The sequence below is a fragment of the Patiria miniata genome, unplaced genomic scaffold (assembly GCF_015706575.1).
Source record: "Patiria miniata isolate m_02_andy unplaced genomic scaffold, ASM1570657v1 HiC_scaffold_20, whole genome shotgun sequence".
In the NCBI taxonomy this organism is placed as follows: Eukaryota; Metazoa; Echinodermata; class Asteroidea; order Valvatida; family Asterinidae; genus Patiria; species Patiria miniata.
Genome location: NW_024037059.1, coordinates 20,329,089 through 20,472,224, shown reverse-complemented (window position 1 = coordinate 20,472,224; position 143,136 = coordinate 20,329,089). Strand labels below are relative to the sequence as shown.

General features: G+C 40.7%; 5 protein-coding genes across 8 annotated transcripts in view; 2 read left to right on the top strand and 3 right to left on the bottom strand.

Moving 5' to 3' along the window:
- The first annotated feature begins 1,509 nt into the window (after positions 1–1,509).
- LOC119728161 (glycine dehydrogenase (decarboxylating), mitochondrial-like) lies at positions 1,510–43,720 on the top strand. Of its 3 annotated transcripts, XM_038200243.1 has the most exons (24): positions 1,510–2,151; positions 5,435–5,513; positions 6,934–7,069; positions 9,182–9,346; positions 11,184–11,261; positions 11,963–12,110; positions 19,826–20,022; positions 22,918–23,014; positions 23,560–23,665; positions 24,239–24,381; positions 25,741–25,821; positions 26,266–26,369; positions 27,315–27,441; positions 29,124–29,266; positions 30,176–30,251; positions 31,467–31,592; positions 32,991–33,253; positions 34,730–34,877; positions 35,756–35,867; positions 37,502–37,597; positions 38,201–38,247; positions 38,337–38,397; positions 39,627–39,772; positions 40,787–43,720. In XM_038200243.1, exons 1-24 carry the CDS (start codon positions 1,831–1,833, stop codon positions 40,895–40,897), a joined length of 3,111 nt encoding a protein of 1,036 aa, XP_038056171.1. In that variant the 5' UTR covers positions 1,510–1,830; the 3' UTR covers positions 40,898–43,720. The 3 variants fall into 3 exon arrangements, with proteins under 3 accessions (XP_038056171.1, XP_038056170.1, XP_038056172.1); XM_038200242.1 differs by lacking the exon at positions 38,201–38,247 and having other exon boundaries at positions 1,513–2,151; positions 38,290–38,397; XM_038200244.1 differs by lacking the exons at positions 1,510–2,151; positions 38,201–38,247 and adding an exon at positions 3,938–3,970 and having other exon boundaries at positions 38,290–38,397.
- Positions 43,721–58,723: 15,003 nt separating this feature from the next.
- LOC119728160 (nardilysin-like) lies at positions 58,724–83,822 on the bottom strand. The gene is made up of 27 exons (XM_038200241.1): positions 83,716–83,822; positions 81,957–82,341; positions 80,934–81,015; positions 79,941–80,041; positions 79,432–79,558; positions 78,461–78,556; positions 77,803–77,925; positions 76,813–76,870; positions 76,434–76,507; positions 76,116–76,185; positions 74,547–74,624; positions 73,508–73,628; positions 72,184–72,242; positions 71,209–71,263; positions 70,342–70,446; positions 69,245–69,401; positions 68,339–68,389; positions 67,985–68,104; positions 66,899–67,101; positions 65,903–66,030; positions 64,047–64,206; positions 62,309–62,527; positions 61,176–61,228; positions 60,919–61,002; positions 59,697–59,910; positions 59,263–59,358; positions 58,724–59,085 (listed from the first exon to the last, which is right to left on the bottom strand). Exons 1-27 carry the CDS (start codon positions 83,757–83,759, stop codon positions 58,867–58,869), a joined length of 3,282 nt encoding a protein of 1,093 aa, XP_038056169.1. The 5' UTR covers positions 83,760–83,822; the 3' UTR covers positions 58,724–58,866.
- On the top strand, positions 83,794–87,732 carry LOC119728159. Of its 2 annotated transcripts, XM_038200238.1 has the most exons (4): positions 83,794–83,815; positions 84,459–84,610; positions 85,874–86,126; positions 87,017–87,541. In XM_038200238.1, exons 2-4 carry the CDS (start codon positions 84,462–84,464, stop codon positions 87,215–87,217), a joined length of 603 nt encoding a protein of 200 aa, XP_038056166.1. In that variant the 5' UTR covers positions 83,794–83,815; positions 84,459–84,461; the 3' UTR covers positions 87,218–87,541. The 2 variants fall into 2 exon arrangements, with proteins under 2 accessions (XP_038056166.1, XP_038056167.1); XM_038200239.1 differs by lacking the exons at positions 83,794–83,815; positions 84,459–84,610 and adding an exon at positions 84,623–84,725 and having other exon boundaries at positions 87,017–87,732.
- A 1,071-nt stretch (positions 87,733–88,803) lies between these two features.
- On the bottom strand, positions 88,804–125,140 carry LOC119728158 (vitellogenin-5-like). Its single transcript, XM_038200237.1, has 33 exons — positions 125,013–125,140; positions 122,993–123,016; positions 121,979–122,127; positions 120,601–120,756; positions 119,358–119,492; positions 117,736–117,777; positions 117,484–117,568; positions 115,718–115,938; positions 114,581–114,702; positions 113,380–113,572; positions 112,529–112,713; positions 112,122–112,287; positions 110,920–111,066; positions 109,797–110,018; positions 108,846–109,063; positions 107,816–107,907; positions 107,071–107,360; positions 106,168–106,294; positions 104,714–104,978; positions 103,699–103,933; positions 102,872–102,973; positions 101,396–101,623; positions 99,109–99,396; positions 98,032–98,202; positions 97,173–97,349; positions 95,711–95,884; positions 94,461–94,574; positions 93,167–93,362; positions 92,882–93,042; positions 92,185–92,433; positions 91,153–91,395; positions 90,351–90,504; positions 88,804–89,872 (listed from the first exon to the last, which is right to left on the bottom strand). Exons 1-33 carry the CDS (start codon positions 125,053–125,055, stop codon positions 89,580–89,582), a joined length of 5,667 nt encoding a protein of 1,888 aa, XP_038056165.1. The 5' UTR covers positions 125,056–125,140; the 3' UTR covers positions 88,804–89,579.
- An 8,809-nt stretch (positions 125,141–133,949) lies between these two features.
- The window catches only part of LOC119728479 (armadillo-like helical domain containing protein 1), a 12,787-nt gene continuing 3,600 nt past the window's right edge, over positions 133,950–143,136 (bottom strand). The window contains exons 2-11 of the mRNA XM_038200737.1: positions 142,624–142,832; positions 141,831–141,899; positions 140,726–140,892; positions 139,399–139,595; positions 138,644–138,728; positions 137,853–137,972; positions 136,427–136,629; positions 135,682–135,759; positions 134,966–135,047; positions 133,950–134,742 (exon numbers count right to left, since the gene is read on the bottom strand). Of these exons, the coding sequence (XP_038056665.1) occupies positions 134,723–134,742; positions 134,966–135,047; positions 135,682–135,759; positions 136,427–136,629; positions 137,853–137,972; positions 138,644–138,728; positions 139,399–139,595; positions 140,726–140,892; positions 141,831–141,899; positions 142,624–142,823 (1,221 nt within the window). The 5' untranslated portion in view covers positions 142,824–142,832 and the 3' untranslated portion in view covers positions 133,950–134,722. The remainder of the gene's footprint in view (positions 134,743–134,965; positions 135,048–135,681; positions 135,760–136,426; positions 136,630–137,852; positions 137,973–138,643; positions 138,729–139,398; positions 139,596–140,725; positions 140,893–141,830; positions 141,900–142,623; positions 142,833–143,136) is intronic.

The following is a 143,136-nucleotide window of genomic DNA, read 5'->3' as shown; positions in this document are numbered from 1 at the left end:
TTTTCAGGCTTTATTCGAGATCTGGCTGGCTAATCCTCCAAACACGTACGGCCATTATAAGTCCATTGGACAAAAGTTATCTTTCGTTTTGGATGTTTTTGTCTGTAAACGTTGCAAATATTTCGTTAATTAATAATTATGGTTTGATATAGTGTGACATTTAAACTTGTTATTTTCCTGGAAGGATTACCAGTCTTGCAATCTACTCCTGAAACTACTACTCTTGAAAAAAATTGTTCACCTTTCGTTTTTCAGTTCGACTTACTTATGTTCTGTGGATTTAATTGCTTATCGAAGAATGGATTTTTATATACGACACATTTTGCTCCCCATAACAAAAATATAAAGAGGATGTAAACGGGGGGGGGGGGGGGGGGGGGGGGCCTGGGCTGCATGGTACCATCTGTCCAAAAACCGACGATTATGCCCACTAACGGTATAAAAAGCACCCGTAACGGCCGATGGCCAAAAAAGGCACTATAGTTCAGGAAATAGGCACTTAAAGAAATGCACTCTTTACAAATTTTTCTTTTGGGGGGGGGGGGAGGGGAGTAATTAAGTGCTGGGGAAAATGGGCATTTGAATGGAAAAGGGCAGTCTTTTCAAATATTTGGGGGTAAAAAGCACCCTTACCAGCCCCCCCCCCCCCCCCCCCCCACCCCCGCTGCGCCTATGTACTTTGTAAGCGATTTTTTTTTACTGAGCAGTTCGTTGTGATATGTTGGAACTTGTAGAACTGTTTATTTTAAATCAGGTTTGGAACAGGTCAATATGGATGAAAAAACACTTTCCAACTCCAACAATCATGTTCACATGCACAGTGGCGTAGCCATTATTTGAGGTGGGGGGCAGAGGGCGCCAGCATCTTGCGTCACGCAAGGCCAAGGGTGGACCCACAAAAAAATGTCAAAGCGGGCACCGGCCGACTCGGGCCAGGCACTGTGTTGCAAGTAAACGCGGCGGAGGGTATAGGGCAGAGGCGCTTTTTTATTACCGATTTATTCACATTATTTTCACAAGGGGATTAAAATAGAATATAAAATAGTCATCTTCACTCTTTTTCTCTAATATTAATAATTATTGTTTAAAGGGTATTTTCAGAAATGGATGGATTATTGCCAGTCCTTCGGGGTGGTGATTTGGCGCGGCGAATGGGGCGCAGTCATTTATTCAGTGACGAAATTGTAAATTTGATCAGCCAAGTTTAACCACGTGCTCTGAACAGTTTATTAAGAAAAATGGAGTAGTTTCAAACCGCAAACTACTAGTTTTCGGCAGTGCGCCGTCAAGCGGCGACGACAACTAAATGAGACATCAAAATATAACGGTTTTTGATTGGTTATCGAATGGGGGTGTGTCGTGACGTAATGTTTACCTAATAAAAACTGGTTTCAAATCGAGACTCAACGCATTATTATAGCCGGCTACCAGTTGATGACGTTTGTGTATTTTGTTCATTCTCAGGGCTGACAATCTCATTCCGGTGTTCGCAGATATTATCTGAGTCCAAGGTTGAATGTGACCTAGTACTTTTCCAATCAGATGGCATTTTGGATGATCGAGGCCGAGCGAAAACAACATGCGTCACATGCACGCCATGATGTGTTTTTACCATAACCGCTTCGCGCTAGTTAGCTGCTACTGCTAACCGTGACTGAGTATAACCTTGAACGTCGTCTATAGACATTTCTTTTATCAAAAGCTAGTGATTTGAAACGGAACTTCATGTTCATTTGTTCAGTTGTTCCATCATCATCAGAGGCAAAGCAGAACTGCAGTTCGACATTCACAAACTGACGGAGCAGGCCGTGAGATTTTAGACTCTGAAACATGTATCGATTCGGGCGGCTCAGCCAAGTCCGCGCTTTTGCGGAGAAGAGGACGACACTCGCGAAGCAGTTCTCCAGCTCCAGTGTTGTGTCGAAGACTGTTTTACCCTCGACCTGTATACCGGGTTCTACGAATACACACCAAACAAAATGGGTACAACAAATTGGAGTGTGTTGCTCTCAACAATACCGTGCCCAGTCAACAGAGAACGAGTCGCGGAAACTCGACAGAGTTTACAAGAGACATGATTATTTTCCCGATCGCCATATCGGGCCAAATGAATCGGACATTAGTGAGATGCTCTCTTTTATCGGAGCCGAGGTACGTATAAACAAACGCAGTGGCTATCGTTACGGCAGCCGTAACGCATTTCCCATTTTCTGTCGTTACGGCACTGCAATTGCGCAAGCGCAATGACATGTCAGATCGAACCACGAAGCTGACGCTTCCGGCCGGCCGTAACCATTTCCCATTTTCTATAGTTACGGCACTGTGCAAGCGAGATGACATGGCCGATCGAACCACGAAGCTGGCGATGCATACTCCTAGAACTATGAGGCTCCACGTAGCCTCATAGTTCTAGGAGTAGGCGATGCAGCCGGCTGGCATGATGATTTCTATTTTGTCGATGGCAGTGTTGAAAAAAATCCAAGATCTTACAACGTTGAAATTCTAGAAAAATAATTGCCCAAAGAACCAAAAAGTCATTTTTTATGTAGACTTATAAACCCTCGGAGTAATTGCAGAATACCCCACCATTCGGAAATACACCCCTAAAATCTCTGGCTACACGGTTGGAATCACTGGATAATAAACAATTCAAGTCCATTGCCAGCTACGCGGATGTCACGCCCCAACTATCGCATCGGTCCCAACTATAGTTGGGCCTGTCCCAACTATAGTTGGGCCTGTCCCAACTGTAGTTCCACAGTTGGGCTGGCCCAACTATAGTTGGGCCTGTCCCAACTATAGTTGGGATGGTCCCAACTGTAAGTTCCACTGTTGGGCTGGCCCATCTATAGTTGGGCCACTCCGATCTTTTTATTTTGCGGTGTCCCAACTATAGTTTACATTGTTGTACGACGACTATAGAACATTCCCTACAGCTCTGTTACATACTGTCCGACTTTACTTGGGACCTTTGACATTAGCTATGGGTGGGGCCCATCTATAGTTGGCCGGCCATGGCAATCTTTGAATTTTGCAAAATGTTGCTGGACAATAAAACCCAGCAGCTGGACAACTCATCCAACTAGGCAGTACCACGTGACCGGCCAGCCTTGCGGCGTGCATGCACGACGAATACACGGTGCCAGCGCCGCGGAAAATTTAATCCAACAAGATCTATCAAGCATGAAGCATCCGGCGCAACTCCAGTCCTAACTATAGTTGGGCCGACCCAACTGCCGCACTATAGTTGGGACAGTCCCAACTATAGTTGGGACCGATGCGATAGTTGGGGCGTGACACGGATACTGAATCGGGTTCCATTATTTGAGAACGAAGCAACACAAAAGGAATGGGAGTTGATGAAAAAATTCTAAGTCCAAACCAACTACCCTGTTGGCGGCTACGCGGATACGGAGTGGGAGTGCAGTGAAGCATGACGCATAGTACATACACCCTGAGAAGGTTTATTGAGGGCAATCAACCGTGACTCCGTAGCCGGCTACGAGGTGGATAGATTGAGTGGCGGGGTATTCTGCAATTGTGCCAAACCCTCTTCCCAATATTTGTTGACTTTCTCATGGGTTTTTTTTTTGGGGGGGGGGGAATACCTTGACTTTTTCTGTCATGGCCCATTGACTTTGTGCACGAGGTCTAAGTGATGGCCGGATATGGTACTCTTTCCAATTCTAGTTTCACATGTAATGCATATTCTTTTTAACAAATTGACTCGGACTATCCACGAAAGCAAGAGCTCTAAACAATATTGTTAAATGTAGAATATTGGTTTGTAAACAACACCGAAAATAACTCCAAAAAATCATTAATTAGCCCTCACAGTCCTCGATCCATTAAATTTAATCAAAGTTTGCACATACCCTAGAGAGTTGAGGTAGTTAAAATAAACACAAATGAAAATAAATTAGGTATTATTCGTCTGTACAGCATCTCGGGCATGAAACGGCATGGCAAGGTAAGTTTAGAAAACAGTCCTAAAATAATTATCATAATGTTGACATCAAAATATTTAACCAAATGATATTTACTAGTCACTTGTCCTGGTATCTTGGGACATTGAGATAACACGGCAAGGTATAATCAATAGTCTCCTGACGATGACTAGAGCAGGCTAGTTGAAACGTTGAGACCAAAGACAAGTTCGTTTAGAACTTACAGCAGGACTGTTCTTAACAGAACAAAAAAACTACTTAGCAAAGTTGATAATAAGCAGGACAAGTTCTTTTCAGAACTAATAGCTTCTAAGCAGTAGTTATTACCACATGGTGTTACCGCAAACCGAAACGATAAGGTATAATCAAGACAAAAAAATGAATTGTTTAAATAAAGCTCTTCTGCCGCCATGCACGCACGCGAAGTCGACCTCGTAGTATTTCAAGGCGTCGCTGACGACTTTGTTAGGGACCCTTTTTTGGGCTGATTTCACCGTGTGGGAGCTTCTTACATACAGGGAGGTATATGTGGCCAGGGAGGTATATGTGGCCAGGGAGGTATATGTGTACTGTACATACATGTACGTGTACGTATTGCATGGCCACCTGTGGTGTATGCCCCGGCCGGGCGCACAGATCCCCGGCCCCCGCGACGCAGGAAGGGCCAGCTTCTTGGTTCGATCGGCCATGTCATCGCGCTTGCGCAGTTGCAGTACCATAACGATAGAAAATGGGAAATGCGTTACGGCTGCCGTAACGATAGCCACTGCGATAAACAAAAGGCAGTCTCTTTTTTCCTGTGCTTTTCTCATCTCCAAATTAGCTAGCCTACAGATTCAGGTAAACATGTTGCATAGTGGCTATCGTTAAGTCCATACTGCTACTACAGTGCTACTGGAGTACTGCAGCTGTTACGCTATTTCCAACTGCTGTCGTTATGGTATTGTAAAATCATGCATTGCGATTTTAACGTAAGCCGATATCATTATCAGTCGCATTCATAACTACCAGTTCCAGTCCAACCCGAATGCTTCAGTACAATGTAGCTCTGTTTAACACACTCGACGACTGCGTCTGGGGCACGGGTTCATTTTGGTGCCGCTGTGGTTTCTTCAACTGGTTTCAACTGGTCCCAACCCTAGTGTTGACAAGAGATTTTTGTTTGGGGCTTAAAAACAGATCCATTTTCCGAGAACTGGTACCGGATACCGATTGTTGGGCGAGACCAGCCTAACCATTACCCACAAGAATGGAATTATTGTCCAACAGTAATAATTCAAACATGGGCTGATTTTTTTCGGTCGATGCCTCATTCAGAAGTGACTTACTTTTGTATCGCTGGAAAAAAAGTTAAGAAAAGGAATCTTTTTTCCCGGATGAAACTCAAAAATAGCATAGGGAAAACAACTTTAATAATCCATGGAGTTGCATAAGGTTTAAGTCCATTTAATACATTGTGTGTATCGATTATCCCATTCTGTTTGCAGAGTTTGGAAGGTCTAATTGAGCAGACAGTGCCATCCAGCATCAGAATCCAGAAGCCTTTAGATCTTGACAAGCCAATGTGTGAGTTTTGATTTGAATTTTTTTTTTTTTTTTTTTCATGGGGCCGGGGGCTCTTTTTCAAGATAATAAATATCTCCAGTGCCTCTGGCCAACTTAACTCACTCTTAGGCTAACATAAGTCTCCAAAGATTTCAAGTGGCAAAGACAAGGTCCTCAGTATTTCGCCGACCAAGTTTGAAGTCTTGATTCAACTTTTAACCCTAACTCCCAAGCGTCTTTTACTAGGAACTGGACCAAGTCTATCAACATCCATCAATCACTGTGTTTCCAATACAAAACTGTACATGACATACTGGAATCCACCACAGACGCACTGGTTGACATTCATGGACTTGCTAAACATGGCTTTTATCACAATAGCAGTACAGGAAGCTAGGCAAAATCAATCGGATACCCCTAGCCCGAAAATTTGGGACTCTCAATACTGTGTATGACAGTCCCAAAACTTAAGGTATTGAAAACATACAAAACAAGAAAATAGACTGGCACCTAAAACAACCAGTCCAACACCTCTTCAGTACTGCATCAATCAACTATGCCAAAAGAATTTAAGAAACATGTGGCATGAAGCGGGAACTAGTCTCAATTTACTTCACATTTCTCCATAGTCGAGCCACCAGACTATTGACACTGAATGAAGAGGTCAGTCTTTTCAAATGGTTGGACCATGGTTGGACATGTACCAGTCTTAAGTGTTTAGCCCCATTTTGAAATCACTTGACTTCCCTCTCATGTGCAAAATGTTGAAGAAAAGTCTCTTTTTAAAATTGAATTGAGCCTGCAAACTTGGGTAGTGAAATACTGAGAACCTTTTCTTTTGCCAAGTGGAATTTTTAGAGAAATTTGCTGGCTAAACTGTGAGTAAAGTGGGCCTGATTTAGTTTTGCATGTTTCAGAGCACTCCAGCGCCCTGTCTGTGATACCCCTAGTACTGCTTCAGGCCATTAGGCCCAAGTTCATCATACTCCATCAATATTATAGTCACGCCAGGCCTTCTGGACCAAGTCCCCCAAAATCCACCAAAATGGTGAATGGATTTTGATGGAGTTGGGGTGATTAGGGTTAAAGGAGACTTTTCTTGTATATTTTGTACCTAAGAGGGAAGACAAGTGATATCAATTTGAGGCCTAAGACTAGACTGGTGCATATCCATCCATGGTCAAACGGTTAAAAAAGACTGACCTCTTCGTTAGCCTGGTGGTGACTATGGAGAAATGTGTAGAAATAGCTACCATATCTTATTGGTCAATTAATGCCCATTGTGTGGTTGACAGGCAAGAAGGATTCATTTGTATTAACATGGGAGAAGCCTATTACTAAACCCCCTCCCCCCCCAAAAAAAAAAAATTCCCCTTGAACATTATTAACGTCATGATTTCTTTTCTTCAATCTGCGATTTTAATGTTTTTTTGTCCCATAGGTGAGCCAGAAATCATCAGTAGACTGCAAGAGATAGCCGGTCAGAACCAGTTATGGCGTAGTTACATCGGCATGGGATACTACAATTGCTGGGTACCCACAACGATTCAACGAAACATCTTGGAAAATCCTGGCTGGTGAGAGAATTTGAATGATGTATTTATGGCCGCCCAAAAAATGAAAATTCATAAGGAGTTCACACAGTACTATTTACAAATAATGTACACCATACATGTTTGTACATGTCACACTTGTTTAAAACGTGCTTAAGCTATAGTCCATCATTTGCAGCCATCCGAAAAGTAACTGGCGTAATTACTGTTGAAAAACAAACTTGGTTGAAAGATAGTAAGGGAACTAAACTCCCTGTGAAATTATTCTTTCTGGGAAGCTGTCATTTTGAAGAAATCAACGAAAGAAGGCATTTCCAACGGTGATTCTTAAGAAGCACCGTAGGAAAATTTAAATTAGTAGTTCGTTTTGTTATTCGGCGCAGCGCGCACAAGCATTGGAACGACGCACACGCGCGCGCGGTTGTTATAATTCGCCGGATCAGTGCGCGACGCCGCGTATAGCTGCAATTCAAAACAATTCAAAACATGATTCAGTAACTTTTGATTTGAAATTGAGATCATAGAATGCTGCTTTTCTCGGAATGTACAGCTGAAGCTTAGCTGAAACTTCATCAGGTTAGTTGCTCAGTATCCTTCATTAGATTTTGAACACTTTTGTTGCTTCAAACGAACAAAATGCACTAATTACAAATGATGGACTAAAGCTTTAAAACGTGCATCACATATCACCTGTCACTGGAAAAAGCCACCCAAAAAACACACTGTTATTTATCACTTGGAATGTGGGAACATTGTTATGAAAGCACTGTCTACCATAGGGGACAAAAACATGTTAAGGATGATTGGGTACTGAGCTGTGTTGCTTGTAAATGCCAGCCAACAGGCATGACATCGCGTGATGGACATGGTCTATAGATTCAGAGTCTGCAAACTTAGCGTAATACCCTGGATCATTTCAACAAAGACAGTCTTGGTCCAGTGGAAAGGGGTACTGCTGCCCCCACCCACTCGGCTCTAGTGCATAGTAGTCCCCCCCCCCCCCCCCCCCCCCGGCCCCCCGAAGGGGGGGGGGGGGTAGTGCACCTGCCCCTTAGATCAGAAATTGGAATGGGCAAATATAAGGTTTTTCATGTTAAAAACCCAAAGAGTGCCTCCTTACAAAATAAAACTCTGAAAATTGTACCCCGATGATGCCACTCCTTGGCTTGATTATACTGTCCAAAAAAATACATCATTTCTGCATACTCTGCCTATCCAGCTGAACCAAAGATGATAGGTGAAATTAACATTAAAAAAAAACTGTTATTCAACAATGTTTACTGAGAACTTGCAAGCCAAGTGATAACTGCATGGGGTGGGGATAGACATAGTTCAATGCTTCGGGGTGCTTGGAGGATCGAGTTGCTTGCATTCTAGGATTTTAATTTATTGGTTTTCAGGGAGCCACCACCTTGGGTGGGGGGAGGGTCATTTATGGTTCGCCATTGACACTGATTATTCAGGGAATAAATGTGTGCTCGAGAGGTTTTAATCACTCTGTTTAAGACTGCTTAGAGTCTGGGTGCTGATAATTACCCGAGCCGGAGGCGAGGGTAATTATCAGCACCCAGACTCTAAGCAGTCTTAAACAGAGTGATTAATACCGACCGAGCACATATTTATTCCCATTCATAAATACCTTTTCGGTAAAAAAAAATCAAGGAATTCGTTAAAAAAAATCCCGATTTTGATCAACAAGTTCACTCCAGCTTTTTGAAACATCCCTCTAGCAAAATAATGGAGTGTTCAGCTGGCGAGTAATATGTAAACAACCCTTTTATGGAGATTGACGCGCGCGTAGCACGTTCTGCGCGATGTCGCGCAGAACGCACCTGGGGCGTTGCGTTTTGAATTTAGAACTATAAAATTCTGACTCACTGGTAGTGTTGCGCATGCCTACGTGAGGATTGTGAACGCTCAACCAATGAAACGGTAAGAGGCACTGGATTTTTTAGGAGTCCACATTTTATGTGACACTGGAAAAGTGTTTAAGACCAGCTAGCCATGTCTTTATCATCCGTTTAAGACCGGCCACGTGACGGGCTCTCGACCAATAGGAATGGCTAAACTGTCTGAGGTATTTATGAATATATATTAATAAGTTAACTGGGTTTTTTTTCTGGATATGGTTTTCAGGACAACCCAGTATACCCCATACCAACCGGAGATTGCCCAGGGAAGGCTCCAGAACCTTTTGAACTATCAGACCATGGTGGCAGACATGACAGGGCTAGATATCGCCAACTCATCTCTTCTGGATGAGGGGACGGCTGCAGCCGAAGCTATGACCCTGTGCGGCAGGTACATATTATAGTTTGTGGAACTCATCACAGTATTTTAGCCAACCAGGACAAAGAATCAGCAGCTGGCATGTTGCTGGAGGGCTGTGGAGCTCTGTAGTCCATGGTTACGGTGTTCGACTCAGGTGCCATGGTACGCGGGTTAAAACCCTGATGGGGAACATGGTGCCTGTGTTCTTGGGCAAGACACTTTACTACAATTGCCTCTCTCCACCCAGGAGTTTAAATGGGTGCCTTTGAAGGTAGAGACTAGAATGCGCTGATCTTGAGCTGCTGCGAAAACTGGTTTTATGGCCTGATGAACAGGGGTAATGATTGAGAAGCGCTTTGAGACCTTTGGTATAAAGCGCTATATAAGCACCACATTATTATTATATTTATGCTATAAAGTATAGTATAGAGCCAGTTGGAGTGAGGATTATGGTGAACTTTAGTACGACTAACTTCACTCGAACGCAGGATGGGTGGACTATCTGCTCCGTTCACAAGTACCCCCTCACCAGCAAAGAAAGAACAGTTGGGGGTGACCAACCGAGCTATCTTGCCTGACTGCAATTTTGCCGCGACGCACGGCCACCACTAGCACTGCGTGTACATAGTACATTGAACTGAATCCCCTGGTGTACGTGCGTCACAAGGAACGGTGCGCGTCAACCAGCGAAATGTCCCGCCCATGGGATGTCGTAATGCTAGGTAAAAGGGGCCCTCTTTCATTGGCGCATGGAGCCCATATGCACATACAATGTACTCTAATTAGAAACCAGAGCCAGGGGCACGGTTGCATCACTGGTTACCAATAGCTGCATGCATCATAATAACGTACACCAGGGAGCCAAGTTCTGGAAGATTTGTGATGAAGTTTTGACCATCGTTTGACAGAAATTATTTCGGTGTATAGACTGATTTTGACTAACTCCTGAGGTAAAACAGAGGGGTAGTTCAAATCCGCCAACACCAATTTAACATGTACCCTTGCATTGCTTCCCAAAACTAAAACATGTTGTGTTTGTATCTCATTACACCTCAAGTTTGTTTTCAAATGATTACAAAGAAAGTTGGCTTGACAATACGCTTCTCTAAATCAATACGGTGTAGATTGCGAAAGGGCTAAGCTCTGCATTTGGAAATGCACACCGTGGAGGTAACACCGTGTGAGTTTTTCTTTTGGGTTGTAAAGAGGGAGGTCAGAGAAAAACTCACAGAGTTTAAAGAGGTTGTGGAATGCTCGAAGACATTTCCGTCAATTTTTGGGTATATGTAGCCTAAGATGTGATGAAATAAAAACGACTATTGTTTCTGTCATGAAATGAGTACAAAGGGTACTTTTGAGAGCTGTTTTTCAGGTCCTGTTTAGACCCAAATGTGCAATTTGTGTAAAAGTCGTCGTTGCGGGCAGCAAACAAAACACAGTAAATCGTGACGTAATAAACAGGACTCGTTTATGCTACTCTACATCGGGAGTCCTGTTTATTACGTCAAGATTTACTGTGTTTTGTTTGCTGCCCGCAACGACGACTTTTACACAAATTGCACGTTTGGGTCGAAACAGGCATGACAGGACTTGAAAAACAGCTCTCAAAAGTACCTTTTGTACTCATTTTATGACAGAAACAATAGTCGTTTTTATTTCATCACACCTTAGGCTACATATACCCGAAAAATGACGGAAATGTCTTCGAACATTCCACAACCTCTTTAACAAATCAATATGTCTGATCATCGTGAAGATCAGTCTGCTCCATTCACATTTAGGAGGACTCCTGAAGAGGAACACATTTTACTGGTTCTGCTGCAGTTCACATGCTTCTCACAGATCTCTCTTTTATTTCATTCCGCAGGCACACAAAAAGAATGAAATTTTTCGTCGACAGGAAATGCCACCCTCAGACCGTAGCCATTGTCCAGACAAGAGCCAGGTACTGTGTGTTTCAGGTTTCTTAAATAATACAGAGTCTTGGATCGAGGGTCTTGCAGATTGACCAAGTCTTGTGACGTAGTTATACTGTACATGTAATTTAAGAGCACCCTTGATGCTGTACGGCGGAGTGTGCATGGCCTAGTGGTTAGGATTCGTGACTCACGAACAGAGGGTCAGGGGTTTGAATCCAGCTGCTGGCCATGTGTTGTGTCCTTGGGCAAGCCACTTCACTCCCACTTGCCTCTCTCCAACCAGGAGTATAAATGGATAACGGCATTACCGGTAGCTGGGGAGCAACCTGCGATGCACTAACATCCCATCCAGGGGGAATAGAAATATTCTCTGTCATTTTATGTGCTACTAAAACTGGAGATAAATGCTGGCCTGATGAGCCACATTGGCTCGTCACAGACTTTACTCTTTTTTTTTACTCTTTGATACTGTAGCCTAAATGTACATGAGAGGGGGAGCATTGGGGCAAGCTGTCCCCCCCCCCCCATGCCCGCCCACCACACATCTAAATTTGAGGACTTAAAGCCAAATTTACCTTTTTATTATTAAAAACCTTTCGATTGCCCTACGTTTTCCCCCCCCCCCCCCCCCGTACCTACAAAATGATGCCCCTACGCTCCCCTACAGATGAAACCCCCACAGTAATCCGCTGCCCTGATCATTCTTTCAATCTCGTATTTTGTGTAGACCACTAGGCATAGAGGTTGAGATAGTGGACCGTGATCAAGCCGATTTCAGCCGCGGTGATATAGCTGGAGTTTTATTCCAGTATCCAGATACGGACGGAAACATCGATGACTACCATGACTTAGTCGAGGCAGCTCACAGCCATGGGGTAATTTCCTTCTAATGTTTGTTTCCTTGTTTGTTTGTTTTTAACGTTCGTTAAATTTTTGTTGTCTTTTGAATTCTCTTACTCCCGGTACTTTCCCTGCAGATAGTTCGCCCAGGGAGTTTTCTTAAATAAATGTACGGCAAATACGGATTGAGTATGTCGAGAGTGCCATCATAATAATGAATTCCATCTACTCAATCAACCAAATTCACACACTCTTCTGTCATCTGTTAATGATACAGGTGTGTACTTAAATAGCGCGTTTAATGTACAAGTCTCAAGATCAAAGCGCCGCACAAAGGAAATGAAAAAAATAAACAAGGAGATCAGTCACCTGGAAGTGTACAAATTACTATGGGGATTTGTAAAACACATGAGTTTTGAGAGCTTTTTTATAAGTCTGAATTGATGGTGAGTCTCGGGTATGGTATGAGATTCTGTTCCATTCTTTGGGACTTGCGATGGAGAACTCTTTGTCACCAGCAGCTTTTGCACTTTTGCAAAAACAAAGAAAATGTTTGCAGACAATGAAGAGTGATATTTAAACAACGGCTATCTGTCTTTGAAAAATACCAAAAATTTGTCCAAGTTTTCTTTTCTACATAGGCACCTTGCTGAATACAGTAGAATTAAAAAAATAAGCAATGTGCATCATGCTGATTCAGAATTTAACTGTGGGAATCAACCCAAAATCTATGAATCCACCCCAAAAAAAACACCATTTGAAAGTTACGGATTTAAGGAATAAAATAGAAGACATTCCTTGGCTAGAAAATATCAGATATATGTACAGAAACATCTAATCAGAGTACTGAATGGGGGGGGGCCTCGAATGTCAGTCGTGGGGGAAAAGTAGACGTGTGGCTTTCCACCAGGCTGGCTACGGCCCTGCTGAATATCTTGTGCACTTTTTTTTTTTTTTACTTTAGCCTTTTTTAGACTCAGATACAATTGAGTAAGCAAGACATCAATGCAATCCACAACAGAGTACGGTATTATGTTCCCAACAATACTACGTTTCAAGCTATTTAACAAAATCACCCCACGCAGTGAGTTGTGAGCTGACAGACAAACATGATTTACAGCTCATGTTGCAGACGCAGACATTTATCCAAAGGGATTATGCCTCAAATTATGCCTCCAATAAGACCCCGTTCCCACTTGATCCACCAATTGGGGGATCTGATCCACCTTTTGCCAAATTGCCGATCAGATCCCCCAATTGGTGGATCAGATCCGGCAATTGTGTGTAGTGGGAACGCTAACCGTTATAAGGTGGATCAGGATCAGATCCACCTTTTCTGATCCACCTCTGGACCAGGATACAGATCCCCCAATTGGTGGATCAGATCCGGCAATTGCCGGATCACGATCAGATGGGAACGCAAAAGGTGGATCTGATCCGGCAATTTGACCTGTTAACATCCGCCCGGTGCACGAGTGGCGCGAAAATGTTGCGGTCCCATGAACGAAGAAACACGTTTTCAGGCGTGTAGCTCATGTGAACATTTCCAGCGTATACAACATGCACAATAAACAACCGCTGAACTACGGGCTAGCACCGCGCATGCAAAAGCGCACGTGGTATCCTAAACTACACACTATAGGCCTTATTTTTGTTGCGTGTTCGTCCATTACTAAACCTTTTTTATTCCTGAAATTTTACTTATTTTTCCATCCATAAATGACTCTGAGTCCGCACTCACCAAAAGACTTCACTTTGGCACATAATCATGGAAAAGCTTACGAGTATGCGATGAGAATAGTGCTGATAACGCGGTACGTACGGAGGTGACAAATCTGAAGTATTGATTATAGAAAATTGGAAATTGATGTCGTAGTACATCTTGTGACCGTTTCTAACCAATGAGAAGCTTCAGAACCAGGGAATCCCTTATCGATGCATTGGTTTCTGCCGTGATGTCACACAATGAGCGGCTTTGTTGGATTTCACCTGTTAATTTATGCACGCACGGATCCTCTACGGATCCGTGATTTATGTAGGTGAATTCGCGTAATTTTTGTCGGTGAATTCTGATAGTGCTATTTGAAAACTGACCCATCCTGGCCTAGCATGCAACCATGCAACAATGGCACTCCCACAGAGCGCGCGTAATTCCGAACTCAGTGACCTTTCGGACCCAACATTTCCGTACGAAAAGGTGGATCAAGCATAAGTGGAAACGCGACTTGCGGTTTCGTTGCGGTAAGATAACGATCACACCAAAATGCTGGATCTTGATCCACCTTTTTCCAATTCAAGTGGGAACGCGGTGTAAAAGTATTTCTTAACCCCATGCGCTAATCCTCATTGGAATGCAGTTGCCAGCTGTGGTAGGCTGTGGCACACAGCTAGTGGGTAGTTACACAGCTGCTGCTTTTGTGCAGTCCCGCTACCACACAAAGGCTGTGCAGTCATGCGGGCCACTTGCTCTATGACCCAGTTCCCACTTGATCCACCAATTGGGGGATCTGATCCACCTTTTGCCAAATTGCCGGATCAGATCCCCCAATTGGTGGATCAGATCCAGCAATTATGTGTAGTGGGAACGCTAACCGTTATAAGATGGATCAGGATCAGATCCACCTTTTCTGATCCACCTCTGGACCAGGATACAGATCCCCCAATTGGTGGATCAGATCCGGCAATTGGCGGATCACGATCAGATGGGAACGCAAAAGGTGGATCTGATCCGGCAATTTGACCTGTCAACATCCGCACGGTGCACGAGTGGTGCGAAAATGTTGCGGTCTTAAGAACGAAGAAACACGTTTTCAGGCGTGTAGCTCATGTGAAAATTTCCAACATACACAACATGCACAATAAACAACCGCTGAACTACGGGCTAGCACCGCACCGCGCATGCACGTGGTATATCCTGAAACTACACTAGGCCTTTTACAATTTTCGTTGCGTATTCTTCCATTTCTAAACCTTTTTTATTCGTGAAATTTTACTTATTTTTCCATCCATAAATGACTCTGAGTCCGCACTCACCAAAACACTTCAATTTGGCACAGAATCATGGAAAAGCTTACGAATACGCAATGAGAATAGTGCCGATAACGCGGTGCGTCTGGAGGTGACAAATCTGTAGTATTGATTATAGAAAATTGGAAAATGATGTCATAGTACACATCATGTGACCATTGTTAACCAATGAGAAGCTTCAGAAACAGGGAATCCCTTATCGATGCATTGGTTTCTGCCGAGATGTGACACAATGAGCGGCGCTGTTCGATTTCACCAGTTAATTTACGTACGGCTCCTCTACGTACGTACAGATCCGTGATTTATGTCAGTGAATTCGCGTAATTTTTGTCGGTGAATTCATAGCGCTGTTAAAAAACTGACCCATCCTGGCCTAGCATGCAACACTACTGGCACTCTCCACAGAGCGCGCCTAATTCCGAACTCGGTGACCTTTCGGACTCAACATTTCCATTTGAAAAGGTGGATCAAGCATAAGTGGAAACGCGACTTGCGGTTTCGTTGCGGTAAGATAACGATCACACCAAAATGCCGGATCTTGATCCACCTTTTCCAAATTCAAGTGGGAACGCGGTGTAAGTGTGGAGGAATGTCCCCATTACACCCCGTCCTTAAGGGGTTAAGTAACTGTATTGAAAAGAAACTCTTTGACAACCATATGTAAACTTCTCTAAACTTACCTACTTTACACGGAATCTGTATTCTCTACCTGAAGATGATAACACTGAATTCCCTTCAGAGCATCTTTTTTATGTATAGGTTTCCCCAGTTATTTTAACACAGTTTATATCACACAAATTCCCCGAACATTGTGGAGCTCAATTCTCAATTTCAATTTCAAAAAGCCACCGATGGATTTCATTTCAGGTTCAGTTTAATTCAATTTTGTAGCTTTCTAAGTCACCCTAATTTGGGTAAATGTGTCTCATGATTGGCGATCAACGTTGCATTGAAAAAGCAAATTCATTTTATGTCACTCATTTTAATGCTTTGGTCATTTAAATTCAGACAGTGCATTTTTGCATTCCTAGCCCATTGAAGGGCTATACATTTCTGGGTATTTCTGCTTTTTCTTGTTACTCATCTTTGAGACTCCATCCTTGAAAAGATGGCTGTCAATGCTGGAGTTCAGAGAGCCGAGACGATAAGGTATCATACTCGGACAGAAACCGTATGGTAGATACCTTCGAAGGAGAACAATTATCTTGCTGTTGCTAACACTCTCGGGTCAAAGCGCTACCGTCGTGATAACAGAAGAAATGCATTACCAAAAGGAGCCCTGGAGAAGACATTCAAAGAAACGATCAAGAAATGATGAAAATCCCTTGTTAACATTGGGCCAACTAAATAAAAGACTATACTGCAGTAGCTCCCTGATAAGCCACATAAGCTTGCTCACGCCGAGTGTAGAAAAAACAAATTTCACAAATACCAGAATATGACAAACCCTTCAAAGTATTAAGTCCAAAAGATTGGAAACATTTCCTAAAAACTGTAACATTTCCGATTACCAGAAACGAAATGGAAGGACAAGAGCGGCAAATTGAATAACAAAAACAACAAATTTGCCGGTCACCACATGAGACACAATTTACCTAGAATTAAGACGAATCAGATTACTACAAATTTGAATTATACTGAACCTTAAATGAAAACCATTGGTGCATTTTTGGAATTGAAATTGAGAAATGAGCTCGACGGTGTTTGAGGATGAAATTAAAGTATCATTACAGAGACTCTGTGTGATACAAGTGTTAAAATGCCTGGGAATACCTTTGTTATTGGATTTAAGGAGTAAAAAAGAATAGAAGATATTCCTTGGCTAGAAAATATCAGACACAATATACATCTAATAGGGGTACTGAATATATTGTGTATTTTTCCCAAAAAAAATAGGGTTTTTTAGCTTTAGCCTGTTTTTTTTTCAAACTCAGTTTCAGTCGAGTCAGTGTTATGCAGGACAATGCAATCCACAACAGAGTGCTGTATTATGTTTCTTACAATACTACGTTTCAAGCTATTTAACAAAATCACCCCACGCAGTGAGTTTTGAACTGACAGACAAACATGATGAATGGTTCATGGTTCATGTTGCAGATCACATAGACAAAGGCATAGGCAGGGATTGTGCCTCCAATAGAAATATTTCTAAATTGACTCTTTTGAAAAGAAACTCGAGGACAAATGTACTCAATGGGCTCTAAACCGACCTACTTCACACAGAATGTACCTTAAAAAGATATTCCTACATGTACATGTACCTTACAAAGATATTCATAAATACATGTACCTGAGACAGTTTACCAATTCCTATTGGTTGAGAGCCCGTCATGTGGGTAGTTTTAAACCGCCTCTAAAACACACAACGTGTATAGCGTACATGAGAACGACACGAAAAACGTATTCGTACTCCGTCATGTCCGATGTAAACAAGCGGGGTTTTTTTTTCATCTTTTCTCGGGAACGGTAAGACAAAAGGTTGGTTTCCTTTCAACCAGATGTTTGAAATAGGCTAAGTAAACAATCCAAAACATAACATTTTCGGGGATTTCAGGACCTAGTGCCCCTTTAAAAACAGTCTGGAGGAAGATTTCAAACACAGGCGCGTGGTGACTCATAGAGTTAATTCTTGTACTCAAGGCGTCAATCGCTACTCAAAAGTGGGGGGGGGGGACATAGTTTGATCAGAACTAATGTGAGTGTGAAGCCGTAACGGTGTGGGGTTTGGGGCCTGCTTAAGGGCCCTGAAAACTTTTGGAATCTAGATGCTCTGTGGTGCGATCTGAGACAATTTCTGACCACTTTAACCAATTTGTTGAGCAAAAGATCATCATTTTCGAGTCATTGAATCAGCTATTCTGAGCTATAGAATCAAATGTATAGGCTACAATGTTTATTCAGGGGGGAAAAAGTGGGGGAGGGGGGTTGACAAACGATATGATACCCCCCACATGTACTGTGATAAAAAGCCAGCAAGTTCAGGATCCTTTGTTCAGCAGCTTCTTTCATGTCTGGCCTTGAATGCTCCTTGTTTGCAGCTATACTTTGAAGTGGTGAAGGGTGCCGGCCAGTAAATAGGCCCAAAACTGCCTATGCCAGCCAAATCACGATTGACGTGCCCTTAATTCTTTTTTGCTATTGAACTTGAGGGTTTGTAAAAAAAAAAAAAGAATGGGGGAAAGCCGTGAACAGGACTGCGAGCTCATATTTCTGTGAAATTCAGATGAAATTGGGCCTTAAAATTGCTCTATTTTGCAATGGAGCGTACGCATCCTTTTTAAAAATGGCGATGGGCTTCAGGACTACTTTTAGGGGTGATCATCTTTAGATGGAATTTTCTCCCAAAAGTCATTGGTTAACCCCCCAAAAATTAACAGAAAATGAAAGATGATGATATACGCTTTAATTTGATGTCAGTCTCAAACACCTTGGAGAGTTGTGAGTATTTTTTTTGGGTAATTTTTGGAAGTGGGCGTAACTATCACTGAGGTCTATGGCAAGTTTATTTACTGGTCTGCAACCTGAGGTGAACGGCAGATTAGAACGCTCAGGCTTCTATCATACCTGTTTCTGATGTCAAATCCGTTGCTGTAGTGACTGGCTTATCAGTGTAAACAGCGAAGGGCACTGTGTACAAGTGATGGATAGATGACATTTAGAGAAGTTACAGTTCAAGGAGCCCTTTATTTATGTATGTTGAATGGGCCATTGTTGGATCCAATGATCTGGGTGTCAGTGTTGATGTGGTTGCAAAACTGGGATCTTTGGCTATTGCAGGCTGCTTTACATTGACTTGTAGTTGTAACGACTTGACTCGACCTTCTTGACCTATATGGACTCAACTCAAGTAACTTCCTTGAAAATTCAGTGACTCGTTACAACTCTGGGTAAAGGGAATAATAGGCTGGGAGGTTTGGGGGCGGTACTCAGACTAATGGGTTGAGGCCACTTCATACTTTACACAAATCCGAATGCAAAGCATATTGATATCACGACGCATTTGTGGCAAAATTCTCCAAGTTGAATATATGTTAAATTTTTGCAAAGTCTCAGCACAAATGCGTGTGCTTGCCGTGACGTCATTAACCCTAACAGAACTCAAAACCATCAAACCCCAATGGCATGTTTTGTTGGAATCTGTCAGAATTATTATTATTATTATTATTATTAATCATTTCTGGTAATGAAACCAAGGATTCCTCAAAAGCGCCCTAGGCACTGTAGCTCGCAAGCCTGAAGAAACCTGTGGAGAGAAGACAATGAGAAGAAGTTACAGTTTTAGAGGTGGGAGGAAAAGCCCAGAAGAACATTCTGGGGGAAACCCACGGAATCAGGCAGGGACTGAAAACCCAATCCACGTATTGGCCCAGGCGGGATTCGAAACCCGAGTCACAGCGGTGGAAGGCGAGCAAAGTACCGCTACGCCAACCTGACTCCCCAGAATATACTGTACCCCTAAACTGACAGTCTTTTACATTGGGTTGGCACACCTCCAGAATCAAAGTCAAAAATATGTGTGTGCAGTTTCCCATATGATTTTGGAATTTGCCACAATGGGTATGGTTCCTAGTAAATCATGTTGGGGAGTTACATAGGTTAATTTGCATTCGTGTATGCTTTAGCAACGAGTACGAACTAGCCCTTTTGCGCCGAGTACCATACGAACCAGCCTTGACTCACTAAAGAGCTGTAAGAAATGTATTTCATTTACCTAAAAATACAGGCATTGGCAGTGTGTGCAACAGACCTGTTAGCCCTGACCCTCATCAAATCCCCCGGAGACATCGGAGTGGACATCGCGGTAGGCAACTCCCAACGATTTGGTGTTCCCCTGGGCTACGGCGGACCCCACGCTGCATTCTTCGCCGTCAGGGACAAGCTGAAGCGGCAGATTCCGGGAAGGCTGGTAGGGGTCACAAGGTAAAGATTTGACAAATATAGAGAGTTTACAATGTAAGTCATGAGTTTCCGCAAGATTGTGTACGCTTAGGACCCACGTTGCATCATGGATACCCGCATGAAAGTATGCGTTTTCCATGACCATTCCATGAGAAAGTGGACATGGCTGAAAAATTGACAATTTATGAAATCTTCAAAACTGCAAACATCACGACCTCAAATGTGGTATCAAATTAAATGGGACACCAAGACTTTTCATTTGACTTTCACCAAGACTTTTCATTTGATTTTTGTCAAAACAAACTGGTGCTTTTTTCTAATTTATTATTCTAGGTACAGTTGTAGTTATTCGCGTACCTTGTTTTTACATGCCGAATGCAAGTGCATTGTTTGGAATTAGCGGTAGCCCGCTAGCCAAATTCTAGTCAAAACAGCGGCGGGCTAGTCAAACTATAGTCCTTAAGTAGCCCAGCTGGCGAGTCAAAAAATATTGGGACAGGGCAAAGATGAAAGGATTGGAAAAAAAAAATTATTGAATTCAGAAGTCAAACCTGTATCAATTTGTGTATAATTTTATCAACTGTTTTATAAAGGGTTAAATTATAAGATCTGTTTATTAAAAACACTGACACAAGTGCCTCAGAATATATGAGAAATCAGTTGGAAATAGGTCAAAACGAATTTTACTTACGACCTATTTTCATACCTAGGTCTCCTTGTTCTTGATTCTGTTTTCACATCGTGTACCTGCGTGAGAAGAAAATGATAACAACACGAAGATTAATCTACCTACATCTGATGGATTGTAGATTTATTCAGGCTCGTTTGGATCACGTTTTATACAGTTCTTATCAACGGTCACTTTAGATTTGTTTATAAATGAAAATAAATCCTTCAAGTTTGTTCAAAAACATTGTCCGCCACAAAATTATTTAATAAATTGTCATGCTTGAATGGGTGATCGAGTTTCACGAGTCCACACGGAAGTTTTTGGAAGTGAGAGGTCGATTTTTGGCACAATTTTTCTCTTTCACGTCATGCTATTGTTCAGTTTCCATAAAATTCCGAGGGTAATTTTTTTAAAGAAATCAATATACCAAAACTAATTTCAAAAACTTTCCTTTTCGAGGGGCCCTGAAACGCATCACCAGGGGTCAACTTTCAGGCTCTATATACATATTCTTCACTGACCTCACTCATTAACATAACAGTGGGACAAGCACAATAGCGAAAGTTAATGAGCTGATGTTTGGTCTGAGCGCTGCGCAGCGCCGGGGGTAGAGAGAAAATACCCAGCCCGGAAATAAGCACCGCACTGCGCCGCGGCGGCTCGAGTCGCACCGAGTAAATTCTATTTGCCATGTGCCCTTACATGTATGCACATTGTTGTTTATAACTCTATAAGAGAGAAAAACATGTGGCTTGTGAAAATGCCAGTGGGCTAGTTAAGAGTCGAACCCTGCAAGTGTTATTGTGAGATTTTGTTTTTAAGGCAAAGAAAAAAGCTATATGATTCATTTGAAAAGATTATTTTTTGTTTGATTATAAGTTTCTTATATGTCTTACAACTTGTACCAAAGATGGGCAGAAAACTGTAATGTGAGCTACTGTAGCATGAGTTACCGTAACATTACTGTAATGCGAGTTTTACCGAAATATATCCCTCCAGAGATTTCATGCTAAAGATGATTTGTTAATATTTGAAATGATAGTATGTACGGTATGACTTGCACCCCCAACGATGTAAGGGCACAAACAAATATGTTTCAAATGCAGGGCATTTCAATTTTTGCCCTTTTCTTGCAAAGTGAGTTACCAATACATGTAATAATTTTATTATTCATAAGATGGAATTTGCATAGGAGTGATGTAACATAAAATGAATTTATTGCCAATCCAACAGAAGTGAATTTTGTTGGCCTTTTTTTGATAGTTTAATAGTCACTTAACTTCAAGGGATTTTCTGTGAGAAAAATCCATCCTACCGGGAATTTCTTTCACTTTATAGATTAACAGCACAGAGTTCACGGAAGACCCTCTCTAAATGTAACATGAGTTGCCATGGAAATGCCCGTGAGCTTAGTTGGGATGGTTTGTAGTATACAAATACAACTTGGTTTGTCGGGAAATAAAAACTAATGACCCGAGGTGTTGGATGATTGGGACCATCTCACCGAGGGGTCATTTTTTTTCACTATTTCCCCGCAAAATATTTTGTATTTGTTTTACTGTACCTCATAAATATTTATCAGGCAGCTGCAGTTTTCATTTGTCCATTCCACCGTGTTTTTGATCGTGCAGTATTTGGATAAAGTGAAACATTATTTTAATTTAACCTAAGGAGACAGACAGAATAGAAAGTTAATTTTGTGTCATTTAATAACTTTAACATTCACGCACAACACTTATTTTTATTGTGTAAAATTTCACCCACTTCCTCCTCGATTAAAATTGCAAAGCAAGTACCACCGGTCACCATTTTGATGTACGCCATAATAGACTGGCACATGCAACTGTCCTCACTGGTGTTCTCCACAGTATGCACGTAAAGCACATGCATCATTGGTAAAGAGATAACACAGTACTGGAACAAATCTAACTGTTGCAACCCAGGTGTGTGATAGTACCTCCCTGGTTTTTGCGCGTCACGCGCGCGTACGAAGACGTGAGGTGATAGTAAAAACTTTCACATGGTTGAGTTGCTGGAATGGACCAATGAAATGCCGCGGTTGCCTGATGAATATTTATGAGGTATAGTAATACTTTTTAAAATCACCCAAGATTAGCTTTGATGGAAAGGCAGTGAAGAGGGAAAGCGGCTCCGATACCAACTCCAAACTCTCAGTGCTGTTTCTGATTTGTCCACATTGCCTGGAATGTTTACCACTCCAATCCTTTTTCTGTGTTCCATAACAGGGATGTGCAAAATAAACCAGCTTACAGGCTAGCGCTACAGACCCGAGAGCAGCACATCAGGAGGGACAAAGCAACAAGTAACATATGCACTGCACAGGTAATGTACCAGATTGTTTCCTTGTTATCGTACCCTAAACAATTTCTAAATTTCAATTTCAACAAGTCTAAAGGCTTTCCTTGCACATATGTAATAAAAAGATGTTCAGATGATAAGAAACCTGCACTAGTAATCAGGAGGTCCGGGGTTCAAGTCCCACTATTAAAGCATTCATTGTTAAGTTTATTATGTTGGTACAGAAGGGGTTGACCAAATATTGAAATTTACATCACCCCATCTAAATAAATACATCCAAGGCCATTGTGTCAGTTTCCCAGTAATTTAATGTTTTGTCAAAGCACCGGTGTATAATGTCAAGTCCTATGACCTTGTTTGGAGTCAAATCACTTATTATAACAAGTATATGACATTCTAAGGGCTTGGTCACAGAAGCCAATATTAACAAGCAGTTTTTAGGCACTTTTTTCCAAAATAGTTAACAGATTTCCTCAGAAACTTATACTGAATTAACATGTGCCTGTTATATTTAGTAGATTCACAAGTAACTTTATCATTTTCATTCTCTTTTTTTTTCTTCATTTTAGGCTTTGCTCGCTAACATGTCAGCGATGTATGCTGTATATCATGGGCCGGAAAAATTAAAACACATAGCAACCCGTGTCCACAATGCAACACACATATTAGCAGAAGGTAACAGTCGTTAATTGTGTTTAAATTCTGTGATTACAAAAAAAAGAAATTCTAAACATGGTTTGAAAAATTCTGCCGACATTTTGTAGCCCATAAATAGGCAAATTACCCCTTCAAATAAAAGCATGTACATATTAAATCTTTAGAGTAAAGAAAACAGTTTACAAATCCTTTGTCAATCAAGTTTGTAAAAGCGTACAAATTTGCACATCCTCAACTCATTTGTATTCTGTACCGCCCCAAACCGCCCTGCCTGGCACTGTCTGTAGCACCTGAAACTGCCCGAGCTCTCTATGGTTTTATGAATTCATAAAAATGTAATACAATGTTAATACCTGTACTGATATGTCAACCGAACAAAACTTTGAATACCTGCATATACATGGAAGCATTTGGTTAATTTTAAACTTTTTAATCAGTCCCAGCAGGATGTTTTAGTAAAAACTTTTGAGAAAGATCCTGCGAGGATCGAAACATTAGGCCCCATAACTTTATTGATTAGTATATTTGAGGTTAAGCCAATCAGTTTGCAGAAGCGTTATATTTTTCTTGGTTTTGTCAACTTGTATACAGGGATCAAAAGAACGGACCATACCATTGAAACGGGGGAGTTCTTCTTTGATACCCTCAAGATTCGATGTGCAGGGGACAGGAACGAAGTCATTCAGAGGGCAGCTGAAAAAATGATCAACTTTAGGCTTTATGAAGATGGAACGGTGAGCTTTCCTTTGTAATACACAAATTGGAAATCTTCCATAAAGGCACAATTCTTTATATACCTGTATATTGTAGCTTTAACAGCATCAGTGCCTTAAAGGTATCATTTGTCAGTTGTTCATTTGTTTAATTTAGGATTTAGACAGGTGGACCTAAACTATATATTTTTAGAAAGTTTTAGGAATTGTCTGATTTTTTTTTTTCAATTTTGGAGTAGATGATTTACAGAATTTGTACAAATATTTAAAGATTTTGAAATATATTTGAATAGTCTTCCTTTATTGCAGCAAATTATTTTGAAATGTTCAATAAAAAGAATGTAGAAAAGCTGTAGAAAAGCTTTAGAAAAGTTTATAACCGCCAGTCAATGTTTTATAATATTATTCGACGTAATTCACCACAAAATAGAAGTCTATTAGCCAACATGCACAATTCTGTTGCGCGAAAGATAAGGAGCACAGTTATACACTCTATAGGTTATGTTTTGAATCATCAATTTTTTGAGTATCATATTTTTCAGAATTTGTACAAGTATGGATATGAGAGCAATTTCAAATGTTGAATGCCAAGGTGCAGTGGTAACGATGTTTGACTCATGTACGATAGTGCGTGGGTTCGAACCACTGATCTCTATGTAAAGACTGGATAGCTTATAAAGAGCCGCACAATGAATGAATTTGACGCCATATTGGTGAGACCGGCTGGTGATCTACAAGGACAAGTTGCCGTTTTTATAGACAGCATGATTTCTTTTGTAACATCGCGGTTCACTTGACTTATATTTTGACCACCACCACTGACCAAGGTTTACTACAATTTTTCTAACGTCGTGGTAACTTTTTAAAATGCCGCAAATCACTTTTTCGGCATTTTTGAAATAATAATCACTACGGAAATGTGTCCCTTTTAGAACATCATAATATGTGTACGTGACCAAAATGCGCGTAAACTGTTGATACAACGCGCGCGTATTTACGCGTAGAACGTTCGTATTATACGCGGCCATCTTCGTGAGACCGGGGGCGAATTGGTCAATATGCAAAGTCTACTGTGTGAATGTTGTATGCATATCCGCTATCCAGTCTTTATATAGAGATCAGTGGTTTGAACCCTGCCAGGAACATGGTGTAATGCCCTTAACTACAATTGCCTCTCTCCATCCAAGAGTATGAATGGGTACCTGGGAGGGTAGAGGACCGAATGTACACTAATATCGGCTGCCGCATGGTCTCGTGGCCTGACAAGCAGGGGATTAATTGCAAAGCACTTTGAGATTGTTCAATATGATAGAAAGCACAATATACAAGCATAACAATTTATTTTATTTTATACTTGAATTGTGATGTTTTCTTTTTAAGGTTGGGGTGTCAATGGACGAGACAGTCGAAGAGAAAGACCTCAATGACTTGTTGGAAATCTTTGGATGCAAAACAACTGCTGTAAGTTTTTAGCCGCTTGTTTCCTAAAGACATAAATACCTGTTTGATAATATCTGTCTGTCTATACCGTCTGTGTACTGGGGTTGTGCATCGGAACCAGGTACCCGAGTACCCGACCGCTGATGTCAGGAATCAGTTCCAGATTATGGGATTGGGTACCCGTAACCAACTTTACAAATTACTTAGTAACTTCTCAGACAATGGAAAAGAAAAGTTTTGAATGTCATTTGTGGAGAATTTTCAAAATAAACACCGGGCTCCAGGGGAAAAAAAAAAAGTTTCACGTTTATGACGCTCGCAAAAGTTGCATTTTTTTTAGACATGCTGTACATGTTTCATTGTGACATTTGGACCATTTTGATTTCTTGGAGACTAATTTTGTTAGATTCATTCACAGATGTCCACTGTACTCTAAACTTTAATATTGGTTGCATTTGGTTGCAGGCAGATATAGCGGACTCCTTCCCAGGGGATAAGCCCCCTGGCTCCATAACGGAGACCCGGCACTCTCGCACAACTCCCTACCTCCAACATCCTGTCTTCAACACGTAAGTACCACCCGGCAAAATCTCGTGGGAAATTGTTGAAATTTGTTAGTTTACATGTAATTCTGCGTGGTAATGACACTCAAGAATACAAAAGTACAAACGCACTGTAGCCTAGTAGGGTGGGGAAGAATGGAAGGAGAGGATATGTAGAAATATTCAGTTTTAGAGGTGGGAGGAAAATGACTGGCAAAAAAATTCAAGGAAAAACCCATGGAATCAGGTAGGGACTGCAAATCTGATGTCCAAATGTTGGCTGGGGATTCTAACCTGGGTCATAGATTTTGAAGGGGACGAAAGTACCACTGCACTAAACTGACTTCAGGCAAAGAGCAGTTATCGCCAGGATTTGTCAGTGCTGAATGCTACTGGAATTTCAACTTCCAAAATTTCTTGAAGATAGTGCACGCGCATATATGTAGAAAACTTTTGGGGACTCTTTGTAGATTTTGATGTGTTACTGAGAAATTACTGTTGCCAATCCACCTACAGCTTATGAAATCTCAGAAGTTTCTCAGAAATCTCAGAGGCCATTGATTCATTCATGATGCCAGGTCACAAGTCTAGTAGATTAATGTACACAAGGCTATGAGGCAATAGAAACCGAATCAGCAATCTGCATATCATGTAATCTGAAAGAAAATGGAATGTACAGGTTGTTCGCACAAAAGTTAGTGAAACAAACATACTGTCAAACATGGTGCAGTCCAAATTTGTTCGGAAAATTGTTTTTATTGAAGAGCAAGAACTTTCAGTGCACTAATTGTTTGCATGCCTATACGTCATGGGTTGTTATTCCGAAGTGAGTATAATGATCGCATCATGATATGCACATGTGCAGTTGGAAGACTAAACTGGCTTATTTCAACAAGAATACCTGGAAACAGGTAGTAATCGTCGCTGTTTATGATTGAAAAATATTGATACGGTCTTGTACCTTGCGTCCAGGTACCACTCAGAGACCAGCATCGTGCGCTTCATGAAGATCCTAGAGAACAAGGACCTGTCTCTGGCCCACTCTATGATTCCCCTAGGCTCCTGTACAATGAAACTCAACAGCACCACGCAGATGATGGTAAAGTTTGTTTCTAAATCTTGCTCTTCGTAGACTTATTATTTAAATAATTATTATTAATTATTTCTGGTTATGAAACCACTTCCTCAAACGGACCGTAGGCACTGTAGCTCACAAGCCTGAAGAGAACCCGTAGAGAGGAGACAATGAGAAGAAATTACAGTTTTAGAGGTGGGAGGAAAACCCAGGAAGAATATTCTGGGGGGAACCCAGGGAATCAGGCGATGGAACTCGAGGACAGGCTCACTTGGGTAGGACTTGAACCAACAACCTCCTGCTTACTAGCGCAGACATCCTAACTGTTCAACTGGCAAGCTTGCCTGGCTGATTAGCATCCAAATTGGGCTCTGTGCGCAAATATAAGAGGGCGCTATTTAATCACTTACAGTACGAGAGACCTCTTGGAGTACGGGACACACCAGGTGTGCGTACTGTCTCGTGCACGTATAGCGAGAAGTACGAACGACTTGGCATGCGCGTCGGGCGTTGGAATGAATGGACTTCGAAGTACGAACGACTTGGCATGCGCGTCGGGCGTTGGAGTGAATGGACTTCCAGGCCCAGTGGTCTCCCCCAACTCTCCTTTTCTTAATGTTGAGGGGCACTTGTGCAGAGAGCCATATAGCAGCATACTATGTACTGAAATAATTTTTCATACGTTCTTTTATTTTATTGTTTTTCGCGTCAGGGAGATGTAAATTTAAAATCGATTCTACAGTCCTATTTTTTATCACAAAACTGTGTGGGGAATTTCGCTTATATGAGCAATTCCGTAAATTTTGACGTAATGAGCTGCTCATTAAAGCCAGAGTCCATCATTTGCAGCTATCCAAAAAGTAACTGGCGTAATTATTGTAGAAAAACAAACTTGGTTGAAAGATAGTAAGGGGACAAAACTCCATGTGGAATTATTCTTTCTGGCAAGCTGTCATTTTGAAGAAATCAACAAAAGAAGGCCTTTCCAACGGTGCGTCTTAAGAAGCACCGTTTGAAATTTCCGTTAGTACCCGGTAGTTCCTTTTTTTTTTATTCGGCGAAGCGCGCGCAAGCGTTGACACGACGCGCACACGCGCGTGGTTGCTATAATTCATCGGATCGGTGCGCGACATTGCGTAGCTGCAATCGGCTAGTGAGAACGTGTCTCGGACGCTGAATTCAGGCCCAATTCAAAACACGATTCAGCAACTTTTAATTTGAAATCGAGATCCAAGAATGTTGTTTTTCTCAAAATATACAGTTGAAGCTGAGCTGAAACTTCATCAAGTTAGTTGTTAAGTACCCTTCTTTAGATTTTGAGCACTTTTGTTGCTTCAAGACAACAAAATCACAAATCACAAATGATGGACTATACAATGTACCTTTAAAGTGTCTGAAAAAGTGAATGTGATACATCACTATTATAAGATGAAATTTCGTGATACATGAGTGATTACATCACTAATATGTGACATTCTATTGAGTAGAAAACAATTACAGACAAAGCTACAAAGGTATTCCCACTGTAACGACCTTGTACACCATGTGCTCGGCCGTACCGGTACGCAGAGACTTGGATTTTACGGAATTGTATCAATATTTTCTTCATTTCTCTTTTTGGATTCTGTGATCTTGAAATCGAGATTCAAAGCAGTGCACGTTTGACATGACTCTATAATATGTATCCCTTGGCGTTCATTTTTCAGCCTTTGTCATGGCCCAAGTTCTGCAGCCTTCATCCGTTTATACCCCTGAATCAGGCCGAGGGTTACAAGGTGCTTCTAGAAGAGCTGGAACACGATCTCTGCGAAATTACGGGTTACGATAACATCTGCTTCCAACCAAACAGGTAAAGGCTTTTACTTTTCCACCAACAGAAACCACCAAAAATAACCCAGAAAATGAGAAAAAAGCAATTTCCAAAACTTGAATCATCATTATAAAGAATGTTAAAAAAAATGGAGAAAAAAAGAAGCAACCTATGTTGGCTAAATGTAAAATGTTTTTGCGGAGGGGCAATTAAGGTAGTGGCGTGTATTTACGGACGGGAACCGGATACCCTATTGAAGTAAAACACGGGTACCCGGTACCCGTACAAGAAACCCAACTACAAAATTCAAATCCTGGAAGTTGTCTGAAGGGCTTTGTATGTTCACGGTGTAAAACTGCAGCTTTCGCGAGTGTCATCTGTTGCACGTTAAAATGCACATAAACATGAAATCTGTTTTGATTTTCAATGTAACCTGGTTTTTATAGAAAATTCCCCACAACCGACATTTAAAACTTTTCTTTTTCATTGTACTGAGAAGTAGCCAATTAATTTGTAAAGTTGGTTACAGGTACCCGCTCCCATAATCTGGAACTGGTTCCTGACATCAGCGGTCGGGTACTCAGGTACCCGGTTCTGATGCAAATAATTGAGTGACACCGCAGTGAGCCAATATGTACTATACATGTATATACTTGGTGTGCAGGCATGGGCTGAATGCAACTTAAAGTGGAACATCACAAAATTCTGTCCATAAGAGAGTGGGCCATCAAGTTACCTGCAGTCCAAAAAAAAAGCTGATCCAAATTCACAAGTTCTAAAGTATCCGTTTTGTAATATATGATCCTCAATTCCAATGCTACTCTTTCATACCCCACTTAAAATGAAAAGTCATTTGAAAGCATTGACATCAGTTTATATTCTCAATGTGTCCTTCATCGATAACATGTCTTTGTTCTCCCCTCCCCCCCCCCTTTCTCCACCTCATAGTGGTGCCCAGGGGGAATATACAGGCCTGATGGTTATCATGGCCTACCTGGCCAGCAAAGGAGAGGGACATAGAAAGGTATGTTAACCATCAAGTAAAAACCAACTGTGTTTCTTATTACCTTGTCATTGGAAAGAAGAAAAATAATGAATCATCACTCCAAGCTAAAAAATGTCTTTAAAAAAAGTTACAAAGACTTGCCCATCTTCCAATTGTATTCTTTTTAATGTCATGAAACAAAAATATTTTTGATTTTGCCTCACATTGAGGCATACAGGGTGAGTAAAAAAAACGAAACTCAAATGTTGGGACCATTGTTTAAAAGAAGTTCTGCATGTAGCATTGTCAAAATCGCGGATATGACAGCCCAATTCATAAGCTTTCTTCTAGTACAAGAATCAGTCAAATCACTCATGTACTTTTCAAATTACAGAATTTTAAACACAATCACCATTTTAAGGTTCTGGTCACCCTGTAGAATATGTAAGAAAAATGGGGGGGGGGGGGGTTGGTGTGTTTTGTTTTGCCCAAAAATTGACTGAAGTGAGATTGGAGCCAAGACAATTTCTGGAACGTCTTACTGATGTTGCACCAACTATGAGCTACCAGTATTCAACCCTATGATACCGAGCTGAACATTGAGTACTGTCTTCTTTATTATGGGATGCTCTTCAAAAGCCACTACACGTGCCAGGTGCTGATATGTATATGATTGTGAAGTTTGCTCCATTCTTCTAGAGCTGGAAAGTGGGAAAGTTCATTAGGCCAAAAAAAAAGTCTCCGGTTTCTGGTATGGAGCTTGTCCAAAAAGTGGTGCGGCGACGCGGCTTTTTTTTTTTTTTTACCTGACTTTTTTGCTTCAAATGTCGGCTGATGACTGCAAATGGTGCCCGACTAAACTTAGTGCAAATATATGGGAGTCCAGAGAGGCCACATAAAGCTTATTCTCGATCATAACCCCATCTAAAAACACGTTAAAATTGTGCAGCAGCAGGATTCCAGTCAAACCAGTGAGTTTGGCGGTTTTGAGACATCATCTTTCATTGAAAAAAGAAAAAAAAAATTTTCTTTTTGCCGACGCGCATGGCTACGGCGACGCGCGCGCATACCAGAAACCGGAGACTTTTTTTTTTTGGCCTTAGCCTCCCATTTTAGTAACAGCTGCATTCAAAGTCTTCACCAAACTGTCATCATTGAACTTTTCCTTTTTAACAAAGAAACTTTGGCTTTAGTCAATCAGTCTATTTGATTTACTACGTTTTGTTGTTGTTTTTCTTTTCTTCTTCTCTTTAGGTCTGTTTGATTCCAATGTCGGCCCACGGAACTAACCCAGCGAGTGCTAGTCTCGCTGGCATGACAGTCAAACCCATCAAGGTTCTAGCCAATGGCAGCATAGATTTTGAAGACCTGAAAAGACAGGTGAGGTTTCAGGACCAACAAATATATATTATCTGAAAGTAAAGGGGAGAAGTCAAGTGTGTCCTGAGTTGTCAAAAAAAAAGTTTTACTTGGTTCAGAATTTTTTTTTTTTCAATTTTCTTTCATTTTTGGACCCTTTGTGTTCCCTCAGCTGGTGCGCTAAAGTTTTCCCCAAGATTCTTTCATTGTAATGTATCAATGTGTTGAACTCCTTACCAGATTTCTGCTTTTCTACTTCTTTAATATAGTTTATCATAGTTCTTCCTTTCTCGTTTAATATTGTGTTTTGCCCTTCACTGGCACAACGATGAGTATACAGCGCTTTAAAAAGTTGTTTCACTAATTGGGAAACCAAGTGTAAAAATTGGTAGCTCCCCAAAGGAAAACATTGCAACATACAAGATATAGATTGTGGAGTGCCGTGGCCTCGTGGTCTGGGGCATTGAACTTGTGGTCTGGGGGTAATTCTGCAGGTTGTGGGTTTGAGTCCAGTCTGTGGTGATGGTGCATGTGCCCTTGGGCAAGGCACTTTGTCACTCATTGCTTCTCTCCACCCAGGAGTAAATGGGTACCTGTGAGGGCAGAGATGGTTATTTTGATTGATTGTAGCTGCCTTGCGCCGAAATGCCAGCTTCGAGCTGTATACTCTCCAGGGAGCTGAGATGGTATTTGGAATGTTTAATTGGCCCAATGATCAGGGGTAATAATGATGTAAAGCGCTTTGATCTTAGTTAAAAGCGCTGTATAAGAACCTGTTATTATTATTATTATTATTATTATTATTGTGGTGTCCTCTGGTTGCTTGGGACCTTCTCGTGGTGGCCCTGTTTTAAACTGACCTCACCAAGATATTTCCCAACTATGGGTTAAATAGTCGTATACAGGCCTGGCGCACCGCATACTTATTTAGCTATAAGAAAAGTATCATGAAGTCCACATACAGCACCAAGGTCAAAGCCCTTGATTCTCTGCCCTTCGAGCGTCCAGAAGACGCGCCTACTGCATCCCATGTCGTGCCGGTTCCAAATTCATCGGGACGAGCCTGCTCCAAACCTCGACCGAAGAAAGGCCTCTCCAGACCTGGCCATCTGTACAAAATGGCTACGCTAAACTGTATGCTCCTGGAGAAGGACACTGGGCTCGAGGGAAACGAGCTACTGTCGGCAATGAGGGACAGAGCACGCTGGCGAACGGACTTCGTGAATACGCCACCAACGCCTCAAGGCATTGGATGACTCAAGAGAGAGAGAGTGGTGTCCTCTTTCTTCCTTTTTTCACCTTGTTCATGGTGTCACCTTGAATGCCCTGTGGTTTGTGGATTTCATTAAAAAAAAAATTGTATCCCAGTAACTTGATTTTTCTTTATTCCCTGTTGGTTTCCCTTCTAACCTTTATCAGGTGGAAGCGCACAAGGACGACCTAGCAGCCACCATGATCACCTACCCCTCCACCAACGGCATCTTTGAGGAAGGCATCCGGGACATGTGCCAGCTGGTCCACGACAGCGGCGGGCAGGTCTACGTGGACGGCGCCAACATGAACGCGCAGGTGGGCATCTGTCGGCCCGGGGACTACGGCGGCGATGTCTCGCATCTCAACCTTCACAAGACGTTCTGCATTCCGCACGGCGGGGGCGGCCCCGGAATGGGACCCATAGGAGTGTGAGTAGCTTCCCAAAAGGTTTAATAGTGATGCCTTTGGTGAAATCAAGCTGCTCTGAAATAATAAAATGGTATTCAAGTGATTTATGCACAAGTATTTTCCCCTCAAAGAGAGAGTTGGGGGAGACCACTGGAACAGACGTTTAAACGCATTACTGTTGGTGCCTGATGCTCGTGTGAAGTTGCTAGGGGTTTGTGCACACTCGGAATAAAATAGTTATGCGTACTTTACTCGCAGTGTGTCCTCCCCTGGAACTTTTGAAAGTGGTAAAAAAAAGCGCCATCTGTTGTGCTTGCTTGAAGTTTATAAGAACTCATTCATGATATGAGGTTTTGCCTCTTGATCTTTCTGTTCATCTTATTTTTGAAATCAAACTTAATCGGATGTATAGCATTTGGTTTCGAGACGAACGCCGGTTGACGGGGCGTGGAACTATTTTATTTGACATTGTGTAGTTCAGTTGTAGATATGCAGACCTACCAAGTCTCACGCATCCAGCATGTGTCACACATCTCAGAGTCAATTCACACGCTCGCACTCCGGACAGTCGTAATCACACACCTAATGCTAAATTGCTCTAAAAATATATTTCGGGGGTTGTTTTTGGGACCAGAATACAGAAAGAGTGTCTTCGTGTTTGGGTTAAGCATTTTAGCATCTACGGTTCGGCGTGAATATCATGGAGTGCCACGCAGAGACACCCTTGTCCCCAGGGCCAGCCAATGGGCTAGTAATGAGATTATGTTCAGTGCTGCACTCCTGCAGTAAGACTTTACCTTCAGAGATCAAAATTGTTCCACAGGTATGGTCTATCAGATCACAAAATCTAACTTCGTACTTGATGACATCATCATGACATCACAGTAATATACACCAATCAGGATCGGGGTTGATGTTGGTTCAAAGTTTCAAGTTCATGCTGTGAACCGTTGAGAAGAAAACTTGTGGAGAATTCTGGTACGGAAACAATCGTGGGGAAAAAACAACAGAAATTTGAGGAGAAATTGTAGCAAACCAAAAGAAGATGGGGGATCAGCTCCATCAACAATATAAGCTGTATCTTTTAATTTACGACCAATGAGTGAAGTACAATTATTGTTTGTTAGCCTGATGAAGTGCTTTGTTTTGTCATGAGCCGTCCAATTAGCCTATGTGTCTTGGCCAAGTTTCATTTGCTCTGATCTGATGCTGGATTCACCATTGTATGTTTAAAACCAGAGCACAAATGTTCCACTACATGTAACTCACAAAGCACAGAATACAGGGCTCAATATCATGACTGCTTTGTACAGCATTTTAGGCCCTTCATAAATTGCTGTGTTTTAAAAATTTGCATACATTTACATGATACATCCGCTTGAAAAGAGCCCTCTAGATCACTTAGGTAAACATGCATTAAGTGTTGGCAAGTGAATTCTATCTTCAAAGAATAGATCCCAATGTTTTTATGTGACACGTTTCCTTAATTTCCACAGGAAGAAGCACCTGGCGCCATTCTTTCCCACCAATCCAGTCACCCCTCCTCAGAGCACCATAGAGCCCGGTGCAGCACCCCTGGGCCCCATCAGCGCAGCACCCTGGGGCTCAACTTCCATCCTACCCATCTCCTGGGCCTACCTCAAGGTTGGTAGACTGTCATTGTCTTGGTCTGGTTATTGCGAAGATATTCTACGAACCTATCATCAGGCAGTGTTGTGATGAGACACAATTTTTGGCTCAAGTCGAGTTGAGTCATTCTATGAAAAGGCAGTAACTCACATCAATTTGAGTCATTTTAAGGCAGTGATTCAAGCCGAGTCATTATGTTTACAAGGTTGAGTTGAGTTGAGGTGAGTAGAGTCCACCAGCACCAGCAGGTCTAGAAATTTGTCAAAGGGGGCGGTTGTCTGGTGGGGCGTCAGATTTGGTTTGTTCCCCAGACACCTGCCCTCCACCAAATTCGAAAAGCTGGTGGGGGAAAGGGAAGAAATCAGTTGATAGACTCTCATATATCGATGGCCCAAGGGGGGAGGCACGAAAAAAATATGGATAGTATGAGGAAGGAGTCTGTGGCACCACATATATTTGAGTGTATGCTGCAAGTGCAAGACAACTACTCACATTTGACATGAAGTTGGTAGCTGGTTAGCACCATAGTCACCGTGTTTATTTCCCATGTTTCAAAGATGTGTGTGTTGATTAGCCCGTGACTCAATCACTATTTGTATGACTCAAGTCTAGTTGAGTCATTTGCTAGCATCCCATTTACTTTAGTTGAGTCATTAGCCTGAAATGAATCGAGTCAAGCTGAATAATGCAACTCGAGTAGGACTCAAGTCGAGATATTGGCTCGAGCCATTACAACTTGGCCATCAGAACAAAACTGCCTGCTCGTGGTCACAACAGTCTCCTCAGGATCGTTTTGATTCACAGCGGATAAAATAAATTCGAATTGGCAGGTCCTGAAAATTAAAAGGTCCGTTTTTCAACTTGTATATCAAGATCTCACATTTTCCTCACAGATGATGGGGCTGCAAGGTCTGCGAGTGGCATCAGAAGTGGCCATCTTAAACGCCAACTACATGATGAAAAGACTAGAGGGGCCATACAAAATCCTGTACAAGGGGCACAAGGGTAAGGCCCAGTTTTAGCAGTGGTGTGGTCGAGTCCATCATAAGTCCGTCACAAGTCCATCACAAGTCCATCACATGTCCATCACAAGTCCATCACAAGTCCACCACAAGTCCATCATATGTCCATTACATGTCCATCACATGTCCATCACAAGTCCATCACAAGTCCATCACAAGTCCGTCACAAGTCTGTTACAAGTCCTCACACAAGCCCTCACAAGTCCCCACAAGTCAGTCACAAGTCCGTCACAAGTCCATCACAAGACTTGAGTCCTACTCACAAGTCTCGAGTCATTTCAGATAAATGACTCGACAAGCCCTTACAAGTCCCCACAAGTCCATCACAAGTCCGTCACAAGTCCCCACAAGTCCATCACAAGTCCTCACACAAGTCCATCACAAGTCAATCACAAGCCCTCACAAGTCCCACATGTCAATCACTAGTCAACCACTAGTCATCTTGTCCCAAGTCAAGTCATAAGCTATTCCAATGAAAGATTGCAAAGGCATTCCTTTCCGTTATTGTTCATCCACTGTTACTTAATTGTGACCGGATGTGAATGGACTTGTGAACTCACTTGTGACCAGACTTCTGATGGACTTAACTACAACACTGAGTTTCAGTGACACCGTTCTTCAAAGCATATCCTCTACAAATAAAAAACTTACACGAAGTGATCTTACCAGTAAGGACCAAGTATGGCTTAGTGCTCGCTCAACTCATATCCGGACATTGTGTCGCTTGCAAGTTGCAGGATTCTGAGCAACTTCCCCGCAGTCTTCCCGCAGGACGTTTCAGTATTGGGGAGTCAAGCAGTTGCTAATAAAAATTACCTCTAAACATGTCCGGGACAAATGCAGAGCTTCTTCTCGATAAAATTAATGATTTGATACCGGACCTCATCTCAGATATGAATGCAGGCGGGGCCTTAATTAGCTTCATGACTATTTAAAGTTACACACTGAAAATTAAACAGCTTGTAACAATTTTAAAAGTAAATGTTGACCTTAGAAAGTTAACTCTTTCAGTGTCCGCAAAATTTGAAAAGTTTAACCCTTAAGTGCCCAACTTCGAGCGTTTTTGTTAATTGTTCGAAATTCCGTAAAAAAAAAAGTAAATAAGGTTTACTCACTAAATTTGCTGTTGTTGCTCTCTGGTATATCCTTGATATATTGGAAAGTCAAAAGTAGTCATAAACATAGTGATACACCCTGAAACACTGGCCTGAACACAGGGGAATTCCGCACTTTTTGCAGAAAATACGAGATTTAGTGCTGCGCCCTCTCGCAAGAACTCGAATGAAAAAATAAATACAGGTCGTACATGCATGAAAATGGTACCATTTAGAAAGAGCGAGAGCACCCCCTTTTGATAACATATTTACTCTACCTCGTACATGTACGAGGTTTGGCAATTGTAAGTACGAACATTTACGAACATTACCTCGTACATGTACGAGGTTGGCGCTTTTGTACTAACAAATATACCTCGTACATGTACGAGTTTGGCACTGAAAGAGTTAAAAAGAATAAAAATTTGCTGATGGTAAAAAATAAATGGTAGAAAGTGTTCTGATACATTACATGTGGATTTTTATTTTTATTTATCCAATATCCTTTGACCTTTGTGCTCAGGTTTTATCGCACACGAGTTCATCGTGGACACGCGGGAATTCAAGCAGATGTGTGGAGTGGAAGCAGCTGATATTGCCAAGAGGTTGCAGGACTTTGGTAAGTCTATTAACATGGGCCATTTGACACGTACATGCATAAATTAAGCAACAACCGAACTATTCTTTAGTCCTTTGCCAGTTACATCTATGTGGGAACGTGCATGCTGAGACTGAGCAATAGCCCTGGAAGCCCGTTGTGGATCACATCCTAATTGTGGTGTGATGTATCATCAAAGCTGTGTTTGTCTTTAGTTACAAAAAATCTCGGATCTGTTGTTGAGTGATATACGATTAATTACTATAAAAGGTTGTGCCCCACCAGAAGGTTTTAGTTAATTACTTACAGTTTTTTTTGGGGTTAAAAATCCAGTCAAATTACTACATGTTTCCTAAAAACTTTTTGTATCTAAAATCCAAATTTTGCCTCTGAAAGTTGGTTACCCCTTGCCCAAGTATTCAAACAACACCAGAAGAAGTGCGTCTGGTGTTGGTACTCACTTGTATACGCCGGTTACCAACATCCTCATGTATGCCTGTACACTGTGTTTCCTTGCCATTATGCCTTATCCCAGGGTTCCATGTGCCAACCATGTCTTGTCTGGTAACCAACACCCTCATGGTTGACCTGTTTATTTCTTGCCATTATTTCTTGAAATCCCAGGGTTCCATGTGCCAACCATGTCTTGGCCGGTAACCAACACCCTCATGGTTGACCTGTTTATTTCTTGCCATTATTTCTTGACATCCCAGGGTTCCATGCGCCAACCATGTCTTGGCCGGTAACCAATACCCTCATGGTTGAGCCAACAGAGAGTGAAGATAAAGCTGAGCTGGATAGGTTCTGCGATGCCATGCTATGTAAGTCAATCCACCATTAAATGTTTATACAAAAATAGCTGAGACAGTTTACCTAGTTTACGTGCATGCAGTACATGCCACACGCCTTCTACAACTGGCAGCTTGAGAACCACTGAAATGATATCCATAATAAGGAAAATAAGACATTGAGTGAACCATGTGCGCAACACTCACCATGGAAGTGGGGTGAACATGGATTAAAATTGTTGAACGAAACATCATCAGACGTTTTGTCAATTTTTTAGTTTTTGTTGTTAGTTTCTGACAAAAAAGGGGACTTTGAATGGGAATAACAGTGTGGTGGAGCAGGGTAGGGGCCTTGTCGTCGATACTGGCCCTCTCAATTCTCAGCGACCAGGCCGCTAAGGCCAAAAAACCAAATCTCCGGTTTCTGGTATGCGCGCGCGTCGCCGTAGCCATGCGCGTCGGCAAAATGAAAAAGTTTTTTTTTCAATGAAAGATGATGTCTCAAAACCGCCAAACTCACTGGTTTGACTGGAATCCTGCTGCTGCACAATTTTAACGTGTTTTTAGAAGGAGTTACGATCGAGAATAAGCTTTATGTGGCCTCTCTGGACTCCCATATATTTGCACTAAGTTTAGTCGGGCACCATTTGCAGTCATCAGCTGACATTTGAAGCAAAAAAATAAGGTAAAAAAAAAAAAGCCGCGTTGCCGCACCGCTTTTTGGGCAAGCTCCATACCAGAAACCGGAGACTTTTTTTTTTTGCCTAACCGGTTTTAAACCAGATATTTAATTAACTGCACACTATTTTCTCCTTATTTTGTCTTTAAACATTCTTAAAGACCGAGAGTGTCACTTACAATACATTTTTCACTGTTCCAAGAACATAAAGCTTCAAAAATCATAAACACGTTGTTCAAAACCTAAGCTTTTTTAATTCCATTGATTTCCTGCACAGAAGACTTAAAGATTCAGGAAAGTTTAGTAAATTATGTGCTTGTGGAATTTGGGTAATTCTCATTTAAAAAAATTGTTTTATTTTTACAAGCTTGCAAATACTTACATCCAAATGTGAATGTGTAGCAAGTTTGGCAGCAAAATTTGACAGAATTTTCAAAGTGTACAAATTCTTAGCCATTATTTGTGGTGTCATCACCAAGCTTTCGCTCTCACCTTTGCACCATGCATGAACCAGCTTTACCATTGCGTAGCAATTTATATTCAATGATTGTAACATTTTCTTCCCATGGTATTTGTTTTGCAGACATCCGTGAGGAGATAGATGAGATTGTGGACGGTAGGATTTCACTGGAGCAGAGCCCACTCAAGAACGCTCCTCATTCCCAGAGCATCGTGATGGCCAACCACTGGCCATGGCCCTACACCAGGGAGCAAGCTGCGTTTCCCATGGTAAGTGCCCATGCATGCCTTGAAGCACAGGGCCAAGATGCACATAGGGGTATGCATTTATGGGTAGTACGGGAATCAAGTACCCGACTAAGAAAAAAACATTAAAGGGAAAATACCACATTTGCAAACATCGTAAAATAAAACTACTGAGTTTTTACGAAATACCTTACTAGGATGTTGGTAAATGACAGTCTAAAGCATCCTGTAAAATTATGGCACCAAGTGTGAAGTCGTTTTCAAGAAAAGTGGCATTTTGTAAAAATTTGCAACGGTGGTCGGCCGACCACCGTTGGAAAAACCTAACTATTTTTCAACTACTGCTCCAAATTTACCATTTTTCTTCAGTCCAAATTTTGTTTGCTATTGGTTACATGTTCATGAACGGGTGCAGGCCAGTTAGACTGGTTCCATTACCTTACAAATTTCATCTTAAGTGGAGTCAGGGAACCAGACTACTTGAACATTTTTGTTTTTTTCTTGGTTTTTCCAGCATTTTCGACCACAAAACTTCAAAAATGTCAGTGTAACAATATTTGGTCTGTTATACTTACCCCTAAAAATAGTTCATTTCTGAAAATTACAGCAAAAGCCAATGATGTAGATTCCCTTTAAAGAAACCCAAACCCAAAATTTTAAATCTCGGAAGTTGCTGTTTAAATTGCTCATAAAGGTGTACAAGGTAATACTACCACATCGGTACATCAGTACAGCAAGATACAAGTGTGTACAGTGAGCTTTACGGTGTAAATTGCATTTACGCACAAGTGTCGTAAATATAATACAATCGTATATAATCGTAAATCTGGAACAAGGTTGCAGATTGGTATATATTCATTGAGGTTACCTCATTCCCATGGTCTACTTCAACCTGATTCTCATCTGTAAAACCCCGGAGGGTCATGATAAGTTATATGTAAATGGGGCTGTCCTTTAAGTGAGTCTGTGGAAAATATATGCAAATTGTTGAATTTCTAATCAAGTTGCCCCAATGTATGATTGTTTTGTCTTTGTCAGCCATTTGTCCGACCGGAGTCCAAGTTTTGGCCGTCGGTGGGTCGCATCGATGATGTGTACGGTGACCAGAATCTTGTCACTTCCTGTCCACCGATGGAAGCCTACGAATGAAGCACACCCTCTCTCCAGATATTTTTTATCTTGATTTTAAGACAATCAGGACACGTCTCTGCCAGGTATTCCAAAGTCATGCTCTCTGGGTTGTTTTTTTTTTTAACACAGAGTGAGATTATAACTTCAATATCATTCAGGTTGGTTTGTTGTCATGGTCCATACCCTCCTCTGATTAATGCCCCGCCCCTAAACAAGATCCCCATATGATATCTATAATGTTTTTAACCACTTTGCGCCGGGATTATTTTTGCAGACAATTTCAATTTCCGCAAAAGGCAAAATTTTTCAGCCAACTTCTGATATACAGCCAAACGCCACAAATGCTGATGCGCACGAGTCATTTCAACAGTATTTGTACGATTTTTCTTGCCGAAACCTCATAATTATGTTTCAGTACTGTAGGGTGTACACTGGAGCGTAAATTGTACAATAGGCTGAGCACAACTGTCAATTCAAGATCAACAAACGGTCTGCCTCCACAGACTTCAAAGACTTTGTGTGTGTGTACAAAAGGCACAAGGGATTAGTGTGTTTAGACGTCACCGGGAGGCGAGTCGAGGCAACTTGACGTTATAACCCATCAGCCGTGCCTGTGTACAAAAACAGCCAGGGTTTGGGGTTTGCTGGTATTGTACACAAAAATGTAAACCATTATGCTGTCAATAATCGTGCCAAAGTGGAAGTGTCGCAACCCATGCTCTGTAAGAAAAAGTGAAAGTTATACACAGGTGTTAAAGATTGTATTGCAGCATGTACATGTACATGTATCCATTGTGAAGCATACTTAATTAATGCAGTTGAATTTTCAAAGATGCGTGAAGCACAGTTAGATAACCACCCAAAGAAAAAAAAATATATGCACTTATGACTTTAATACCAGAGCCAGCTGATAGCACATTGCCATGAGGGCATTTATTTATCAAATTCTGTTATATATTTATCAGTTGATTTGTGTCTTAAGTCACCTCTTCCTTCAACACTGTGATTTTGGTTTTACTGAAAGTCAATTTTCCACAGCTGTATGACAATGGGTTTCCCAGGACGTGTATTTTTGAACTTCAGTCGAATGAGGAATGTTTCTGTTTTAAAAGACATCTGGAGACAGAACTGTATGTACCTGATTGCGTAAACTAAAAGAATTTTAAAACAGTTTTTAGGTAATGCATTCTTCCTCTCGTTACAACTTTATTTTCTTTCTTTTTTTTTTCTTTTTTTTAAGAAATACTGATTTAAGAATAAATTATTAATAAAAAGTAATATTGTATATGACATAGACACTTTGCTTTAAGCAGCAGACATCTTCGAGGTTTTTCTTTTCTTTTCTTTTTCAATTCAGTAACAATGAATGCACAAGAGATCTTATGAATATGTATGTGGAACAAGCATAGACCCTCTAAGATGGCTGCAGTGGAAAGGGACTATAGATTGTTTATAACGTTAATTCCCGTCTTTTTAATCTTATTTTTTGCTGGAAATTTCGTTTGAAATGTGTCCGTTGTGTGATAGACTTCTGATTGGCATACAACCCCGACTGAAGGATTTGTCTCATTTCATAAGGAATTCTATGAAAATTCCTGTGGTAATTCAGTTGGTGGCGCCCTGACAAACTTTTAAGGGAAATTTACAGGAGCCTTCGCATGGTGTGGTTTGATAGTGGTCAACTTTGCCAGTTTTAGGCACTCAAATGTGTTCATGTGCTATAGCTTAAAAACCTACATGATGGTGACACAATTTGCTATAATGCAATGTCACATTTGTTCCTATAACAGTCATCGTTTGCAAAGAGCGATATACTTATTAATTTTTCTTTTTATAGATTTAGTCAACTTTGCTGCACATAAAACATTATAGATTTTAAAAATATAACGAAATATGTAAATCTGAAATGAAAACATGCCCCCAAAAATAAAAGTATACCCCAAAAATAAATGTATGCCCCCAAAAATAATTGTTATGCCCCAAAAATAAATGTTTAAAATAAAATTTTATCTGCATTTAAAAAAATCATCCACAACTTCACTATAGTATGTGGGCTCCTGTATTTATCCCAGAATGTCATGAATAATACAAATTTTACTGTTCAATTGTAATATAAACTACTTCAAGCAGTGCGTCTTGAGTCGATAAAAACAAATTTTAACAGGGAGAATTGTCTAAAATTCAAGGCTTTACCTCATGAATGTGATTGTTTAAGTCTTAGTTTTATGTTCTGTTCTCATTTACTTGCACAATCTTTTGTCGTAGCCAACCAATAAATTACCCTAATATACATCTGCAGCTCTATGCTGCTCATATTATTTGGATTTATGCACAAGTATAACGTTTATTGGCCGATGGCTAGCACACGCCATGTGCACCAAAGGGTCGAAAACAGAAAGTTAATATATTGATAACTCTTATTTTGAAAACATTGAGATTTAAATAATAGACGGAATTTCATGACGTCAAATTTTTAGTGGCTTTCAACCCAAATCTGCTCACCAAAATGTATACTGTACATGTTTGTTGCGGTTTATTCCTCAACTGCGCTGTCAGTCAATTTGACGTAACAAATTTATTGTGATGTCATGAAAAGAAGTTATCTAAAAGGAATGATCACTTTGAAGACAACTATAAAGTTAAGTGAACTATTAATAGCCGCCTTATAAATAATTTGTCACGAAATATGCCTCAATTGTCTTCCTAGAATTTATTCCAAATTCTTTTGTGTGTGTTGTGGTTTTTAGCTTGTTCTTTTTAGTTTGGACACTCTTGCATGGCCTGTGTGATGAGTGTGTGATTAAAGTAATAATAAATCCCTGAAATGACTGTAAAGGAAAATGGTTTCGTGGTGAATTTGTATGTATTTGTCTATGAGCCCTTCCCAAATATTCGAATTTCGCGCGTGCATGTGCGGGTACCATTGGTTGGCAAAGACCCCCGCGTCAAATTTCAATAGCTGGTTTGCACTAAGAGCTGATGCTTGCTCTCTCCTCTGAGCGAATTTTGCACAAATTTCTCTGAGGGAAAACATGATACACTTTTTTTTTACAGATATTAGGCACAATTTGATCAAAATTGACATTATTAAATGAGGGGTCCCTATCAATAGGGATAAGAAAAAAAACCCAGGTAATAATTGAAACGAGTTTGCGGCCTGATTGAGGATGTACTGTGTGTCCCTGGAGCGAAGGAGATTGCAGTGGATGGGTCGTGGGCGAATTTTACTGAACTGCTTTGATGATCGGTGTGTAGGGACGACCGTGGGCCCCGCGTTCCGATTTCTGTCTGATCACCGTCGTCAAGCTTCATGTGTGACTTGAAGAAAACGGAAACAAATTCACACAGGAATAGTAACATACCATGGATATCATGAAGAATTAAGTTACCCAGAAAGACATCCCCACTTCATACACAAGATTCTGTGAAGTTCATCAGCCCTTCCCAGCCCAGCGCCCTAGGCCCTGTTTGCAGGGCGCTGTGGTGGGGTGTACCAGCGAAGTTCTATGATGCGCATCATGAACATCGCACTACGTTTTAATGGGTTTTTTTTTTAATTAAAAGGATGAGAACGTACTGCTCACATTTTTTCCAGGAAAAAAGTTTGATTAAAAGCTAATGAAAGACTGTTGGAAACAGCGCACGGAACTACAGTGTTAGTGTTAGTGTTTACGTAAAAAAAAATAGTATTCCTTTTCTCAAGACGTCCATATAATGTTGAAATAGTAGTGACGGAGTTGAGAATAGAGAAGAAGTCAGGCGCGGGTACAGACGGGGTCGAACCCCCCCCCCCCCCCGGCCTTAAAAGGAATACTATAAAAAAAAATACCTGCAACTTTTTTGAATGCCTTTTATAAGTTTTAACGCAATTTGAATGCCCCCTTTTTAAAGTAAGATAAATTGATTGCAACACAATCTGTAACAATAATATGTATTTCTCTATATAGACAATTTTCTTTAGTCAGATCTGTATGCTCAATGTTTAAACCTTTTCTAATATTAGTATTTTTGTCACATTTTGTTTTTTAACTCGGTAGGCCTTTTACTTTTTTAAAATGTACTTTTTTTTAAATGTAAATCACGTGCAATTCAGCTGTGGCTGCTATTCGTGATTTGTTAATAAACCATGTTGAATTGAATTGAATGGAAAAAAACGCGCAAAAAAGAAGAATTATTTTAATAATGACACGGTCCGCCTGTCCACAACAATCAGATATAAACATCTGACGGGCCTGGACACCCCCCCCCCCCCCGCAAAAAAGCAGGGTCTGCCCCTGAACGCAGATGATGCCTTTTCAAAAAAGCCTACATAATCACGGTGTTCATTGTTGCGTAACGATAAGTAGGTTTAGCACACGTATAGTCCTACGACTATAACGAAGCTGCCGTATATATTTTTCCAAACATAACAAATGAAAACAGTTGGCTCATTGCTGCCCGAAGTATCAACTTCTGTTCGTCCATGGGGCTAGATAAAACAGATGCACTCAACAATGTTCAATGTTTCTCTGCCTATTCAAACAAATCCTTTTTGAGCAGAATTCTAAGGAAGCCGAATGGCCTAATGGTTAGATTCGTCGTCTATGAATCGAGAATCCCGGGTTCGAATCCCGTCGATGTCTTTTTAGCTTTTCAACGAACGCATTCAGTCATTATAAGATGTCTAATTTCCCATCGTAAATCACCAACAGTACCTTAGCTTAATCGGTAAGCACTGCTGCTGGTACTGTCCGCGAGTTCCAGGTTGGCGCCTTCGTACAGGTTCAGGGCATGTGGTCCACTCGGAGGATCAGGGCTTAGGGGCCGCCCTGTTCCTCCCTTAGCTCTTTGCTTTTACACGGTGCCTGGCCCTTGGGTTACATGGATGGACAGGGAAGGAAGTGTGTATTGGCCGGGAACGCCGAGATCCCGGAAGAGCCCTAAGGGATCGGCTGGGGCATTGTTATGGCTCAGACCGATCCCTGAATGCTTGGCTAGCACATAACTTTTTTTTTTTTTTTTTTTTTTTTTTTTTAAGCCTGAATGAACTGTTGATATATATGTCCCTAAATCGAGTTGGAATGTGTTCGAGGGGCCCTGAGGAGTCTTTCCAGGAAGTTAGGAGCAATTTCATTTTTGACCAAAATTGACAAAAATTGCAAGGGGTTAGCCTTACTTTTTTCATGAAATTCGGACAAGATATGAATTTCTTTGTATTGATATGTCTGTCCCTAAATCGAGTTGGAATGTGTTCGAGGGGCCCTGAGGAGTCTTTCCAGGAAGTTAGGAGCCATTTCATTTTTTGACCAAAATCGACAAAAATTGCAAGGGGTTAGCCTTACATTTTTAATGACATTTGGCCAAAATATGAATTTCTTTGTATTGATATATCTGTCCCTTAATCGAGTTAGAATGTGTTCGAGGGGCCCTGAGGAGTCTTTCCAGGAAGTTAGGAGCAATTTCATTTTTGACCAAAACGGACAAAAATTGCAAGGGGTTAGCCGTACTTTTTTCATGAAATTTGGACAAGATATGAATTTCTTTGTATTGATATATCTGTCCCTAAATCGAGTTGGAATGTGTTTGAGGGGCCCTAAGGAGTCTTTCCAGGAAGTTAGGAGCAATGTCATTTTTTGACCAAAATCGACAAAATTGCAAGGGGTTAGCCTTACTTTATTCATGAAATTTGGACAAGATATAAATTTCTTTGTATTGATATGTCTGTCCCTAAATCGAGGGGCCCTGAAGAGTCTTTACAGGTAGTTAGGAGCAATTTAATTTTTTGACCAAAATCGACAAAAATTGCAAGGGGTTAGCCTTACATTTTTAAAGACATTTGGCCAAAATATGAATTTCTTTTTGTTGATATATATGTCCCTAAATCGAGTTGGAATGTGTTCGAGGGGCCCTGAGGAGTCTTTCCAGGAAGTTAGGAGCAATTTCATTTTTGACCAAAATTGACAAAAATTGCAAGGGGTTAGCCTTACTTTTTTCATGAAATTTGAACAAGATATGAATTTCTTTGTATTGATATATCTGTCCGTAAATCGAGTTGGAATGTGTTCGAGGGGCCCTGAGGAGTCTTTCCAGGAAGTAAGGAGCAATTTCATTTTTTGGCCAAAATCGACAAAAATTGCAAGGGGTTAGCCTTACAATTTTAATGACATTTGGCCAAAATATGAATTTCTTTGTATTGATATATCTGTCCTTAAAGCGAGTGGAAATGTGTTCGAGGGGCCCTGAGGAATTTTTCCAGGAAGTTAGGAGCAATTTCATTTTTTGACCAAAATCGACAAAAATTGCAAGGGGTTAGCCTTACATTTTTAATGACATTTGGCCAAAATATGAATTTCTTTGTATTGATATATCTGTCCCTAAATCGAGTTAGAATGTGTTCGAGGGGCCCTGTGGAGTCTTTCCAGGAAGTTAGGAGCAATTTCATTTTTGACCAAAACTGACAAAAATTGCAAGGGGTTAGCCTTACTTTTTTCATGAAATTTGGACAAGATATGAATTTCTTTGTATTGATATATCTGTCCCTAAATCGAGTTGGAATGTGTTCGAGGGGCCCTAAGGAGTCTTTCCAGGAAGTTAGGAGCAATTTCATTTTTTGACCAAAATCGACAAAATTGCAAGGGGTTAGCCTTACATTTTTAAAGACATTTGGCCAAAATATGAATTTCTTTTTGTTGACATATATGTCCCTCAATCGGGTTGGAATGTGGTCGAGGGGCCCTGAGGAGTCTTTCCAGGAAGTTAGGAGCAATTTCATTTTTGACCAAAATTGACAAAAATTGCAAGGGGTTAGCCTTACTTTTTTTCATGAAATTAGGACAAGATATAAATTTCTTTGTACTGATATGTCTGTCCCTAAATCGAGGGGCCCTGAAGAGTCTTTACAGGTAGTTAGGAGCAATTTCATTTTTTGACCAAAATCGACAAAAATTGCAAGGGGTTAGCCTTACATTTTTAATGACATTTGGCCAAAATATGAATTTCTTTGTTTTGATATATCTGTCCCTAAATCGAGTTAGAATGTGTTCGAGGGGCCCTGAGGAATCTTTCCAGGAAGTAAGGAGCAATTTCATTTTTGACCAAAATTGACAAAAATTGCAAGGGGTTAGCCTTACTTTTTTCATGAAATTCAAACAAGATATGAATTTCTTCGTATTGATATATCTGTCCGTAAATCGAGTTGGAATGTGTTCGAGGGGCCCTGAGGAGTCTTTCCAGGAAGTTAGGAGCAATTTCATTTTTTGGCCAAAATCGACAAAAATTGCAAGGGGTTAGCCTTACATTTTTAATGAAATTTGGCCAAAATATGAATTTCTTTGTATTGATATATCTGTTCCTTAAGCGAGTGGGAATGTGTTCGAGGGGCCCTGAGGAGTCTTTCCAGGAAGTTAGGAGCAATTTCATTTTTTGACCAAAATCGACAAAAATTGCAAGGGGTTAGCCTTACTTTTTTCATGAAATTCAAACAAGATATGAATTTCTTCGTATTGATATATCTGTCCGTAAATCGAGTTGGAATGTGTTCGAGGGGCCCTGAGGAGTCTTTCCAGGAAGTTAGGAGCAATTTCATTTTTTGGCCAAAATCGACAAAAATTGCAAGGGGTTAGCATTACATTTTTAATGAAATTTGGCCAAAATATGAATTTCTTTGTATTGATATATCTGTTCCTAAAGCGAGTGGGAATGTGTTCGAGGGGCCCTGAGGAGTCTTTCCAGGAAGTTAGGAGCAATTTCATTTTTTGACCAAAATCGACAAAAATTGCAAGGGGTTAGCCTTACATTTTTCATGAAATTCGGACAAGATATGAATTTCTTTGTATTGATATATCTGTCCCTAAATCGAGTTGGAATGTGTTCGAGGGGCCCTAAGGAGTCTTTCCAGGAAGTTAGGAGCAATTTCATTTTTTGACCAAAATCGACAAAATTGCAAGGGGTTAGCCTTACATTTTTAAAGACATTTGGCCAAAATATGAATTTCTTTTTGTTGACATATATGTCCCTCAATCGGGTTGGAATGTGGTCGAGGGGCCCTGAGGAGTCTTTCCAGGAAGTTAGGAGCAATTTCATTTTTGACCAAAATTGACAAAAATTGCAAGGGGTTAGCCTTACTTTTTTTCATGAAATTAGGACAAGATATAAATTTCTTTGTATTGATATGTCTGTCCCTAAATCGAGGGGCCCTGAAGAGTCTTTACAGGTAGTTAGGAGCAATTTCATTTTTTGACCAAAATCGACAAAAATTGCAAGGGGTTAGCCTTACATTTTTAATGACATTTGGCCAAAATATGAATTTCTTTGTTTTGATATATCTGTCCCTAAATCGAGTTAGAATGTGTTCGAGGGGCCCTGAGGAATCTTTCCAGGAAGTAAGGAGCAATTTCATTTTTGACCAAAATTGACAAAAATTGCAAGGGGTTAGCCTTACTTTTTTCATGAAATTCAAACAAGATATGAATTTCTTCGTATTGATATATCTGTCCGTAAATCGAGTTGGAATGTGTTCGAGGGGCCCTGAGGAGTCTTTCCAGGAAGTTAGGAGCAATTTCATTTTTTGGCCAAAATCGACAAAAATTGCAAGGGGTTAGCCTTACATTTTTAATGAAATTTGGCCAAAATATGAATTTCTTTGTATTGATATATCTGTTCCTAAAGCGAGTGGGAATGTGTTCGAGGGGCCCTGAGGAGTCTTTCCAGGAAGTTAGGAGCAATTTCATTTTTTGACCAAAATCGACAAAAATTGCAAGGGGTTAGCCTTACTTTTTTCATGAAATTCAAACAAGATATGAATTTCTTCGTATTGATATATCTGTCCGTAAATCGAGTTGGAATGTGTTCGAGGGGCCTGAGGAGTCTTTCCAGGAAGTTAGGAGCAATTTCATTTTTTGGCCAAAATCGACAAAAATTGCAAGGGGTTAGCATTACATTTTTAATGAAATTTGGCCAAAATATGAATTTCTTTGTATTGATATATCTGTTCCTAAAGCGAGTGGGAATGTGTTCGAGGGGCCCTGAGGAGTCTTTCCAGGAAGTTAGGAGCAATTTCATTTTTTGACCAAAATCGACAAAAATTGCAAGGGGTTAGCCTTACATTTTTCATGAAATTCGGACAAGATATGAATTTCTTTGTATTGATATGTCTGTCCCTAAATCGAGTTGGAATGTGTTCGAGGGGCCCTGAGGAGTCTTTCCAGGAAGTTAGGAGCCATTTCATTTTTTGACCAAAATCGACAAAAATTGCAAGGGGTTAGCCTTACATTTTTAATGACATTTGGCCAAAATATGAATTTCTTTGTATTGATATATCTGTCCCTTAATCGAGTTAGAATGTGTTCGAGGGGCCCTGAGGAGTCTTTCCAGGAAGTTAGGAGCAATTTCATTTTTGACCAAAACGGACAAAAATTGCAAGGGGTTAGCCGTACTTTTTTCATGAAATTTGGACAAGATATGAATTTCTTTGTATTGATATATCTGTCCCTAAATCGAGTTGGAATGTGTTTGAGGGGCCCTAAGGAGTCTTTCCAGGAAGTTAGGAGCAATGTCATTTTTTGACCAAAATCGACAAAATTGCAAGGGGTTAGCCTTACTTTATTCATGAAATTTGGACAAGATATAAATTTCTTTGTATTGATATGTCTGTCCCTAAATCGAGGGGCCCTGAAGAGTCTTTACAGGTAGTTAGGAGCAATTTAATTTTTTGACCAAAATCGACAAAAATTGCAAGGGGTTAGCCTTACATTTTTAAAGACATTTGGCCAAAATATGAATTTCTTTTTGTTGATATATATGTCCCTAAATCGAGTTGGAATGTGTTCGAGGGGCCCTGAGGAGTCTTTCCAGGAAGTTAGGAGCAATTTCATTTTTGACCAAAATTGACAAAAATTGCAAGGGGTTAGCCTTACTTTTTTCATGAAATTTGAACAAGATATGAATTTCTTTGTATTGATATATCTGTCCGTAAATCGAGTTGGAATGTGTTCGAGGGGCCCTGAGGAGTCTTTCCAGGAAGTAAGGAGCAATTTCATTTTTTGGCCAAAATCGACAAATATTGCAAGGGGTTAGCCTTACAATTTTAATGACATTTGGCCAAAATATGAATTTCTTTGTATTGATATATCTGTCCTTAAAGCGAGTGGAAATGTGTTCGAGGGGCCCTAAGGAATTTTTCCAGGAAGTTAGGAGCAATTTCATTTTTTGACCAAAATCGACAAAAATTGCAAGGGGTTAGCCTTACATTTTTAATGACATTTGGCCAAAATATGAATTTCTTTGTATTGATATATCTGTCCCTAAATCGAGTTAGAATGTGTTCGAGGGGCCCTGTGGAGTCTTTCCAGGAAGTTAGGAGCAATTTCATTTTTGACCAAAACTGACAAAAATTGCAAGGGGTTAGCCTTACTTTTTTCATGAAATTTGGACAAGATATGAATTTCTTTGTATTGATATATCTGTCCCTAAATCGAGTTGGAATGTGTTCGAGGGGCCCTAAGGAGTCTTTCCAGGAAGTTAGGAGCAATTTCATTTTTTGACCAAAATCGACAAAATTGCAAGGGGTTAGCCTTACATTTTTAAAGACATTTGGCCAAATATGAATTTCTTTTTGTTGACATATATGTCCCTCAATCGGGTTGGAATGTGGTCGAGGGGCCCTGAGGAGTCTTTCCAGGAAGTTAGGAGCAATTTCATTTTTGACCAAAATTGACAAAAATTGCAAGGGGTTAGCCTTACTTTTTTTCATGAAATTTGGACAAGATATAAATTTCTTTGTATTGATATGTCTGTCCCTAAATCGAGGGGCCCTGAAGAGTCTTTACAGGTAGTTAGGAGCAATTTCATTTTTTGACCAAAATCGACAAAAATTGCAAGGGGTTAGCCTTACATTTTTAATGACATTTGGCCAAAATATGAATTTCTTTGTTTTGATATATCTGTCCCTAAATCGAGTTAGAATGTGTTCGAGGGGCCCTGAGGAATCTTTCCAGGAAGTAAGGAGCAATTTCATTTTTGACCAAAATTGACAAAAATTGCAAGGGGTTAGCCTTACTTTTTTCATGAAATTTGGCCAAAATATGAAGATCTTTTTGTTGATATATATGTCCCTAAATCGAGTTTGAATGTGTTCGAGGGGCCCGGAGGAATTTTTCCAGGAAGTTAGGAGCAATTTCATTTTTGACCAAAATTGACAAAAATTGCAAGGGGTTAGCCTTACTTTTTTCATGAAATTCAAACAAGATATGAATTTCTTCGTATTGATATATCTGTCCGTAAATCGAGTTGGAATGTGTTCGAGGGGCCCTGAGGAGTCTTTCCAGGAAGTTAGGAGCAATTTCATTTTTTGGCCAAAATCGACAAAAATTGCAAGGGGTTAGCCTTACATTTTTAATGAAATTTGGCCAAAATATGAATTTCTTTGTATTGATATATCTGTTCCTAAAGCGAGTGGGAATGTGTTCGAGGGGCCCTGAGGAGTCTTTCCAGGAAGTTAGGAGCAATTTCATTTTTTGACCAAAATCGACAAAAATTGCAAGGGGTTAGCCTTACATTTTTAATGACATTTGGCCAAAATATGAATTTCTTTGTATTGATATATCTGTCCCTTAATCGAGTTAGAATGTGTTCGAGGGGCCCTGAGGAGTCTTTCCAGGAAGTTAGGAGCAATTTCATTTTTGACCAAAACTGACAAAAATTGCAAGGGGTTAGCCTTACTTTTTTCATGAAATTTGGAAAAGATATGAATTTCTTTGTATTGATATATCTGTCCCTAAATCGAGTTGGAATGTGTTTGAGGGGCCCTATGGAGTCTTTCCAGGAAGTTAGGAGCAATTTCATTTTTTGACCAAAATCGACAAAATTGCAAGGGGTTAGCCTTACTTTTTTCATGAAATTTGGACAAGATATAAATTTCTTTGTATTGATATGTCTGTCCCTAAATCGAGGGGCCCTGAAGAGTCTTTACAGGTAGTTAGGAGCAATTTAATTTTTTGACCAAAATCGACAAAAATTGCAAGGGGTTAGCCTTACATTTTTAAAGACATTTGGCCAAAATATGAATTTCTTTTTGTTGATATATATGTCCCTAAATCGAGTTGGAATGTGTTCGAGGGGCCCTGAGGAGTCTTTCCAGGAAGTTAGGAGCAATTTCATTTTTGACCAAAATTGACAAAAATTGCAAGGGGTTAGCCTTACTTTTTTCATGAAATTTGAACAAGATATGAATTTCTTTGTATTGATATATCTGTCCGTAAATCGAGTTGGAATGTGTTCGAGGGGCCCTGAGGAGTCTTTCCAGGAAGTAAGGAGCAATTTCATTTTTTGGCCAAAATCGACAAAAATTGCAAGGGGTTAGCCTTACATTTTTAATGACATTTGGCCAAAATATGAATTTCTTTGTATTAATATATCTGTCCTTAAAGCGAGTGGGAATGTGTTCGAGGGGCCCTGAGGAATTTTTCCAGGAAGTTAGGAGCAATTTCATTTTTTGACCAAAATCGACAAAAATTGCAAGGGGTTAGCCTTACATTTTTAATGACATTTGGCCAAAATATGAATTTCTTGGTATTGATATATCTGTCCCTAAATCGAGTTAGAATGTGTTCGCGGGGGCCCTGAGGAGTCTTTCCAGGAAGTTAGGAGCAATTTCATTTTTGACCAAAACTGACAAAAATTGCAAGGGGTTAGCCTTACTTTTTTCATGAAATTTGGACAAGATATGAATTTCTTTGTATTGATATATCTGTCCCTAAATCGAGTTGGAATGTGTTCGAGGGGCCCTAAGGAGTCTTTCCAGGAAGTTAGGAGCAATTTCATTTTTTGACCAAAATCGACAAAATTGCAAGGGGTTAGCCTTATATTTTTAAAGACATTTGGCCAAAATATGAATTTCTTTTTGTTGACATATATGTCCCTCAATCGGGTTGGAATGTGGTCGAGGGGCCCTGAGGAGTCTTTCCAGGAAGTTAGGAGCAATTTCATTTTTGACCAAAATTGACAAAAATTGCAAGGGTTAGCCTTACCTTTTTTCATGAAATTTGGACAAGATATAAATTTCTTTGTATTGATATGTCTGTCCCTAAATCGAGGGGCCCTGAAGAGTCTTTACAGGTAGTTAGGAGCAATTTAATTTTTTGACCAAAATCGACAAAAATTCCAAGGGGTTAGCCTTACATTTTTAAAGACATTTGGCCAAAATATGAATTTCTTTTTGTTGATATATATGTCCCTAAATCGAGTTGGAATGTGTTCGAGCGGCCCTGAGGAGTCTTTCCAGGAAGTTAGGAGCAATTTAATTTTTCGACCAAAATCGACAAAAATTGCAAGGGGTTAGCCTTACATTTTTAAAGATATTTGGCCAAAATATGAATTTCTTTTTGTTGACATATATGTCCCTCAATCGGGTTGGAATGTGTTCGAGGGGCCCTGAGGAGTCTTTCCAGGAAGTTAGGAGCAATTTAATTTTTCGACCAAAATCGACAAAAATTGCAAGGGGTTAGCCTTACATTTTTAAAGACATTTGGCCAAAATATGAATTTCTTTTTGTTGACATATATGTCCCTCAATCGGGTTGGAATGTGTTCGAGGGGCCCTGAGGAGTCTTTCCAGGAAGTTAGGAGCAATTACATTTTTGACCAAAATTGACAAAAATTGCAAGGGGTTAGCCTTACTTTTTCATGAAATTCGGACAAGATATGAATTTCTTTGTATTGATATGTCTGTCCCTAAATCGAGTTGGAATGTGTTCGAGGGGCCCTGAGGAGTCTTTCCAGGAAGTAAGGAGCAATTGCACTTTTTTGGCCAAAATCGACAAAAATTGCAAGGGGTTAGCCTTACATTTTTAATGACATTTGGCCAAAATATGAATTTCTTTGTTTTGATATATCTGTCCCTAAATCGAGTTAGAATGTGTTCGAGGGGCCCTGAGGAATCTTTCCAGGAAGTAAGGAGCAATTTCATTTTTGACCAAAATTGACAAAAATTGCAAGGGGTTAGCCTTACTTTTTTCATGAAATTTGGCCAAAATATGAAGATCTTTTTGTTGATATATATGTCCCTAAATCGAGTTTGAATGTGTTCGAGGGGCCCCGAGGAATTTTTCCAGGAAGTTAGGATCAATTTCATTTTTGACCAAAATTGACAAAAATTGCAAGGGGTTAGCATTACATTTTTAATGACATTTGGCCAAAATATGGATTTCTTTGTATTGATATATCTGTCCCTAAATCGAGTTAGAATGTGTTGGAGGGGCCCTGAGGAGTCTTTCCAGGAAGTTAGAAGCAATTTCATTTTTGACCAAAACTGACAAAAAATTGCAAGGGGTTAGCCTTACTTTTTTCATGAAATTTGGACAAAATATGAATTTCTTTGAATTGATATATCTGTCCCTAAATCGAGTTGGAATGTGTTCGAGGGGCCCTGAGGAGTCTTTCCTGGAAGTAAGGAGCAATTGCATTTTTTGGCCAAAATCGACAAAAATTGCAAGGGGTTAGCCTTACTTTTTTCATGAAATTTGGAAAAGATATGAATTTCTTTGTATTGATATATCTGTCCCTAAATCGAGTTGGAATGTGTTTGAGGGGCCCTATGGAGTCTTTCCAGGAAGTTAGGAGCAATTTCATTTTTTGACCAAAATCGACAAAATTGCAAGGGGTTAGCCTTACATTTTAAAGACATTTGGCCAAAATATGAATTTCTTTTTGTTGATATATATGTCCCTAAATCGGGTTGGAATGTGTTCGAGGGGCCCTGAGGAGTCTTTCCAGGAAGTTAGGAGCAATTTCATTTTTGACCAAAATTGACAAAAATTGCAAGGGGTTAGCCTTACTTTTTTCATGAAATTCGGACAAGATATGAATTTCTTTGTATTGATATGTCTGTCCCTAAATCGAGTTGGAATGTGTTCGAGGGGCCCTGAGGAGTCTTTCCAGGAAGTAAGGAGCAATTGCATTTTTTTGGCCAAAATCGACAAAAATTGCAAGGGTTAGCCTTACATTTTTAATGACATTTGGCCAAAATATGAATTTCTTTGTTTTGATATATCTGTCCCTAAATCGAGTTAGAATGTGTTCGAGGGGCCCTGAGGAATCTTTCCAGGAAGTAAGGAGCAATTTCATTTTTGACCAAAATTGACAAAAATTGCAAGGGGTTAGCCTTACTTTTTTCATGAAATTTGGCCAAAATATGAAGATCTTTTTGTTGATATATATGCCCCTAAATCGAGTTTGAATGTGTTCGAGGGGCCCCAAGGAATTTTTCCAGGAAGTTAGGAGCAATTTCATTTTTGACCAAAATTGACAAAAATTGCATTACATTTTTAATGAAATTTGGCCAAAATATGGATTTCTTTGTATTGATATGGATTTCTTTGTATTGATATATCTGTCCCTAAATCGAGTTAGAATGTGTTGGAGGGGCCCTGAGGAGTCTTTCCAGGAAGTTAGAAGCAATTTCATTTTTGACCCAAATCGACAAATATTGCATACATTTTTAATGAAATTTGGCCAAAATATGAATTTCTTTGTAATGATATATCTGTCCCTAAAGCGAGTTGGAATGTGTTCGAGGGGCCCTGAGGAGTCTTTCCAGGAAGTAAGGAGCAATTGCATTTTTTTGGCCAAAATCGACAAAAATTGCAAGGGGTTAGCCTTACATTTTTAATGACATTTGGCCAAAATATGAATTTCTTTGTTTTGATATATCTGTCCCTAAATCGAGTTAGAATGTGTTCGAGGGGCCCTGAGTAATCTTTCCAGGAAGTAAGGAGCAATTTCATTTTTGACCAAAATTGACAAAAATTACAAGGGGTTAGCCTTACATTTTTAATGAAATTTGGCCAAAATATGAATTTCTTTGTATTGATATATCTGTCCCTAAATCGAGTTGGAATGTGTTCGAGGGGCCCTGAGGAGTCTTTCCAGGAAGTAAGGACATGGGCGTCGCGAGGGGGGGGGGGGGGGGGGCAAGGGGGGCACTTGCCCCACCCCCCCCCCCCCCCCCCCCCCCCCCTGGAAAAGCAAAAAAAAAAAAAAAAAAAAAAAGGACGCAAAAAAAAGAAAAGAAAAAAAAAGAAAAAGAGGCGCGAAGACAAAGTAGTGTAAATTTAATGAGTTGGGGGGGGGGGGCAAAATGTCCCTGCCCCCTCTAAAACTGATAAATCGAAAATGTGTTGAAAAATACAAGCATTTTTGGTCAAAATTTTTTTTTGCCCCCCTCTAGAAAAAATCCTGGCGACGCCCAAGATATGAAGTAAGGAGCAATTTCATTTTTTGGCCAAAATCGACAAAAATTGCAAGGGGTTAGCCTTACATTTTTAATGAAATTTGGCCAAAATTTTAATTTCTTTGTATTGATATATCTGTCCCTAAAGCGAGTTGGAATGTGTTCGAGGGGCCCTGAGGAGTCTTTCCAGGAAGTTAGGAGCAATTGCATTTTTGACCAAAATTGACAAAAATGGCAAGGGGTTAGCCTTACTTTTTTCATGAAATTTGGACAAGATATGAATTTCTTTGTATTGATATATCTGTCCCTAAATCGAGTTGGAATGTGTTCGAGGGGCCCTGAGGAGTCTTTCCAGGAAGTAAGGAGCAATTGCATTTCTTGACCAAAATCGACAAAAATTGCAAGGGGTAGCCTTACATTTTTAATGAAATTTGGACAAGATATGAATTTCTTCTTAATGACAAACTCTATCCCGAAATCGAGTTGCAATGTGTTCGAGGGGCCCTCAGGAGTCTTTCAAGGAAGTTTGGAGCAATTTCATTTATTGACCAAAATGGACAAAAATTACAAGGGGTTAGTTAACCTTACTTTTTTTAATGAAATTTGGCCAAAATATGAATTTCTTTTTATTGATATATCAGTCCCTAAATCGAGTTGGAATGTGTTCTGAAAACCAAAAAGGGTGCAATATCAAAACCAAAATTAAAACGCTCAATCGGAAAATGAGCGTTTTATTGTGTTGTTAGTGGCAGGCACACAGAAAGTTTGCATCAAATTTAGGGTTTTGCCGAATATACCCAATATCGAAATATTCAATCATCCACAGAATATCCACATAAATATTTCAAGTTAAATATTTCAACAATGTGAGCTGTGTCGAGATTACAAAAATATCTGTGTTGCAAATTTATTTGGATAAGTTGAGAGGTTTTATTGTTTGTCCACTGCCACATTTTTGTGAACAGCCACTTTTACAATCATGATTCGAGATAATTTCCTAAAATCTGTCAAATACCAGCCAGTTAGCTATCTCGAAAAAATATATCGATACATAATTCATAAAAAATTTCCACTTCAAAATCAATGGTCCAACATTCTCATATTTGATCAAATCCAAGCTCCAATAATCGAATACTCAATTAATTGGAAATGCACAGCACTAATCAAATTTGGCCCATGAAGCATGCTGAAAGCATACACAGAGACTGTTGCAACCTGACGCCACTTTTTATCTCAATAAAGGTCGGTCATTGCAAAAAAATGTTGAAAAGACATGAATTTGGGACTGAAAAACATTTTCAACATTGTTAGGAAATACTTAAAAAATGTTCTTGACTCTCAATAGACTTTGTACACAACCGATGAAGTGGCGTCTGATACTACTTTCCAAAAAAATTGTGCACTTATAACAAAATGACCCCTGATGTTTGGCTTGCATACTACACACCAAAGCCTTCAATATTTGTTTCATAATACTTCATCCACAGATTCTGCTTGGTTAGAATATTTGAAATTGTTTAAATCTGAACACAGTTAAAATAAACTTCAATTTCAATACAAAATTGGTGGGAAATGTATTTCTCTCTTCCAAACCACCCCTTCACGTAATGTATACTGCTTTGGTTGCTACGGGTATAGTACTTTTGGACGTGCACTGAAAGATAGCAAAAATAGAAAGTACCATGTGACTTTCTCTCGGCCAATCAAGACACAGAATCTGAGGGTGAGGTGTTATAATCACTTATATTACAAGTCCCAATTATTTGGACAAGGTAAACCGTTCATCAGTGGTCTATTTTGGTGACCGGGTATACAGTCAAACTGGCTTTGAAAGAATCTATCGCGTCAACCACTTTCTTGCTGTCTGTTTCGTCGAGCGGCAAAAACACCAAACTTGTTCTTGTGTTCGTCTCAGTTTCATTGGTGATTCCGTCCACTGTTGTCATGGTTTCCGTTGCCGTGACGCTCTGATTGTGCCTCTCTAGTTTCCCGACCCCAACAACCTAAAATGTTCGCAGGAAGAAAAAAAAAGGGGATATATTCAAGCAAGGCAAATATTTCTGTTCACTGCAGAAATTGGATCAGAAAAATCCTCTTGGTAACTATGCATTTAGTAATTTGCTGTGGCAACTAGGGCTGTCCGAATATACTGTGAGTATACTGTAGAGTGTTTGTCTCACCTGTGAACTGAGTTTCTGGAAGTGGACACCTCCCTGGATGTGATTGCAAAGAAAGTCTTGGACCTCTTGTAGGGAGACACTTCTTAGAGCTTCAACCTGCCAAGAAATGAACCCAAAAAAAACATTAACTCCTAGAAATTGGACAGGTTTTTTTTTTCAATCAGAGAGATGTGAGGCAAAAATTCACAAAATTGCTTTGATGAGCCATGACCTGCTTGGTCTGAAAAGGGTTCAGGTCGGCATAGCGGTACTTTTCTCGCCTTCCACTGCTGTGATCCGGGTTCGATTCCCGCATGGATAGGGTTTTCAGTCCCTACCTCACTCTGTGGGTTTCCCTGGAATGTCATTCAGTATAATTTCCTTCTTCGTCTTCTACCAAGTTACAAGTTTACATCTCTTTGAGGCAAAATTCCAAACGAAGGTCAAAAACTCGCCTCTCGTTTCAGCCGATCAAAGATGTAGGTGTGATTCAGGACCTCCCACCAGTTTTGGTCCACCTCCTCCCCCAGGTGGTTATCCACGCACTGCTTGAGAGTGATCAGGGACTCCACCTGGGTCTTGAAGTCTTTCTCCATGGAGGACGAGGTCCGCATCTTGCCGAGGAAACTCTGAAGGAACGAGTCGATGCGTTCTTCGACATGAGACACACTGTCCAGAAAAAGCTTTCATCAATTCAGGCAATTCAACATATAGAGTCCCTCCGTCATTGATTCCGACTGCAAATGTGGAGACCAATTACTTCCCTATGGAATTAAAACACACCGGGAGGATTTCTTCCCAGGTTGGCGTAGTGGTTCTTTCCTTGCGTCCCATGGCTGTGACCCGGGTTCGAATCCTGCCTGGGCAATATAGGGATTGGCTTTTCAGTCCCTACCTGATTCCGTGGGTTTTGCCCAGAATATTCTTCTGGGGTTTTCCTCCAACCTCTTAAACAGTAATTTCTTATCACTGTCTCCTGTCCACAGGTTTCTTCGGGCTTGCGAACTGCGCTTTTGAGGAATGCTTGGTTTCATTACCAGAAATGCATAAATAATAATAAAAATAATAATAATCATTGGCAATTATCATTTCGATATTCCCATAATGTAACAGGTTTTGGGTACTCCCTAGGTCTCTTGAGTACAGAATGGGGTTTGGACTGTTGGATCATTCCGACCTCCTAGATTCCTGGGGGGGGGGGGGGTTTCTGAGATTATAATGCCGTGGGTGTATGAGCTCTATGCGCTACCAAAAGAGGGCGCCCTTTTACCTAGCAACGACGTCCCATGGGCGGTACATTTCGCAGGTTGACGCGCACCGTTCCTTGTGTGTGACGCGCGTACACCAGGGGATTTGTTCTATGTACACGCAGTGGCCCCGCACCCCCAACTGTACTTCCTTTGCCGGTGAAGGGGTACTTGTGAATGGAGCGGATACAGGGCGAGTCAAAAAGAAAAAGGAAACCCAAAAAGCAACCTCTATTTTTTAAAGAAGTTCTGCATATAGCACTTTTAAAATCTTAGATGTGAAAGCCCAATTTATAAGCTTTAAGGTGGTATTGTAAGAAATGTATTCATTATTCCAGGGTTTGTTTAAAATCTTGCAGGACAAACAAAAATCACAAGTAGAGTTAATGGTTCCCTGGGCACATTTTAGAACTGGAAACTCAAAGCTTACCTGAATTTAGTAGCTTGAGTTGCCACGGTTACAGAGAACCCAAGGATGCCGAAACTGTTGCGACAGGTTGGATACACACTGTACCTGTACAAGACAAAAAAAAGTAACTTCGCTCTATAACAAACACAGTTCTGAAGACTTGGCTTACAAGAACATACACTTTTTAACTCACACAATTGTTCACTATATAAAAGCAAGTTGACGGTTTTTACAGTCATTTACCAAACTTTAAAGAGCTGTAAAATGCTCAAACTTACCCTAGTTGTTCCTGAGTTCTCAAAATATCAAAACAGGGTTCCTCCATCATCGTCTGTAAAATCAAATGGAAATGAGGAGTAGTACATTCAAACAGGGTTCACCAGGGTTGGAAGGCAAGGAAAGTCTAGACAAGGCAGTGTTCGCATACGAACAAAATCCAAATATTCCCAATTTGTAGACACGCCTTTTATAAAAGGGTCATTATATAAATTTAGGTACCAAAGTGTCTTATTTTTCCAGTCCCAATGTACCTCCGAGCGATGTAATTTGCCATGCAAGAATCACTAAGAATGACTTCAAATAATTTTTTGTTACAATTTATTGGGTAGATAGTGTGCTATTCATATTCGCTCTCCGAGGACGACTGCATTAACCTTAACAACCCAACCATTCAAAATCTAAGTGCATGTTTTGTTGGAGTCTGTTGGAGTGAGTACTGCACTATTAAACTGATTATGCTTTACATGGGTCAGGCATACCACCATAATCCGAGTCCAACAGTATGGTGTTGAATTTCGCAAGAGTAAGGACTGTTCCTACTGAATCATTGAAGGGGTTGGATTAAGAAGTGCATCAGGATTATAAAATCAAGAATGTCAGATGTAAAAGGGACAGGAACAAATTTAAAGTGGACCCCAATTTATAAGATAACCCAAAATTGGACGACCCAGAGAACTTTCATACAGGTATACGACGGTTAACACTTTACTTCTATATACATGTACATCATACTGAATGCACTTTCATATGACGTCCCCCCCCCCACCCCACTTAGTTTCTAAAGTCCCCCCCCCCCAAACCCCTTCAGGACAAAAAGGAATATAAGATGTGTCTCTCTGGTCGAAATGATTGGTGAAGGATGAACATTTTACTAGTTAAACAGACCGCCACTAAAATGGACTGACAGATTGATTGACATAAGAACAGGACTTGACTTCAAAGCTGCCGAGTGGGAAAAAAATACTAATTATCAAATTTTGAGTAATTAAGCAAACATCAACTGAGAACCAGTCAAAAGCAATGTACATTGCATGACATATTTGCTGGTTCCCTGTTGTTGCTAAGCGAATAATTATTTATGCCTAGCAAATTTCTGCGCTTAAAATCAACAAGATTTCACTGAGATTCTTACGATAAGTACATCGATGACACTGAGTCGTCTGATCGTCCCAGGACCAGCTTGGTAGTAGTTGGTCACCACCGAGTTGGCATCCTTCTCATTGTATCCTTTGACCTTGCACACCTGACCCCCCGAGGGCAGCCGGACGACCCTGGTCTTGGGCATCTGCACTTTGGGCAGGGGGGTGCAGCCCAGTTTGGTGCTGAGGGACTCCGTGAAGCCAAGAGCTTCCTGTGAGAAGAGAAGAAAACATCGCTTTTAATGGCTCTACCCAATAATGATTACAGCAAAAACAAATGTTAGATGCAAAAACAAATGTTCATACATTCTGAACAAAAAAAAATAATGAAAGGTTCAATGTAACACCCCCCTTAAAAAAATTAAAATTAAAAATTCAAATGCCTGACAAACTACAGATTGTATTACATGTACATGTACATTATAAATGGTTGAGGGGAGTGTGGCCTAGTGGTTAGTGTTCATGACTCATGATCAGTGGGTCTGGGGTTTGACTCCTGCTGCTGGCCATATGTTGTGTCCTTGGGCAAGCCACATCATCTCCGTGTGCCTCTCTCCACCAAATAGTACACAGTGGTACTGGCATTAGCTGGGGTTTAACTTGAAATATTCTATCATTTTAGGCAAAGAAAATCGGAGATAAATGCCGGCCTGGTGGGCCAAAGATAGTCTTTTTCCAAAACTTAAATTGTCACCATCAAAAGGGAGATCTGTATTTACACGTATATGGAACGTCGCTATACCGAACATTCGGCTTTATACAACACCTGAATAAATCCCAGTCATCTGATTGGTGGATCGTTGATCACATGTCATTGAATTATTCGTACCAACACACGGCGCGCGCGTGGCGCGCAGCGCACAGTGCAATGGAAGTTCTATTGCACTGTGAATAGAACTTCCATTGCACGGTGTCACTGCTGCTGGTGGTGGCGCTGTTTTAAATCGAGATAAATTGAATATGATTGTTCTTAACCTGTCGAACAGTTTGCATTAATATAAATATGATGAACTTGTCGAACTTTTAAACAGTTTTTAACCTGAACAAATTGGCTATTAAAAGTCAACCAATCAGATGACAAGGATTTATTCAGGTGTTATATAAAACAAATAATGAATGTTTCACATTCGTGCAATGGAAAGAATAATTTCATTTGGTGACAGATGAAATGTTCCATTTCACTCGGCTTCGCCTCGTGGAATGGAACATTTCATCTGTCACCTCATGAAATTATTCTTACCATTGCACTCACAAACATTCATTATTTGTATAATACCGAACATAATCCTTGAATCCCAATTTTTGTGTACCAAAAGTACCGAACATTCTTGTTGAAAAATGTCAACAGAAGAGCGACAAATGACTACTACTTCCTCAAGGAATAGAAGGGAAAGCCACCTGTGTGAGCTCAAAAACTGTGTAATTACATGATCAAAGTCGTCTTTCAGTAACTACCAGGGCGTACAGGGTGAAGATTTGCTTACGGAATTGAAAAGTGTGTAAATGCAACTACACTATAACAATGGTCAAAAGAGGGCGCCATTAATGTGTGAAAAAACCACAAGCTGGTAAAAATCGGCTTAAAATCGCTATTCCGAACAATTTCTGTGGATCCCACGATGTTCGTTATAGGGATGTTCCACTGTATATTTGAGAAAAACCTTCTGCCCAGCTGCCCAGAAGAGTCTGTTTTTGACAGAACGCATTCACATGTTCCTAGGTCATCTTCACCTTGGCAGTGAAGTTTCCCTGCACCAGTCCTTCAATAAACAGCAACTCCTTGAACCGGACGGCAAACTCTAAGACTTGCTCTCTAGCCACTGCGTTGACCACTGAGCGCTTGTCCACCGGCGTCCACTTGACTTGCTGCAGGATGGATAACCTCACATCGCTGAAAAAAAAAGCAGAAGAATAATATAACAGCCTAAGACTTTCTTTGGTTCTGATAAGTAATTCATATTTGTAGTTCACAGCCTCACAAAATATCTTGGGGGGAAAAGGACCTTCTTGCTACAAGAAATCTGTGAGAATGATTGGTGAGAAATTTACACAGATCAAAGTTAGAGATCAGGTGATTTTTAATACAGGGGTGAGATTGGGAGAAAATGACAAATCCATGAAATAATCGGCATTAAACGTTAGGGTACTAAACCTCAGGGATTTCATTTTCAAAAGGGATTCATTAAAAATCTGGAATAAGAACATTTACTATTGCAAAACTCAATTCAAAATTCAAGGATCAGCTCTTACTGTTGTACAATGAATTGTTAAGTTTGCATGGTTCAGTGGTGAAATAAGCCATCACTGTTGTTTTGAAATACCAGCAGTAACATGAACCCGGTTCAACCGTCAGCTCACACTGTGGGATGTGTTCTAAAACATTCTCTTAAAACTAACAAAAAAATCACACCATCAAAGTTGTTTTTACAAAAGGCCACTTAATTTACTATAATTTAACCCGTCATCACTTGTATTACCTTGTACACTCCGTGATGAATCCATGACACTATAAAATAGGTTTTCCCGGCTTTTTAAAAAAACATTTATCATTCGAATTCACCTTTTCTAATATTCAAATTCGTCCATCAAGATCGATTTAGTGCACTTCCAATGTTTAATTTGTCTTTTGTCAGACCTTTCAAATTTAGTTCAAGCAAATTCAAACAATGAGCACACGTTTTCGTCCCAGAGTATTCAATTTCGTCTCATCTATGCCAAACCTTGTTATTCAGGAATCAAATTCGTCTAATTGAATTATATAAGACAAATTTGATCTCTGAATGCTGCCATTAAGCAACAGCTTGGATGAATTTGATCTGTAATGACGAATATTCTCGACCCGGTGACTAAAGAGGGTGACCAAACTTTGAAATTGAATGGTAAATGACTAAATTGGTTTTGTTAAAAGCGTGTGAAATTTTTCTCGGACGAAATTGAACGTTACAGTTGGTGAAATTGAATGACATTTTTTTTTAACAGCCGGGAAAACCTATAATAATAATAACATGGTGTTTAGCGCTTTATACCAAATGTCTCAAAGCGCTTCACAATTATTATCCCTGTTCATCAGGCCATGAGACCAGTTATTCGAGATCAGCGCATTCTAGTCTCTACCTTCACAGCTACCCGTACAAACTCCTGCGTGGAGAGAGGCAATTGTAGTAAAGTGTCTTTCCCAAGAACACAAGCACCATGTTCCCCGTCAGGATTCGAACCCTCGTACCACGATACGTGAGTCGAACACTGTAAACATTGGACCACAGCACTCCACAGCGCTGAACTATAGAGTGCTGGGGCAGTTTGGGGCGGTACAGACAACTCCGGGCATGATGTGATCACTGTACACACGAGGCCCCCTTCAATGGAGAAGCCATTGTGCAAACTATTAGTAAAAGTTACTGCCCACAACAGATTATCTGAACAATAGCTAGTACAAGGCTTGCACCATTGAAGGGGCCTTCATGATAGAATTGATAGCATGCCCAGATTGTTCTGTAACAGGCAGGGTGCTTTTGGGTGGTATACAGAGACTGATGGGTACTAAAGGGTCATTTTGGTTTTCAAAACAGAACTCTGATCTGACTTACTTGTTGAGTTTTCCTGGCTTGATGACGTGATTGTAGTAGGATTTGATCATGGATTCCTTGACAGCATCAAACAGTTCCTGTGTTACTGAGAAGTTGGCTATGTAGTCCAGTATGGTGTCAAACAAGAGCTGGTGAAGGAACATAGTACAGATGAAAGTGTACTGGATAGGGGAATTACTGTGTTACTAACAATTATTACTATACCATAAACATATTCAGGAACAAAAGCCGAGTTCTCACTGGTCCATTCGCCATCACCTGTCAGCCGCTAAACTTGCTGTTTACCAAGCGCAAACGCAAGGTTCCACACACAGGTTACATACGCATGCATGGTAGCCTATCATACTGGTTACCAGTGCGCTAGTCTACTACGCATGCACTGTTAGGAAGCAATCGTGGAACTAGCGCACAGGGGTAGTGCACACACACGATCATCGCCCATGCAGCATGCAGCAGATAAATGAAAAGATGGGGCACAACATTTTGCCGAGAAAATGTTTTTCATGACGTTTTTGCGAATATGTATGAGGTATAGTAAAACAAATAAAACATGGTTTAGTTGGGGTGGATAGTCAGTAGTGGTTCCCCTCGGTATTGGAAGCTGACAGAATAGTCCCCTCGGCTTCGCCTAGGGAACTAGTCTGTCAATTTCCAACACCTTGGAGAGCTAATATTTTCTATCCACCCTCAAACCATGTTGTATTTGGAAACTAGTTAATTCGATGTCGTGAAGCTTTCAAGCAGAAAATACGGCTCAGTAATATCATTCTAAAGTTTTGAGTTATAACATGCTGAATATCATTGATTTTATTCGGACAAATAAGTCATTGGCGAAATGTGCAAAGTCTCAACTGAGCTATCCAGAGCTATATGTTGGCAATTTCCCCAGTTTGTCAATGTCCCTGTTCAATCAATTTGGTTAAAAGTCTTCATTATCTATGGAGTTGCTTTTTAACACTGACAAACAAACAGACATAGGGACAGACAAACACTCACCGGCAGCTTGTGATTGAAGCCGTACATCTTCATAACCAGTCCCGTCTCTTCGGTCTTGAAGCTGTACTCCAGCTGGGCGGCGTCAGCCTCGTAGCCAATCTCTGACAGGTTGTGTTCCAAGATGGAGGCCAGGAAATCAAAGAGAACAAGATTCCCCGGGGAGGCGTAGACGAGGGGAGTAATCAGGTGGAAGATCAGGTAACCTGAAGGAGAGGATAAAAAAAAAAACATGATCTCTATGTTTTTTATGAACAGAAATAGTGCTTTTCTGCTTTTTAGGGTTTTTTTAACCGTAATGTCTTCATACGATATACATGTATGGTATGTACATTGTACACACAACATAAACAAGGTGAATCACATGACATGTGATGACATGTGATGACATCTTCATGACGTTAATGTTTAAGCCACAACTATGGTGGAGTGACTTTGTCTACGCAAAGTTTCACTTTGCTACGATACTTTTTGATGTCAAAGTGACTTGGAAGAAAATGTGTACAAAGTCTATGACATTTGCTCTAGAAGAACAAGGAAAAGAAGAGTAAAATCAGAAGGAAAAAACAGCGACAACTATGCAGAAAAGCAAAAAAGGGAGAGTCTTGTAATCTTTCAGTTCAAGACAGTAAAAAAGGTGACCTTGACTAATCTAATGGAGTTCCACCAAACAAACTTTGAGATTGGATTATGGTCCTTAGTTTCTGTGATTCGCTGATTGCATTTGGATAAACGCAATGCAAGCTGGCTTTGAGTGTGTACTGCTTCAATTGGAAATTCGGTATTGGCAAGTTTTGGACCACGAGGAATCGATCTAGATGGTTTGCGACAATAAAACTCCTTCTCCTAAGGGTTGTTTTCACAAAAGGGCTATTATATTTCGCCCCAATAAGGTGTGTCGCCCTAGTGTGGACGCGATTAGCAAAATCTGTTGCCCTATTATAGCATTCAGTAGAATAATAGTGGGTATTTATAAAGTCACGTATCCACCAGGACTAGTGCATGCTCCTGGGAAAAAATAGTGTTCCTAGAAGAGTTCTTATCAAATCTCTCGTCAATCACAGCAAATGTAGGCACTGCGCATTTTACCTCGGGGTGAGTTAAACTTGGTGTCTCGCTTGTACCACAGCTTGCTCTGCTCACAATCCAAGATGCAGACTGGATAGTCGCTGTCTGGCACGTCTGGAGACTTCAGGTCAAAGTTTGTGGCTGAAAATTGGTAATGAAAATATTCTTGTCATTTTAAAAGTCCATTACAAGTCAAATCGCAACCGAATCTCAAGGAAGGTCATAAATAACAGAACATGAACAATGACAAAAAATTTCCATTGTCCAAGACAAATGGCTTCAAGTGCATCCCACTTATATTGCAATCTATCTAAAATACAATAATTAAAATCCACAATCTTATTGTTATTGTTGGGTTTTTTTCTTCGTACTTACCTATGAATTTATTTGGTTCTGGAAGGTGAAGCTCAGGATTTAATTCCAAATCTGAAAACGAGAAGATTATATATCATACTTTTTTTCCATGAATGTTGATCTCACACCAATGCTCATATCACCAAAAAATGAACATAAAGTAAGACTTTTTTCTTAGACTCTGCAGAACAAGACTGTTCTAATTGTATATGTACAATTGGGGGTACCAAACAAAAATATAGACCAGTAACTTGACTGAAGTGATTGTTGAAAAAATGGCACTTAAACATCCTGCAGTTGTATTATAGTGAATGGTCTGTCAACTAGTAAAACGGAAAGAAAGTAGGTTTAAAAGATGTTTGACAGAACAAAAACAATGAGGAAACATAGACCAGGACTAACAGATTAAGGCTAACCTGAAGAAAAAAAATGGACCGCCCCTTCAAATGTCGCACTGTGCTGCAAAATGGCAATTTCCAACTTTATGCTCCTTTTGTGGATTTAAGTCCAATGTAAATGACCAAGGACTCTCAATCCTTTCATTTTTCAAAATGTTAAACAGTTCCGTTGTTTTAACTCCTTAAGACGGGGAGCAGCTATAGCCGTGGCCGCTAATCTTCATTGGAATGCAGTTGCCAGCTGTGGTATGCTGTGGCACACAGCTAGTGGGTAGTTACACAGCTGCTGCTTTTGTGCAGTCCCGCTACCACACAAAGGCTGTGCAGTCATGCGGGTCACTTGCTCTATGTATGGAGGAATGCCCCTATTACACCCCGTCCGCAAGGGGTTAATTTACATTTCAATTTATCATTTGATTCGGAAATGGATCTTGAAATGGCCTCAAAATGGTTCTGATATTTTGTTTTTTCTCTAAAAGACATTTTTTTTTACAGCATAAATATTTCTTTATCATAGTCTGTCACTCACTCTGAATCAGGTTTTTCCATTCCTCAGGCACATCTTCCACCCTGTAGTCGGTCTGGTACCACAGCTCCTTCCTGTCGCACTGGCCTTCAAAGTGCTTGGACAGCAGCATGAAATTAGCATTGTGGACTTGCAGGTGGTCTGTGCACAGGGCAATGGCCTACAAGGCCGGGAAAATGGCAAATTGGATCCTTTATTGAGAAGGCAAAGCCTCGGAGGTGTGGTCAAGCTCATCGTAAGTCATTCAGTTTCAAGTGATGAAGTGACAGGTTATTTTCATAAACTGTGACAAAAGTATTCCTCCATAATTTTTTATCCCCTTATGAACTGACTTTTTATTTGACTTGTGAGGATTTGTGCTTTGACTTGTGACTGAAATGGGTTTGGACTTGACAAACCACCCATGGCCCTTGATTTCAGTTTTCCCATTGACGTATTTTCATGACATTTCAGGGCATTTTGGGTTTACCTGCAAAAAAAAATTTCCATAGTAATGAACAAAACGTAGACACAGGTTTCACTGATACAGCTACTTCAACATCAAACGTTATTAGACATTTTTTATGTCGGTTAGTCCTTTTTTAGCTGCGGCAGAGCAGCTCAACAAATCATGATGTCTCTTTGTTAGTTAGTAAGTAAACATTTTTACCAATTTCAACCAAACTTTGTTAAAAGTATCAGTAGCCCACCCCCAACATGTCACATGACCAAACTGGGGTCAAAGGTCATAATGGGGTCACTGGGGTCAAAGTTTATCATGGGGTCACTTGGGTTTAAAAACCTGATTTTTGTTTAACTCAAAACACTACTCCTTCCAGAAATTACATGGCACAATCGCATGACTGATGCATGAACACGAGTTCGTTGGCCCGCAGCTTCCGAGATATTTCTGATTGAGCTTGTTCTTTTCCTTTTTTTTTTAAGGAGGGGGGTGCTTCTTTATATATGAGGGCCAGTCGTATGACATCAATCATACATTAATCCCGAGCAAGCTACAAGCAAGACGGCACTCAAATGGTCCTTCTCTTTTTCAGGTTAAGGGGGCACACTTTCCAAGTCTTTATATTTTTTTCCCCTGAAGGACAACCAGCTCAACTTACCTGTGGGTTGTACTCTGTCTGCAGCAAGGGTCCTGTGAGGCATTCTTCTGTAGGGTACAGCTGCATGCTTTCTGCCACCATCTCCACATACTCGATGGGTTCGGTCTGGGTCAAAGGTCACAGGTCACGGGCAAAAGTGAAGAGGAAAAAAGCAGGAGAAGGCAAGACTGATTACAACACAAATGGCAATTGATATCTTTTAACAAGGATCAAAGTTTTTACGTAACCCCTGTTCCTCAAGCCAAAAACATTCCTTAGACGATCCAGCTCCCTTGAGAATATACAGCTCAATGCCATTTTGAAGGCAATGTCTTTCCAAACACAATAAACATCTCTGCCTTCACACATACCCATGTTTACGTTACATACCTAGTGTGGACATTCCTTTGTTTTCGTGTAATTAAGAAAAACCTGTGAAAAACACTATGAAAACTCTTTCAACCCAATTTGTTTCTAAGATTCCCTTTAGTGTTTCTCTTCATTTTGCCACGCATAAACCTAACCCCAAAATGCCTCTAAAACTGTTTTCCAGAGAGCAGGGGGGAAACACTGTGTGGACGTGGGCAAGTCCACACAACGTAGCTGCTACCTGGTTTATGTGGACATCTTTTGTTCGGAAGTCCACACAGCGAATGTAATGCTTGTACACCTATGTAACTCTTGGGAGAGAAGCGATTCCTGACAAAGTGTCTTGCCCATGGACACAAGCATCCCAACCAGACAAGGTCGACTCAAACCCAAAATCTGCCTTGTTACATTAATATGAAGAACTAGCCACAGTTATAATTTACTGTAATGTTGGAAGCAAAAACAAGTAGGAAAATTGGCAGATGCACAACATGAATATTAAACAAAAAAACTCAATACCTCCTCCTTGAATCTGAAGTCATTATCATCAATCGTTTTGATTTCTTGAAATATTCTGAAAGAAAACACACAGAATCATATACAGTGGAACGTCGCTACACCGAACACCGCTATACCGAACATTCGGCTATACCGAACATCATCATTGGCTCTTGATTTTTGTGTACAAAATATATGGAATACTAATGTTGAAAAATGTCAACAGAAGAGCGAAAAGTGGTTACTATTTCCCCAAGGAATAGAAGGGAAAAACCACCCATTGCTGTACAATGTAGGTACCGGTAGTAAGCTCACAATCTGTGTAATTACATTATCCAATAGTCAGTATGTGTTCAAAGTCATCTTTCAGTAACTAGAAGTACCAGGGCGTGCAGGGTAAGTTCTGAAGGGCGCTTTTTATTGAAAACTGAGTACCGGAGCACCGGCAGCATAAAATCGCTATACCGAATGATCGCTATTACAAACAATTTCTGTGGATCCCGCGATGTTCGTTATAGCGGCGTTCCACTGTAAAGCAAACTTCTTGGTCAACAGAGTCTTCCACATTTACAGAAGTTTGTGAAGTTATTGAGATGCTCAGCATATGTGTTTACTTTTCCCAGGAAAATTATAAAGTTGAAACAATTGGAAAGTTATACTTCATGTGAAAATGTAAGCTGGCATTGATTTCAATAACCTATGCTTATTCAGGATGAACATTGGTAAAATTGAAATGTATTTAATTCATTAGTTGCTAAACGACCCAAAGTGCCTCTTACTCTTAACTACCACTTCAAACCGACCCAGTGCTATGTGGTATATTGTTTCATCAAGGATTAATTACAATGCAATACATGTAATGTACAGTGTATTACAAGTATTTTTGAGTTTAACCAAAACGTTTTTTCAAAGCTTAGGTGATGACATTGCTAAAGGTCGGCATCAGTTCATAATTTTATACTATAATGGCTTTCATTTTCTTTATTTTGTGTTTACCTTTCTTGTGGTCCTATTGTCTGCAGCATTTTGATGTACTGGAAAACAATGGCCAACACCTGTTTCAAGATAAAAGCAATCAAACACTACTGAATACAAGTAAAATGTGGTGCAGGCTTTTAGTAGTCTCTTTTAAAAAAGTCTTTCAAGAAGTTCCGAAGAGTGCATATGAAGAGCGCATATGAACTCTGAAGACTGCCAATTTCCAACTTGTACACTTCAGCTATGGAACAAAATTAGATGCAAAACATTTCAAAGAGGCTGAACACAAGACACCACTGGATTGGTTTTACTGTGAAAGGTAATGGTTTATCACTGTGCTCGAAGCTATGAAGCCACCATGAGTCACTTTTTGACCCCCAATATGGCCCCTGTTCGTTTAGCCTATACTGGAATCCGACGACCAGAATTAGAAGCTTTTACTGTGTCATCACGCTCACGCGCATGCTGCTTACGTTCTTAAAGACAAGGCGCACGCGCATTTTGATATTCCTATTGGTCAAAGGAGCCCGGAGTGCGTGCGACTACCTGAGCACGACTCATGTGACCCTGCGCCACCGCAGGAAATGGCTGCCACCAGATCTGTCTGTACAGTTAATGGTGGAAGCAGAAAAGCACACTGAATTGGGACCACAAAGATGGCATCCTAGTGGCTTCTGTATGTGATATTGATACATTTTTAAAGTTAGTAATCAGAGATCAGGTGGGGCCAATTTCACGGAGCTGCTAAGCACAAAAATTTGCTTAGCACAAAAAAAGGCTGGCTTATAAAAGCAGGTCACCAGCCAAAACTCCATGTGATTTTCATGCTAAGCAAACAACAGCTGAATACCAATCATGAGCAATATACATCACATGGAGTTTTGGCTGGTAACCTGCTTTTAGAAGCCATACTTTTTTGTGCTAAGCAAATTTTTAGCAGATCCGTGAAATTGGCCCCAGCTGCAGGGCCCACTTTAATGGCTCTGCTTACCACAGAATTCTGCACTTATGATCACCATTCCGTGTTAACTGCTCTAGCAAAAAATTCTGTGCTAACTCTGTATGCACAGAATCCCTAGTAATGGGATGTACGCATGTGCAGAAGCCAAACTTCCTCGCTAACGCCTGAAATACGCTTATCATAAGCAGGGAATTATCTGCTACACTAAGCAGGGCTTTTTTGCTAATGGTAAGCAGAGCCAAGAAATTGGGCCCTGTTGGTGACATTGCAATTAAGGAAGTAGGTGACATTACAATCAAGGAAGTAGCCTTCCTCACATGTAGACTACGAAGCTCCCCCAATGAAGTTGAAATAAAAAAAGGAAACTTTTCAAGGACTGACCTCCTTCACTTGGTTGAAGCCTTGGTCAGTCAAGGTGATGGATATGGCATACATGGCATGGGTGTCGTTGTGCTCAAAACCAGTGTCTGAGTTTCCGCTGAAGAGGCTCAGCGCAAGGGCCCTGCATGAGCGACAACGGAACACGTTACAGACTGCATGCTGTAATACTTACAGAATCTGTGCATAAGTGTGCACTCAGTGGTAAAAATAAGTAGTTAGGTGGTCAAGCCCATCACAAGTGCTTACACGCCATCACAAGTCCATCACAAGTCATCCACTGTCAAGCTACTCCGATGGTGATCTGTGAGACAGCCGCAGGGACAGATTGCAATAACCGGTCTTAAAGGAGTCTATGCGCATTAGACAGTCTTAAAGCTCATGGCCGTCAGACGGTCTATAAGTAAGACCATTGCAATGACACGGTCTAAGTACTAAGACTTAAATGGTTAACCTGGGTTGGGCTGGCTTAAAACAGTTTATGTGGGATTTATGCAATTCATCAGAACGTTAACAAACCTTTCCAAGAATGTTTGAGTTGATAAGTGTTTGATAATTTAAATAGAAGAATACTGATTGCAGAGAGGATTTTCCAACATAAAAAGAATCTTCTAGAGAAATATAATGACACTGAGTTGTGCTGCAAAATACAATTTTCTGGACATAAAATCTCACGACAGATTTGATTTCGCATGATTTGAATCAGACAAACTGAAAAACTGCGCAGCCTCTTCGCTATTATGGCGCCTGATGAGCACCACAGCCTATCAGCCCATAATCATGGAAATTTTGCTTGCGAATCATTACTCTAACCAGGCTTAGTAAAGACAGGCTTATCACAATATGCTAAGTTTGGTGTCTTTACCAAGACCATCTAGGAGCGCTAGCTGGCTAAAATCAGACTGGTTAAGCCAGCCAACTTAGACCGTGGTATTGCAATCCCCCCCTGGTGTTGAGGTTCGGGGTGGGAGTAAGTAATGGGGGAAGGGAACTAGGGCTGCTGAAGTTTAGAAAAATGAGGGTTGTTTTGGACTTAACTCACCTCTTTTTCAACAGAGCTAGGATGCTTCCATGTCCCTCGTGTCCGATCAGCCATGACAGGTAGTTCAGTGGTTTACATCTTCAATAAAGATAAGCCATCCAGGTAAAGTAAGGCAACAAAAAAGCATCCATGAATAAGCCACTTCGGTATTCCAAAATAGTCTGGTGCACAACAACATTCACTTATTGTTTTTCCGGATAAACGCAGCAGATAACGCTGAATCTGCATTCCGCGTTATTTTTCGTGCAATCGAAAAGAGATGGAAACTTTCGTTTGGACACATAAGACACCTAAAAACACTGCGCTGTCCAAATTTTTTGTTTGCAAATTGTTACTTCAGAACATGACAATCTCTTCAATTTTGCTGGTGCCCCGCTATGCTTTAGCAAGCATACGATGAAGGGTTTGTCCCGAAAAAATAAAATTGTCAAATATTGATGTGCACATGCGCAGTTGGAATACCTAACTGGCTTATTAAATAAAATAGGGCTTTGCAACACCTAATGGGCAGCGTGGCAAAGTGGTTATAATTATCAGAGGGTCAGGGGTTCAAATCCAGCTGCAGGCCATCTCATTTTTGACCTTATGCCCAGAAAAGTCTCATTTTGACAGAACAGGTCACATATGTTGTGTCCTTGGGCAATCCACTTCATCCCCACTTGCCTCTCTCCATCCAGGAGTATAAATGGGTACCGGCATTAGCTGGGGAGTAACCTGCGTTGGACTAGCACCTGCCTGTGCTGACTAGAAAATGGGGTTTCTTATCTCAATATGATGCTTTCGGTTTTGTGCTGACTAGAAAATGGGGTTTCTTATCTCAATATGATGCTTTCGGTTTTGTGCTGACTAGAAAATGGGGTTTCTTATCTCAATATGATGCTTTCGGTTTTGTGCTGACTAGAAAATGGGGTTTCTTATCTCAATATGATGCTTTCGGTTTTGTGCTGACTAGAAAATGGGGTTTCTTAACTCAATATGATGCTTTCGGTTTTGTGCTGACTAGAAAATGGGGTTTCTTATCTCAATACGATGCTTTCGGTTTTCTTTTCCAACATTCCCGGGGTTTTTGGGGTTTTTTACACCTAGTTTTTGTTCAAGGTTTAAACAAATAGAAATGAGGAAGATCTACAAATGGTTCTGAAAGAATTATGAACAAATGAAACATACAAATTTGGAAATATGTTTGTTTTCAGCAATTTACCACAAATTGAGACAGACTAAAACTTTTCCTTGAACACCCACCCATACAAAAATTATTGCTGTCTGTAACGCTACTGGCAGAATAAGGCATAGCTCTCCTACCTTGATGTTCAGAGCCGCACACGGCTTGTTGACACAACCACAATTTTGTTCAACTAAAAAATTGTGTTTGTCTCTGCCTTGTAGATTACTAGTTTTGTTAAACTTCCATGCATATAAGCTTAAATTTAAAAAAAAAAATTTAAATAAAATTTTACATAATATGCCAGACAACAATGTTCGGGTGGGATTATTTTCATTGTTTTCAAGTTTGCTCCGTATGGTCTTAGTCCACATGAACTTGTTCCTGAATATGCATGAGATACTGACCGATAGTGTTGCCGCTGATTGGCCAATGACCATGTGATATCCAGAATGTGGGCCTTCTGCACAGGAACAACTAAGATTTAGGGGGAAAATAGGAAAAGGATAAGGAACATTTATTTCCTTGAATGAATAGAAATACTTATCTAATTCCAGAAATGCGTAGTTTCAAAAGAAACAAGGCAATACTGTATTTCTTAGGGAAATCAACTGCTGGGACATAGAAAGGCAGAATTTTTAATCAAACCCAAAAGTGTTTTGTGTTAAATCAGAAAAAAGTATGAATACATTTGGTTTACCTTTGTACGAATACATTTGGTTTACCTTTGTACAATTTGTGCAACTTCTCCTGTGAAAATGGTTCACCGCAACATTCAGAAGATGGCCGCTTTTGTCCACTGTGAAAAAAAATTAGGATAGAGTTCAAATTGGACAGTTCCATCATTACGGGATGTTACATTCAGAGCCTAAAACCAATTTGAAACAACAAAGTAAAATACTTGCAGTGAAAGAAATTGTTTTTATATATTCGGTACAACTCTAGCTTAGGCCTTAATGTACAACATGACATGGTTCATGTAATGTTAGCTGAATTAATTAATGAGATATAAGCGCTGTCAACGACCGTTACGGATGTTAGGCTTTAAGACACAGTAACTGGGAAGGGTAAGAATTCTGGAGTATAAATCTGAACAAACCTTACTTATTTGGAATGTCTGAAAAAGATTCTCGGACCCAGTCTTCTAAGGTGTCTAGTGTCTCTATAAAAAGAAGAGAGAAGAGTACACAAAGCATTAAAAGGAAAGTCAAATTTATGAAATTCAACGATAGGCTGCAGCAGATAATCTTGACAAAGTTACAGGAATTGAGCCACTTTGTAGGGGATACTCAGACCAATTTTCATGAAGTTGCCTTATGAGCTGAGACAAGTTGATGACAAGACAAATGTACACCTCTTAGCCAAAAGAAAAAAGAAAACAATTTACTAACAAACAAATAAATAAACAAACAAGCAAAGAAACAGACAAACCAGAAAAGCTGAGATTGATGCATGCAACTGCAAAGTAACAAAAAAGAGAGGAAATTGTGTTTTTTTTGGTTTTTATGACGTAAGTGTGAAGTTAAAACGAGGAAATCAGCTGATCTGAGAAAATTTACATGCCTGTAAGAACCATGTCCATAATAAATTCACAACAGTATTTTTGCTGACAAGCCTTTTTTTCAGTGCTGCTCAAATATTATAATAGTGTGCATAACAATGTGTCTTTTTATAGCACACGTATCCACCAGTATTGGTGATATGATCAAGGTGCTACATCATTATTACCCTGCTCATTGGGCCAATGAAACATGCCAAAGACCATCTCAGCTCCCTGGGGAGTATACAGCTCGATGCTGCCATTTTGAGGCAAAGCAGCTTAAATCAATCAAGAACAACCATCTCTGCCCGCACAGGTACCCAATTTACTCCTGGTTGGAGAGATGCAATGAGTGACAAAGTGCCTTGCCCAAGGGCACACGCACCGTAGCCGCAGGCTGGACTCGAACCCACAACCTGCAGCTTCACCCGCACAGCATGAATTCAATGCTCCAGACCACGAAGCCACACATTTCACTTGAGTGTATAGCCAGTTCAGAGAATTGGAAGCTACTAATATTACTACATCACACACTGCCCTATGACAATGCATACCTCTAGATTGCAAAGCTACAGTCATATACTGGGCTGAGTATACTCGCTTTCTGAACTCAATTAAGCGCTGCTGGACATCGATATTTCTGGCAGACGGCTGTGTCTTTAGGGTGGTGGAATTACCTGTTGATAAAAACATCCAATAATAAATCTTAGCGTGCAAAATATAAAATATTCAAAACAAAAACCGGCACAGCATGCTTTAACCACAGGGAACTTGCAAGTTACATCCCCGAAACAAGTGCGTAAGATGTACAATTATTTGTAGAATAAGTCAGCGCCCCAGGAACAGCGTAATTCCATGAACTACTCAGAATTTGTTACGCAAAAGCAAACGGAGTACCACAATGTTTCATGAAATTGGCTGCTGTCTAACTTATTGTACACAACTTAACATAGTCTGCAGAAACATCATGAAAAGTGCATATCTAACAAATAGAGATGATTCTGAGACGACCAATAGGTGTTAGTTGACGCTTCTGTCGGAATGCTCTGACATTAAGGTATCCAATTTTGTTTCTCAGAATCGTTCTTCATGGTGCATCACTCAAATTCTCCAAAGTTGTACATACATGTACTCTCTACAATGCACACTTGGCAGTCTCAAACTGAATATTTGCTATATTAGACAGGTGATTTGCTGAATAATGTAGCTTACCCCACATGAACTTGCCCATAGGGTGACCCTCTCTGCACATAGCCCCAACCAGCTGCTGCTTGCGATGGTAGTCACTCGGTAAACTCATCTGGAATTCTGTCAAGGTAAAAACAATATAATGTTGAACAAAGAAATTGACTGAAGCGGGATTTGAACTTGCGACCTCTGGAAATCCGAAGCGGTGCTCTACCTACTGAGCTATCCAGCCCTATGTTGGCGAAAATCCAAGTCGTCAATGATTAAGAGTGAACCTTGCTCCTTGTGGCTTATTTGATTGACCCTAACCCTCTTCAATCCTCCAAAACCAGCCAGGTGCTTTTGGCAGATTCTGGAGGATTAAGGCTGTATGCCTGTTAAGTGCCCATTGCATATAAATGTAGGCCTACATTATACTGAATACCATCTGCACTTATACTGAATACCATCTGCACTGCTTGAACATTCTACATGTCAAAGTGTTTTGGAGAATTTTGAAGTATGGAGGCACTGGTCAGCCCTCCACTGAACAAATTCAAGAAATAACGGATGATTTTTGAAGATAAAGAAAATATTAAATTTTAACATGGGAACAGTTGGAGGATTTTGAAAACTGAATTATTGAGGATGCATCCTAGGAAATAGGCACAGGGTTCAAAGTTAATATAATATTTTATAACTGAAACAAGGGTCATCCAAATACCAAAGACTCTTTTACCAAAAATGAAAAGTGTACATAAGAGTTTACCTTAATAGAGAAACACACACTCAAAAAATGGGATACAAGTTCTGAATGCAACACTTCCCAACCTTGCCCCCCCTTCCCACTTACCCCCCCCCCCCCGCCTTCCCACTTGCCCCCCCCCCCCCCGCCTTCCCACTTGCCCCCCCCCCCCCCCCCCCGCCTTCCCACTTGCCCCCCCCCCCCTTCCCCTTCCCCTTCTCCCCCAACTTGAAACATATTTGCATACAGTTTCTGACTTGCTTTGGCTTACCGCTGTCTACTGCCTCCAGCTCCCTGTCCGTGCTGCTGGCTTTTAGGAGGGGTGCCGTGAAGAACTGGGCAAAGCGCATCAGCCCCTCGCGGAAGCTCTGCTGGTGAACCTCAAAGATGAACGTTGTCTGGATCAGAAGGACAAAAAATTGACGGAGTATGTGAGAGCCACTTTAAAAAAACAATCCATTGGCCTTGGGAGTATTCACCTTGATTCTGCTGTTTCGGCACAAAGCAGCAAAAATCAATCTCTGCCCTCACAGGTACCCATTTACTCCTGGGTGGGGAGAAGCAATGAGTGACAAAGTGTCTTGCCCAAGGACACACACACCATAACCCCAGGCTGGACTCGAACCCACAACCTGCAGAATTACCCGCAGACTTTGAGTTCAATGCTCCAGACCACAAGGCCACGTCACTCCCCAAAGTGGCAAGGCGCAGGAATATAAATCATTAACAGATTTGCATTCATTGATTCAATTCTATGTTGCTTGAGAAGCAAAGAGTTACCCGTTCGCAGTCTGTTGAGGCGTTGTCTGAACCCCCATGCGTCCTGATGAAGGCGTCAAAAGAATTCTCATCTGGGTATTTCTCACTTCCCATGAAGACCACTACAAAAACCGGGGAAAATTAATCAATAAAAAAAGTGAAATAAAAATCACCATAAGTTCCAGATCAAATATCAGGTAGGTCTACGTAAAGTCACAACAATCAATGTCATCTTTCAGGCATCAAGACTATGAACAGCATGGGTAGTCTTCAAATCATGAAATAATGTTGGTTGTCAATGAAACACGATTTGATATACCCATCATTTTTAACAATTCATTATCAGTTTTTTTGTTTTGTTTACAAAACAGTTGAGTCTAAGTTTGTTGGATGAATGGAATACACTGCACTTGAGCAGAATACATAGTGCAATGTTTCAAATTTGGGAAGTATTTCTCATGCAAATCCCCCCCCCCCCCCTCAGATTTGGAAGGATTGAGTTATTTAATATTTGCAAATATCCCAAAAACAAACTATTATGAAATACCTTACTTGAGTGTAAGTGGATAATAGTCTCAAGCATCCTGTGAAATTATGGCACCTGATGTGCCATTTTCAAGAAAAGTGGAATTTTTTGTATCAATTTCCAGTGATGATCGGCCAACTATCGTTGGAAAAAAACTGACTTTTTTTCAAATACTGCCCCCTATTTACCAAATTAGTTAGTTCACATTATGTTTGCAATTGCACATCTGTGAACGGGTGCAAGCCAGCTAGTCTAGCCCGCTCTGTTTCGTCTGAAGTAGGGTCAGGGAACCAGACTACAAGAATATTTGTTTCTTGGTTTTCCATCATCTATGAACACAAACTTTAAACAGGTATTATTTGCTACAGAATACTTACCCCCAAATCATCCATTTCAGAAAATTACAGCAAAAGCAAATGTTGTATATTACCTTTAAGCCACTACTTTTTTCACAAAAAGGATTATGATTCGTGATTGGAATGACTCACTATGTTCAAGGAAGTGTGCCAGTCCTGGTATATCATCTGGCTCACAGAAGCTGCCGATACCAATGCTTAGAGCTGCGGCTGCCTAAAAGAATTAGAAATAATATCATGGGTTAATATAGGATCAACTATCTAGCCAACTGCAGATAAGACAATACAAATACATTTAATTAGTCCTGTGATTTAAAAAAAAAACACCTTTTTGTGTCTGTATAACATACGAAAAAAAGTTTGAATTAATTGATTTTAATTTTTTTTTTCTCCATAGGCCTATTGAGGTGCTCTGAACGTCATTCAATGCTAATATTACTATTTTTTTTCCTAAGTGCACAAATACTTTTCTACTCTAATAATTTGTGACTCACCAAACTGTACCTTTGTGTGGTGAAAAATGGCCGAGACAAATTTCCTTTTACAATTGGCACAAGCCCTTAAACTTATTTAGCTGGTGACATGTCATTGGCTTCTAAACAATTTTGGAGAATTTTGTTGGCTAAAAGGAGTAAAGCTGAGCTGCTCTCAATATTTTTCTGCTCTTAGGGGGCTAAGTCTACATTATCTAGATCTACTTTTGTGACCTCACATTTTGAGTGGCATTCACCCCATGCCTACACACTGAAGGTATACAAGTATGTTATTTTTCACTCACTGCACTGCTACCCAATTTGATGTAACTCCAAGTAAAAAAAAACTAAACCAGTTTCTCGTCCCCACCCGCCTCTTTTTCCTTCCTCCTCCTTTTTTATTCTTTAATCATATAGTTGAAATATATATTTTGAGGGTTTTTTTCCAGCAAAAAAATTAGCTTTGTTTGTAAGTACAATTCTGATAGAAAGGGTGATGGCTCCTTTGGACACAATGGTACCAGCAAAAAATGTCAAGAAAATTGAAAGATCCATCTTAGGGGAAAGGGGGGGGGGGCCTCCTTCCTTTTTTTTTAAAAAGCCTGAATGAGAATATATACTTTTTACATGGCCTAACAATTAATACACAATGATTATGACATCAGGAAAGTTCTGTCTTTACCAGCTTTGGTTGTTTGGACTGTGACTTCCGCACTGATCTCGCTTCAGCGTCTTCATCAGCTTCAGCATCATCTTCACAATCTTCCTCCTCCTCCATCATCTCCTCCTCATCCTCTTCTGCTCCCCCATCGGACAATGGAAAGGACCCATCTTCCAATGCATCTGAGTTCACATCAGGGACCTCTGATGATCCAATGGTACAGTCCCCGGGGGTGGACCCAACGTCCATTTCCTCTGTTGCAATCTCATCATTCTCACACCGTTCGTCGTCAGAAGCCCTGCATTCACTGTTTGTTTCGGCTGCGCCATTTTGTTCATCTCCTTGCCCCCGTTTAGCCAAATCAGATATCAGGAGTGCAGTCAACCCATTGGACAATGTAACCACCCTAAAAAAAGTTTCAAAAACATGACTGCATTAAACAATAACCTTTAACTTAATATAAAATAATCACTTTGAAACAGATCATAATAATTTATTCCAACATGCAGAAGAATATATATTGGCTAAACATTTTTACTGGAAAAATTAAAAATATCTCCGCCCTCTCTATGTACATGCTCTGTAGAAAATCAAACTGATCCGAAATAACGGGGACTGCATACAACGATCAGCAATGGTTTCCATCAAGTAGTGTGTGCAGCGTTTGCGATGTTTAAATACAGACGTTGGAGAGTAAAAACTCTGATTTGTCAAAACAATTTTAGTTCTGAGGTCCTTAAAACTATTGTTCCCAAATGCTAAAGAGTTATGGATCAACCATTAAACCAAGGCAGCTTTTTGGGGAGATTTTTGTTTTAGAAAGTGGAAGATGCAAGTAATGGCGATCGTGTAGTTATGAGCCCCTCTTTATTTTCGATCAAGGAAAGCATGTGGTATCCAGACGCCACTTCAGTGGTTGTGTACAAAGTCTATGAAGGGTCAAGAACATTTTCTAAGTAGGCATACATCATGTAAATGCACTTTTGACCAATACTGAATGACAGGCAACAGCCGTACCGCGCTGATGCACTTTGACAAAATTTGGTGTAAGCTACATGTAGTGAGGGCACAATTGCAGCATGCAGATGCTTTCATGAACAATGGCAGCAGAAACTTGTCAGAATTCAACCCGAAATTATAAGATAACCAGACCTCTGTAGGTAATGCATTAAGAAAAATGTTTCAACCTGACGCCCCTTTTTTCTTCATATATCATCTCAACATGCTCAATGAATGTCAGTCATTGCATTGCAAAAACGATGATAAGATATGAATATGGGATGAGAAACATTTCCAATGTTGTTAGCAAATTTAGAAAGTATTCTTGACTCTCCATAGACTTCATACACAATCAATCGCGGAAGTGGCGTCACTTACATGTTGGTTGCAACATTTTTTCCAATCAATTTAATAACATTATTTTGCTTTAGTTTAATAGGCCTATTATTATTATATTAAGCAGTTGAGTTGATCTAGACGGGATTGTGTAATTATGATTATAAGTGACAAAATAATTCCAATCTTAAATTGATTTTCTGCTCCACTAGAAACGGGACATATGGCATTGCCATTGTGTGGCTAAAATGAGACAGACACATACATAGTGTACACACGTGTCCGGAAATTGGGCACCAATTGAATCGTTTGACCTTCTTCAAGCGGGGAACATTTTGAACAATTTGGACATTTTTTAACATCTTAAAGTTTGAACTTTCTATTAACATGAAAAATCGGATAGTTTTACCTTTACGATTTACTCTACGGGATAAAATAGACTTACCGATATTCACGTGTATCATTCGGAGACTTCACGATGGCAGCCATCTTTGTTTTCCAATCGGGGTAGTTTAACGGTGGCAGACTGTTGAGTCCCAAACAAGGTATTCTTATCTTCTTATCTAACAACACGAAATCGCAATTTAAATATACTCTGTTCGGGATATGTACAATGAATAACTATTGGTCAAAAGTTTTAAAACAGCGCCCCCAGTAGTTGTGTACCTAGAGCGAAAGCCTATTTTCATGATTTTCGTCAAGGTAACAATCAATGTGCATTTTTTTTTCAACAGTTTTACAGCTTTTGAGTTTTGTGATGTAAAAGTTGATGAACGAAGGAATAGGCTAGTTAACTTGGGTAAAAGTTGGGCGGTCAAGAGAGAGAAAGTAGGCCTAACGTTACGTGACCAATGGCAATGCTAGTCATAATGCAAATTGCAATGAAGACGTCGTCCAACCTGGCTATATGGCAATGCCAGTGTGACTGATCATGCTGATGTGATACTGATTATAGTGATAAGGCCTAGCTAGGCCGATTTAACTTAGGCCTAGTTAACTTTTCACTTAGCCTACTTTATTCACAACACAATTGAGTCTAAGTTCATGAATGATGAAGTTAGTGACTGACACTGTCATTTTTGTCAACAAAACTGAGTGTTTGGCACTCTAACGAGTAACACCAGCCATAGCCTAGTCTCTAGTTACTAATCATTTTAATTCCCTTTAGTTTGAACTGCATTTTTATAGAACATGGAAACATTGCAAGAATATTCAGCCGCAGCAGAAATGGACTGCCTAAGCCTTCCACAGCAACAAACCCAGCATGCCCAGCCAGTGTCTGGTGAAGGCCAGGGCCAGGCAGAGTTTGATCCGGACAGAGCTGACTTTCTTGAGCAAAGGTAGCCTCATCATGACCAAACAAACGACAAACACAAATTGTCATTTTGGCAGTAGGGCCTATATGGTAAAAGGGGGAGTATCCTACCACATATTTGAAAACCAGCATTGCCTAATGTAAGTTAGAGTGTGAGATCTAATTATTACAAGACCACGCACCCACTTTGTTTGCACCATATAATCAACCCTAGTCAGACCCAAGGTTTGTGCTTAATAAATAATAGCACGTGGTCAAATTCTCCCCTGGTTGAAAATACCTCTTGTACCGGGACGGGAATCAGACCTAATGCAATTTCAGACTTAACTCAAAATCCTCTAGAGCCGCCAATTAGAAAACAAGTTGAAATACATGTATTTGACAATTAAATGTAGGATTTGATTTACAACCACGGATGAAGAAGAATAGATGTTGCACTTTTTGGGAAAATCAAATAGAAAAAAAAAATGACATGTAAAATGGTAGGCACTGGCCTCGCACTTACGGTAGGTCACTGGAACCGCAGTCAAGCACTTTCCCCATCGAGCCACACGTTCACTCTGCATTGATTATCTTGTGCACACATTCATCAAACCTGTGGATGTGCAGAGGAAGTGCCTGCACATGAGTCGAAATAATTAAGGACCGGTTCCCTATATAAACTTTAAAGGGAAAATACAATATTTGCAAACATCAAAAAATAAAACTACCAAATCATTTTGAAATACCTTGCTGGACTGTTAGTGAATGACAGTGTAAAGCATCCTGTAAAATCATGGCACCTGGTTCACTGTCATTTTCAAGAAAAGTGGTATCTTTGTATCAATTTCCAACACTGATCGGCTGACCAGCGTTGGAAAAAAACTGGCTATTTTTCAAATACTGGCCCCAGCTGACCATCACACTTGTTTGCAATCGATTACACACATGAACGGGTACAAGCCAGCTAGACTGGTTCCCTGACCTTACAATTCCCCAATGTACGTAAACTGCTCTGTTTCTTCTTAAATGGAGTCAGGGAACCAGACTACAGGAAAATGATTGTTTTTCTTGGTTTTTATAGCATTTTCGGACCCAAAACCTCAAAAAAGTCAGTGTAACTATATTTGCTATATATTTCCAACCCCCCAATTCCATCCATTTCTGAAAATTACAGCAAAAGCAAATGATGTATATTCCCGTTAATTCAATTTTTCAATTGAACTACATTCAACGTTAACTTTATCTATCAAACTTTAGACCTAGTAAAAAAAAAACCAACAATTTCTTCTTCCTTAACTCAATGCAGCATTCCATCTGAGTCAGCTTGCAGCAACATCCCGCTCAGCTTCACCAACCCCACTCAGGAGTTCCCACAGACCTCCATGCTGCAGGCCTCAGCACAGCAGATGCCCCAGACGCAGCAGATGCCCCCAATGTCAAATTCCGTCAACAGGGAAATCTTGAACCAGCGCACCCAGCAACTGATCGACGACATCAATGCCAAGAGAAAAAGGGACACTACTCTGCTGGCTGACTTCAAGAAAGCGATGGAGCTACAAGTAAGTTTAACCCTCCGAGGAGGAGAATAGTGTAATCGCTAGAACAGAATAAGAAACCATTTTTGAGGTGGTTCCATGCTAATGCACACCTTCTTAAAGAAAAGGCGCTCACACATTTTGGTAACACTATTGGTCAAAGGAGCCCAGAGTGCATGCGTAATACAACTCGCGCAAGCCTGGTGCCACCGCAGTGCCACCTCAGAAAATGGCTGTCGCCAAATTAATCAATAGGTTGGCCTCTCTTGGACTGGTCAGCAAAAAAGTAAAGCACATCTTAACAAGCCCTCAAGAGATATCATAGCTTTGAATTTTTCCTTTTTCAGGGTGCATCTACTGTTACTTTTGCCCCTCATTTGTGATTTGATAAATTTATAATGGACTTGACGACTTGATTACTTTTGGTCCTTAGAAACTTTTTGTACAATTGCCAGGTTTTTTTTTAGCAATTACAAATAGTTTTATAGACCTTTGAGAGGGCATGACATTTTAGTCCTCAAGATATCTTTGTCATAAGTTTTTTTTTTAAAGTAATTTTAAGTTGTTATAATCTTGTGTAATTTAAATTACAAATGTGTACTAGTCTTATATCTGGTTAGAACAAAATCAATATTTTTTGTTCTGAGTGACAGATTATATGAAACTCACAAATAAAAAAAATTGTTTTATATTACATATTAGAAATGGCTTAAATTACTGGAAATTCCTAGTATAAAAAGTGAGGTTAAACAAGCCACTAAAAAAAGCAAGAAAAAACAAAGAAAAACCACATAATAAAATTTGCATCTCCCAGCTGCATGCAAAATTCCATCAAACAGTGTTATGAATTGCTCCGTATTATTGTTCAAGCTTGCTAAACTAGTATACCACTTGTTTTCAACCACAAAAACCAGGCATCCAGCTCTTACGAAGGCCTCGAGCAGGCCATGTTCCAGATGTACGAGGGAAACGGCAAAGCCATCCAGGAGAAGTTACAAGAACTCTTCGCCACCTTGGACCGCATCTCCACGCTGGAGATGGAGCTGGAGCAGTTCAAGACTTCCCTGGGGGCACTCTACTCGGAGATCCAGGGACCTGCTGCCAGGCCAACTTGATTATTCACAAGCCCAGCGTGGAGGGAAGGGAAGTTGATTTCATAATAGACCGATCCATTGTGCTTCACCCTGTAATGTTTTGACTGTGCCACTCACAGCCAAGAACCCTCCCTCTCTGCCTGGCAAATTCAGCTACGCCATCACAGCCGTCAAAGTCAATCAAGTGACTGTTTTTAACAGTTAAGAATTCCCTTGTCTATGCTTTGACTGGAGGTGATTGATATGTCAGCTGTATACCTACAGTACCAGTTACCTCTTTTGTCTGTTGATGGAATTTGACCAGTCACAGTGTTTACATGAATGTGATCTGACTGTTTTTTTAACTAGTCTGTATATAAATACAATGCAAAGAAAGTGGAAGAAATCTTTAACTGAGCTGTGATTGATCAGACATATGTTGGACAAAAGCCTTATGAATAAAAAAGTCCAACATGCATGCATGCAATAATGTGCACGGCTGGAAAATGCTGTCTGGCATTGGGGAGGCACGTCATAGTGGGTAGGGGTTAATGAATTGGTTTATTAAGGTACAGAATAACAAAGAGGGTTCGTCTTTGATTAATATTCGATTTATATAAAGAAATTATTCATTTATTGTTATAAAACAGTGAGGCACCGATTCACAGATGTACATTCAAGCTTTACATGGCTGTGGTTCTGTACATTGTAGTTCTAAACAACTTAACATTACGCTCAACATGTGTTTGTGCCACTTACATTGCTCTCATGCTTATTGTCAGTGAATACGCAAATGCCCGTTGCAATTTTGGGAACACTTACTTGGTTAGAAATCAATTCATTCGTGAAACTCTACTTCAGTGGGTTTTTCCCGGTAAGTATCCTCAATGCCATGCGAACTCAAAGAGTTTTGAGAAAGCAAACTAAGTAATTTTCCAACTGGAGCAGAGAAATGACTATTCAAAAATTCTTTGGCTCAAATTGGTCACATGCCCAACTTGTCCATTACATGATTGGTTTATCTGTTCTTTACATTTCAAGACTACCCTGCATTCTTCATTCTAGTAATAAAATGTTCAATTAAACGTTTTGAAGGTAAAAATGCAAACTGTATTTTGATTTCATGATTGATTAGTTTATTAAAACATTGGCAAACTTTTTTCAGATGGTGTAACTTCCAGGGTTATTGTCAGTAATAGAGTGTGTAAGTTCACCTCAAAAAGCTGCAAGATTATACGAGAATACAGCACATCCGGGCACCATGTATAGGATCTATGTGTAATGTCCTATGTTACGTGTATGGCAAGCCATGCTTTTCTCTATCGCTGATTGGTTCCCTAGGAAAGCCTAGGGAGAAAATAAAGAAAAAGTTAAACCGCTGAAACAAAATGGTCAAGACGTTAGTGCGAGTAGGCCCGCTGGTCTAATTGTTATGCCATTATTAGAGGGCGCACTATGCACCGTCCACTATCGATCACTAGCGTTTTAGGCCAAGACTACCCATATCCCTGCGCCATCTTCAAAAATATATATTAATTCCCAGCCAGCTAAACACTATCAAGGAAAAGCAGAACTTCCATGCGACAATCACACTACTTAAAACAAAAAAAAATTAACAACACATGTTCTTTTTTATGCTGAAGTAATCCGGTTATCAAATTTATTCACTTTATCAGCAAAAAGGGAAAGGAAACACAGACAATTCCAGGAACACAATAAATGAATACATAAAAATCAATGAATACATAAAAAATTAATATTACACATGTTATATTTCACACAAGAATTCAATGTTGATCAGTTTTAGCCAGACTGCAGATTGTGATAATTTTTGTTAATTTGTGTAATATTTTCTCTAAAAGGCACACCTGGATCAACACCAAATGAATGGTTAAAATGCTTTTGACAACAATTGAAGAAATTGATCAAATTGAATTTTAATACTGACCATATTTTTGCTCCATAAAAAAAAATCTAGTAAAATTAATCTACTTCACTAGGTTTTAAAACCCACAAGTCTACAGGTATTTTTTGTTTTTTTATTCATTTATTAATTAAAAGCTAAAGCATTTTTACTTTCCTTACAGCAACAAATCAAATGTACAAGCAAATCTTTACCCACTTAACCAATGACAAGTGCAATATTTTAACCAGGTCTAGTAGTGCCCCAAAAAGTGCACTTCTGCCATACTGGATACACACAGATAAATACAAATCAGAAATACTACACAAAATTTCACACAGACAAAGGCAGAGTTATATAAAGAAATGCTTTTAAAAATCATGGATCTATGCATGCATGCTGAAAAGCTGGTGATGAGATTCTATTGTTTAAGATGCTAAGCCATCATGTGTTACCGGTTTATATACTCAAGGACCACGAAAGAATCTTTGTCGCATGGGTCTAATTCTGGCGGGCGCACCTAGTAGCCATCGGCAAGGTTGTCTTGTAGTCGGCCGTCTTGGCTCCGTACTTCTTGATGAGGACGTCGCGGCTACTGGTGGCGAATGGATCCGTGGTGCCCTCGTGCTCGATGCAGACTAGCTCCACGTCTACAGGTTCCTCCTGGGAGGGCCTGCAGGTCGACAGGCAGCGGGGCAGAGGGGTCTTGGTGATGCAGGCAAACTGGTTCTTGTTGCCTGGCAGGCTGATCTCGGTGTCATAAGCGAATTCCATTGACGGAACACACTGGTCCTCTGCAAAAAGGTACGCAGCCCAACAAACACTGCATTAGTACACTATAACCTTTCGTTTTAATCCCAGATCAAGCGCCTAGTGTTAAGTATAAAGACTTTTGGCATAAATATTCAAGACCTTCAGGCGTTCAAGAATTGAGGTCATAAGACCAGAAGTCATCCAAAGTCTTACTGCAAGCCCACTTTTAAGTAGAGTGGCACCAGTATTTCTTTGTAATTGTCTGCAGTCATCAGTGATATGACTTGTAATTTGACTTGTGATTGGCAATTTACTTGATAACAACTCTGGGATATTTTGACGATATTCAGAAATCTTATTTGTGAGTGTGATCAACCCTTTGATTGACTGGATTATAATTATAGATATGAAAATGTTCGCAACACACAATTTCTAGAAATTGGTGCACGATAAGTGCAAATTAGGAGTTGTATAATTTGATGAGAGCAACCACAAAACCTCCTGTAATATTGAATATACCTTTAGCGCATTGCTCAGTGGTGTGTTGGAAGCTACGTCCGAAGCGATGAGGGTTCTTGTACAGCTCCCTGTTTGGACCGACCAGCTCATCAGAGACCTCACCGTTGAAATCACCGCACAGACCGCAATGCAGGCCCTTGTACTTCAGAGGCAGCTGTGTAAATCAACAAGTGTTATCAGATGTTTAACTCCCATGTTTTGATTTATAGTAAGCAACACAAAGTCTGAAGTTTACTAATTAAAGCAAGCGTGACTAAAGCGAGAGACTTCTGGTGCCTGTTTCCATCAAGCTAGCGGCAAGGCTTCCATCAAACTTGCGGCAAGGCTTCCAGAACAACAAGGCCATCCGTAAAGGTGGTTACCTAACATCCACTGCACCAAAACAATCATTATCTACCACGAATGAAACCAAATGGCCAACAAAAAGCAAGCTAATAATTACCTAAACAGGCAAGACCAAGACAGCAATGATGTCCAAACATGAACAGGTGACATCCACCCAACCATCACAACTGACTTGGCCAAGACCAAAAGGGAAGGAGCAATCAACAAACAAGCCCATAACAAGCCAAACAATAAAGACAAAACCCATCAATAGGCCAAACTGAGCACTAACCCTTCTCTCCCTGGACTCACCTCAATTTATCAACTCTTGGGTCAAAGAGCGTCTGACTTGGCCAAGACCACAACGAAAGGAGCCAGCATCAAGCAAGCTTATTACTACTCAGACAGCCATGATCAGGAAGCTAAAAACCATTAGCAAGCCAAACTGACTACTAACCAACCCTCTCTCAGAACTCACCTCAACCTTGACGTTGTGGCCGTCGAAGAAGACCTTCAGCTCTTGTTCGGGGGCAAAAAGCATGATGGAGTCTCCCAGCTTCTTGCGGATGATCTTGGCAATGGTCTTGGGCTTGGCAGAGAGCTGCTGAGGTGCCATGGCAATGTCTGCCTTGACGTGGTCCTTGAAGTCTTCCCAGTATTGCAGCTCCTCGCTTCCCATCTCGACCTCCTCAGAGCTGGCGCTCTCTGGCATGTCCCAAGACTAATAATAATAGAGAAGCAAAAATGATCTACGTCAGAAAAAGTGCGAATGAAGGTACAGAACTTAGAGAATGCCTAAAATCCATTGAAGAGAACCCTTGAATTATAGACTAAGATGGTGATTCTTATTGACAGTTAATGAAGTTCTTTTTTTCTTCTTTAAACAAATCAAAATAAGTTGAGTCAGACCAAAAAGAGTCACATAAACTTGTATCAGACATTTAACATCAATATCTGAATGTTGTTAAAACGTTCAAGCAGTTTTAAACTGAAAAACAACAAATAAAACATGCTGTGAGGTGTGTATTTCCTTAAAATTCCACCCAACACATTGTAAAGTTCAAGGAGAATGGATATTTCAGGGACAGCCTAAAATATTAAATTGACGATTCATCTTAAGCTGCTTCTCCGAAATATTTTCCCAATTTGTCCTGTTTATGAAATATGGACCCCTCAGGGATAACCCCAAAAGTTGCTTTCACTGTTAACCCTCATCTGCTCCTTTTCCTCAATGCTATCCCCGGCATTTCCCATGTAGAGAATATGGACCTCTCAGGGATGGCCTCAAAAAAGTATTTTCACTGTTAATCCTTAATTAACCGCTCCTTTTCTGCAACATTATGCCCAGCACTTCCCATATGCTCCCTTCAGATATGGCCTCCAGAAGTATATTTAACAGTTCATCCTTTCTTGCTCCTTTGCCTGCATACAATTCCAAGCGTCTCCCATTTAGAAAATATAGACCTCTCAGGGATGGCCTCAGATGTTAATGCCATTGTTCATGTCTTACCTGTTGCTTCCTCTCCCTGCTCGTCCTGAAGGGTTCCGGCCAGAGGGACTCCTCCTCCTGCTTCTCCAGATCCATGATGTGGACGGTGGGCGAGTCGATGGGCACGTTCTTGATCACACCGTCCTCAACGATGAGCTTCTGCAGCACCTCCAGGTTCTCGTTGGATTCGTTGACCAGGGTGGTGATGTCCTGGTCCAGCAAGTTGGGCACAAACTGGATCTTGGTGTTGTCGATGTAGACGGTGATGATCTGGAATGGGAAGGAGGGTTGAAAGAGAGAGTAGATTTGGTCAAAATGGTTATCGGCTTTGTGCATGGCAGTTGAGGGAGCTCTTTAGACAAATAATCAGCCCGGGATCTGACCTAATCCAGCTTCACAAGTACGCTAAAGGAAATACTTTTGGCCACACAACTTGCGAAAAACAATTCTTGCTTTTAAAGCAATATTAACGGTTTCAGCACTACCAAAAACAGTTTTGAATAACAATTTGTTACAGCTTTGATATCTGCTCAAATCTATGACAGTTTTAAAACAAGCATCAGAAGCATAAATGGTACAAATCAATACTGACATTACAAATGTGAAAATAGACAAAAAATCATGTCCATATGTCCAAAACATCATGACTTTTGCAAATCTCTCTCACACATCAACACATTCTACAAGTCTCCAAATCCCTGGATCTTCACGGACCAACCTTCTTGGTGCCGGTCTGGGTCAGTTTCCTGGACAGGACGACAAAGCGTTCCTTGCTGGAGCAGTCCTTGGCCAGGATGTGATCGCACTTGCTCTGCTCGTAGTTGAAGATCATCTTGTCAAAGGTGATGATGGAGTCGTTCCTCAGAGACTTGCAGTGGTCTGTCGGCAAGAGCAAAACAAAAACAAGGTTTTGAGCTGAAGTGCCGTGCAATGAATATTGTTTGTGACTACATCACAGCTCATATGTATTACTTGAAAGTTTTTATTAGGTTTTTGGACTCACGGATGTTGCGTCCACTGAGCATATCCTCGCTATAACTCATGACCATGTGCCGCTGGAGCTTGTACGGCTGGAGGACCTTCAAGTCCTGGATGATCTGAGGAATCCAGACCCGCTCAAACTTGACGTTGCCCCGGACGTGCTTGATGGAGATGTTCATCTTCTTGTTGGTCTTCTCCAGTTCACCAGTCAGCAGAGCCTGTAATCAGAACATTTTTGAAAATCACTGATTTTGCCAATTTGACGCCAAAAAAATAATAGCGGATTTATAAAAACTCATATTTTGGTTTTGTGTGTTTTGAATCATCATAGCTTCGCCAGTTCGCCGGTAAATGGAACCTGCAAGCAGAAGATTTTAAAATCACTGATTTTGCCTATTTAACACACACAACATTTAAAACAGATCTAAATCTCATGTTCTGGTCTGTATGGTTCGAATTATCATAGATTATATGATAAAAAAAAAGAACTGATTTTGGCAATTAAACACACACATAAAATGAAAGCGGATCTAAATCTCATGTTTGGGTCTGTATGTTTCGAATGATCATAGATTATATACTATTAAATCTCGTAACGTATTAAAAAAAATTACCCATTTACTCTATCATCAAAAAGAAGCAGACATCTTTCGGACACATTTTTGAAAGTAAATTTACAAAAAAAAATACTGAGACAAATTTGAAGAGTAACTTGTGTCTTAAAGAAAATAATTTGTAAATATATGTAAAAGCCTGCCTCAACAGGTTGCGAATATCAAATAGATATTCATAAGGCCAAAAAAAAAAATATTCGGTCTCTGGTCAGATCAAAGTTCCGGAATTGATGCGGGGACGCGGCTTTTTTTTTTTTTTTTGCTTTTTTTTTTTTGTTCTTCAAGCTTGGATTGTACAGACAAGGTGGGGTACTATTTTGCTTTTTTAGTGTCCTCATGTACATTGGTGTCCTCCATAATTTGCCTTGGTGCAATTTCCCATTCCTTGGTGCTCTTTGGTAAAAAAAATTGAGGAGGTGCGGCAATAGAGGGCGCTGTTGGAGCTACCGCGGAACATTTTGGAAAAAAAAAAATTGACGCGCATGATTAAAATCGACGCGCGCGCTGACCAGAGACCGACTTATTTTTTTTTTGGCCTAACATAATGGCATAAACTTTTGAGATAAATTCGCAGAAATGACCAGTGCTTAAGCCTGTATTTCTTTCCATTTTGTTTAGTAACAGGTTCAGTAGACGGCAGTGCCAGCTCTCAAAGTTGGCAGAGGTGCGACTTAGCCATCTTTGTCTTGGGTTTAGCCTTACCGTCTTGTCGGGGTTGTGGACTTCAGCCTGCTCGGTCGTAACCCTTCCCCAAATCAGCTTCTTGACCATCTCGAGTCCCTGGTAGAAAAAGGCCTTGTACGGCTTCTTGACCATCTGTGAAATATTTTTTAAATCAAAATATTGTAAATATTGTGATACAGTCTAACAGTTGAGTCCAGGTCCGGTCACAATTAAATTCACAAGTCCAGTCACAAGTATAACAGGGGATGAACCATACCAAAGACATGCCTGTGTCACAGTTACTTTATATGGCTAGTGAATTGAGTTGGGCCTGGATGACTTGCGATGGCATTGTGATGGCCTTGTGAGGGCCTTTGTAATTGACTCGATTAACACTAATAGTGATATACTTTTAATTTTCCTTTATGCCACTTGTTCTATTCTTTTTAAGAGCAATGTTTTTTTCCCGCCACTGGTTGAGAGAAGAGCCAGAGTTTAGTATATTAACAAGTTTTAAAAGAGATCTGAAGACTTTTAATATGCCTATATGTAACAACACAATTGTTGTGGCTACATGTCAGATAGTGGAAATATCACATACATATCCTCCAATCTAAATTTACTAAAGATTATAATAATCTTGTTTTTTTTTTGCATTACAGCAACATTTGAACTAACTTGATACGTCAATAAATTTGTATTTATGTTTGTACCACCACGATTGTGTCCGTTTGTACCTTCATTACCAACAATGGTGTCTGTTTGTATCCCCCCAACGGTGTATGTTTGTACCCCCATCCCCATCACCCCTCCCCCCACAACGGTGCCTGTTTGTACTCCGACCCAACCCTCCCCAACAAAGGTGTCTGATTGTACCCCCACCCCACCCTCCCCTCCCCAACACTGGTGTCTGGTTGTACTCCCACCCCCTATGGTGTCTGTTTTTACCCCCATCCCCCCCAACGGTGTCTGTTTGTACACAGACCCCCCAACAGTGGTGTCAGTTTGTACCCCCAACTCCCTCGCTCCACAATGGTGTCCGTTCGTACACACACCCCAACAGTGGTGTCAGTTTGTATCCCCAACCCCCTCGCTCCACAAAGGTGTCCGTTCGTACACCCACCCCCCGACAGTGGTGTCTGATTGTACCCCCAGGCACCCCCCCCCCCCCTAATTGACACCTTCATTCACTTAAAAATATGGCCTACATGCAATAACTTATAATGACTTGTTTAACATCACTCTGCAATGCTGTACATTTTTGTTCCCTGCCCTTCATCACCACATACCTCGTTGTGGGTCAGCTCAGCGTGGATGGCCCGCAGCTCCTCCCGTTCCTTACGCAGGGACTTACAAGCCTGGGAGCACTTGTTATTCTCCCGGATGTTCTTCAGGCATTCAATCTTGTCTGGAGTCTCCTCCAAAAGCTCTCTCTGCTGCTTCTCGGATCTCTGGACACGAGCCTGGTGAACCGAATGACACAAAAACATCAGACTCTCCTTTGGATATTTTTCTTTCAAGGAAAAAGAAAATTCCCTTGACCAACACCATAGTCAGTAACCAGATTATTCAAAATCTTCCAAGTTTGCAGAATTAAATTACATTATTAAAGGCCGGTCCCTACTTCACACAAATTTTGGTTTGAAGTAAATTCATTAGGGTAATAGTAAATATCAATTATGAACATGGATTTTTTCTGAAGTCTCACTGACCATATTTGTTGTCATGCGACTTCTGTTGCATTTGTATGAAGTAGGAACTAGCCCTAACAAACGTTTTGCCAAACTACTTTTACAGGACGTTTGATGCCCTATACATTGGGTTCTTGCAAAATTGGTACATACTAGACGATTCACTAAAATTCTCAGCAAAACATGCCAAGGATCTGTAACTAAGGGTTAACCTGCCAAATACTAAGACATCTGCATCAAATAAAAGGTGTGCCAAAGTAAGTTGTCAGCTCAGTTTTCAGATAGTAATTACTTGGGTTTTGGAGAAAAAAAACTTGACAAGCAAGTTTCAAAATTAGTATAACTGAAAAATATTTTTTTTCAACAAAACAAGTCCATCAAATTAAAAAATTTGATCTGATGAATAAAAAAAGTCCAGTAAATGCTTCATCATTATCAATTCTCATTTTGCAGATAGAAATCTACTACCAAGTACTCTAGCCAGACTTACGTCTGGCTAGCTAGGTTGAGGGAACACTAAGTGTTTGAAAGGTTAGAGTGCAATTTCCACTTCAGTCAACCTGAACCCAATACGGGTGGGCAAATCCACGTTACACACGTTACAGTTTTGATGTACTTTTGAGTTTCCTTGGGCTGTAATTACCTTACTGAAAAGGTTTAATAACTGTTATCCCCATGGTAGATAGAGTAGACCTAGACCTTGGTCTTTTATCCATTGAAAAGAAATTTCCACAGGTTGCCTGTATGAGGACACTTTTTGATCAAAGCATGTTTGCTTTTTATGCATGTCCGAAAATGTAACGTGAGTAACCGATTTTGTGCGTCTTGTTCATCATACAGAACACATTTTTCTGGATGTCATCTTTGGTGCTTAGGTAGGTCTAGGTCTACTCTATCTACCATAGGGATAACAGTTATTAAACCTTTTCAGTAAGGTAATTACAGCTCAAGGAAACTCAAAAGCACATCAAAAGTGTAACGTGAGTAACCGTGGAATTGCCCAAATGAAAACTAAGCCCAAACTTAATGTCAAGGGAAGGAGATATGCACGTTCTCTGACCTTGATCTGCATCTTCTGGTCGTCCAGGCAGCTCTTGCCCCACTGGCTGTTGAACTTGAAGAGGACCTTGGGGTCCAGGGGAACGTCGGGCAGGCCCTGGATGGGCTCCAGCTTCTGAGACTCTGGGAGGGTGACGGCGTAAGCTGGGTGTTCAAGCTCGCCTTGGATGCAGAGTGTCTGTCAAAACGAACAAAAGCCACAAAATTAAGCCATCACAAATCATCCTAATGGGCGGTGAGCTGATTGCTTACATTCCCCCTCCCCCTCCCCCACCCCACCCCACCCCACCCACCATTGTAGTTCCTGACATTATCGTACCACTTGGGGTTGGCACATTCGCAGAGGCCTAGCTAAGGCCAAGTACAAAAAAATAAACCCATTTGTGGTCTCCGCCCACTTCCTTTTTCCTGCCTGCCTACTTTTTTTTTCTAATTGCCAAATTTCACATCGCACCTATGTTTTCGCAATATATTTTGTCATTTTCTATGCCGCGCTCTAGCACAATTTTAGCTATGTATGCAAATTCAAAATCTGGTGGAAAGGGCTCCTTTGGACACAAAAGTATCAGCAAAAGAGTCGAGAAAATTGAAGAAACCATCGCCATCCTGGAAAATCCACCTTCTTGGGAGACAAGGGCCTCCTTCTCCTTTTTTACAAATAGCTCGGACGACAAAGTATTGTTTTATTACTTGGCCTAACATTCGCGCCAATGTTTGCATGAACGGAATGCATCTATGTACCATTTTTACGTAAGAGGGAGGGAATGCACATGACTGTGGGCACATGACAACAAATGCACTGACAAATTTTCCCAGCTTAACAAGTGAATATATAAATCAAATAATATTCTAATAAATACCTGGATGTCCTCCGTCTCCTCACGGAGCTGGTCCTGGTGGACCGGATCAGGACGGAAGATCTTCTTGGCAGTCATAACATCAAAGCGCACCGCCTTGTAGAACTCATCCTGCTGATCCAGACTGATCCGGCTAACTAGCTCACGGATTGGCTGGGTGCCATTGGTGGTAACCTGCATAACATGAATATTCAACGCAAATAATAATGGATTTTGAAATCTCTTCTGTTATTATCTTTCTGCGATTGGTGCTGATCTACAGACACATGAATATTCATTGTCAAATAAAGACAGAATTTAAAATCTCATCCCTTATTGGCTGCCACGGGTGCTGATCTGCATAGCCATAAATATTCATTGTAAAATAAAATGGGGGTTGAAATCTCCTCACTTATTGCCTGGCTGTTATTTGAACTGATCTGTAAAGACATGAATATCTGTTGTCAAATAAGGATGGAGTTTGAATCTCTTCACTTTTTGGCTGACCCTGGTAAGCTCGGTGGTCGAGTGGTAAGATGTCTGCAGTAGTAGACAAGTGATCGTGGGTTTGAGTCCCATTATAATTAAAGCTTGTAATGTTTTTCTCGCAAGCCTTCGAACAATTGACCTATCACCATTTGCGATAATAGACAATCCTAGGGGGAATTTTGTACGTTAAGTTTGTCTCAGATTTTGTGCGTTATCTGCATCCAATTTGTATATCATATAATTGGACAATATTTCACCAGCTGCGTTGAGGCGATTCTACTGCGATAGGTCAATACTGAGTATACAGTGTTAATAAAACACGTTGGCGAAGGGAAAAACTCAATCTAAAAAGATTTATCCCTGTTTGGATAAATATTTTGGCAAATGTAGGAAAAATCTCAAAGGTACCAAGCAAATTGAAGGAATGCTGTTGTTCTGAAATAAGTATGAATCTCCAGAAACTTAACATTATTTTATATGTTTCAACTTTTTAAAACAGAATTAAACTTTACAATGCTTTCTGCTTGTACAATTGAATACAGAAGATTTTAGTTATACCATTTTTGTACATAAAATTGTTGACATTTTTCAAGAAGAAACAGCATGACTTACGTTGAAGTAGATATGGTACAGTTCCACGCTCTTAGTGCTGTCTGGGATAACCTCCTCGGTATGGTCATGTGACCTGTCCTCTACCTCCTCCCTGGTAAACGGCCACTTGGCACTGTCGTACTTCCAGTCCTCGAAGCGCTTCAGGAACTCCATGCCCACGGTGCGGAACGACGTCTGCGGCTTCTGGTACATGGGGATGGGCACGTCTTTGCCGTTAACGTGATCGTGCTCGTCCGATTCCTCGGAGCTGGACTCGGTCATGAAGTGCTGCTTCAGTAAGAACTTCTCCTGCGAAACAAATTCAAAAATAAGTTTTTTTTTTTTTTTTTTTTTAAATGGGCACGTCTTAATTGCTTGTATGGAGTTATTATCCAGGTCTTCAACAATTACAATTATTAAAGATATTGACTAATTGGGGAACCACCAACATAGGGCTGGACAGCTCAGTTGGTAAGAGCACCGGAACGGTTATCCGGAGGTCGAAGGTTCAAGCCCCGCTCCAGTCAATTTCGTTGTTCAACTTTTCATATTTTTTTAACGACTTTTGATTTTGAACGTGCACAAAGACATAGCGTAGTTGCGTTCGTATGTCTCCCCCCAGTGGTCTCTCATAACTCTCTCTTTCCTACCGTTGAGGGGGTACTTGTGCGCATGGAGCCCATAGCTCTGAAACCTCGTTTCAGACGCGACCTCTGACTTGAGGGTTTGCAATAGTGGAAAATCAATGAGTAAAGGTCATAGAGCTATATTAAATTACTAGAGCGCTAACTCGTCATTCTGCACGCGGAGACACTTTGAAGCTGTCCTGGGCGCAGACATTTTGAATTGATGTGTGTGTTTGTAGAACATAATGAAATTAGATGGATTGTATTTTGAAAGTGTACTCTACATGCAACGTGCAAGTAAAACATACGCAAACAACTTAAGCGCGTCATTGACGGTTAAAAAAACCTGACGGCAAAAAGCATCTGCAGCGAATACGCACACGCGTTGCGCTGTCTGTGTAGAGCAAAATGAGACGCTCATTTGCTGATCGTGCGTTTCGGATTTGGGCGTATTGGCTTCGATAACGCACCGGTATGGAATACAAAGGCAGATATGCAAATAGCCGTACAAAAGCCGTACAAAATGTCTAGGTCTCCATAGGTTTGTGCACAAACATGGATGCGCCCAGCAGGCATTACTTTGTACACGAAGTTAGCGCTCTAGTAATTTAATACAGCTCTATGGTAAAGGTCTTCCTTCCATGACACTTTTTTGTAACAAGGGTTGGAATCATATACCCAGGCCAATATGTGTGCTAGGACTTTAGTCCCTAGCCTATCTATGGTTTTCCCTATGTACTATCTTCCAAAGTTTTCCTTCCATGACTAAAGTTGACCATTTGTTTTATTCTTCTTTAAGTTTTTTTTTTCAGGCTTTTGAGCTCAAATACCTGTGTACTGTTTTAGAAACTCAGAGATGCCAACTTAACAGACTACAAAATAGTAATGATTCTTCCTGCAAAGTGTTATGCTAATGTAAATACATAGGACAACAGTCAGGTTTAAGAGTAACCACAGTACTTTTCAGAGTAACCACAATGTTGGCGTATAGGACAGCTGGAATTTGCAAGAGTAGTAACATGCCTCAAAATCCTAATAATTACTCCAAAAGAGTAATGGTCGGCATCTCCGGAAACTCTTTGTTTCAGTACCATTAATAAGAAATGCATAAAATGGCTAGGATGGATGTCATAACCCTTCGTGGATCAAGACCAAAAACTTTACGCGGAATGGCCACACAGAGAATTTTATCACCACATGTGTTTATAGGTCACTAAACCTGGCAAGCCTGTACATGCACAAGATATAGGTCATTCACATGTCCAGGGATTGTTTACAACCTGTCTGAGCTCTGGGCGGCACGAGGGGTTGAAACAAAGGGATCGGCGGCACTTGCGGGTTGGCCACTAAGATCTCCCATTACTGCACAAAGGCATTAGGTGCCATCTTGACTTCTGTCTTTCAACACTCCTTACTCCTGAGTGGCTAGAGTCTGGCCAATGGGAGTCTAACAGGCTTGTGGTATATAGTAGGGGTGAGGATTACAGGGAAGCTTGGCCTAATTGGCCTATTGAAAAAAAAAAGTATGCCCATATTTGGAAAATGTGGAGAATTTTATCGGGGCTCGACTGCGCAAAGGGTAAAGACGACTACCACAACTATTTCCCGTGCCTATCTCTGTTTGGGGGAGGTGGGGGTGGGGAGGTGGCGGATGTCACAAGAGGGGGAAGGGTTCTTATAACCTTGAATTCTTGGTACTGCTGCTGCGTCTTGAACTCGTTCTCCAGCTTCATGTAAGCGACGACGTTCCTGGGGGCATTCTGCCCGGGCCTGACGGTCACGTTGACATCCACGGGGCCGTTGAAGATCAGATGGGTCGGGCCGTAGGTGAAGCTGCAGGAGCGCGGCACGCGACGCGTCTTCAACTCCATCTCAACGCCGAGAGAGTCCTTGCCAACATTCCAGGTGCTCTATTAAAATACAATAACAGATGTTTTGTTGACTTTAATAACCCACTGAAGCCCGGTTCATACTTCACGCGAAAACTTGTGCGAAGCGAAATTCATGTCGTCAACAATGGTGGACGCGCTTCGAATGTATTGTTGACGTCACAAATTTCGCTTCGCTTTTGCTTTCGCGTGAAGTATGAACCGGGCTTGATACCTGTACTACATTGTGTTACATTCCCAGATGAATATTTAAAAAAAACTTCAGTGCTGGGACGGTTTGGGGTTTTGTTGTCAAGTCCATCAAAAGTCAAATTACAAGTTAATCACAGGTGCATGTAACATGGTACAAGCAATGACAAAGACATGTCATCATTACAGTTCATTGCGAATAGCCTGTGACTTGACGTGAGGACTTGTTATTGACTGTGAAAGAGACTCTCCACAACTTAACAAAAATTGTTACTGCTTTGTCACGAAATTAGCCACAAAACAGACAGACAGAAATAAGGGAAATAATGGGTAAGGCCAAAAAAAAAAAAGTCTCCGGTTTCTGGTATGGAGCTTGCCCCAAAAGTGGTGCGGCGACGCGGCTTTTTTTTTTTCTACCTGTTTTTTTTTTTTTTTTTGGCTTCAAATGTCGGCTGATGACTGCAAATGGTGCCCGACTAAACTTAGTGCAAATATATGGGAGTCCAGAGAGGCCACATAAATCTTATTCTCGATCATAACCCCATCTAAAAACACGTTAAAATTGTGCAGCAGCAGAATTCCAGTCAAACCAGTGAGTTTGGCGGTTTTGAAACATCATCTTGTATTGCGCGTGCATACCAGAAACCGGAGACTTTTTTTTTTGGCCTAATAAGAATAATGGGTATTTCTAAAGCACACGTATCTACCACTATTGGTGCTCAAGGCGCTACATCATTATTACGCTGCTCATTGGGCCAGTGAAACGTTCCAAAGACCATCTTAGCTCCCTGGGGAATATACAGCTTGATGCTGCCATTTCGGTGCAAAGCAGCTACAATCAACCACAATTACCATCTCTGCCCTGACAGGTACCCAATTTACTCCTGGGTGGGGAGAAGCAATGAGTGACAAAGTGCCTTGCCCAAGGGCACATGCACAATGACCCCAGGCTGGACTCGAACCCACAACCTGCAGAATTACCCGCAGACCACAAATTCAATGCTCCAGATAGACCACGAGGCCACGGCACTCCACAGGTGATTAGAACAGAATCAGTTGGACAATGTTTGTTCCTCTTACCGTGACCGGCCTGGGGCTCATCAGCTTGCCCTTGATCAGTCTCTTATTGAAGGTATACCGGTTGTTCTCTTGGGACTCTCGGACAACTTCAGGGGTCTGAATCTGTGGACGAAACAAAAAAGAAATCTTCACACATGTTCGGACAGACGCTCAACGGTTAGGCCAACAAAAAAAAATATTCGGTCTCTGGTCAGACCAAAGTTCCGGAATTGACGCGGGGACGCAGCTTTTTTTTTTTTTTTTTTTTGCTTTTTTTTTTTTCTTCAAGCTTGGATTGTACAGACAACGTGGGGTACTATTTTGCTTTTTTGGTGTCCTCATGTACATTGGTGTCCTCCATAATTTGCCTTGGTGCTCTCGATCATTTGCCTTGGTGCTATTTTCCATTCCTTGGTGCTCTTTGGTAAAAAAAAAATTGAGCAGGTGCGGCAATAGAGGGCGCTGTTGGAGCTACCGCAGCACATTTTGGAGACAAAAAAAGATTGACGCGCATGATTAAAATCGACGCGCGCGCTGACCAGAGACCGACTTATTCTTTTTTTGGCCTTGTGTTGACAATTTTGGGGCTGGTTTTGCTGGAAATACAAAATTTGTAAATTAGTAGAATAGGCATTCGCATCAAAAGAACTAAGCACGACATCTGAAACAAGTTAAAGACCAACTATTGCAGTTGTTTGAAACAGCACCAGTAATTGGAGAATTGGTACATAAAGTTTGCCTGTCCGAAACTAACTTCATTTAGGTTGACTCAAGTCACTCTGAACACATTTCAGCTCAGCACACCTCTGGAATGCCAGGTGTAAACCTATTTTAGGTTCAGTACTCACCGTCTCCTGCTCTGGCTTTTCGATGTAAGTGAAGGTGTAGGGTCGGCTGCGCAGCGAGACGGCCTGGTGCTCAGTGGAGGGCGTGTCAAAGCGAGTCTCGTACAGCTTCTTGGCCACGTCGACGTTAAGCTTGCCGGTGAGGACGGCCGATGTGTTCATGGCGCCGTTCAGGTACAGACCGGACATGACGTTGTCCAGGGAGACTTTCATCTTGGCCATGATGGTAACAGCGGCCCTGGGGGTAAGGAACGATTTTAAGAATTTGTCAGTTTTTGCCGGTCCCAAAAAGGGGCCAGCCTATAGTTTTCTTTGTACCTGACCGACTAACCGAATGACTGAATGACTGTCACTTGTGAATTAGTCTGGTTGTTGGCTTTTGAAGGGAGCCGGGCAGTGTCATCGTATAGGATTACCTTGTAATACATGTAGACTAAATCTGGCCCATTGCGTACACCAGATGCATTAACAGCCATTCTGAATCCACTGAATATAATTTGTTTGCATCTGGGACAAGCTTTACTAGATTTACCTTGTCTTTTTCTTTTAACCCTCCCACTATTTAAACAGTCCGAGACAGTCAAAACTTCTATTCACTTCCCCTGCTATACTTTTAACACAGGCTAGTCACCAACACTCAGATAATATGTCAAGCAAGCACTGTGACCAGACAACTTCAGTCAACAGACCATGAGCAGACCAAGCAGGACATTGTGGGCACAGCTGGCTTATCAATCACCCCGAGTCAAAGCAAAGCTCTATCAAGTTACATAAACAGTCACAACCAGTCAATCCTGCTTTATGTAGGTCGCGAATTCTTAACAGTTGAAAACAGTCACTTGATTGACTTTGACTGAAAGGGCAACTTGGCACAAAATGGATGTTTGCATTGGAGGGTCAATTTATTCTAAAAATGGTATATTAATCATATGTATTTCATTTTAGGGATTTCTCCTTACTAATGGAGCTAAACGATGGTCACACACGAATCACTCCTATTACCGTCTTCCATCCTTACCTTGGCTTGACGGTTCCAGTCACGTCCACCGTCTCCAGCTTGACAGCCTTGTCACTCAGAACGTCAGTCAGTCTGGGCGTCAGGACAGCCCTGCCGCTGACGTCCAGCGCCACCATGGCTGCAGAGTCCACCCAGAGCTGCAGTGGCAGGCCGATCTCTGTCGGGATCTCGTGCACGCCCCGGCCCAGGCTGAAGAGCTTGCGGTAGGAGTAGGGGTTCTCACCTGAGCGCATCTTGTCCTCAATGTCGACCATTTTCTCGGATGCTGGTCAGGAAAGATTTGGGGTTAGAATACAAGACTCAAGCCCCTGTAGACTTTATTAACCCTAACCCTCCAGGCTATATTGGCTTGAAACCCTGCCAAACGCAGCAACATGCAACACTTGTAAAAATGACAAGCCTGCCCAGTGTAGCAAGATCCATCAGGTCAAAAGTCTCAAGGCCAAACTGCCTCAGAGTCTGTAGTCCCCCAACGCAGCAGGATACAACTGTGGCATTGTTCAATGGGACTAGCCCTCAGTGTCTCAGAAGTGGCCGGTTTATGCACTGGTGTTGGTAGCATTTTCAATCAAAGTGCACCAGACTTTTCCACCTGATGCACTGTGATGCGTCTGGCAGGGTTAGGGTTAAGGTACGGTAGAAGAGGCTGCAGTTTTGACTTAGTATCCCAAAATGTCAAGGGAGGATGTTCCAGCAAAGGTTCCAATGAGTGGTGACTCACACAGTTCAAAACTTTCTTTCACCCAGGTGACAATCTCAGTTGAAACCAGTTGTGAACTGGAAACTGGTGACTGATCTGGAACTGGTTTAAGTGGTGTAACTAGGTGACAATCTCAGTTGAAACCAGTTCAACTGGAACCTGGTGACTGATTCTGAACTGGTTTTACTGGTATAACTAGTTCAAAACCAGTTACACCAGTTCAAAAACCAGTTACACCAGTTCAAAACCAGTTTTATACCGGTTCAAAACCAGTTCCAAACCAGTCACCAATTTCCAGTTCCACTGGTCAAGTTGAAACCAGTCCAACCAGTTAACTAGTTTCAACTGGAATTTTCACCAGGGCAGGTTGTGAGATTTGCCTATTTAGACATTAACTGACGTGGTTTACACATGTACAACGCAGGGTATGCATGACCAATTTTGTTTTTGTTTCTTTACAGGCTTCTGAAAAGCACTGAGCATACAATAATAATCAAATTTACAAGGGCAAATCACAATTTCAAAGTCTTTTTTTGGTCAAATTTGGCCACTAAGGGTGCGTTTCGATGAAGGCTTGATTTATGAATAGTCTTTAGAAGCTTGTAAATATAACAATGTCTGCGGAAGCTAGATGTTAATTCAACATTGAGTTTTGCCCTTCAATGAAGTGCTGAATGCGCAACACAACCAATGATTCCCTATGTTTACAGAGTCCAAATTTCACACACTACACCAGATTTCTTAGATAACTCACTGCCTTCCAGGTAGGACCAGATAGTGGGCTTGTCCACGGTGACGGTTCGTAGCTCGTTGCCGAAGAACTTCAAGTAGCCTGAGGCCTTCAGAGCATTGGTGTCGGAGTCGATCACAGTCGTTCGCAGCTGTTCACGTACAGGGGTGAAAGAACAACATGAATTGAAATCATGATTGATCACTACATCAATTTTTATTTTTCTTAAGGTTGCAGGAAGGATAGTACTAAAGGCCTTTCCCTCTCCTCTGCTTGGGAACTTCTGGGAAATGATGTTGATAATGTCCAGATATAGGACTTCACAAAATGACACTTGATGACTTCATGATGGCGTCATGCTTTGTGAATGACGTACAGTTTTCGTTCATGTTAAATTTGAACAAGATACAAGCTTCGGAAGTTTCGGAAGTGACAAAAGTGCAGCCTAGAAAAAAAATTGTGTGTATGGGATTTTTGGATTAAAGAAGGTGAGATAGAAAGGAAAAGTAACATTTCAGAACAACAAAATAAGGTTCTTAAAACGGAAGTCCATAACCAACGCTCGCGCAATGGAACATATGATTTATCTGCATGAGTGAAGACTTCTTATAGTTTTGAACTTAACATAAAATCCATTGGGTTATTTCAATTTAAACAAAGAATTTGAAAAATATCATTCATGTGGGGCCAACGGATCTCTAAAACTTCTTGAAAAGGTCTTCCCTCTTGTGAGGTACTGAATGAGAATTTGGCTCAAACAAACACACGTTTACCTAACAATGAATTTTGACTCTAATACATGTACCAATATTCCTTCATCAAAATAATACACAATCAAAGCTTGTCATTTTCTGCTCTGAAAATTTATATAATTGATCAAGAATTAGTGGTCTCGATTTCAACAGTGATAACAAAACCAGACCCAACCTGTCCATCCAGAGCGTCAAGGTCTCTCTGGGCCGGGGACTTCTCCCGGCTGTCGGACAGGGGGGCGTTCAGCTTCTTCATGAACTCCTTGGTCTTGCGGACGGGCCGGGCAATGCCCAGGATCTTCTCAGCGATGTCTCGCAGGTTCTTGGCGTGGAAGCCGGCCTCCACGATGTTGAGGCTGTGGTCCAGGATGGTGGCGCCCAGCTTGACGGAGCCACTGACAGGGAACGGGGATGCAGGGGTGCCGATCAGGGAAGCTTCCGAGCTGAGACTTATCTTCTGTTGCCCTGGAGAATTACAACAACAAAAACAATGGAGAGTGCAAATGAAATGAATTTTCTCAAAACTCAAAGGCATAACTAAGGGGGACATGAGGGGCACAACCAATTCCCCCCCCCCCCCCCACTGAATTTGGCTTTACGTCCCGTCCGAAGGATGAAGCAATAATGGTTAAGTGCCTTGCTTAAGGACACAAGTGTCCAGACCCGGGCTCAAACCCACGCCACTGTTGCCTCTGAAACACCAGAGCATGAGTCCAGGCTCTTAACCGCTAGGCCATGACACTCAAATGTGAACAAACCCAAAAAAAAACATGTGAACAAACCCACAAGTGTCTAAGCATCAGGCATGACTACGATGCCATCAAGATAGTCCGTCCCAATGGCCCCTCCCACTTTTCTCTTTGTAACCGTTTGAGGGGTCAGGGAGTACATGTGCAAACAAATTCATTCCGCTGACTTACAGGAGGTAGGCGACCACATGAATCTCTTGGAGTACAGTGCTCCTTGGACGATGGGCTTCAGCGTCAGTAGTGCCTTCCTGGCAACCTTGGTCCTACACGGAGGCAAAATCATCCAGGTTATTTACTGTTTATTGTGGCTATTTCAGGCATTCCGACGAGGTTTGTTTTTTAATTTGGAAATGTAATTTAACCCTCCTAAGCTTGATTCTGAACATTATACCTATGATTGATTAAGTCATTGCAAGTCCATCACAACTCATCCAGTCCTGAATCAACTTGTAAGATATTAAAATGAACTACACGTGTGTCTCTTCTTAATGCAGCTCATTTTTTGAAACCTCAGCTTTATTTTAACATTCAGCTTGGCGCAATAGTCACTGTAGCACCCAAAACTGCCCTGCCTGATACTCTCTGTACCACCCAAAACTGCCCCAGTTCTACATGACTTTAGGGATTAATCGGGGAATAAAAACAATTTTATCAAATCTTACTTAATAAATACAATGTAATACATTATGGCACCTGTGCTATCCGGTTCGTTAGTGTGACGTCATCTCAACGTAACCATGCCTACTTCACATGGTGTAGCATAGCACGAATAAAACCGGAAGTTAATGCAACTTGAGTGTTTAGCGAATGGGCGCTTGTAATCAGTGGTGCGTGCGTGTGCGACGTTTTTACTAACGAACTGGACAGGTTAAACAGATTTCAGTCTCCTAAGTTTGGGAATCTTGCACAATATTAAACCATGTTCTCTGTGACACACATTAGACTCGATACATGAGGCCAAAGTTGTGACCATTAATGGTTTCTGGAGACAGGTATATGAAACCAAAGCTGGGACAATGCCATGGTTTAGGGAATGCCCCAAACAATTTTGCATGTTCATTCATATAAACACTTTCTTTTATATTGCTGAAAGTAGCAGTACATACTGAGAAGATCCCTAAAGTAGATAACACACAACGAGTAATCAACTAAGGAACAAGAATAATTGAACAACACCTTAAAATAAAATGAAATAACTTACAGGTTCTTCTTGCAGTATTGGTAGTTGGAGACCAGCCCCTCCAGGTGACTGTAGACAAAGCTGGCCACTTGCTTGGACTTGTCTTGCTTGAGGTCATTCACGATGGACAGGACCACGTCAGCCTTGGGCTCCGCGTCCATGATGATGACGTAGGCGGCGACGCGGACCTGGGGGTCCTCCTCCATGTTCTTGACGAAGGGCATCAAGAGGGGCACAACCTGGGGCATTGAAATGACAAGGCAGGGATAAAGCTTAGAACTAAAAATGCTCTCAAAATGGGAAGGAAATCTCATCCACGAGGGATCCTTATGTGAAGTAGCTAAGAAATAAGAATACTGTCATCAAAATGCCGTATTTGACCAGTATTCAAATGAGAACAATTGAGAACTTTACTCAGAACTAAGAATGTTTTCAGAATGCAAGACATGATCCCAAACTAAGTGGAACCATTAGTAAAAGAGCTCATCAAAGAAATGAACTCTAAACTAAAAGTGTTCTCAAAATGGAAGATGTTGCAATAATTAAAGAGGGAACAAAAGGTAAGAACAAGCACCTAAACGCTGACTAAAATTGGTAGATATGACTCTTTTATGTTCTTGTCAAAATAATCCCGGCGTTATCTGGTTAAGAATGTTTATCAATGACTCTCCGCTTCCCTCTGCAACTGATTAACAATGCAGCAGTTTACATTGAGACAATCGAATAAAGACAACTTGTTCATTGTTGAAAGATGTTTTTCGAGATTTAAATGTGCATGAAACAAAATAGAGGAATGCAACCCACGGTGTAGTTTGGTTCCAAACCTTAATAACGCGAATTAGAGTGAAAGCCCACTGATTTCCTGAATACAAACACCTAACCAGGAAGGAGGAGTTATGCAAATGTGGAGGGCTTATGTGTGGAGGGGGAGGAGTTATGCAAATGAAGGAAGAGGGTGGTAACTCTACTCACCCTCTGTGGCTCATTCTTGGCCAGGCGGCGTAGCGAGTAGATGCCCTGCACGCGCAGATCAACATCCACGGTCTTTGACTTGATGATCTCAGCGATCCTGTCGATGGAGTCGGTCTCGGCGTCTGTCGTCTGCTTCAGGATCAGGCCAGCGTTGCCGATGGCCTTGAGGCACATGCGCTGGTCCTCTGGGGTGCGTGATGGGTCGATACCAGCCAGCAGGTTCTGTTGATGAAATACAAAAAGGCTTAATTCAGATCAGTAACGGGAATCAAACTATCTTCCATTTTCAGTTTGTACTCTGATCCTATAAACAATTTTTTTTAAAGAAGGATCATATATAAGTTTTCTTTCTTCATAAGCAAGTTAAGCTAATCATCTGTGATGCATCAAAATATTTCATTTCTTCTCAATTTCTGCCGGTTTCTGTCTAAAGTTCCCCCATCACTAGTTCCCTACTTGAAGGCTAAGTAATAAGAAGCTCCTTGAATGTGAACCGTTTTGTGCTATTTTTACTTTCAGTTTCAACCCGAAAACTAGAGTTGTCAAAATATTATTTTTCTTGCAATACAAATATTTTGCAAAAAAATAACAGACGCCTAAAATCGAAGGAAAATAGTTATTCTGTCACAAATAAAATACTGGAAGGTAAAAATTAATAACGAGACAATTCGGGTGATTCACAATGCAGTGCGCCACCAAGAGTTTGCCATGGAGAGCCCATTTTCAAAGTTTACGGTCGACAAAACATTGCCCATTTGAATGAATGTCAGTAGACAACTGGAGCTAATTCGTTATAGATTAGGGTATATACGTTCTGACCGTACAAAAAAAAACACAACATTGATAACAAGAAAAGAAAAGGCAAACAGATCCTCGAATCATACGCTTACGAAACTGCTGACCGGAAAAACGAACAATTTCAAATGTCCTGCCCTGCGAATTTGACGACCATCTCCCACAATGCACTGGGAAAATTGAACTCTCGGTGGCATTAAACTCTTGGTGGCGCACTGCATTGTGAATCACCCGAATTGTTCAAAAAGCAATGAAAGTACTTCTTGAATTCAAGAAAATTTACATAACTTTGAGTATTCATGTTTGCGGTAGAAGAACCAGCTCTTACCAGTGAATATTCCTGCTTCTTGACTTCGGAGCAGATCTGGTTGATTTTGCAGGCCTTGTGGACCAGGGAGCCAAAGCTCAGCCAGCAGGTCTTCCTGACTTGCTTGTCAGCATTAATGCCGTTGAGGACGGGGCCCTTGCACAGACGCTGAGAGAGACACACACAGAGACCAAGATTGAAAATGGAATAGGGGGGGGGGGGCTCTGTATTCAATGGAATATAGGGAGAGAGTGGCCTAGTAGTTAAACAGGCCTCAGGTCGACCCACGATTGCTTGCGCCACGACGGAACTGTCGGTATCAAGCAGAAAAATAATGCTCAGGTCACAAAACTGAGAAATCGTATGATTCTCTTGAAAAAGCGGCATTTATATCCCGACGTAAAATAATCGCAACCATGCTCATGTCACCCTCGATGCAACTATCCACCACGATTCCACGGCATAGACAGTCACGTGACTTCTTTACCAATGAGGGAGTAAATATGTGTTTGGCCGGTTCGGCTCGAGCCGTTATCAGCGCGCATTCCCCTGATACGGTCTTAAATGTACTTGCGGTATTCCCATTCGCAAATACCTCTGAGTCAAAAAGTCGACACAAGTAAAAAATTATACATTTGATTTTGTTGAACAGTTTTACTTCATTTTTTTTAAACATCCCTCTAGCTATGTATGGAATATCTTCTCGCGAGTAGGTAAACAATCCCCTTATATGGTGATTAATGCGCACGCGTGGTGGTACTGCGTGATGTTGCGCAGAACGCGCAGAGCGCCAGTGTAGTGTGCTGATTGGCTAAACAATTGAAAAGGATGATCTTGATGCGCACAGGATCATAACGTCGTCATAGAAGTTGACATTTTTCTACTCTTGCAACTGTTGATCTTTTTTAGTGCCGACTAATTCCGATCGTCTTAACATCGTCGCAGTTATACTCAGGTCGCAAAAAATCGGCAACTGAAATGTTCCCGACGGTCGTAGCTCAGGCACAGCTTGATCCTGAAAAGTCAGTCGCCGACTGATCTATGTCGTCGCAAGGTCGACCTGAGGCAGGCTTTAGGGTTCGTGACACATGATCAGAGGGTCAGGGTTCAAATCCAGCTGCTGTCCACTTACTGTGTCCTTGGGCAAGCCACCTCACCCTGAGCAGTGCTTAAAGTTTGGCCCCAGACTTTAAATGATTAACAGTTGATTTGAGATGACTTACCAGGATATTATCCAGCATGTCTTCCGTGGGCTCATTGATCAAGGCGATGGTGCTCAGGATCTGACTGGCTTCCTCTTTGATGAGATTCCTCTTGCCAATCTGGTCGATCAGAATCTCCACGGACTTGTCGTTCTCCACCTGGATGAGCGCATCCAGCAGAATTTGCCTGCCAAACAAAATTAGAAATTCACAGTGACGCAAGGAATGTCCACACTATTGACATACATGGTTTACGCATGTGTATTGGACATAGTAGAGGCAACCAATTTTGAACCTGAAAACTTGATGATTGATCAGCACAGCGCCCCTTAAACGATTACGCAAGGAGCCAACATGAGAACATCTTATAAGAGGAAAGGGCTGCAATGGACAGCAATACATGAGAAGTATCTCAAGGAATGGCCTACTTCTTTTCCTTGACATCCTCCGTGTCGCTGGCAAACTTCTTGCCGAGTCTGTCATAGATGTGGGTGAGCTCCAGGGGGCTGAACTTGTTCAGCGTCTTGACCAAGAGGATGAAACGCTTGGGGGCGTCCTCGGTGATGCGGTCGTCATGGATACTGTCGTAGATCGTCTGAAGGAACAGCTTCACCTGAAACCACATAACAATATTTTGTACATATGATTGGGAAAGACTGGTTGATATGTTATGTTTTTGTTGGGGGGGGGTAGGGGTTGTTTCATTTTTCAATATCATTGTTGGAGTTTTTGGAAATATTTTTATGGCCAGATTTGTGTCATTCAGCGTCAGTTTCTACCTGGTCCTTGTAACTATCATCCCCGGTTTAAATGGTGAGCAATTGTTAGAAATCTGCCTGGATATCGCAAACTCTCTCAGAACATCTCCTGATACAATTCCTTATAAATTATAAAATGTATCTTTGTTGTTGTAGATGGGTTTTCAAGCATTAAGTTGAAGGGAACGCCATCACACTCTAAATTTGCCTTTGAAATTTTTTATTTATAAGAATTTTCCCCAAAAGAGTGATGCTGGACTTAGATACTTGACATTGTTGGGTTTTAACCCTAACTACCTCCAGAGAAACTTCTGCAAATAATGTTTTTTTTTTAATTTTCAAGAATCCTTGAAATACTGTGAAGTACTGTATTTTGACTTCAATCCAGGATCAAGACCCATGTAAATGAATAATGACAAAGCTATCACTGGCATAACCTCATTAAAAATGTGAGAGGATCTATTGCATATTTCCTGCAACTTTTGACATTGATTTGAACTTTTGAGGGGAAAAAACGATACCTTATGGCGGATCTGGCTCATGTGGGGTCCGTCTTCGGCCGTCAGCTCACGGTCCTCCTCAGCGTCGTGCTGGTGCTTGGTCCAATCCTGGAAGACGAAGCGAAGGTCCTCGGGCTGTTGCTTGGGGTTCGTCACGTCGGGGATGAGTTGGTCCTCGGGTGTCTCGCGTGTGTTCTTCAGGATGAAGGTTTGGCTGCACAGGTAAAAAACAGAATACTTGTCAGTTGTCACAACGTTACAAGTGTTTAGTTGCACCTAGCGTTGGGGTCTATACCCTTCAATAATAATAATAATAATAATAATTTGGGAGGCTAATCATCCTTACTCGCAGCTGGTATGCTGAATTGCGAAGGACGTGGCTACAACGTGGTCGGGCCGCTGGCACGTAAAGGCGCCTATGGCTACCGGCCACATCGACCCATATATGACCACGGAGCACAGCCTGAGATCGAAAGTGTTTGATTTTTCCGGAGGGAGGAAAACCGGAGGGGCCGGAGAAAACCCACGTGGCACAGGAGAGAACCAAGGCACAACTCTACTCACATGCGATCCGCGGCCAGGATTCGAACCGTGGACACCTTGGTGAGAGGCGAGCGCTTTACGCACAAGCCACCCATGCCACCCATATGAGAACTCATACAAATACTCGTGTAATGGAACATCAGGTTATGATTTATAAGTGTAAGTTGTACAGTGGTCCTAAGACTGCAAACAGCCAGGCTGGCTAGACGCAAGATAAGGATTTCATTTATTAACAAACATGTGGTTCTTGTCAGAGGGGCTGGGGTTTGGCTATGATTTCCGGGGTCAATATTTCAACTCTGGTTAAAGGGGCTCTCACCACTTTATACGGCTATATCTTAAAGACGAACTTTTGAAATATTAATTTTTTTGACCAACAAATATTGTAGTAGTTTAAAAATGAAGCAAAACGGACTACTCTTTTTAGTACGTTGCCTGCGCAGGGGGAATAATTATGTACAACATGAATAAACAAAGACACTCAATGCTTTTAATAAATTTTTTTTAAAAAAACACCAGTTCGGTTGCTGCAATCTTAATGCAGAATTTAAAAATATCATTCATTGGGGATTTTTAATTTTTAACAGTCCTATCTTCAAGTTTAGGGAGGTTTCTGTCATTAATTTGTTGGTATTTTTCCGAGTAACTGCAAACGATCTAGCTTTAATCAATAGCATACTTGACGAATGTGACCGCCCGTCCACCCTTCTGTCCAAACGGCTGGAAGATGTGTTTGCCCTCGGCCACCACGGCGTCGATCATAAACTTGGTGTGGTCCTTCAGACTGATGCTGTAACGCACCTACAAGAGCACATTCAGAATTGTCTTAGAAATGGTTGTCAACAAAGAGGTCTATTTTGGGTTATTTGACTAAAAACATAACAACTTGTGTTTTTGTCAATTTCAAGTACATTACAAAACCGAAACAAAAGTAGGTTTTCTAGCTAGCCCTCCTACTGTTTGATCAGTCACAGACAGTCAAAAATTCAATCCACTTCCCCCCCCCTCCATACCAATAAGACTAATCATTAACAGCCAGATCATATTTCTTGAAGGCACTGTGATCTAGTCCCATTCCATCAACAGACAAAAGCAAGTAACTTGTAGGTACAGCCGGCTTATCGATCTCCTACAATCAAAGCATAGCTACATCAAGTTACCTAAACAGTCACAGCCAGTCAATCCTGCTTTATCTAGGCAGGGAGTACTCAACTGTTAAAAAAAAAGTAACTCAATTGATTTTGACTGATGGGATGAGTTCGTTGAATTTAGCACACTGAGAAGGAGGGCTATAACTAGGCTAGAACTTAATAATAATATGGGTTTTCCCGCCTATTTTAAAACATTTTTTATTCCGATTCACTAACTCTAACATTCAACTTCGTCCAAAAAAAAATTGCACATGCTTTTAAGAAAACCAATTTAGTCATTTACCATTCAATTTTAAAGTTTGGTCACCCTTTTTAGTCATCGGTCGAGAATATTCGTCATTGCAGATCAAATTCGTCTAAGCTATTGCGGAATGGCAGCATTCGGAGATCAAATTCGTCTTATATAAATCAAATAGACGAATTTCATTCCTGAATAACACGATTCGGCGTTGACGAGATGAAATCGAATACACCGGGTCAAAAACATGTGCTCATTTTTTGAATCTGTTTGGACTAAGTTTGAAATTGTCTGACAAAAGATGATATTAAACATTGGACGTGCACCAAATCGATGTTGATCCACGAATTTAAATATTAGAAATGGTGAATTCGAATGATAAACGTTTTAAAATAGCCGGAAAAACCTATATAAATAAGCCCCGTACCTGGCTGAGGCATTTCATCAGATCCTCCTTCTTCTCAGTGGGCTGGCTGAAGGGCTCTGGGATCGGTTCATTTGTCAGAGGCTGCTGGGTATCCTCCTGCTGCTCCTTCTGGCACCGCTCGCACTTCTTGCCAGCCAGGATGGAAAGCTTGGAGCGCTGGGTGCGCTGTTGGCACTCAATGAGGTCACGGGTCTTGGTGATGTTCAGGACAAAGCGCTTGGCTGTTTACACAAGAATTGAATAGTTTTTTAAAAAGGTTAAAGGGAATGTACAACATTTGCTTTTGCTGCAATTTTCAGAAATAAATGGGTTTGGAGGATTAGTATGTTATAGCAATATTGTTAAAATGGCTTGTTTCACGTTTTGGGCTTGTAGATGTTGGAAAAACCAAGAAAACCAATCCTGTTCTTGTAGTCTGGTTCCCCGACCCCACTTAAGATGAAACGGAGCAATTTATAGACTTTTGGGAATTGTAAAGTCAGAGAATCAGTCTAGCAGGCTTGTACCCCTTCTAAGGTGTGCAATCAATTGCAAAGAAAACAATGAATAACTAATTATGAAAAATTAGAAGCAGGTTTTGAAAAAAGCCAGTTTTTTTCCAACGCTGGTCGGCCGACCAGCGTTGGAAAAATACAATTTTTCTTGAGAATGATAGCACACCAGGAGCCATGATTTCACAGGATGCTTTAGACTGTCAGTCCCTAACAATCCAGTAAGGTATTTCATGATAATTTGATCATTTCGTTTTGTGATGTTTGCAAATGTTGTATCTTCCCTTTAAGTGGAATAAGTCAGAAAATCAGACTTGCAAATTAAATGTGTTTAATTACATGAGTGCAGGCTGACACTCACAATTCAATCACCAGTGTTATAGGTTTGAGGGCCAGGGGTGGGGCTTTTGCTCCTCAGTTTAAATACAATTCATAAATACCTAAGACAGTTTACCCATTCCTATTGGTCGAGAGCCCGTCATGTGGCCGGTTTTAAATGAATGATAAAGACATTGCTGGCTGGTCTTAACAACTTTGTCCAGTGTCACATGAACTTTTGACTCCTATGAAATCCAGTGCCAGCACCGTTTTATTGGTTGAACGTTCACAATCCTCACGTAGGTATGTGCAATACTACCAGTGAGTCAGTATTTCATTGTCCTAAATTCACACTACACCGGTACATCTGCGTTGTGTGCCACATCATGCAGTACGCGCTCCATATAAGGAGTTGTTTACCAGAGGGCCTTACCATTGTATAGCTAGAGGGGTGTTTTGTTGATCAAAATCATTGAAAATTTATAATTTTTGACTTGTTTTGACTTTTGGACCGAAAAGTTTTGATTTTTTGACCGAAAAGGTATTTATGAATAGGAACAAATATGTGCTTGGTCGATATTAAACACTAAGGGCAAGTTCGCACAAGAACTATTGTTGACCATTGGTTGACCATAGTTTGACTAAAGTTAGCTCGAACTCTGTCTAGTCGACAGTGGTTGACTACGCTAGTCGACTATTTGGAACCAACCTACTGGGGCTGGTTGCATCCCTGATAACCAATAGCCCCGCACATTCATAACGTACAGCTGGGAGCCAGAATCCAAAAGTTTTGCGATGGCATTTTGACCAGCGTTTGACTAGAGACGTTCGCACGTTGCTATCAGTGCGCAGGCGTAAGGTACGTCACAAATCAACCACTAGTCGACTAACGGTCCTTGCCCGAACGTGGCCTATGTTTAAGACCGGTTGCAGTCTGGATGCTGTTTGGTGACTTACGCTGCACTTGTTTGTCGATGATGTTGGACACGGGCTTAGAAACCTTGACGTTGTAAACCGACTCGCAGTTACCAGCGATGCCTCTCTGAAAACCAAACAAGCAAACTAATTAGGCAATTGTTATGCAGACTTCTGGTACTGGAGTTAAAGCGTTTGCCTTCAAGCAACCCCGTTTCAACTTCACATTCAATTTTTCGCATATTGTTGTCCAATATTTAGTCAATCATGCAGCCTTGTTTAGTTTCAACTCACCTCCATCACACGGTAGTGTTCCTTCTGGCGAATAATGTTGCTCTGTAATGAAAACAAAAGATAAATGAAACAGTTTTCAAATTATTAGACAAACCAAATGTGCTTTTATAAATTAAACACTTTGTTCCTTCATATTGATAGATTTATTGCACAATTGATCTATCAACCAATCGGCCTATTGATTCAATTTATTAAGTGATTCATCGAATGCTGATTGACAAACCAATCAATCAATCAACCAATCTGTCAATCTTTGGATCAATTTATCAATTGATCAGTTAATAGATTGATCAATCTCTCAATCGATCTATCAGTCAATCTCTCAATCGATCTATCAGTCAATCTCTTGATCGATCTATCAGTCTATTGATCAATTTATTAATTGATTCACCGAATGCTGATTGACAAACCAATTGATCTATCAACCAATCTATCAGTCTTTGGAACCATTTATCAATTATTCAGTCAATAGATTGATCAATCTCTCAATTGATCTATCAGTCAATATCTTGATCAATCTATCAGTCTATTGATCAATTTATTAATTGATTCATCAAATGCTGATTGACAAACCAATCAATCGATCAATCAATCTATCAGCCTTTGGATCAATTTATCAATAGATCAGTCAATAGATTGATCAATCTCTCAATCGATACATCAGTCAATCTCTGGATCAATCTGTCAGTCTATTGATCAAATTTATCAATTGATTCAATTGCTGATTGACAATCCTATTGATCTATCAATCAGTCTATCAAAATAAGTCTAGGTAGCTTTTCTCACAGGCTCATCAGTGCTCTACGATAACGGTTTGATCGATTACCAATTCACCTAATTTGACAATTAACAATGGTTATCAATCAATTTAAATAAGTTAACAATCAATAAATCCAATAAACTGATCAATAATCTGAAGTTACTTACAGGCTGCGTGCTCCTTCGGAGCAATTTATCAATAGATCAGTCACTAGATTGATCAATCTTTCAATCGATCTATCAGTCAATCTCTCAATCGATCCATCAGTCAATCTATCAGTCAATCTCTTGATCAATCTATCAGTCTATTGATCAATTTATTAATTGATTCATTGAATGCTCATTGACAAACCAATCAATCGATCAACCAATCGGTCAGTCTTTGGATCAATTTATCAATTGATCAGTCAATAGATTGATCAATCTCTCAATCGATCCATCAGTCAATCTCTTGATCAAATCTATCAGTCTATTGATCAAATTGATCTATTGATTCGCTTGCTGATTGACAAACCAATTAATCTATCAATCAATCTATCAGTCTTTGGAACCATTTATCAATTATTCAGTCAACAGATTGATCAATCTCTCAATCAATCCATCAGTCAATCTCTTGATCAAATCTATCAGTCTATTGATCAGATTTATCAATTGATTTGATTGCTGATTGATAAACAAATCAATCTATCAATCAGTCTATAAAAATAAGTCTAGGTAGCTTTTCACAGGCTAAGTGCTCTATGATAACGGTTTGATCGATTACCAATTCACCCAATTTGACAATCAACAATGGTTATCAATCAATTAAATTCGATTATCAATCAATGATCTAACAAATCGATCAATAATCGAAAGCTACTTACAGGCTGTGTGCTCTGTGAGTCTGGTTCATTCAAGTCATCAGTGCCGCGGATGTTGACCAGCATCAGTTCCAAGATTGCCTTCTTGACGTTAGCAGACCACACCGGCTCATCTTGAGATGTCACAATGTGGGAGACCTAACATTTCGTATAACACAAATGTCATTATTAGTTTTTAAAACAAAAGTCACTTATTCTATAAAAATTTCACAATCAAATTTAGAGATTTGAAAATACAAAAATAAAAACCTTCTCGATAGATAGAGGCCAAGACTGGTTCCTTCAGATGCCAGAATGTGAGAAACCTAACTTTTAAAGAATTCAGTATTGTATTCGGAACAAAACTTAGATTACATTTTTTTTTTTTTTGAGTTAAAATATTTAGTGGGACTGAATATAACCCCAAAATCTTGAGACCAACAAAATGAACAGACTGTATTAACAAAACCTTTAACAACATAAATGTCTGGCCAGAAGTCTTATTAGTTCTGTTCTGAACAACACCTGCCTAAGGGCTTAGTAGGGTGGGGGTTTTTTTTCAGAAGAAGAAACTTACTTTTGTGGAATTTTCCAGATTCTTTCATTTGCAATACAGCAACAAATTAACACAGAAATGTACAATGTTAAGGCAGAAATTCTGTGCTTGCCGGACTATTTGCATGCACACAAGCCAAGTGTAAATCTTCGCTTTGATTTTCTGTGAAAAATGTTCTTCTTTTTTTCCTCTATAGAACTTTTTGAAACTGTTAGCAGTGATTACTTGCTTGTCATAAGCAGTCCTGACATTTGGCCCTTTCCACTGGTTCGACTCTTCGGCTTTGAGCTTCAATCTACCCACGTTGCTATCAATGTACATGTACAATGTATATGACATTTTCTACTATTTAGTGGCAATTCTTACAGTATGCAGTACCAAGCTATCCCGTTCAGTTCACTATACCAACTGTCAGGCCTGTACGCTGGGGGATTTGGGGGCCCCCGCTCGGTGACGAATTACGCTCAGAAATTTAACAAAGTGATAAACTTTTTCTCAAAAAATCAGGTGAAAGTGGCCAAGAAATGCCTCAGACTGTACCACAGAACACCTAAAATCCAAAAATTTCCTGGGTTCTTTAGTGAGCCCAGGACCCCACGCCGTAAGGCTCCGCACTCGCATATAAAAAGTTCGACTTGGGGGTTTGACGAACCCCCAAGACTCGGATCAGGGAACGGGCCTGGAGCCCTGGACTGTGTTGATTTGACCCACCTTTCCATCCACGTATCTGAACTCAATGGTTTTGACCAGCTGGTGCAGGATGGGTTGTTCAATCTCTGGCTGCAGACGCTGGAGTTTGTCCTGGCTCTGCTGCTTGGCCGGGTTCTCTGTCTCTGTCTGAAGCTTGGACAATTCCACTTCCTCCAACTGCAGGAATGGTCAAAAATAATGGTTGGATGTTGATTGATTGAAAAACAACACAAAATTCTGCACAGGATAGAAGAGGCGTTGGTTTAGTTCAGGGAAGGGGCATATCTTACAATCTTACAAATCTTTATTTTTTGGACCAACCTTAAACATACACATAGTACTGTGTTTTTTTCTGTAAATATTTGATGAAAGATATGAAATGGGAAATGGTATTTTTCCTTCATCAGAGAATTTTAAACCATGACCTTTTCACAGTAACATATTGAAACACTGGCAAGCTTTTGGTATTCAAGAGCATTTGTTTTTCACATTTTCACTCTGTTTATTTTTGTTTTTATAATTTTTGTTTGTGTATGTTGGATTTTGGGTGCCATGTTTTTTTTTTAGGGGGGGCAGGATTTTTTTTTTTTTTTAGTTTTTGTTGGCGTGTTTGTTTGTTTGTGTGGGGTTTGGGGGTATGTTGTTTGCTTTATTGTCTTCTGCTTAATGTTTTTAGTTTTTTTCTGGAAAGAATGTTGCAACCTGACACTACTGCAGCAGTTGTGTACAAAGTCTATGGAGAGTAAAGAAAATTTTAAGTATATCTTAACAAAATTGGAAATGTTTCTCAGTCCCAGATTCATATCTTATCATAATTTTTGCAACTGCTGACCTTCATTGAGATGATATATGATGAAAAAAGCAGCATCAGGTTTACAAAATTCTTTCCTTTTTTCTGTTTTGTTCTTTTTTTTTTAGGGTAGGTGGTTGGGATGGGAGTGAATGGTGGGGGTTCCCATGAAAAGGAGCGAATAGTAGAAAACCATCCATGAAAAAAAATAAAACTTAGGCCAAAAAAAAAAAATATTCGGTCTCTGGTAAGACCAAAGTTCCGGAATTGACGCGGCTTTTTTTTTTTTTATTTGGCTTCTTCTTTTTTTTTCTTCAAGCTTGGATTGTACAGACAAGGTGGGGTACTATTTTGCTACTTGGTGTCCTCGTGTACATTGGTGTCCTCCATAATTTGCCTTGGTGCTCCCGATCATTTGCCTTGGTGCAATTTCCCATTCCTTGGTGCTCTTTGGTAAAAACAATTGAGGAGGTGCGGCAATAGAGGGCGCTGTTGGAGCTACCACGGAACATTTTGGAAAAAAAAAGATTGACGCGCATGATTAAAATCGACGCGCACGCTGACCAGAGACCGAATTATTATTTTTTTTTGGCCTTAAAAGTACTTTACCTCCAGTAGACATTTGTTGTCATCCCTCATCTGGATGCGCGTGTCGGCAACAATCTTGATGCCTGCCACTTCTTTACTGACCCCCGGGATCCCGCTGAGTACCTGACCTTCATACCGGTACAAGTACTCACGCCCAGCCGCAAAGTACCCTAAGAAAACAATAAAAATAACAGAACAATAGTGAAAATTCATAGAAAATGATATGAAAAGTTTGTAGTTTGTACAAGTCCCAATGTTTGCCACCAATGTAATTAAACATTAGTAAAAGTAGAAGGCCTCCAACTTACATACAACTTTACAAGCTAAATGTAACTTTAACCCTTCAAAATGGTAGGGCCTAATCGTGTAGTAAGTTCCGTTCATACGTGTAAATCAAAACTCTGTGCTCTCTTCCCACACAATTAAGCCTAGCTGATTAGTGATAATGATATTCAACATGTATTCTTAGCGAACTACCCGATGATTCCAAACACATAAAGCGGAATGATTTCCATATCTGGCCATCACTTGTCACCCTGTGCACAAACCCTATGAGACTGGTCTGAAAATTTCTTAGTGTTTTCTCAGTTAAATACTCTGATGGCTGATTCTAGTGATAGGTCAATGAAGAGAAAAATTAGTGATTTGGCACGGAGTTTAACGTTAGTCCACGGAGTGCATCATGTCGAAGAAAACGTCAAACGTACCAGGAGAAATACTGAAGATCCAACCTTTGTTTCCTTTCTTTTCATCGACCCAGACGGTGAGAAAGTTTGGCCCAATTTTGAGCTTTGCAAGACTGATGTGTGTATGTGTCTGTCCAGAATTCGGAAGCAGACGACTTGTTTCGACGTGTTTGGTTCCCAGTATAGCCATCGTATATTTATCATCTGGGAATAGCATAAGCATCCGACTATCCATAAGACGTGCATAGCGCCCTCATGGGGCATTATATTAACAAGACCTTGGCCCCAATTCAAAGCTTCCCCATTATAAAGATTGTTTTGTCAAGTGAATAATGTAAACATCACTTACCTTCCTGGGTAGGAACAGCGGCATCTGAGTTGAAGAAAAAAAACATAAAAAGGGGAAAAGTTAATTCAAAAGTCAAATAATATTACCTGATCATTATACGAATCGCGTCGGTCGGTCTTCAAATAGCCGCCCCCAGACATAGCCCAGCCCTCATATTTGTATTTGTTTGGGATTATTCTTTCTGTTTACAGAGACTTTGCAAACCTGTTACCAAACGATTGTTATCATCTTGGATTAAGTTGTTTCCACGAATGCTTATCAAGTATAATACAATAGTCCAACCGGCAAGCTTGTCGCTAGCCAGGTGCATGACGGCTTGTGTTCTTAGGCAAGACACTTTAACACAATGAAATAATCCTTGCTCGGCAAGAGCTAACTGCGATATATTTGATAAATTTCAGGGAAAACTACAAATATGCCTACAGGGCAGGAGGTAACCTCAAATTGGAAAAAAATAATGGCAACGGCCTACCATGTCAGTTACTCGGAGAGGAAGCCCCGCCCCTTTTAATTGAGACTTTAGGTAACGGGAAAATATTTGCCTCTTTGATCAGCTTTGTATATGGAATATCATCTTGCACAGCAAGGGTCTATGATATGCGAGCAGATTCGGCGATTAATTATGCAAAACAAGACTGCGTCTTGACCTCGAGATTCTGACCATTCAGCGGGCACCTTCTTTTTCGGGTCTTTCGTAACCCTTTTTTTTTTTTTTTTTTTTTTTTTTTTTTTTACAAAAGCATGGCATCCAAATTGACCAATCAACAGCTTAGTCCACATTTCTGATCGAAATGACGTCAGTGTTTCAAAAGTCGACTCCGATTGGCTGGCGCGTAATTGTGCAGGTTAGGATCAGACGTTCGACCGTGGCTCTGTGCGCACACACGTGAATATCTGATCATAAGACTACTTTTTGCCGAGCGCTCTTAATGACAGTATTTGTTTGCTTTGATCGGGGTCGTCCCAAGTCACCACAATCTTTGGTAAATACAAGAGTTTCGAGAACAAATATCAAGCATTTCAAGGACGACATGGTACGACAGAGGGGGCCGAAGTTTAAAGATAAATAATTGATAATTAGGGTGACTGTCCGATATTTGGTTTTAGTTTTGCAACGCACCCCTTCATGAACTACGAAAAGAAGTTTGCGAAACCCTTTGTATGCAAATGAAGTGTTTTCTGTGTAGTCTTCTTTATTTGAAGAAAAAAGTTTCGTGGCGTAAGTAGGCCTACTTGCACGGCTGAAATATTGCATAAAATACCGTTACATAAAGTATAAATGGCAACCACATAATGTGTTGCTGCACATTAGATTAATATTTGTTTAGGATATCTAATCTTAAATCTTCTAGTCTATTAAAACATTGAAAACCATAATTTCAAACGTCAATTTTTCATTCGTTGTGAGTTTCGTAATTATTATTATTTTTTTTCGAAGACTGACACTTCTAGGATAATATCTTTTCACCTATATGAAATCTTTTTGTTCCCCTTCAGATTCGCAGCATACATGCCATAATACATGAAGATCAAATCTTATAAAATAATGGGCTGGCAAATTCACAAACATTTTTAGTGGAAGAAATGGGGTGCTAATTATAACACTCCAACATCGTTGCAGGTATAGCTTAGCCTGTTCTTTGCTATTTAAATTCATTAACAATGAAAGCACAAAATGTTTGATCATGCATATCCAAGCGATACAAACATATACATTAACTTTATTTAGGACAACATTTCAGCTTGGTTGCATTTGTGAGAGAGTCTGCTGTTGCAACCAAGCTGAAATTTTGTCTTAACTAAAATTAAATATTCAAGAGCACACACTATACAGAACAGTAAAAGCTTCTGAAAGAAGAGTGTTCAAAGAAGAGTGTTCAAAGAAGAGTGTTCATCTGCAAATATGTATCATTCTTAATTATTTGTTAATTTTTATGCTACTACAAACGTATACATCAAAAATTTAAAGAAAATATAATATTGCCGATATCCGCTTCTAAAATGAATACAGTATACTTACGCGCAAAAGCGACTCCAACCAACAGCAACAACAGTTGCCTCATGATTGCGTCAAAGTAAAGCAAAACTTGGGAAAGACTCAGATAAGTAGCAATTCAGAGGCAGATTTGGTATGCCGAAAACTTGGAAAGTACCAAACTTATATACTCGCCCCAACAATAGACCAGGCCACTACTGTATGCAAATCAGCATTAAAACATGGTCAGCGATTGGCTGCCGAGTCTAAACAATTGACGAATAAAATATCGGGGTCGCGTGCGTGAAGGCTTTCATGCGGGTAAACAACTCCAAAGCGCCTGCGCGTTGCTTGTCCACTCGCAATAATAATCACCCCATATAATTTTATGATCATATCTTTTGAGTGAGCACGGATCAAAGTTTAGTAAACAAACTCTCGCGAAGTTTGGCTAATAACAGAGTTATAGATTGAACCAGCTGAAAATATCAGTCACGTTTTTAGGGGGCAAAAAACACCAAGCCCCCATTGTATGCAAATTTTCCATTTGACAGCTAAAAGAAAAGCCAGTTTCTCTTGATTAATGTTTGCGATTCAACACTGGATGGGGGATCTTGAATTTGAGCGATTCCTCAAAAACTGGCAGGTGCTGAAGGTTAATGGAAGTAATGACGCAATGCAAATATAAAACTGATTTGTTGGCGGAAAAAAATCAGCAAATTCACGATTGCGTAAGAATTTTGAAAGGTGGTAGTTTCCCAGGGGCTTGTATCGGGAAGGGGGGGGGGGCTTGGGTGGTTTAGGTGGCTGTGTGGATCCCCTTAATGGCCTTCCCTCAAGCGATCGATGGTCAAAACGTAGGGCAATGAAGCAAAAATACATCTTATCTCAACCTCTCCAAGAAATAGCAATGGCATCGTTTAAGCTCCTGCTTCGATTTCACCTGGTATACAGTGATGTGATGTGAAGCCTGGAGATCGAGAGGTCCCAATATTCATAGATGAAGGAATATCAGGCCGGGTAGCCGTTCTCGTTTTCTGAAGAGGCACCATTATATACATCCTACGGTTTCATTCAGAAACTTTTGTTTCACTTCTAGTTCTACATAATTTAAAGTTGAGCCAGGGATCGCACTAGCCTCGCCCGAGGACCGGGTTTTAGGTACGCCACTGGCACAGGCCATCGAGAGCCTGGAGAATTACTCGAAATCGGGGGGGGGGGGTTACACAGTGGCGTATTAATATAGGCCTAAGGGGGAAGGGCACTTCATCCCACCCGCTTGGGGCCCTTTGCCTCCTTTTTGGGCACCCCCTCCCGGTCCCTCACTTTGAATTTGGGGAAAAGCAGGTGAGCTCAGGCAGATTTTCCAATACAATCCCCAAACGAACTAGATTTGGCGTCGAATGACGAGCACGACAAGCAAAATAATATATCACCGAGTATAAAAAAAAATGTAAAGTGTTGTTTTAACTAGAACTTCTCTCTTTGTGGTGTGTATTTAAAAGTGCTGGACAACTCACACCTCTCCACCTGTTGTATCACGTGTATACGGCATTAAAGTCAATATTGCAATGGTGACTCTGAATGGCAAATCTGTATAGTAATATTTGAAAAAGATAAATGGAGATGATAACAAAATTGCATTTACATTCCATTAGCGCCCTTTCACACATTTAGATATGGGTATCTGGAAGTACGCGCGAGTCAGCACTTTTAGCGATAAAAACAAGTGCGAGTGCACAATAATCTCTGGCCGTGTTGTATGAGGTCTAGCATGAAACCGATCAAATTATCCCGGCCAGACCTACAGAAAATTAAATCGATCAAAACGATCCCTGCCAGGGCTTGAAAAATGTGACGCCGAAAAATGCGACGCCGATGGCGCATATGGAACACCATACTTTGTGTCAATTTTCGGGGACGGATAGACAGAAAGACAGACCAACCGACTTACTACCAAGGGACATGTAGAAGCTCGCTCTTGCCACTTGTTACCTTACAAACACCAGGAAAAAATATTGTTTATTATATGAATCGTGATAATTGACGAAAACTTTGCACAACCCCTTAGGCCTAACTGTATATTTTACTGAAGTACAGTTAGGGGGTAGCGCAAAGTTTTCGTCAATTATCACGTTTCATATAAAATATCACAAATCATGCACATCATGCACCACCACCGTTACAATTTCACCATCATCAGCATATATCAATCATCATCATCTGTTTTTCAAGTTCACTTATATAAATCTTTCTGCAGCATGGGTTTTTTCGAGAACCCAGATCAGTCATTCGGGCTTTAAAGGTACATAGGTTAATTTGCTCTTTGTGCATTTAAATTTCCATTTAAAATGACAAAAATGTTATTTCTTTTAACGCATAACCAAGTTGTAGCTCAACGGCTATACATTTTTAAGACAATAGAGAAAACATGCACATTATTTTGGAGGTCTCGCGGATCGTGAGTGCGAGTCCAGTGCACGGTCCCACTATGATTGTCACTTCCTTGGATCGATACCATTTCTACTGGAATGATTTCAGAGGGTTTTTGGGCCCTGTCTCCACTTTGAATAAAACGGTAGGTGTTTCTCCGAGCAGGTAATTTCTAGGCTACAGCCTTTAAAATATTGCCCTTGCTCGCGAGCCGCTGCACCGTCCTGCCCAGCTCCAACGCAACCGACAATCACGCTCACGACCTTGAAAAACTATAATCCAACAATTAATCACTTCTTAGAATTTCGCAATAACAAGCTAGCACAGTTCTGACAATCGGCACTGCATGCAGGTGATGGGACTGTCAACAAAAGAAAAGTACACGTTATTCTTTCTTCGAACTGGAACGCACGACCGTGCGATCCAGCTACCCGTATCCGCGTTCCGCGCTCCCCTTACAATCAACAACAAAATTAACATACAATATCGAGAACCAAATTGACAGAAACTTCACTAGCAATTTGAATACAATCCAACCAAAGAAAAAGTTATAAAATAAGTGAAAGTTTTTGTCAACAATCGTACAATTTACCCTCTCTGACAATACCCGGGGGGGGGGGGGGGGGGCTTCTTTAAACAGAAGCTGTTGACCTTTTATAAAGTCCTCCAACCCCCAATCAGCTGACGCTATTTATCAAACCTCTTGTGTTTACCTCACCAAGGCCGCAAGGGAAATCCTTGTGGGTTTCCCGGCCCTGGACTGTGGCCAATAGTGGTTATACGAACCTTTACGAACGTCAACTTGAAATTTTCCTATCGCCATAAAATTCGCGAACAGGGCAAGGTCACTTAAAAGCAAAACCCCAAACATATAGGCCTGAACGTTGAATTGCGAATGCAGTCCATGTCCGTGTATACATAGTAAATGCACATTGTGTCTTCCTTTAATGAACTACAGACTAAATAAAATAATTAAGGATATCGTCAAGCTATTTTAACGCCTTATTATTAATATTAGCTGAGTTCGTCTTGCGAGAGATCGACTTTTTGCGAAGTGAAGTTAATTAATAATATACATTATACTGATTGGTCAGTTTTTCCCCTTTAACAATCATCTTTATTGTCTTGTGTGTCCATGCAATTCAGTATAGTACCTGTATACCCGGAACACTTGATCGTTACACATTCGCGCGTTAATTAATTCCTTGAAATGGACCTTTCTAATTAATGTAAACACTGAGATACATTTTATGGGCTGCCACAAGCGCATAAAATGAAGACGCGGTTGGCAACATTTTTTTTCAATAAAAGTCCTCATAGCACCTTATTACATTAGAAAAAGGCATATATTTAGGACTTATTTTGTAGCGTCTGTTGATAATTTTGTATTTGCAACAATCAAATAATATTTTTTATAATCATTAATAACTATTCTTCATTTTTGCAGTGTTGGACCGTCCATAGTTTGGCAGCTGGTTGGCAAATATTTGTTTTCAACAAAAATGGCTTATGCTAACGCCGTAAGGCCGTATCAACTCGAACTATCAAGGAGCAGACTAGAATTAAAGGAGATTCTGAGAAATGTTTATAACTCGAGCTCGATGTTTCGACTTGCATGCTACGATCATCATCACAGAAGAGTTAACACGCCATTCTCAGAACCAAATCACCCCTTTTTAGAGATCACTTTGCAGTACACTTGACAAACTTGAGTTTTCTGGAACGCTGCCATATTCTCAGGCATGGTCATAACAACAATCCCGGACCCTGGACCCTGGACAGGACCCTAGCGAGAGACCAAAACAACACTTGACCTTCAGCACCACGTGGACTGCGGTGGGAAACTCATACACGGTTTTTTTTTTCTCAGTTTCTATGTACTTCACGCATCTTCAAGCACTTTCCTAAGTTAGTAACATCATACCTCCATTGCAACTCAACCAGATATAAAGATAATTATTTCTATTCCAGATTCAGTAGAAACTTCTCACCAAAGCCACAATTCCTCGGTTGGTGAACTTTGTGCGGCATTGCCATATTACCGACACCAAAACGAGCGAGGCTGGCGTACCAAAAAACCCAGTTCATTCGCTTTTTGGATATGCAGATTGCACCTAATTCTACCGCGCATTCGCACGGAATCGCTGACAAATATACGACAGAACAAGACTTCATGGGCAAGAGCATCCTTAGCGTGGGGTCCGCTCATATTAGTCCGATGCCTCATAGGTCAAATTTCGGACTTTAGGCGTCGGACTTGAGGCATTACATTTATATATTCCGCCATGTAGCATAAGTCCGACGCCTCATAGCTCCGACGCCTTATAAGTCCCAAACAGCGTTTGTCCATTGTCGGACTTATGAGGCGTCGGACTTATAAGGCGTCGGACCTATGAGGCGGAATTTATGTCTCATAAGTCCGACGCCTCATAAGTCCGAAATTTCGGACTCATGAGGCGTCGGACCTGTGATACGGCCCCTTAGCGTGCGCGTTTCTAAGGTTTTCAGGCTATTACATAATAGGCCTAACCTATGTAAGTGACATAAGAGCTTTCGTGTAGGTTTCGACCCTCGAATATCCTGTTAACGGGGAGAAAACGACAATATTTTCTCATTATTGCCCTTGATTATAGTCCAGGGTCAGAATCAGATTTGACCTGACACTATTTCGGGCCAACGTAAACTAGCTTCTCGATCCGAGTACCATTTTTGGCCCATTTGACTCGACACGGAAAATTGTCATTTTGACACATGAAATTGTCTCTTAAAAAAGTCAATATTGACCCGGAACTTATAAGGGTGTTGTTCATGGAAAACAGCATAATATACAGAGACGCCCAGATAGCATGGACACTCAATAGGAGGGCATTCTTTGGTATGGTAAACCGAACAAAACATTGTCCTCCATAATCTGAACGTCAAACTTCTGCCAAATCCAATGTTCTGCACTTCGTTCCAAGAATACGTGTTCCAGCGTAGCCGGACTTTCAGGTACCCTGGGAATCGTTCGAAAACACCGGTGTATGTCCTCATTTCGCATTGTATGCAAATCGCCCAGAATTTCGGTTTAGGGTAACAAAAGATCCCCCCCCCCCAAAAAAAATAAATAAATAAAAATAATTGCAAGTGCACTCTGAGAACTTGAGTGGTTATGTAATCGGCTTGTTCGCTGGTGTAATATTTTCTCCACCTGTTTCATTATACAAAGAGGACAAGATGTGTTGATTTCGCTCTCGTCAGATCTGGCAGATGGTATTGAAATTCGGTATACTCATTAAGACATCAGTGCTTAGTACACCAGCGAGGTTTTATTCCAATAGTCCTCTTGCATCTGACGTCATACTGAGGACAGCTCTTAATTGTTGCTCTGTAATAAGCATGAGTGGACAATATTGTCCTTTCATTTAAACCGAATTTAAATGACAAACACTGCTCTCAGTGAGGGCCTACCATGCAAGGCGTCTATCGGACAAAGGGCTTTGTAATTATTGTTATTTGCAATTCATTAAGGTCGTTCGAGGCCTAAGAAAATTAGGGGAAACATTGTGTGAAAGATACTCAAGAGAAAAGTAGCGTGCACGTGAGGCAACGCTTTGTTTTGTAACCTGGACACCAAAATAGGTTTCATGTGCAATGTCGCCGACGTCTTTCAAGCTCTGTTCGTTTAAAACCAACTTCAGTTTGCTCACATAATTTAAATCTGGCCAAAATTAATGGGACAAAATTCAAGTCTGGGTCAGTTAGGAAATGCCAACGTCGTTAGTAAATCCCTGGTATGGGAGACAATATTCTCCACTCTTTGGCCAGGGACAGAGAGAAAAGTTCATCTCATGAAATGTCCATGAAATGAAAACAATAAGACACCTCGATGACTGGAGTGCTTTGGTTCAGGCATTTTTCGTGGAGACTAGAAATTTATGGTACGAGCTATACCTCACAAAAAGTCCAAAAAGAATTGATTGTTCTTCTTACAAGAACTCATTTCGCAACCAGTATGAGCCGGTCACAGTTCTTGATCAAAACACTTGAATCGTAAACTGTTTAAACTGAGTCACAACGGTTAGTCCGTATCTTATCACAGACCCTCAAATTTCATACTCTTATCAGCTATGGATGAAGTGTTTCTAGTTCGGCAATTAGTTATTAATTTGCGAAGTCACGAACTCATCACGGTCAATTCATGTTTACCGCGGCCCTGAAAAGAAGGTCCGTTTGGGAACATTTTTTGCTACGTAACGACTAACGAGGACACAAGATTAACACGTGCACGTTTTGATTACGATTGATTGTACCAAAAAAGTCACGTCTACAATTAACTCACAGCTATTGTACCTCGTGTGTGGCGTGTTGGTTGTACTTTTATCCCAATATAGAAAACCTAATGATTAAAATATTGCTTAGAAGTATGGTTCAAAGTTTTCCTTTGTTTCAAACCGAGTAGAAACGATGTGGCTTGCACCTCAAGTTTTAACATCGGCGCTTTTTATGTAGTATTTGCCCTTAGGCCTAATGCTAAAAAACTACTCAATGTACAGGGGTTAAATACAAGAGATATAAAAAGAAGAGTAGGTCCAAGTACTTGGGAAAACTGAAGGTATAGGGATTAACATTCCTCTTGAAACAGGACAGATCATAGGCTGGAGGGAAACAAGCACCAGGCAAGGAATTACAAAGAAATGTAGCACGTGGGGAAAAGGTACTGCAATATGCTTTTGTTCAACATCTAGTTATAGAAGCAGTATATGGATGAGAAGCCGAGTTTATCTATAAAACACTGAATTGGATGAACCAAATTGGAAAGACGAGTAGAGCAATGACTATGAAAATATCTGTAAAACAAACGGAGGATGACATCAGACCGTAGCTGGGAAAGAGCTTTGTAAGCACTAAGCACACATTACTGTAATTGATAAATGCCAAACAAAATTTCTTACGATTAGTGCTAAACTTCGAGAAAAATATAATAATGAAGGCAGTATTTTCTGTACGCGTTTGTTACGTTTGTAGCTGATAGCATATTGCAAACTTAAGACTGAAACCCCGAGTGCAGAAAAACATGCAAAACTGTTTTGGAGGAATTTAGTAACTCGTTGTTAAAGGAGTAAAATTTTACAAATATTCCATAAGACAAATATGAGGTCCTCAGTAATACAAGACAAAAGTTGCGGTTTCAATCCAGCTTAAAAGGAGTTTTTCATCAAAATTTTGCAGCAGGCAAGTATTAAATCAAGTGATTCAAATTTGAAACTAAAGACTAGACTTGCATACACGTCCACATTTGTCAAAAGACAGAGACTTCAGTCATCTGGTAGCATCACTTGTGTAGAAACTGTCTAGTAACAGGAATGAAGTACCAGAATTTTAGTTTAATGACATACTCTGCTCTTGCAGTACTCGAGAAGTGTTGGACTGGTTGTTTCTTACGCGAGTCTATTTTCTTGTTTTGCAAAACATTCAACTATAGTTTTGAGAGTCCCAAATTGTTGGACTATCAAACATTCGACCATATCAGTTTCCAATTTGATGTTTTGATATCCGATCCTAAATTGGAGAGTTCTATCTCCCTTATCATCAGGTGAAGTTCTATTGTTAAAAACCCAGGGAATGTTCAACAGCACTCTTATCAATTTTACATTGTATTTTTTCCCTGCACTTTGTAACAAAAAAAAAGGCAATTGTGTGATCACACAACTATTGCATCATGTTCGGCGCCACAAAGTTGGAGTTATTTTTACATGAGCTATATCGAAAGAGCAATGGGGAGGGTAATGATTGGGATGTGTCAAGGAGAGATAGGGTCAAAAATGAGGAACTTAAAGGTAATATTATACAAATACACATAGTTTGTCGGGAAATGGTGAAAACTAATGACCCCGAGGTGTTGGATGATTGGGACCATCTCCTGAGGCGAAGCCGAGGGGGATAGTCCCAAGCATCCAACACCGAGGGGTGATTTGTTTTCACTATTTCCCCGCAAAAACATGTTGTATTTGTTTTACTCTACCTCATAAATATTCGTTAGGCAGCTGTGGTATTTCATTCGTCCATTCCACCATGTTTTTAATCGTGCAGTATTTGGATACAATGAAACATTATTTTAATTTAAGGAGACCGTAGGAAGTGAATTTTGTGTCATTTAATAACTTTAACATTCATGCAAAACACTGCATTTATTTTTATTGTGCAAAATTTCACCCACTTCCTCCTCGGTTAAAATCGCAAAGCGAACACCACCGGTCGCCATTTTGATGTATGCCGTAATAGACTGGCACATGCAACTGTCCTCACTGGTGTTCTCCATGGTACGCATGTAAAGCACATGCGTCATTGGTAAAGAGATAACACAGTACTGGAACAAATACTGCGACCCAGGTGTGTGATAGTACCTCCCTGGTTTTTGCGCGTCACGCGCGCGTACGAAGACGCAGGGTGATAGTGAAAACTTTCATACGGTTGGGTTGCTGGAATGGACCAATGAAATGCCCTCGTTGCCTGAGGAATATTTATGAGGAACAGTAAACAACATTTGCAAACATCACAAAACAAAACTACCAAAATAACGTGAAATACCTTTACTGTAAGTCAATGAGAGTCTCAATTAGCATCCTGTGCCATCATGGCACCTGGTGTGCTGTTATTTCCAAGAAAAGTGAAATTTTGACCAATCAAATATGACCCAAAATAGTACCAACAAATTCCCCCCCCCCCCCCCAAAAAAAGCACCCCTCCCCAAAAGAAGTATATTGGAGGGAAGCCACTGTCAAGTTACAAAAGACAAATATTTGTAAATTTCAAACCTTTTAATGAATACAATTATGTTCATAACTGTGTGAAAGTTACTACACGTAAAATATCACATTTTTTTTTCACAGGACCAACCACATATCAGAACAAGAGTTTTACAAAACTTCATTTAAACTGGATACTGTATAGAGAGAAAAAAAGGCCACAAATATAGCCTAACTAAAGTTAGAACTGGAAATTTGTACTAGGGTACGGTGGTCTTCTTAAAGCAGAAATGTGTACCAATTTTTCAATAAATATGTATTAATAGTATTATCCAACGTGTTGATGCACATTTTTTATATTTTGTTGTTCCAAGTTGGTGCATTAATGGCTGGCGTTTAAAAAAATAATTTACTGGGATGCAGTCCTATGTGGAATGTGGTAGGATAAATTCCAGAATATAAAACTGAAAACACAAGTATGTACATAAGCCACTATGAAAGTTGTTATTTACACAAATTTACAATGGGGAAAAAGAAGTACTTATGCTTGCTGGTGTTGACATTTTGACAAGGTACATCAAGACTGAAGCAGTTTCATTCCATTCCCTCCACAACTGTAAAATAAATTAAAACAAAGGGAAGAACAAATGTGATACATGTACAATGTTATCATTGCAGCAGAAGACTTTAAAAGTCAAAACCTTCAAACATGCAAATCACAAAAAAAAAAAAAAACATTCTCGATGCATTAAGACATCCATCTTTAATGGTTTGCATGAAAAAGAGAAGAAATTGGTAGGTCTAATGATTAAATGTCAGAACTTTGTCTCAACTTACTTCCTGGGATGTTGACCTTATTGGAGCGGAGAACATCTGCCTGGACAGCATTCATATTCATGTACAGCATCTCTGGGTTGGACTGCACCAACAAACAAACAAAATGGAGATATGACAAAAAAGCTGTGTACAATTGACAATCGTGTGAGAATCGCGTCAACGCAGCTTGCGAAATATTGTCCAATTTCAGGATATACAAATGGACGCGGAACGCGCAAAATCTGAGACAAACAAAATTTAGTGTACAAAAACTCCATAGGGTTGTCTAAGGGGCGTGGCTGCCTGCATGCGGAGTCCAGCTGGGCAAAAGTTCAAGATGGCAGCCACCATATTAAAATGCCGAATGCAAAGAAAGGGGTACCTGAGGATCTTACGAAAATTAAGTAAACCCCAGAACAGCTTTAAAAATGGGCAAAGACAAGCCCACTCTATGATCACGTACAATTTCATTTTTTATCATTAATAGTATATACTGCTCCTGTATTGAATGAGTGCTTTCAATTGTATGCACTAACATTAATGCAAGTTGCAGTAGGGGCCTAAGACTGCCATCTTTGTTCTTGACGAGTGAAAATCCTCTTCGCGAACACCGTTCGCGTGTTGGTTCTCGCCACTCGAAACCCTGTTCTCGTTCTCGAACAGGGATTGGAATACGCCCCTGGATTGAAGGCACAGTACAAAACCAGCGCAGTGTTGGGGGTCTGGTTTCATCTTACCATGCGCAGCTGATAGAGTATGTCACCCATGGCCTCCCTGATGTTCTCATCAACAATCGGAAAAGTGCTGGCCAAATACTATAATAATACAAAATAAAAAAATCATTAAGAAACAAAAAAATGTATTAGATAAGCAACAATTTCCCTCTGGACACTGGGTTTGACCTTAGCGGTAGTCCGCTTGCCAAATGTGAGAAAATACAGTTGCGGACTAGTCAAAAACATTCCCTAATAATAATAATACATTACCCTGGATTGGACATTTGGGAGACATTCCCATAGACTTGTGCACAAAATTTTTCAAACTTCAATGTGCCCTAACCCAATATTCCCTTGTCCTTTTTCCACAAATTTCGGTATGTTTACTAATTAGACCACGAGTAACAAATATTCTAATTGCGACAGCAAAATTTTGCCTCTAAAGGGGGGCTGTGACATTAAGGAGACACATGAAAATGTCTCCCTAATGACCGATGTCTCCCATCGTGCGAAGAAATTACGATAACGTGTCTCCTTAATGGTACCTTTACACATATAATAATACAAGCATTTATAATGCGCTACAAAAGAACAACTCCAGAAGGTGCAACTAATGAAACATAGCAGGAGGGGCATGAACAATAGAAGTACAATTAATATCATCATCATCATCGTCGGTTTTGAGGCCGTTGTCCAGTCTGTTCTGGCTCTGGGTCCAGCTGGCGAATTGTGCGTCGTTGGGTCACTATTGTTAAAATCTCCTTACTTCTAGAGTGATACTGGCTTGCCGTTGGCTATCGGCATGGTCCTCATTACCCATAGCAACCATCAGATTATGCACGCATCGCTTCTGTATGAGCTTCTCTGCAATGTCTCGCATTTCGCGGACCAGAATGCCAATGACTTTCGCAGCTGCGGCCTGCTGGACGTACACCGGTAGGGGGCGCTTTAGCTCGGGGATGTTCGGATCTGACGGTGGAATATCAAATATGCATACAATAATATAATCATCTTCATGCTAAGTTTATGTTTAAAACATAAAGAATAACATTGATGAGGCCAAAAAAAAAAAGTCTCCGGTTTCTGGTACGCGCGCGCGTCGCCGTAGCCATGTGCGTTGGCAAAATGAAAAAGTTTTTTTTTCAATGAAAGATGATGTCTCAAAACAGCCAAACTCACTGGTTTGACTGGAATCTTGCTGCTGCACAATTTTAACGTGGCCTCTCTGGACTCCCATATATTTGCACTAAGTTAAGTCGGGCACCATTTGCAGTCATCAGCCGACATTTGAAGCAAAAAAATCAGGTAAAAAAAAAAAAGCCGCGTCGCCGCACCACTTTTTGGGCAAGCTCCATACCAGAAACCGGAGACTTTTTTTTTTGGGCCTAAGATAAGAAAGAGGTGCAAGCCAGAGTTGTAGGTAAGCCCCTGCAAGTCATCATAACTTATTCAGTCTCATGTGACAAGCTACGGGTCATGTTTTCAGCACATGGCGTGAATGAGGGCATTGATGCATTGATGTTCCTTGATGCAAATTTTCTAATTCAGCAATTTAACTGCAATCTTGGGGAGTCAAGTTTGGGCAGTGGTTACTTTCCTCGCCCGCTATGGCCCGGGGTTCGATTCCTCCCCTGGTCCACATGTCGGTTGGGTTTTCAGTCCCTACCTGATTCCATGGGCTTTCCCCCAGAATATTCTTCTGGGGTTTTCCTCCCACATCTAAAACTGTAATTTCTTCTCATTGTCTTCTCTATACAGGTTTCTTCAGACATGTGAGCTACAGTGCCTAGGGAGCTTTTGAGGAATACTTGGTTTCATTACCAGAAATAAATAAATAAAAAGGAAATAATCAACTATTGTAACAATTTGTGAATATTAGAAACACGTCGACATCCATGACTAAACTTGAACTCAAGTTTGTGTTTACAAATTACAAAAAATTGATGTCGTCACATTACCCCCACTTGCCAAAAATACAGCCAGTTAAAATGAACTTTGTCATAAAAACATTCCAAATATCACAAGGAACAAGAACATGTCTTTAATTGGCCACAAACCAAAGTGGATTATTTAAACAGTGTATACTGTTTTTATTAACAAAACAATCCAACCGGATATGCGGATAACTCCCATAATGATTTTTGGATATTTGGTTCCCACACTTCCCGTACACACACGCCCCTATCCCTTACCATCTAAGATCTCTGGTCTCTTCATGTGTTTGTCCTTCACTGGAACCAAGGCCGCCACGAGACTAATGAGCAACTGCTCCTGAACATCATAGGACATCAGGTCTTTGATCAGTTCGATTGCTAGAAACCAAGACAGGAGAAACGGTGACAATTCATTAATAAAGTCTTAATGCAAAGAAAGGACTTAAAGGTACAGATACATGTACATGGGATTGTTTGCTTTTTGGGTTTTTTTTTGGTTAGACGCATCAAAAGCCCTCACATTTTTAAATAGGGTGCACAACAGCTAACCTGTTGACTTGTTCACTCAGTGGATGTCATACATTTTGAGAAAACAGAGAAAATGGGGGTCTTTGGGGGTCTTGTTACTGGATTCCACTACTGCTGCACGTAAAAAAGTGTGCGACCAGGCAACCTATTTTGGAACCACTTTCAATGTTTGTTTTCTTCCGAACCATACCTCATTATAGGCTGAACAATTCCACAGGGTATTTAATATCAGTCCTGTCTCTACTTTGAGTAAGGTTTCTGTTATAAATCGGCAAGAACTTTCCGGGTAATTGAGAATGATCCTTCGTGGCTTTAACAAGGTTATGGGTTAGAGTCCCACCTGAGCACGCTTGTGATTTTTCCCCCACAAGGTCCCAGAGGACTGAGTAAACGATGCTTTATATTGCGCTTTGCCAACCAAGGAAAGCCTTGAATCCTTTACTAAAAGTCTTTACTGTGAAATACTGAAACACAGAAGTGGCAATTTGAGAATGACATGTCAGGATTGGAGGAAAGCTTACCTTCAAACTGGACCTCAAGATGATACGACTTCAGCAGTTCCACCAGAGGCTCAACTATGTTTGGATTCGCCTGACGGACAATTTTCTGAGAACAAAATAACATATTCTGATAATAAATGGCCAAACTGCATAGAAGTTTTGGTTGAAGTATCAACTGAGTAAGCACAGATGCTGGGGCAGTACCTTCATGTACCTAGAGGGAGGGATGTCCATGAAATAGTCGGCACACAAGCGTATACGATATTCGCACAGATTCGGCGATTAGTTATGCAAAACAACACCACGTCTTGACCTCCAGATTCTGACCATTCAGGGGGCACCTTCTAACGGGTCTTCAGCAACCCACTGTTGTATTAAAAAACATGGCAGCCAATTGACCAATCAAAAGCTTAGGCCGAGAATCTGCTCAAAACGGCATCACAATTTCTCAAGCTGACTCTGTTTGGCTGTCACATGGGAGTCGCATAAAATGTGCCTGCTAGGATATATCAGACTTTTGTAGTAAGGCTCTGCACACGTGAACGTCTGATCCCGAGACTAGTGGGGGGGGGAGGGGTGTTGTTTATCTCTGCTGTCTGAAAAATTCAGATTAATACTCTTGTAGACCCCTCAGTTGAGACCCTCTGGCTAAACGCAGCTCCATTTTCTGCTGCAAAATTTGGTTGAGTCAAGTTTGGAGCATTTTTATTTGGTTCCAAAGTAAAAGCCTTTACCAATGCATTCCAGAAGAAAAGGGCTCCACTAAGCCAACTAACCTGTACAATGCGTAACGTCTGGGCGGCCATCTGCTGAGCTTTGGGTGAGCTGGATGGCAATAGGGCTATCAGTCCCTTGTAGACCTGGCTCTCAAACTTGGGGTTACCCTGGGCCAGAGTCTGTAGCGTGTGACGGGCACACTCCTGGGTTTCTTCCGACTTAGACCGGGCCAGGCACTCAGCCACGGCTCGGATACCTGGATTGAAAGATCAGGAAATGAAAGATCGGGAATTGAAAGATCAAATTCAAATACTAAAGGTTCAATACGCTGTAGAAGTGGCTATGGCATACCCTGTCCAGGTCATGTGTTGCCAAGGGCAATGTGTCCAAACAATTATTACTGTGAATGCGATATGCATGGTACATCTTTCAAGCTTCTTGTGGTCTGTTTGGAAATGCCAAATAACGGCATTTGCCACAACTAGATTGGTGTCTGCAGTCTGCCAAGAAGCTGTAGTACTGGCCCATGCCTTTTTGACGCCAATTTTGTGTTATTGTCGTATTTCGGCTTTCAACTTGTATGCCAAATGTGGTGGATAGCAAAGAGTTCGGACAAGACGCTATGTATGAAGTCACGTTTCTGTGGCATATTTCACGTCTCTACTTATTTAAGTTTAGAAACCCAACTGATTATGGATGTTTGGACAGTGCACTGAACTTTATGACCATTTTTGAGATGCCTGTACTCGACTCGCTGTGTGCATACACTGGTGCGCAAGCACACATGGCCGTCTCAATGCATGCCTTTTTTTTTACATGAGTATCAGTGATGTTCAAAAACCAAAAGCATCTACCTTACTCTCTCTAGGGGATACTTCTGTATGGAGTCCACACCACACAACGTTACAGTAAGCTTACCGGGTATTTCTAGGACTTTTGGCTTGCACAAATGCGTACATCCCGTAAGCAAGGAGTTTGTGCAAACACGGCAAGGACAAAATTTATGTGCTAGTGCTGTGAGCATGAAATGACGATTATACGCATTTTCAAATCTTGCCAAAAATTAACAGTTTGAAAGCAAGTCAAACTTGTCAAAATAAAAAATTTGGGAAGGAGACCGCACTGGACTTAATATCATGCAAAGCTTCTAAAATTGTATTGGTTTTTATGTTCTGTATCCATACTGCTTCCTCTGTAGTGAAATACTGTGTTATTTATTCCTGCAGGGAATATTTAAGTAAGTTGACCCCATGTCAAAGGTCATAACGACAATGTTACACTGAGCATTTTCAGACTCTGCATCCGAGTATTTACTAAAGCTGTTTTCAGTTTAACTGTATCCACAGCCCAAAAACTTTGCCCCTGTGTGCTTCTACATGTACATACCGTAACTCTCACAGATGAGTTCCTTGTACTTGCGTCCAGCATTAGCGATGCACATGAGCAGATACAAGGCCTGCGTCTTATCCTCTTCCTTGGCCTGCTTCAAGCCTAGTATCTCCAAGACAGTCAGGACCCCGCCCACCTCGAGGAACTCTGCCAAGAACTTGTGCCTGTCAATAAAATTGCTTGTATTATTATTAAGGGACTAAATGTATGCTTGGGAGGTGTTAAACACTATATTTAAGACTGGTTGGAGTCTGGAATGTTGATAATTGCCCAAGGCGAAGCCGAGGGTCATTATCAGCATGCAACCAGTCTTAAACATAGTGTTTAATACCTCCCAAGCAATATTTATTCCCGTTCATAAATACCTTCTCGGTCAAAAAAATCTAAACATTTCGGTCCAAAAGTCAAAACAAGTCAAAAATTTAAATTTTCCATTTTCCAACAATTTTGTTCAGCAATTTTACTTTTTGTTTTTCGAAACACCCCTCTAGCTATATAATGGAGTGTCCAACTCACGAGTAAGACGTCAACAACTCCTTTTATGGAGATTGGCGGGTACCGGCGATGACGCGCATATGCAGCTGTGGTGAGTGCGTTGTGAATTTAGGACTATGAAATACTGACTCACTGGTAGTGTTGCGCATGCCTAGGTGAGGATTGTGAATGTTCAACCAATAAAACGGTAAAAGGCACTGGATTTCACAGGAGTCCAAATTTCATGTGACACTGTAAAAGTGTTTAAGACCAGCCAGCCATGTCTTTATCATCCGTTTAAGACCGGCCATGTGACAGGCTCTCGACCAATAGGAATGGGTAAACTGTCTAATTATGAATATGAAACCAAGGCTTTTGGAATTGTGAACTTTCTTTCAATTTGGGTTGTTATACTTCTGTTAAAGTGTTGAAACTTAAAAAAAGCTTTTAAAGCTTTTACAAATTTTCCAGCCCACTTCTGATATACAGCCAAATGCCACAACTACTGATTCGCAAGAGTAATTCCAACAGTACTTGTACAATATGTCTTGCCGAAACCTCATGTATTTCAATACTCCAGGGTGTGCGCTAGGGGAGGGGGCAGCAAGACAAGTATGGCCAAACTCACCCGCTTGAAGCAGAGAGAAATATCGTCAGTGCTTGTAGCTGCTGGCTGAGGCATGTTCCCACCATGTAGCTAAACAACGACACGGTTAAGAAAATATTGAAATGTATGTATTTTGTTCATATTAGGGGGGGGGGGGGGGGGGGGGGAAGGGGGAGGGGGAGTGACTGACAGGCTCCCTTTGTCTTCTCCCTCAACTAAGATTTTGGAGACTGGCAACACGCCACAAATACTGATTCGCAAGAGTCATTTCAACAGTATTTGTACGATATTTCTTGCCGAAACCTCATATGTTTAAATACTCTGAGCTGTGCACTGGCAAGTAAATTGTCAAACACTAGGCCGTGAACAACGGCCACTTCAAGATCAACACATAGTCCGTCTTCACAGACTTCATGAGCTTTGTGTGCCTGTACAAAAGGCATGAGCGATTGTTAAGATGTCACTGTGACAGTCACCTGCATGTGAGTCGAGGCAATCTTGATATCTTAACCCACCAGCCGTGCCTGTGTATAAAAACAGCCAGTGAGTGTTATCACGTCCTCCGACGCAAACTGGTTACGCACTTCCCTGCAAATGGGGCCCCGAGTTAGACTTTTGCTTTTATCTTAGTCTGGGATGTACCTTCGTATAATAATAGTAACCCCAAATTAACTAAAAACAGAGGGCTATTGGGTGCTGGGTAAAGCCATACCTGTGTAAGTTATTCACAAAATATTAAACTCAAAACATTTCCGTACCAAAAGCCAATGCCAATTAAGAAAAAAAAAAATGTTTTAGCCAAAGCCAAGGATACGTCAGTCTTATCCAAGCAGTAAGCCGGGCCAGGAACAAGCTGGCTGCCTGGGCGAAATCCGCTTCCAGCTCGGGCCCAGTCTTGTTCTTGCTGGTGTGTATGAAGTCACTCAGGATCCTGAGACGAACCGAGGTGGAACCTTTGTCCCATTCCTGGAGCATGGCCATGACACTGCTGATTGCCGTCTGAGCTTTGGCCATTGTGAAAATCTGTAAAGACAATGACAAAGTTGTGATCAAGTCACCATAAGTCTTATGACTGTTTATGGCTGCCTGAGTTTTAGCCATTGTGAAACCTACAAAGATAATGGCACAGTTGTGATCAAGTCATTATAAGTCTTACTCTTACGCCTCCTTACAGCTGTCTGAGCTTTGGCCCACTGGGAAATCTGCAAAGACAATGACACAATTGTCCTATCGCCGTTGGCGAGTTGGCCACGCCCCTCAGACAACCCTATGGGAATTTTTGTATGCTAAAAGGCTTGTTTGTCTCAGGTGTTGCGCGTTCCATATC

Coding starts and splice junctions, on each gene's coding strand:
- LOC119728161 (XM_038200243.1), top strand. CDS start 1,831: ATGTATCGATTCGGGCGGCTCAGCCAAGTCCGCGCTTTTGCGGAGAAG. Junction 2,152..5,434: donor TCTCTTTTATCGGAGCCGAG/GTACGTATAAAC, acceptor TTCTGTTTGCAG/AGTTTGGAAGGTCTAATTGA. Junction 35,868..37,501: donor CCTGTACAAGGGGCACAAGG/GTAAGGCCCAGT, acceptor CTTTGTGCTCAG/GTTTTATCGCACACGAGTTC.
- LOC119728160 (XM_038200241.1), bottom strand. CDS start 83,759: ATGGCTGCCATCGTGAAGTCTCCGAATGATACACGTGAATATCG. Junction 81,016..81,956: donor AGTCCAAACAACCAAAGCTG/GTAAAGACAGAA, acceptor TAATTCTTTTAG/GCAGCCGCAGCTCTAAGCAT. Junction 59,086..59,262: donor TCCAGAAACTCAGTTCACAG/GTGAGACAAACA, acceptor CGAACATTTTAG/GTTGTTGGGGTCGGGAAACT.
- LOC119728159 (XM_038200238.1), top strand. CDS start 84,462: ATGGAAACATTGCAAGAATATTCAGCCGCAGCAGAAATGGACTGCCTA. Junction 84,611..85,873: donor GCTGACTTTCTTGAGCAAAG/GTAGCCTCATCA, acceptor AACTCAATGCAG/CATTCCATCTGAGTCAGCTT. Junction 86,127..87,016: donor AGAAAGCGATGGAGCTACAA/GTAAGTTTAACC, acceptor CACAAAAACCAG/GCATCCAGCTCTTACGAAGG.
- LOC119728158 (XM_038200237.1), bottom strand. CDS start 125,055: ATGAGGCAACTGTTGTTGCTGTTGGTTGGAGTCGCTTTTGCGC. Junction 106,295..107,070: donor TTGACGCTCTGGATGGACAG/GTTGGGTCTGGT, acceptor GTACGTGAACAG/CTGCGAACGACTGTGATCGA. Junction 93,043..93,166: donor GCTCAGTGGACGCAACATCC/GTGAGTCCAAAA, acceptor TCTTGCCGACAG/ACCACTGCAAGTCTCTGAGG.